Source organism: Dermochelys coriacea, chromosome 1 (assembly GCF_009764565.3).
Source record: "Dermochelys coriacea isolate rDerCor1 chromosome 1, rDerCor1.pri.v4, whole genome shotgun sequence".
Lineage (NCBI taxonomy): Eukaryota > Metazoa > Chordata > Testudines > Dermochelyidae > Dermochelys > Dermochelys coriacea.
Window position 1 is genome coordinate 116354400 of NC_050068.2, and position 144179 is coordinate 116498578.

At 39.7% G+C, this 144179-nt stretch overlaps 1 long non-coding RNA gene across 1 annotated transcript; it reads left to right on the forward strand.

Annotated features, from left to right (window-relative positions):
• The first annotated feature begins 3357 nt into the window (after nucleotides 1-3357).
• LOC119849769 lies at nucleotides 3358-62215 on the forward strand. Its single transcript, XR_005290584.2, has 3 exons — nucleotides 3358-3616; nucleotides 55049-55115; nucleotides 61263-62215. It is a non-coding gene; the product is annotated as an uncharacterized LOC119849769 (long non-coding RNA).
• Nucleotides 62216-144179: the final 81964 nt, after the last annotated feature.

Below are 144179 nucleotides of genomic sequence, written 5' to 3' on the forward strand. Positions count from 1 at the left end.
TTTTTTCTACTGCTGGAAACTGCCTTTTAAAAAACAAAAACAAATCTCAGCACTGGATAAATAAATTTTAAAAACAAAGCATTTATTCAAATTAATATCAATGGGCAAGTTAATGCTCTTACAGCTTTTTGCCATGACTCCTCAAGATTTCATTTGATTCATACTTTTTTCCACCTGTTCATTTTATACCTTAACCAGGCACTATTAAAAGAAGATGCTAAACGAAGCCTTATTGAAATAGCAAGAGTAAAATGACATTTTAGCTTTGAGACTTTTTGGGAGATGGTAAAAAAGTTAGAAAGGGCAAGTCAGCTAGAGACCGAATTAGTTTAAAACAAGGCTAGACCAAACACTGGAGAGAGACATGTTGTGCTGGGTTTTCAGAAGATGGACAAGATGCTTTAGCTGGTCTTTTCTATTAGTATCTGTAGAGATCTGAGAGACCTAGCCCATCATGGCTGGGGTGAATGCAAGACTGACTTTCTTTCCTGTTTATACATAGATTCTTACCTTCTTGATCTATACCCCTAATGGTCACTCTAAATGTTCACAACTAACACCACAGGATCTTCTGTAGTTCTAGCCTGTTCTTTTCATTGTTTTAATGAACTATTTGGAGTGCAGCATGACCCATATAGCCATATAAAGTACTGCAGAACAGATTGCTTATGTGGTATTTTCACCAATATTTTCGCTCTTACCATGGAGCTCACTCCAGCCCTCATAGACACCAAGCATGTTCCATTGAAGAACCAAATCCTGACTTCAGGGGGTCTGTTCATACAGAGAGATCCAGTTTTGACCCAATGTCTGAATGCCTCCTCTTCAAAACAAGAAATGTACCTTTCTGAAACCTATTCTGAACTGTCTTTGGCAGAAGTATTTAATTCTTGTCATGTATGTATTCTACCTCTATGGCAGCATATATTGCAGCATGTCAAATTATTTTCATATGTATATCCTAAGCAAGAAAGAGACAAATATAAAAACTACAAGAAAATTTTGGAGTTGAGGAAAAATAAGTTTAGTTATGGTAAGTATACCTATTGTTCTGATACAATTTACTTTATTTATAGATAGATAGTTTAACTGTTCATCTCATTTGGCCCATATTTTTGCCTGTGTTTGAGGAAAGATTTGTGGCCAATCGCTGCAAATGTTACACAGATGTTTGTTATAAGCAATTTAATGCAATAGCAAGCTTAGAGAGACACAAATTCCCCATCTTGCTCTGATTGAAAGCCTAGGACACATGTGGTTAAATATCCCAGGTCCTATCATATGTAATGCTAAAGTTTACTCATCTTGGGCAAAGCAATGGCATAGATATCTTCTTTATTTAATCATACACATTAATTCACAAAATGTCTAAAAAAAAATACCCAAGCCCGTCCATATATCATTGTTTTTCAATGAGATTTCTATAATTACATCTGTTAACAAAAGCAGTAAATTCAATTAAAATTTAACTGACAGTGCATGAGAGCAAAGCAGGTTCTCTCTTTTTATGTCAAACACCTTATATTATGCCATTCATGTTAAGATTTGCCACTCCTTAAGGCTTGCAACTGCAACATTTTAAGTGATATCTGGAGGCTTGTAATTGTATGTGCACATCAATTATGGATTGGATTCAGCATTTTCAGATAACTTCGCCAATCACAAAGACAGCCCAGTGGTCTCCTGGCATTTTCAGAGCAGTTTGGTTACAGGTGTAATACATTCAGCCTTGTTAGCTCTCGGTGATGAGGGATTCCTTTCCCTGTTGGTTTCTAGCTGAAGCACTGACCATTGCTTTTCACTAACAATTTCTGTCTGCTCCCAAGAGATGTTTTAATGAGCCCCTCCGACATGGCCAAAGGCAAGAAATGTTCTCTGGGCCAGTGAGGTGAAGAGCCAACGCTTAACCTACTAGGCAAGCAATAATTAATATGGCATTTTTGATTCATCTCAATTCATTAACAAAGTTTAAAAAATTATGACTACTAAGCAACACAGTGTTAAGTCTGTGGCATCACTCCCAAGTATTGAGTGAGAAATCCATGCCAAGGCATGTGAATATATATAAAAAATAAGAATTTGTTACACAAATAAATGAATTTAGAATACTCCTTTGGGAAAAAGGCAACCGACAGATTTTAGCAGAAAAAGATAAATCTGTTTTCTGTTTGTTTTAAGGAGAGGAAATGAATACTGATTGGAAATGTATAGGCAGTCGGGCTCGTACAGCATTTGGTTATATTTTTGCAGAATACTCCATTTGTCTCAAATTTTCCCCAAATTTTTGGACTAAGTGCTAGTTATCCAAACTGATAATGGGAATGTGGTCTGACAGCATTACAAACTCTTTGAAAACATTGCTGTTGAACTGCACTATGGTGTTGCACTCTGGCAAATAATTTGGCAGATCTTAGCTAGTACATTTTCCTTAGGATGCAATTCCATTTAGTATTAATAATTACTGCTTTCGGATGGGTCAAACTTCTATAGGAAATATTTGAAAAATGCTAGTCTGAACTGATTTAGAATCCTTCCAAATTTTAATTTGCATCAATTCGGGTTCTTGAAAGGAATAACCAATTAGGAGCAGTTGTATGGGGCAGGGGTTAGTACTTTTTTTTCTTCCTTCTTCCCCCAAGTCTAGGATATAAGGAAAGAAGAATAAAAGAAGTATTGTCAGAAAGATGAGTAAAAAGAAATATTAGTTAAAACAAATGCATCGAAACTGAAGTTCTTTAGAGATATGGAAAGGGCATCAATCACTTCTGTGGGCACATTAAGCTGTTACATATTATACCCATCTCAGTTTAAGTGGTGTAAGGCTCATCTCATTTGCATATGTTGTGTTACAATCTTGCTTCAGGCCTGTCTCCGCAGTGAATAAGGTGGCTAGCAAGGCAGCTTGTGGCTGGCATAAAGGATATGTCAGAGTCAAGCTGCTTCACTAATCAGCTCTGCTGGGGCAGATACATGATAGTCCATGTGAAGAAATTTAGATAATAGTCTACAGCATCCACTAGAACTGTATATAGTGTATATGGGGCTTTAGTCTAACTTCTAATCCTTCATGGAAAATGTGTAAATACTGTGGTGATGTTCTAGTGACCTCTAAAGGCGGCTGATTTGAGCTGTTATTTTGTTAAATCTCATGCTTTGAACTACACATAATGTCGATGTTCTTTAAGCCTCGTCATGGGGAATTTTTTCCAAAGTGTATGATTAATCATGTTACGTTAAACCTTTCCCGTTTCATTTTTGTATTCTCACCCCTTTCCTTCTCTCTTCTGATTCCAGATAAACCCCCTGCTCCTGTTCCCACTAGACTCCCCTTCTCATATGGATTGGTCACACTGGCTGACTGTGCTGGAGGCCAAGTCAGGGCTACACGCCCAAGCCAACAGCAGTCCCAACTTGCATGACCCTCCCCTGGGGCCCAGCAGCGGTAGCCTGTGCTCTGGTCTCTCTCCATTCCTCCTCTAAACAACTTGGCATTATCAATTTCCCTGCCTCCAGCAGGCCAGATCAGTGGCTTTATTCACACAGCACCTTGCAACAGGTCAGCAAGCATGGTGCTGCTTCGAGCTGAATTTGACTCCACTGCCACGCTGGCTAAAAAGTAAGTTTTTAAAGACATTGCTTTTCTGTTTCAGTGTTTTTGTTTGTTTGTTTGTTTGTTTGTTTTGCTTTAAACAACATCGACCAAAAGTTTGGATTCCAAAATCAACCCCTCACCGTCCATCGGCTCCATGCAGTACAGCACTTTCCCCCTCAGATCATTGCCCTTTGCTCAGCTGGCAGGTATGGTACATCATTTTTATTGAGCGCCAACTTGTAAAGGTGGCTAGGTCAGAGCCAGGATCCTTCTACTTATTAGATGAAAGCTCCAGTCATGAGCCTCTTCTGTTTGTTCACATCATGCATACAGCAGTTTGGTTTGTAAACATGAAACTCTCCGTGCTTTCGTTTGCCTTAATCATCATTAAACAATTAGGTAGGACATTACTCGTACATTGGCATAATGGTAAGAAAAATTAAACCTCTGAGGGTAACAAAAAGCAACAGAGTATTTTGCATGCAGGTGATTCTCAGGAATAATAGAACAAGAATGTCTTTTTCTTAGTTCTCTATTGAGGATGTGAGGAGTGTTTTAAAAAATGGCACCATGAAAGACCTATAAAGTTGAATAGTTGGGAGATAATAACTCTAATGGTAAAGTTCCCTGCATACGTATACCACCCTGCCTCTGGCAGTAATCCTGGCTTTGGGGATCTGAAATTTCCTAAAGATGTATTAGTGTCTTATACACATGTGCTCTTGTGCACTCATAATCCTTTTCACTAGCTTCTTAGCTGCATGCTTTGTATTTAAATTTTCCTTCTGACCAAGTAAATCCCTTTGGATGAAGTGACAGGAGCTTTTCAGCACCCATAGCTGGGTGACAGCTGGTGTAGAGACTCTGAAAGACTGCAAAGTGTTCCTTACTAGCTTTCTTCAGGACCGGTGTCAGCCACCAGCTGAGCGATTTGTTAGTTCCCCCTTTGGGCATCAGTCAGCTAAAGAGATTCAGATTAAATGCTAGAGTGATACAATAGATATTAATATAAAAACAATATCTGTGCTTCTGGCTTAGCTGTGCTTTTAATTAGATACTTATTTATTACATGCGAACTTGACACATTTTCATGCATCCGATGAAGTGTGCTGTAGCTCACAAAAACTTATGCTCAGATAAATTTGTTAGTCTCTAAGGTGCCACAAGTCCTCCTTTTCTTTTTATTAAATTCAGTGTAAGTCATTAATACTGTAGGAAGTATAGTCTGGTTTCAGAAACACACGGTTAAAACTATGGTTTGAAAAGAAGTGATTGTCAGCAGCCTTTCAAAGAGCAGTGCAGTGGTTAAAGTAGTTTACTTACTGATCACAGAACAAAATGTTTGTATTTTTTTCCCTGCAAGTCAAGTTTCCCTTTAATGTCCAATACATAATATATTCTGTTATTTATATTGAAATGTGAAGGGTTGCTTCTCAGGGGTTCTGGCAAGTCCTTGCTATTGGCATTAGAAATCAGAAGCAATGGAACTCCGGAAGTACATCTTAAAATGTAATCAGGTTGTTAAAGGTAAAGCAGTCCAAAAATGGAACTATTCTAGAGCCACGCTGTTAGCGCGATGTAACCGTTCAGACTGTCTGGATGTTTCCTGCAGAGATTTTTTTGCGAGGGTGCAGACAAATGGGAAAAATGCTGTGCTGTACCCTCAGCACTGAAAACAAGGGAGTCATTCAAAACAAGCCCGTTTTCAAACACAGCGGATTACATTTTTTAAGATTCCTTAATTTTTTGTCACTCTCTAAAGCTATAGTATTGCAGCACAGAGCCAAAACCAGTTCTCACCCATTCGGAGTTGAAGTTTGCCTGAGCAAGGTCTGTAGAGACTGGCCTAAGATTTATGAAAGCAGCTTTGTACAGAAAGTCCAGTTCACATTAAAATATTTTATCCAAGACTCACATACTCACACACACATATGTTTATGAAAATATCGTAAATATAAAGGGTACTCTAGCTTGTGATAAAGAAGTTTCAAGCTCCTCTGCTTTTATTTCTTTTTTGCAGAAATATTTTGGTAATTAAAACTCTCTTCCCCAGTAAGGGACGTTTAGGGGATGTGTGTGCACGTGTGTCTGCGATTGCTTTGTTCTGCAGGGAAGACATCAGAATTCCAAAAAGAACTGCTCCTCACTAAAACGCTCTGAACCCTTGTTGCTTCTAAAGTCAAATATCGGAATTGAAAAGTGGAATATTTGAAGATGTTTCTGGATGTAATTCTGTTCCTTTTGACTTCAATGGAGCAGGTTTGGGCATTCTGTGCCTATTAACAGCAAGTCTGAAAATATTTTCTTATGTATGATGGTTTTCCAAAATATGGTAATGGTTCCATCAACTTTTTTTTAATTTAAATAAATTTGTCTGTTTTTAAAACACATTAAACTGTTGTGTTGACCTCTTAATTTCACCTAGGATAATTGAATAACAGTGTGTGTTAGATGGAAAGAATAAAGCAATATATTAATTTTGCAAGGTGATTTCTATTTATGAGTGTGTTAGGGTCATGGAGTTGAGGGAAATGAATAAATAAATAAGCCCAAAGGAAATGTTGTCATGTTGCTGTTTCTTTTACTTTGGAAACTTAGCCAAACTAATTTTCAAAATAAAAATAGGGGTTTATACTTTTAAAAATTGTTCAAACATTACAGATACACAAGAGGAAAAACATGATTCAATCTCAGTAGGGAGGTGGCATTACTTTTCAAAACCAAAGAGAGACATTTCTTTTCATTTTTTTAAAACTCCTGTTCTATCTCAATCTATCCCTGCTATTCATTCTTACATCTGGATTTTGACCCACTCTTTTGCATGCATTTTTTTCTTCCAAATAAACTTCTATTAAGCTAGAAAATAAGTATTTGCTAAAATTTCAAATTAAGTAGATCCCTGAATGAGTTTCTGATGGGTCTGAGCCTGCTGTCCCAGAAGTCAGTGGGAGTTTTAGCCACTGATTTCAAGAGAAACATGACAGGGCCCTACACTTTTGTAATACTTGTGTACTAGTTATAGATGTGAATAAGCAGAGCTGAAAGCTTTCTTGGAAGTGGTGCAATTCTAGAAATCTGCTAATAATAAAAATGTAATTTGGAAGATTTTGGTTTGAACTTGGAGCATTTCAATTAGGTCTTGAACTCAAGCACTTCTTCAGCATTTTCCCCTTATGAATTATTAATATGGGGCTTGCAATGGGTTCACCAGTGACTTCTGAATCCTTAGTAGTAAAACATGTTCATTTTATCATAATACTATACTGAAGAATTCAAGAGATGTATATCAAGAATAATACCTATATTTCTACATTATGTTTATATATTCTGCTGTATATATGTATATTATATTTATACACACACACACACACACACACAATTCCAGAGAATTTGGTATTCTGCAATCATTCTCTCGCTATAGAAAGAGAATTTTCAGTTTGCATCTAAAGGTCCCAAATTTTGCATTTTTATTCCTTCATTCCTTTTCTTTAGAAACTTTTCTCTGGTTATTTCAAAATATTTTTTATAAGTTGTTCTTTTTATATGTTAGGAAACATTGTTTGGTCAATTTTTTCAAAACAAATTTCCAACTAGGGAAAAAAAAATAGGGCATACCTGTATGTTTGGTGTCTGTTTACATTTTCTGTAATGTAGTCATTAAGCACACGACATAGACTTAAAGGATGTCAAAACTGACAGCCACACTATGATTGATGATGCTGTGCTAGACTAATTCTTACCAGGTGTGGTGTGATGTGAATTCAAATGTAGCTCGGAGTTCTTATTTGTATTAGTAAAGTTATGCTTTGTCAAAGTTCTGTGACTTCTTAACCTATTAAATCCCATCTTCTTAATCCCAGCTTTTCTTTCCTTTATTGCTGTATACATTTTTCTTCCCCTCCTCCCAGAAAACAATACTCATGCCTTGAGCTCTCCTTGTGATTTCTTAAGATATCAGTTTGTACAAACGCACAACTTGGAAAATACCGAATCTGATGGGGTTATGTTAACTAAGTCTAAAATTTTACAGAGAGGCTTCCTAAGTGACTTGACCTGGGGTAGACTAGATTCTGTAGTGTGAAATTCACTTAATAAGCACAAAGCATGAGCAGCAGAGCTTTATGAGTGTGAAGTGTATAAGCCATCCCTGCCAAACCTAAGACTTGGGCTGCAGCCCCCACCTCTCAGCTCCCACATGTCACCACCGTCACTGCTTCCTATCTGTTACTAATATTTTGTGGCAGGGTAACTGGATTATCTTAAAATCCAATGGGAGCTGTTAGGTGCTCAGCACTTTTGAAAATAAGGCAATGGCTTTATGAGCCCAATGTTAGGTTTTGATTTTTCAAAATCTTGGCTTCAGTGAATAATTTTCATCCTAGGGACTGTCTGTGAATTGTTGGCCTTGTCTATTTGGTAGTTATCTGTGTTGTGTGATAGGTGGCTGTAGACACATGGTTTTGTTTCTGTTTTCTGATTGGATGATGGAAATTTTTTGAAAAAAGAAAATGAACACAGATCATGAATTTCCAATATGAATTTTGAGGTGCATAAACATGTGTGGTAATTTTGATGAAACCTTCCAATTTGGCAGACAATCAGAGAATCACAAATTTAGTTGGGGATTGGACCTGCTTTGAGCAGGGGGTTGGACTAGATGACCTCCTGAGGTCCCTTCCGGCCCTGATATTCTATGATTCTGAAAATTCTGAAATAATGAGCAATATGACCCCATGAATCATAGCAGACCAAACCACAATTTGCACTTTAATTTGTAAAAGTTTTCATTCATCTTTTTTCCCCTTTATTTGACAAGGTATAATTTTAAGTTTGTCCTTTCTTATGCAAATTCCCATTGATTTAATGAGTAAAGACTATGTAAAGACTTCTGGGTGTGACCCTTGGAGGCAAACTCAGACCACTCTTTTATGGATACAGAGAACCCAGAGCAGAATTAGTGCAGTTCTATTAAACATTGGGGGATGGATAATGGGGGCCAGCAAATAAGGCATTGCTCTGCATGGGTGCTCTCTGAAGCAGAGCAGAAGGGGATAATGTGGGGAACCACCATTGACTGGATTATCCTGGCACCTGGCACATAAGGTGCATAGTTAGGCTGAAGTAACTTCCATAGAGCTATTCTGCAGGCACTCTATAACCCTGGAGGCAGCTCACTGGCTAGCTCCCTCACACCAGAGTAGGTATATACCTCAGGCCCTGGTGGTCTGGGTTTTGGCCATAGTGCATAAATAATTTGGTTCCCACTTGTGTTATTGTCCTTCTTTTTGGGATAACTCAATTAATATTGCAAAAAACATGTCCAGACTACAAGGACTTGGAGCTGGATACCAACCAGGATAAACACTGCTAACCACTTATATTTAGGTGCCTGGAGACATTGGCTACTTGGTATCTAAAATTAGTTAGCCCAATTGTTTCCCATTAGCTTCAACTGGGCAATATTTTGCACCATAGAAAAGAAGGGAAATTTAGTTTGGATTTTTTCATTTACACGTATGTGTCCACTTCTGTGGACCTTCCCCTATGCCAGTTCCCCCTGCACTTCAGCTAGCTGAAAGATACCTGTGCACATACATGGATGGTGGAGAGATAGGGATTAGGGTGGTGGGTGGGACTGTGCTAGTAACAATAGGAGGTAAAAAATTAATCTGAACTGAAACCCATTATCTCTAATTGGAGATGCAGGCTGTACTCACAAAATGTCTGCCCACGTTTTTGCATCCTAGAACTAAATTTTGGGTACCAGTCTCACTATTTGCAGCTCTAAGTACATTTTTTGTGTTAAGTGGAAAAGGGAGATCATGCTCCTTTTGAAAACATTGCTCTTTGTAAATACAGCTTTGTTTCTTTTTGAACTATATAAGGTGTGGATTTATGGTTCCACAGAGGCAAGTTAATGCCTTGCCTTATTCTGCAAAACAAGAAAACCCATCTCAAGAAATTGTCAGGCGCAATATGTCTTCAAGACACATGCACAGAAGACCCATTTACAGAGTGGGCATTCAAACTTACCAATTGCTTGGGATAGCTAAATGAGATTTGCAGTTAGCTAATCTCAGTATTTAGAGCATTCAAGCTACTTCCTACAGAAAATATAAGGTATCCAAGGGAATACTGAAGCTAGTGAGCAAACTGTAGATATTTAAATTAGATAAAATTGGCAAGTTTTTCAGTATCATCATTGTAGAAGCCTAAGGTGAATATCCTAACTTTCTCAAAGCACCCCTCTTTCTCTAGCCCAGGCCCCACATCCACCATTCAAAATACAGTAGCCCTCTCTCTACCCCCCACCTATTCAGTGACTAGGAGGGTTTGGTTGGACTTGCAGTTTCATGACTGGCAGGGGGGAGGACCACTGACACACTTTCTCCCCCATCTTTTGCAGCCTCATACTTGGGTGGAACTTGGGCAGAGTTCCTGGGTCCTTAGTTCTTCCCCCTGATGCCAGATAAATCCGTTCATGGTCCTCCTTCAGGGGCACAGGGCAGTGCTTCTGGAACAAATCAGGCAACCATCTCTGTCACATTTTACCCCGCTGTCAGATGTGGATGGTAATACTTCACCATAACAGAGAAATATTGTGAGGTTTAGTTGACTAACATCTGTAAATTCTTTAAAAATATTTCAGGGAAAGTGGCTATATAGTGCAATGTTGTGATGATGATTATTTAGATTAAAACTTAGGGATCCAAATTAAGTGGGTGGTAGCTTGCAGTATGTACTCCTCTCCTCTTGAACTCATGGTAACTGCGATGTTTCTATTATTCCTTCATCTTGCTTATCAAATAAAGGTGGTATATTTTTGTTTGCTCTGCAGTCACACAGGAAGGAAAAGAAAGAGAAAGAAGAGCAGGGAAGCACAAGGAGACCCTGACTCTCGATAGTAAGAGGAACACATGGCCAAGAGTGGAAGCAGTGAAACAAAGGTTGAATACATGTTGGCAAGAAGGACATGAGTGGAATACAGCAGGCAGCACTGAGGAGGAATTAGCTCTGACCTTAATATGCTGTTGAACAAAGCACAATGTGAGGGTTTCTGAGGCCATTATGGATCTAACATGCTAACAGTGGTCAAAGCATATTAAGAGTTTTATTAAGAAACCCTTAGGTATCATTTTATCACTGTAGAATTACACAGTCAGTGCTGTGCAAAGAGAATTAGTGAGGCAATTCTCATCAAGGACCCAAACCACATTGACTTCAGGGGGAGTTTTGCCTTCTTAAGCACTGAAGGATCAGGCTCTAAGGTTGGATAAGCCAAGCTCTAACCTATCCTTCTTAGGATAGCTTAGGGTATCCGCTACTGCTCATGCAGAGGAGTCTCACAAGCCATTTTAATCTTAGGAGGAAACATTTCATTGCAATACACAGTGACTGACATTCTTCTCAAAAAGTTTTTTATTACATCTTTTTCCCTGATTAAAAAATCAAGACATGCACATTCATACACAGGCATTCAATACAGGAGGTCTGGAATCCACGTTCAGTTCAGACTGGAGGAGATCTGGCAACTTCCAACCCTTGAGAGATTCATCCCATTCTAATAATAGTCACAATTTACCGATAATCATCAAGAGAAGTTAATCTGTTTGTTTTTTGGGGGAGAGGGGCAGAGGGGCGGAGGAGAAGGGGTTCTAAGATATTCAAGTATTTTCTGCCACAAAGGATCGTAAGCAATGCGAGTTAGGCCATGCTGCTTTAGTTATATTTACAGGTCTGGGATCAAATTATGTCATTTAGCTACTGGTCTGAGCAAGGAGTGAGATGGGGCACATTGACTCATGGGGAATGTGGGGAGGGACTGCATCCCAAGAAGGCACAATTCTTCCCATGCAGCCTAACAGGAGGCCTCGCCATCCTTTAAACTGTGCCAGCTGCAACACAGTCATGCCACCTCCACACCACTCCAGCAATGCACCAAAGGAATGGTCTATGTGCTATCCCAAGAGCAGGTTTTCTAATTACCCCAGGCCCTTTTGTGGGTCCCGCAGAGGTGGGGCAATTCAATAAACACTCTCCACCTATATAAGTGCTGAAAGGAAGGAAGGTCCAATGGTTAGTGATCTAGCCTGGCACTGGGGAGACTTGGATTCAATTCCTTGCTTCACCATCAGCTTCCTGTGTGACCTTGGGTAGGCCAGTCTCTCTCTGCCTCAGTTCCCCATCTGTACAAAGGGGATAACAGCAGTTCCCTACCTCACAGGGGTACTATGAGGGTAAATATATTAAAGATAGTGAGGGGGCTCAGGTATTTTGTTAATGGGACCATAGAGGTACCTAAAATAGATAGATGGCACAATTCATCCCTTTATATAAAACTGTTGTGTGTAATAATAATAATAATTAATAATTAATAATAAGTATAGTTGTTGTAATAGAGTATGGCTACTGACATCCCTGGGAATGTATGCTACATGTAATAAGAAAGTAAATACTATGCTGTTCCCAAGACTGGATGTTTATTTGTGATGGGTGAACCTCAAGGGGTTCAGAAGTTTGGCTAACAGTCACCTCTACACAGAGAGAGAGTAGGAAATGGTAAATTAATCTTTCCACAAGAAGACCGTTTTATAACTGAAGCCCACACTGGGCAGAGTAGTGCTAAGAGAAGTGGGCTTTCTCACTCCTTCTGGTGACACTGAGGCTCCTTTCCCAGTGACCACATCTCCATCAAACCAATATGTTCGTGCAGCAAGATATATTTAGTGGCCATATGATTAGTCATAAACTTTTTATGAGGCAACCAATATGCCAGAGGAACTTATTTAACCCAAATGTTAATTTTACTACGTAACTGTGCAGTACAGTAGGGGAAGAGCAGTGTGTACTTACCTCTTTTGATATATGAGTTAAATTGTTCCAGATCATTATTACAGTCACTGTCATTTATAATCACGTCTAGCAGCCTGTTGATGGAGGGCAATTAGTGCTGCAGAACAAATACTAGTAGATGGGACACTACTGACTCTGTGGGACTGTAACTGGACAAGGAGGAAATGACCTATGAAAAACATCAGTACTTCAGCTTTTTCAGTCCAAAACAGAACCACAGACCACCTTTTCTGGTCTATACTGTCTGCCAACAGATAGCTCCAGAGCCAAAAGTCATGCAAAGTAACTGCTCTATTGTCCTTTTTTGCCTTATGGTTACCAGATCCTAAGGGAAAAGGCTACATTGGTATTTGCTGAGCTTTCCTGTCTTTAGTCTTATTTTCCCATATATCTGGATGAAGAACAATGTCATGCTTATGTCATTGAACAATAGAATCATAGAAGATTAGAGTTGGAAGAGACCTCAGGAAGTCATCTAGTCCAACCCCCTGCTCAAAGCAGGACCAACCCCAACTAAATCATCCCTGCCAGGGTTTTGTCAAGCTGGGTCTTAAAAACCTCTATGAATGAAGATTCCACCACTTCCCTAAGTAACCCATTCCTGTGCTTCACCTCTCTCCTAGTGAAATTGTTTTTCCTAATATCCAACCTACACCTCCCAGACTGCAACTTGAGACCATTGCTTCTTGTTCTGTCATCAGCCACCACTGAGAACAGCCTAGCTCCATCCTCTTTGGAACCCCCCTTCAGGTAGTTGAAGGCTGCTGTCAAATCCCCCCTCATTTTTCTCTTCTGCAGACTAAATAACCGCAGTTCCCTCAGCCTCTCCTTATAAGTCATGTGCCCCAGCCCTCTAATCATTTTTGTTGCCCTCCACTGGACTCTCTCTAATTTGTCCACATCCTTTCTGTAGTGGGAGGACCAAAACTGGATGCAATACTGCAGATGTGACCTCACCAGTGCCAAATAGAGGGGAATAATCACTTCCCTCAATCTGCTGGCAATGCTACTACTAATGGAGCCCAATATGCTGTTAGCCTTCTTGGCATCTCATCCACTGTAATCCCCAGGTCCTTTTCTGCAGAATTGCCACTTAGTCGGTTCCCAGCCTATGACAGTGCATGGGATTCTTCCATCCTAAGTGCAGGACTCTGCACTTGTCCTTGTTGAACTTCATCAGATTTCTTTTGGCTCAATCTTCCAATTTGTCTAAGTCACTTTGGACCCTATCCCTACCCTCCAGCATATCTACCTCTCTGCGCAGCTAGTGTCATCTGCGAACTTGCTGAGGGTGCAATCCATCCCATCATCTAGATCATTAATGAAGATGTTGAACAAAACCGTCCCCAGGACTGACCCCTGGGGTACTCTGCTTGATACCCACTGTCAACTAGACATCGATCCATTGATCACTACCCGTTGAGCCCGATGATCTGGCCAGCTTTCTATATACCTTATAGTTCATTCGTCCAATCCATACTTTTTTAATTTGCTGGCAAGAATACTGTGGGAGATTGTATAAAAAGCTTTGCTAAAGTCAAGGTATATCATGTCCACTGCTTTCCCCATATCCACAGAGCCAGTTATCTCATCATAGAAGGCAATCAGGCTGGTCAGCATGACTTGCCCTTGGTGAATTCATGTTGACCATTCCTGATAACCTTCCTCTCCTCCAAGTACTTCAAAATGGATTCCTTGAGGACCTGCTCCATGATTTCTCCAGGGATTGAGGTGAGGCTGACCGGTCTGTAGTTCCCTGGATTCTCCTTCTTCCCTTTTTAAAACGTGGGCAGTATATTTGCCTTTTTCCAATCATCTGGGACCTCCCCAGATCACCATGAATTTTCAAATATAATGGCCAATGGCTCTGCGATTATATCAGCCAACATCCTGAGTACCCTCGGATGCATTACATCCAGACCCATGGACTAGTATATGTCCAACTTTTCTAAATAGTGCGGGACCTGTTCTTTTACCACCATACTTGATGGACTAATTTCTACTTTCTTGTAGATCATGATCACTCCTGGAATAGGGAGAGGTGTGTTTTTTCTGGTTTGTGTACCTTTCATGTACTACTAAAATGGAATGTTTTCATCATTCTATATTTAGGTAATGGTTTCACCTCATGTGGCAGTCATTGAACTTTTAGGATAAAGATTTCAAAATGTGGTGCCCAAATGGTACCAACAAAATTTTTGTGCACTCCCATTTCACATGTATAGCCTTCATTTGGATATGGAAAAAACAGGCAATTGCAAACATAACTACCTATTTGCTCATGTTAGAACCTATTTTGCAAATGTTCATGCATGAAGGTATCAACTTCTGGAAATTTTGCACTTACCATCTATGAAGCCTGTGGGTGATGTAGCAATTATGAGCACACCCCAAATCCGCAAATATCTTTTAAATATTGCTACTGTTGCACGTAATTAAAGGAAGACTGATTTAGAAGTGAGCTTATTATTTATTTTAATAATAAAACAAGCTGGTTTTATATTACTTGGGTTCAAAGATGAAATCTTAACTAGGTTTTTGGCCAGTAGACTGTGGGTCCTTCTCCGCTCCTTTGCCTCCTGCATGGGGATGAACAACAAATGCAGACCCTGCACCTTACTGAATGAAGGGACTGCTCCTTGCTAATGCCCCATGAGGAACAAGTCACCTCAAAAGGTGTAGGGAGGGTCAAGGAGAAGACAGGACCCATGGATCACCAACCTGCTCTGTAGTGGCCAGTCATGGAGAAGATTACCTGTTTCACCTTCCTAAGAAATACCTGTTGAGCGCTAGGTCAGTGGTTTTTAACCAGGGGTCTGGGGCCCTCAAGCAGGTTTCAGGGGTCCACCAAGCAGAGTCTGCATTAGACTTTCTGTGGCCCAAGGCAGAAAGCTGAAGCCACACAGCATGGGACTGAAGCCTGGGGTTCCAGGCCCCACCACCCAGGGCTGAAGCCAAAGTCTAAGCAACTTAGCTTCACAGGGCCTCCTGTGGCATAGGACCCCGGACAATTGCCCTGCTTGCTACCCCCTAATGCTGGTCCTGCCTTTTATATGCAGAAACACAGTTGTGGCATGGTTGGGCCATGGAGTTTGTACAGCATGACTGGGGGGCCTCGGAAAGAAAAAGGTTGAAAACCCCTGCTCTAGGTGAACTTCCCCTGGGTCCTGGGGAGCAACAGGAGGAAGGAAAAAATCAAATGCAAAACTACAAAATGGGAAATAACTGGCTAGACAGTGGTAGTGCAGAAAAGGATCTGTGGGTTATAGTGGATCGCAAATTGAATATGAGTCAACAATGTGATACAGTTGCAAAAAAAAGGCTAATATCATTCAGGGGTGTATTAACAGGAGTCTCATATATGAGACATGAGAGGTAATTGTTCTTCTCTACTCAGAAGTGGTAAAGCCTCTCCGCTGGAATATTGTCTTTTTCTGGTTGCCACACTTTAAGAAAGAGGTGGACAAACTGGAGAGACTCCAGAGAAGAGCAACATAGAATCATAGAATCATAGAATATAAGGGTTAGAAGGGACCTCAGGAGGTCATCTAGTCCAACCCCCTGCTCAAAGCAGGACCAATCCCCAACTAAATTATCCCAGACAGGACTTTGTCAAGCCTGACCTTAAAAACTTCTAAGGAAGGAGATTCCACCACCTCCCTAGGAAACGCATTCCGGTGTTTCACCACCCTCCTAGTGAAAAAGTTTTTCCTAATATCCAACCTAAACCTCCCGCACTGCAACTTGAGACCATTATTCCTTGTTCTGTCATCTGCTACTACTGAGAACAGTCTAGATCCATCCTCTTTTGAACTCCCTTCCAGGTAGTTGAAAGCAGCTATCAAATCCCCCCTCATTCTTCTCTTCCGCAGACTAAACTATCCCAGTTCCCTAAGCCTCTCCTCATAAGTCATGTGTACCAGTCCCCTAATCATTTTTGTTGCCCTCCACTGGTCTCTTTCCAATTTTTTTCACATCCTTCTTGTAGTGTGGGGCCCAAAACTGGACACAGTACTCCAGATGAGGCCTCACCAATGTTGAATAGAGGGGAATGATCACGTCCCTCGATCTGCTGGCAATGCCCCTACTTATACAGCCCAAAATGCCATTGGCCTTCTTGGCAACAACGGCACACTGTTGACTCATATCCAGCTTCTCGTCCACTGTAACCCCTAGGTCCTTTTCTGCAGAACTGCTCCCTAGTCATTTGGTCCCTAGTCTATAGTGGTGCATGGGATTCTTCCATCCTAAGTGCAGGACTCTTCACTTGTCCTTGTTGAACATCATCAGATTTCTTTTGGCCCAATCCTCTAATTTGTCTATGGCTCTCTGTATCCTATCCCTACCCTCCAGCATATTTACCTGTCTTCCCAGTTTAGTGTCATCTGCAAACTTGCAATCCACACCATCCTCCAGATCATTTATGAAGATATTGAACAAAACCGGCCCCAAGACCGTCCCTGGGGGCACTCCACTTGATAACAACTGCCAACTAGACCTGGAGCCATTGATCACTACCCATTGAGCCTGACAATCTAGCCAACTTTCTATCCACCTTATCATCCATCCATCCAGCCCATACTTCTTTAATTTACTGGCAAGAATACTGTGGGAGACCGTGTCAAAAGTTTTGCTAAAGTCAAGGAACAACACGTCCACTGCTTTCCCCTCATCCACAGAGCCAGTTATGTCATCATAGAAGGCAATTAGATTAGTCAGGCATGACTTGCCCTTATTGAATATATGCTGACTGTTCCTGATCACTTTCCTCTCCTCTAAATGCTTCAGAATTGATTCCTTGAGGACCTGCTCCATGATTTCTGCAATCACATCTGCCAACTCCTTTATCACTCTCGGATGCAGCGCATCCGGCCTCATGGATGAAAATGATCTGATCTGTGAGGAAAGGTTAAAAGAACTGGACATGTTTAGTCCTGAGGAGAGAAGACTGAAGGGGAACTGATAACTGTCTTCAAATGTATTATGGACTGTTATAAAGAGGATGGTGATCAACTTCACTCCATATTCACTGAAGATAAGGTGAGAAGTGATGGTCTTAATTGCAGAATTAGGTTAGGTATTAGGAAAAACTTTCTAACTATAAGGGTAGTTAAACTCTGGAATAGGCTTCAAAGGGAGGCTGTGGCATCCCCCTTATTAGAGCTTTTGAAGAACAAGTTGGACAAAAACCAGACACTTGGTCCTGCCTCGTGGGCTGGACTTGATGACTTCTCAAGGTCCCTTCCAGGCCTACATTTCTATGATTCTATGAAAATGCCTCTTGGTGTTCCTGCTGAGAAGTGAAGTTCTGCACTGACCTCATCATGGGTCAGAATTAAATTGCCATAATCTGTGTGGGTTTTAAAAAAATATTATCTGACCAAGCAGAGGCCATGCAGTGTGCACTTATTTGCCAGGATGAACAGCTTCTCTGCACTCCATACTGTATTCCAGGTGCAAGTCTGAGGGTTTAAATCTTGGTAAACATGACTGTTTATATTTATTTTTCAAATAAACCATATCAAGCAATAACAAACAAACTGTAAGTGATAAGTAAGTCAACAGCTCATGGTATCTCCCTGAACCACAAATATTACGAAAGAAATAATTTCATGGAATGTTATTTGAAGAAATGATCAATGTTTTCAATTCTAATTTCAGCTTCTGATGGTATGATTCAAACATTAACTTGCCAGCTGCTTTTGAATGTTCCAAGTGGTGTTTCTTGGAGCATTGTGAGCAGGTGGCATTCCCACCCTGCTCCAATAATGTTTACATATGCTGTGTAGAAGGGCTGGCCTACCCACAAACATACACTTAAATAACTAAATCAGTTTTAATTCACTCATTTTGTTATTTTGGCAAAAATCTGTATGTTCCCCTTCCCGTTTCTTCCAGAATGCAGTGTACAGTAATAGATAGTATCCCTTTAAATAGTTTATAAGTGCCTCCCATGCTATCTCCTATTGCAGAAGCCACCAGAACCTAACAAAGCATCAGTGTATATATATGTAGCTAGGTTTAGAATGTTTATATATAGTTGTTAAACATGGTTATTTAGAACCCCACTGTGTCAATGTTATTTCTTCATATTCTTATTGTTGGATAGAGCGCAAAAACATAACATGGATTAAGAGTGCTCTATTTCTATTTAGCTCGTCTTTTTTGTTTGTTTGTTTACCGATTTACCAGTTGATATAGTGCACTCTTAATCTGAAAGAAGAGCATCCACCACCGAGACTTGCATCAGAAAACAGCATAGGTAAAAAGGAAAATGAGGGGGGGGGGGAGGAATCATGATTTCCAGGAATATCTCAAAGCTAGACCAGTGTGAACATGAATATAACCATTCAAAATCCAAAATAAAAATAAATTCAAATCATCAGAGGAGACATTTGGATAATTTAGTAGAAATACAAAGGTCCTTTGTCCTATTTTGTTTCTAGGTGAGGTCCTACAAGACAGTTTCTTTCCTACAATAAATAAGATGGTAGAAATTTGCCTTCAGAAAGGAAAACAAGATGATTAGTTAGATGAAGGCTGGGAAAGAAGAAAAAAGTGTGTGTGTGTGTGTGTGTGTGTGTGTGTAAAACAATATATTTATTTCCAACAAATAACGAGAACACTTTTTTAATTAAGAATCAAAGGTAATTTATTTTTATACACCTGAACACAATGCCACATTATGTTTTACATTGGGAGCTGACATGTTCTGCAACTGAAGAGTCACAGATGCTAAGGTGTACTGATTAGAGGTGACCAGAAAAATCTCAAACTTTTTTCTGTTGAAAAACAAATATTTTCCCAGATCTAGGTATGGAAGGCCCAGAGCATCTTCTCTACAGTCAGTTTAGGAGAGATAGAGCATATGCCCATTGCACCATTTAAGGAACCGCCTTAAATTTCCAGAGGTTTGGGTTGTTCCCAGCCCCTTCCTAAAGTTGGGGATGTATTTATTAAAACAATTAGATGATCACAATAGTCTCTTTTGGCCTTAAAGTCTATAAGTCTATGAATTTTACACAGATATGAATGAATTTAGCACTCACAAAAATGAAGTAATGGCTGAATTAAGCCAGGCATAGTGTAGGTAAACTTCCCCACACATCTCTGCTAATGAAGCTTCATCTCAACATGCAAGAACATCTGAACTATTCAAGCTCCAGATGTTTCCTGAGCAGAGACCACCCATGATTGCTGATATAAATAAATGGCTCCATGAACAAGGCCACCTAATGACCTTGTGCTAAATTTGAATTAAGAACTCTAGAATCTAGTATATTGATCCACTGCGTAACAGCAGCCCCTTCATCCCCACATTCATGGTTAATGATGGATGCACAATGTTGGAAATAGTTTTACACACCTGAAACAGAACAATTTCTAGCTTTCCATTCAAGCAGTCATTGAAAATGTTCAAAGCACTATCAGAAGAACAAATATTCTTTGTTGCTGATGCACACAATTTTTGTGCAGTGACCTTTTTTGTCCATATCTCGTGCCCCCTTGACCTTATCAAAACCCTGCCTCCAGCTCTCTGTGAATGAGGAAATATTAGTAGAATTTTAGTGACAATGAAGAGAAATGCTGTTCTTTTTGTCATCAGCCAAACGATAGTCAATACCTTTATCCACAAGCTGGAAGAAAATATAAAATCATTGCTGGTGAAATTAGCGGAGGACAAATGGGGAGAGCAACAAATAGTGGCAGGAAAAGATCACGTATACTGACAGACCTGCATCACTTGGTAAGGTGGGCCCATTTACATATGATATGTTTTCATGCAGTCAAAGGCAAGCTCATACATTTAGGAACAAGGAATATAGTTCACACTTTTAACATGGAGGACTGTATCCTGGAAAATAGTGACCAAATGGTTTGAGGTCTGGAAAACATGTCTTGCAGTGAGAGACTAAATAAGTTCAATCTATTTAGTTTATCCAAAAGAAAGTTAAGAGGTTACTTGTTCATGGTCTACAAGTATCTACATGGGGAAAAGATTTCTGATAGGACAAGGCTCATTAGTCCAGCAGACAATGGTTAGAAGCTGAAGCTAGACAAATTCCCACTAGACATAAGGAACACATTTTTAACAGTGAGGGCAATTAACCATTAGAACACCTTACGAGGGGGGGAGGTGGAGTCTCCATTATTTGAAGTCTTGAAATCAAAGCTGGATATCTCTTTGGTCGTAATGCAGAAATTATTGGGTGAGGTTTTTTGGCCTGTGTGATGCACAAGATCAGATCATAATAGTCCTGCCTGGCCTTAAAATACATGACTATATTACATTGAGGCCAATTCTAGAAGAGAGCACTTGCTCCAATCATAATGCTTTAATTTAAATTCACGTTTGAAAATTGAGGGTCAATGCTGTTGTGGGGATGGAGTTAATTTCAGTTTAACTTTCTAGAAATGATGTGTCTACATCTTGTATTTGGTGACATATAATTTGAGTGTGTAGCTCATTTACAGGTGTAATGAGACTTAACTGTCCTCCTTCTACCTCTAGCCAAGCACAGGAAAGTGATCTGTTGTGAACTGTGTAATTTGGAATGCTACACTAATCTGTTTGAATTCATTCTCTAACATATAGTAGTTGATTGAAGTGGCAATCACATATGCATTGCAAAGCATTAACTTTAATTGCATTCCCAGTACTGGTTTTAAGTTAAAGTGAGAACCAAAAGTCAATGCTTTTGTTCTTTAAATGTGCGGCTGGGATGGGTGCCATTTTTAAATAGAAGGAGGACAGGGACAGGGAGGGAAGGCAGGATTTAGTCACCAAAAAGGAAAACACACAATATCTATAAGGAATAATGATCTATACACTTACCTGAACTCCCTTCCTCTTCAACACTGGGCTCATCTGTGCTCATCTGGTGGGACTTGCTCATTTCCAGTAGAGTTACAAAGAGCTCCTGGCTTGCTGAATGGTGTGGGTCCCCATTCGCTGTGCCCTGCAGGGGTTTCTGCACCTGGCTTTTGCAAAGTGTCCAAGGTCACACTAGGAGTGCTGGTGGGATCCTTGCCAAGTACAGCCTGCAGCCATTGTAGAAGCGGCAGATCTGCAGGGTGGCCCCAAGTTTGTTGTTATCTTCCCTCACTTTCTGATATGGCTGTTGAAGTTCTTTGGCTTTCAGACAGCATTACTGCTCATCCCTGTCATATCTCAGGTTTAGCACCCGTGTGCAATGTGTTCCTTAGTCTGCTCCTTAGCTGGGAATGCACAGCTTCTTTTCCCCACAAGTGAAGGAGATCCAGGACTTTCTCTCCTGCTCCAGGCAGGAGCACATCTAGGTGGAGCTCTCTGTCTGCACTGAGCATGACATGGCCTGGGGGCGGAGGAGGGAGCTATTACATGGATGAAATGGGCCACTTATGTCAGCAGGAAACAAATTTTGGAGTGAGAGCATGCAACCCTAAGTTTTAATAAGTTTACTTAGATTGACCTAACTTGTAGTAAGAACAGGAGTACTTGTGGCACCTTAGAGACTTACAAATTTATTTGAGCATAAGCTTTCATGGACTACAACCCACTTCATCGGATCCATGCATGCAGTGGAAAATACAGTAGAAAGATATATATATATATATATACACACACACACACACAGAACATGGAAACAATGGGTGTTATCCATACACACTGTAATGAGAGTGATCAGTTAAGTTGAGCTATTACCAGCAGGAGAGAAAAAAAACAACCTTTTATAGTGATAATCAAGAAGGGCCATGACAAGAACATGTGAGGAACATTGCGGGGAGGGGGGGGAATAAACATGGGGAAATAGTTTTACTTTGTGTAAGGACACATCCACTCCCAGTCTTTATTCTAATGTAATGGTGTCCAGTTTGCAAAGTAATTCCAATTCAGCAGTCTCTCGCTGGAGTCTGTTTTTTTTTTTTTGAAGTTTTTTTTGTTGAAGAATTGCCAATTTTAGGTCTCTAAACAAGGGAGACTGAAGTGTTCTCCGACTGATTTTTGAATGTTATAATTCTTCACATCTGATTTTTGTCATTTATTCTTTTACATAGAGACTGTCCAGTTTGGCCAATGTACATGGTAGAGGGGCATTGCTGGCACATGATGGCATATATCCCATTGGTAGATGTGCAGGTGAACGAGGCTCTGATAGTGTGGCTGATGAGATTAGGCCCTATGATGGTGTCCCCTGAATAGATATGTGGACACAGTTGGCAATGGGCTTTGTTGCAAGGATAGATTCCTGAGTTAGTGTTTTTGTTGCGTGGCGTGTGGTTGCTGGTGAGTATTTGCTTCAGGTTGGGAAGCTTCCAGTAAGCAAGGACTGGCCTGTCTCCCAAGATCTGTGAGAGTGTTGGGTCGTCCTTCAGGGTAGGTTGTAGATCCTTGATGATGCGTTGGAGAGGTTTTAGTTGGGGGCTGATGGTGATGGCTAGTGGCGTTGTGTTATTTTCTTTGTTGGGCCTGTTCTGTAGTAGGTGACTTCTGGGTACTCTTCTGGCTCTGTCAATCTGTTTCTTCACTTCAGCAGGTGGGTATTGTAGTTGTAAGAATGCATGATAGAGATCTTGTAGGTGTTTGTCTCTGTCTGAGGGGTTGGAGCAAATGCAGTTGTATCGTAGAGCTTGGCTGTAGACAATGGATCGTCTGGTGTGGTCTGGATGAAAGGTGGAGGCATATAGGTTAAGTATAGCGGTCAGTAGGTTTCAGGTACCATGCCTCATGTCAGAATGCCCTATAGCTCAGCAGTGACACCACAGCAGAGATACTGGAGCAATCTCTTTGCAGACTCAGAAAGACATCACTGTACTTTTTGAAAAAGCAAGAAAAGTAATTATATTTATAATATTGAAAGCTTACATTTGGGAAACATTGATGCCTTAGTCTCCACCTCACCCTTGGAAAGTTTCCTACTTGCCTGCAGTGAATGGTCAAGTAGAATTTTCAAGACCTGATTATTTTTACTGTGATGTTCATTTCACTATCCGATGTAATGACATGGACCATCACCACATTCAAATAGCTATGAGGAGGTTAAGCTACACTTTACTCTGAAGCTATATTGATTAGAGAAAAGGATCTGAACAAACACAGGAGGAATTTGGCATTCATGACTCATAACACTTGTAGAGAGACTATAAAGTTTTATAAAATATAAATGGATGTGTCACCTTTTTTAGTTAATTAGATATCATCTGTGACTGTCTAAAACCCTGAAAAAAAGCCTTTCCTCTTTCCCCCCCTGCTATTTGGGATGCTAAAATAGTGACTAGATTTGGCTGCTTATTTAGAAGTATTAAATGTATTTCATTTGAACAACTGTCTGAAAAACACAATATCCCACGCTCCCACTTTTCCCGCTATTTGCCAATTTGTAATTACAGTATGTAAATACACAGCAGAATGGGCCTTTGGTTAATCAAATTGATTTAATTGCTGAATCCCCGCAGATGAATGTGAATGGAGTCTTCTCTTTTCTCATTTTTTGTTGGCAAAACATAGCCACACACTTAATAGAAATCCCACCAGAAAGGGGGATGGGATTTGAATATCTCTCATAGAGGATTATTGATGGGACACCTGTAGTCAGGTTAAAAGAACTTTAACAATTCAGTTAATTCCCTATAATTTTATACATAGGACTTGTATATTATTATATACCCAGAGATATTGAATTAATTAGACCCTTGTAGTTAATCATTGTGTATTACATGCCCATTTTCTATGGAAATGGAGCAGAGTTTTTATTTTACTGAACTTCATTATTAAAATGACATATGCAGTAACTAAAAAGAAAAGTTACCAAGAGGTCCTCAAATATACTCATTAATTTGTTATGAGATATAAAATTGGATGTGTTATAGTGTTCAGAGGTTCATTGGCGGTATCACTTTTAGCACTAGACATTGGAATCGTAGCATTATGTTGATCATTTTTGGTGGATGAAGGCAGAATGTGATGGAGAAAGATAGAGGATGAAAGCCTGAAGATGGTTTTGGCAACACATAGGCAGACGTTACTGTTTTGTGGTTTTATGAGTGGATGGAAAATATTTAGACCACACAGAATGAGTTTATGCATCTAAACTATGGGTGACAATAGGGATGAATTGAAATAAAACTAATTTTGAACAATATAACCAGTACCTGGCACATTCTTTTGTCAGTAGAACAGAGGGACCACATTTTTATATGCAATAACATTATACTTGCTGACAGGCTCCATCTTTTGTGATGGCAATGGTGTGTTGTTTGGGGGTAGTGGCTTGGTCCTGTACTCTTCTCTGTCAGCCTTAATAGAGAGAAAGCATTGCTCAGTGGCTGAGATACTAGCCTATGACCTAAGAGTACTGGGTTCAATGCCTTGTGCTGCCACAGATTTCCTTTGTGACCGTGGGTTTATTAGTGAGGCCTGAATTCACAGAAGGTGTTAGGTGCCTGAGTACTAGGTTTAGGGTTCACTACAATTCACAAACTCCCACTCATGCCTGTAGGTTCCTGAATGCACCTAAGTTTTTGCCTCTGAGCATGGGTACTGCTACCTCCTTCTAGGTGTCCAGGCTCTTGCCTAAGCCCCAGACTGAAGGAAGATAGGCATTCCTCCCCATAAGGTGTGGGGGGGGGCCTCAGAGGCACTTACAGGATCAGGCCCTGTGCAGACAAGTTCACACAAAACTGCTGGGGAGATTACCCTGATTACTTTTAGCCCAGTGGTTGGGGAACTAACTTGAGGTGTGGGATTCCCCTCGTTCCAGTCTCCACTCCACCTGAGCGGGAGAAGGGATTTGAAGAGGGAACTGTCAGGTCTCAGCTGAGTTCAATAAACTACAGGATATTCTGATGGGAGTTGTATGCTATCTCACTCTCTCTGGTGCCCTCCACCCTGCCCCAACATCTTAAAGAGTGACAGAGAAGCCACATGAGAATGACTCTATAGCCTGGTGGTTAGTGCATTTACTTGGGAGATGAGAGATCCAGGATCCCCTCATGCCAATGGGTCTTTAATTATTTATTAAAATAATGCTGAAAGAAGCTTTAACACAAGAGACTGAGGGAGCCCCATGTCAGAATGCCTTATAGCTCTGCAGCGATGCCACTCACCTGAGCAGTACCAAAGCACTCTTCGGATCCCGTATTCTCTTCAGTTAGAGGGAAGGCTTGAACTGAGAGTCTCCCACACCCTCGCTGCATACCCTAACCACTGGGCTAAAACTTCTTAGGGAAGAGGTTTCCTCCCCCTCTTGATTTACTTCCCTTCCCTTTTCACCCCCAGCAACTTGCTAACAGCATAGTAAGAACCTAATGCCAAGAGAGGATCTGCAGCTGAGAATCTCAATGACAGCCAGGCACTATCTCAAGACACAGAAGAGGCTTAGCACTCACCCATCTCATTGATATTTCTTATTGGCTAGCTTAGGTTGCTCTGCACCTAGCATCCTGGCTTTTGTGAATTGCAGTCTAAGGTGCCTATTTCTTCACATTCTTTCTATAGGAGCTTAGGTGCCTATCTCAGACTTTGTGACTCACAGGGGTTTTATAGGTGCCTAAAAGCTAGGTGTTGTGATGCTTAGCTTTACAATGCCTATCTCTTCTTGTGCATTCAGGCCTTAGTCACTCTGTGCCTAAGTTTCCCTTCTGTGGAATGGGGATAATTACCCCAACCTCAGGCTAAATGAGGAAAAATAAAGATTGTGAGATACTCAGATACTATGCGGGTCATAGATAGACATCAAACCAATCTTCAAGTCAGGCAATTAAATGAAGCAAAAAAAAAAAAAAAGCAAGCACATACCTCTCAAATTCCCCTTTATATTTAAGACCATTGGGTAAGCAGAAGAATATATATATGCACCATATTTAGTTATCTGATTCCAAAACAGATTTGTTAGTTTTGTGAAGATGGCAGAGGAAGCTGGAACACCAGAACACTAGCCATCTCTGGAGCTCAAAAGATGAAACCCACCTACCAATAATCTCAAGATACATACCCACCAGTCCCAAACCAACAAATGTACATTCAGTTCTAGCCCCAGCTCCTTAATTAAATAAAATAAATAATATTATGATCATCATGGTGTGGGAGCTTAGTGCTAGCACTGCAGGTGTACAATCCAAAAGAAACACACTATACTACACTAGACTGTGTTGGGTCCAAATTTCATTGGCCCCAGTCATCTCCAACATTTAATTAAAGTAGTTGCAGGCATATAGCAGTGGAACTGACTTCTTATTGCTTTTTTAGCATCTCAAGAGGATAGGATTGACATTATAAAATACTTCAGCAAGCAGGTCTTTGCACATTATTTGCAATGAGAGCTCCTAGGTGTGGAGCTCTTTTGCAAATCTGGCCACTTTAAGTGTCTAAATGGTTGCTGGATTGTTTTGAAAATATGGCTATATTAATGATTTACCAAAATTCCTCTGTATTCACTGATAAAATAGCTGTATATTCATTGCATTTAGCTTTCTGAAACAGGCCTTCTGCTATATTTTGTTGACTTTTCAAGTATTTCTTCAGTGATAATTTGTTCCATCTAATATGCAATTGGCCTAACTAGCAACCAACTATAGCCCCAGGTCTGCATTAAAGGCCTCATCCTGAGAAGGTCCTGTTGCCTTTGAATAGAATTTTAAAACATGAAAGTAGTGTAACAGGGTTGCATAGCAGAGGCATAAGGTTGCAGGCCTCATTGGCTGAACTATCCTCTTACCAGGTGCTTAAACCTTGAATTAAGGGATGGTCTAACTACGGATGAGTTGTACTATCAGGTGGATTCAGTTAGCTCCAGGATATAAGAGGAGTGGAGCCCTAGGGTGGCAAAAGAAGTGTAGAAATTGTGAAGAGGAAGCTTTAGGAATTGTCAATTTTGTGGAAGCGTATTAGCTGAAGGTTGTGGTATTGTTACTATTTTAGTTACCAGCCAAACACCAGAAAGGGGTAGGTTTAGATTTTGAGTTTGTGCATATATTCTATCAAGATTAGGGTGGGATCTTGTTCTGTTTCAAATAGATATGGAAAGAGCAATGGAGCTACCTTAATTACTCATAGAGCTAACCAGCTTTGACCTACACTGATTCTGATTTTTGTCCTTCTCCCCAGCAACTTCTGCTGTACCTTTCACAAATCTGGTGTATGCTGTGAAAGTTTTTTTGCATTATTTTTTGAGCGTATGCAAAAAAGGAACTAACTCTGTGCTACGCTCACAAACCAATGTGTGGTCTAGGGCCTTTAATATTGTGTTAATATATCCTCTAATATCAAAGAAAATACAGATTGCCTTAGAAGAAGGTTCTATAAGGAGGTTAAATGTCTGCACCAAAGCACATTTTTGTATGCTTAAACCCAAATAATTGCAAGTTACTTGAACTGTTAGCAAAAATAAACGTATAAAGGTAAATAAAGTTTCACATCATTAGCCATAGCTTCTTTCAAGACCAGCAGCCGTGACTAGAACACTGTTTTAAATGATTGCAATACCCTTTCCTAAGAATTAGTCTCAAACTACTGCCAAAATTCTATTCTAAACAAAATAAAATTCTTTACATAGCTTTCATATTTACTTCATGTGATGACTACCTTTTGGGGTACTATTAAACTCAATCAGAATGTTTCTCACTTTGCAATTGTATGCTGTGGCTTTCTGCTGAGACTAATAAACAAAATTTCATAATGTCAGTTTGTGACTATGTGATGACGGTTGAAACTTTAGAATGCCTTTGCTGATTATCAGAATGAAATTCTAACTAAAAAAGAAAAGGAGTACTTGTGGCACCTTAAGACTAACACATTTATTTGAGCATAAGCTTTCGTGATCTACAGCTCACTTCATCGGATGCATTCAGTGGAAAATACAGTGGGGAGATTTATATACACATACAGAGAACATGAAACAATGGGTTTTATCATACACACTGTAAGGAGAGTGATCACTTAAGATGAGCTATTACCAGCAGGAAGGTGGGGGAGGAGGAAAACCTTTCGTGGTGATAATCAAGATTGGCCATTTCCAGCAGTTAACAAGAACGTCTGAGGAACAGTGGGTGTGGGGGGGAGAAATAACATGGAGAAATAGTTTTACTTTGTGTAATGACCCATCCACTCCCAGTCTCATATTCAAGCCTAAGTTAATTGTATCCATGTAGCAAATTAATTCCAATTCAGCGGGGATGGTCACATAAACACCACCTTATACCTGAAACCTACCGACTACTATTCCTACCTACATGCCTCTAGCTTTCATACAGATCACACCACACGATCCATTGTCTACAGCCAAGCTCTACAATAAAACCACATTTGTTCCAACCCCTCAGACAGAGACAAACAACTACAAGATCTCTATCATGCATTCTTACAACTACAATATCCACCTGCTGAAGTGAAGAAACAGATTGACAGAGCCAGAAGAGTACCCAGAAGTCACCTACTACAGGACAGGCCCAACAAAGAAAATAACACAACGCCACTAGCCATCACCATCAGCCCCCAACTAAAACCTCTCCAACGCATCATCAAGGATCTACAGCCTATCCTGAAGGACGACCCATCACTCTCACAGATCTTGGGAGACAGGCCAGTCCTTGCTTACAGACAGCCCCCCAACCTGAAGCAAATACTCACCAGCAACCACACAACAGAACCACTAACCCAGGAACCTATCCTTGCAACAAAACCTGTTGCCAACTCTGTCCACATATCTATTCAGGGGACACCATCATAGGGCCTAATCACATCAGCCACACTATCAGAGGCTCGTTCACCTGCGCATCTAGCAATGTGATATATGCCATCATGTACCAGCAATGCCCCTCTGCCATGTATGTTGGTCAAACTGGACAGTCTCTACGTAAAAGAATAAATGGACACAAATCAGACATCAAGAATTATAACATTCAAAAACCAGTCGGAGAATACTTCAATCTCTCCGGTCACTCGATTACAGATCTGAGAGTGGCTATCCTTCAACAGAAAAACTTCAGAAACAGACTCCAATGAGAGACTGCTGAATTGGAATTAATTTGCAAACTGGATACAATTAACTTAGGTTTGAATAGAGATTGGGAGTGGATGGGTCATTACACAAAGTAAAACTATTTCCCCATGTTATTTCTCACCCCACCCCACCCCGCACTGTTCCTCAGAGGTTCTTGTCAACTGCTGGAAATGGCCCACCTTGATTATCACCACAAAAGGTTTTCTTCCTCCCCCCCGCTTCCGGCTGGTAATAGCTCATCTTAAGTGATCACTCTCCTTACAGTGTGTATGATAAAACCCATTGTTTCATGTTCTTTGTGTGTGTATATAAATCTCCCCACTGTATTTTCCACTGAATGCATCCGATGAAGTGAGCTGTAACTCATGAAAGCTTATGCTCAAATAAATTTGTTATTCTCTAAGGTGCCACAAGTACTCCTGTTCTTTCTGCAAATACAAACTCACACGGCTGCTACTCTGAAACTAAAAAAGCTTACAGCGTCTGCAAATTCAAAGGAAAAAATCAGCTTACTATGTAAGTGTTGCAGGGAGCATCATGAAGCAAAAGCACTTGAGAGCTGCTCTTGTGTTGGAGTACAGTCCCAGATTTAAAGACATAGAGAAGTGGAAATAGAAAGCTCTAGCTATTTACGCAGCTCTGTGTAAGAAACACTTATGAAGAAATTGACTACATTTACACTGAAAGATACCATTTATTCAGTGCATCGGTTTGCAGTGCTGCATATTCTTCTTTCTGCTATCAAAAAGGAGCTCTCTAACCTGGAGACTCTCATAAATAACCAACCTTCCATACAAACAGACTTTACTAAAATAAGACAGGAGATCTACATTACGCTCTTCACCTCTCTACACAGGAAAAAGGACTGTAAGCTGTCTAAAATCCTACCTGCCACATCGGCATACAACAGTGCTACCCCTAACTCACCCAGCAATATCATCAATCTATCCAGCTACACACTCAGCCCGGCAGAAGTGTGTGTATATCAATCTCCCCTCTGTTTTTTCCACCAAATGCATCCGATGAAGTGAGCTGTAGCTCACGAAAGCTTATGCTCTAATAAATTTGTTAGTCTCTAAGGTGCCACAAGTACTCCTTTTCTTTTTGTCCTATCTCAGGGACTCTCTTTCTGCCCTGCCACCCCCACAAACATGATACAGTTCTGCGGTGATCTGGAAGCCTACTTTCTCCATCTCCAACTCAAAGAATACTTTCAAGATAACACTGAACAGCACACTGATACACAAATACCTTCCCACCAACAGCACAAGAAGAAAAACTCCACATGGACTCCTCCTGAGGATTGAAATGACAGTCTGGACCTATACATAGAATGCCAATGTGCACAGGCAGAAATTGTGGAAAAACAACATTGTTTGCCTCATAACCTAAGTCATGCAGAAGGCAATGCCATCCACAGCCTCAGATAGAACCCTGACATTATAATCAAAGAGGCTGATAAAGGAGGTGCTGTTGTCATCATGAACAGGTCTGACTACCAAAAGGAGGCTGCCAGACAACTCTCCAATACCAAATTCTACAGGCCATTTTCCTCAGACCCCACTGAGGAATACACTAAGAAACTGCACCATCTACTCAGGACACTCCCTACACTAACATAGGAACAAATCAACATACCCTTAGAGCCCCGACCAGGGTTATTCTATCTACTACCTAAGATCCACAAACCTGAAAACCCTGGACTCCCCATCATCTCGGGCATTGGCACTCTCACTGAAGGACTGTCCAGATATGTGGACTCTCTACTCAGACTCTATGCCACCAGCACTCCGAGCTATCTCTGTGACACCACTGATTTCCTGAGAAAACTACAATGCATTGGTGATCTTCCAGAAAACACCATCCTAGCCACCATGGATGTAGAGGTTCTCTACACAAACATCCCACACACAGATGGAATACAAGCTGTCGGGAACAGTATTCCTGATGATGCTACAGCACAATTGGTTGCTGAGCTCTGTAACTTTATCCTCATGCACAATTATTTTAAATTTGGTGACAATATATACCTCCAGTCCAGTGGCACCGCTATGGGCACCCGCATGGCCCCACAATATGCCAACATTTTTATGGCTGACCTGGAACAATGTTTCCTCAGCTCTCATCCACCCCTTCTCTACCTAAGTTACATTGATGACATCTTCATCATCTGGACCCATGGGAAGGAAACCCTGGAAGAATGCCACCATGATTTCAACAGCTTCCACCCCACCATCAACCTTAGCCTGGACCAATCTAAATGGGAGGTCCACTTCCTAGACACCACGGTGCAAATAAGTGACAGTCACGTTAACACCACCCTATACCCAGGGGTGAAAGTAAGTCGAGTGACTTACCAGTACTCTGGGGCCAGCTCTGGTGCCCAGAAGGGGTGGGGCCTAGGGCAGAAGGGATGGGGTTGAGGGGGTCAGAGCCAGCCCCAACCCACTCTGTAAGGTAAGTGCCCCCCCCACCAGGGTAGCAGCAGCAGCAGCCCGGGGCTCTGGGGGCTATTTAAAGGGCCTGGGGCTCCCCTCTTCTACCGCCCTGGCCCTTTAAATAGCTGTCGGAGCCCTGGGGAAGCGGCGGGGCTCCAGCGGCTATTTAAAGGACCAGGGCGGCAGAGGCAGCTGGAACCCCGGCCCTTTAAATAGCCCCTAGAGCTCCTGCTACCCCAGGGTTCTGGGGGCTATTTAAAGGGCCCGCGGCTCCCCTGCTTCTACCACCCCGGTCCTTTAAATAGCCACCGGAGCCCTGGAGTAGCAGCGGTGGGGCGTACCGGCTTACTTTCACCTCTGCCTATACCAAAAACCCACCGACCTCTATTCCTACCTTCATGCCTCCAGCTTCCACCCCAGACATACCACATGATCCATTGTCTACAGCCAAGCATTGAGGTACAACCACATTTGCTCTAACCCCTCACACAGAGACCAACACCTACAAGATCTTCACCAAGTATTCTCAAAACTACGATACCCACATGAGGAAATAAGAAAACAGATCAACAGAGCCAGACGTGTACCCAGAAGCCTTCTGCTGCAAGACAAGCCCAAGAAAGAAACCAACAGAACTCCACTGGCCATCACATACAGTCCTCAGCTAAAACCTCTCCAACGCATCATCACTGATCTACAACCCATCCTGGACAACAATCCGTCACTTTCACAGGCCTTAGGAGGCAGGCCAGTCCTCACCCACAAATAACCTGCCAACCTGAAGCATATTCTCACCAGCAACTACACATCACAACTCTAACTCAGGAACCAATCCGTGCAACAAACCTCGATGCCAACTCTGCCCACATATCTACACCAGCGACACCATCACAGGACCTAACCAGATCTGCCACACCATCACCGGTTCATTCACCTGCATGTCCACCAATGTAATATACGCCATCATGTGCCAGCAATGCCCCTCTGCTATGTACATCGGCCAAACTGGACAGTCCCTACGTAAAAGGATAAATGGACACAAATCACATATTAGGAATGGCAATATACAAAAACCTGTAGGAGAACACTTCAACCTCGCTGGACACACAATAGCAAATTTAAAGGTAGCCATCCTGCAGCAAAAAACCTTCAGGACCTGACTTCAAAGAGAAACTGCTGAACTTCAATTCATTTGCAAATTTGACACCATCAGCTCAGGATTAAACAAAGACTGTGAATGGCTAGCCAGCTACAAAAGCAGTTTCTCCTCCCTGGGTGTTCACACCTCAACTGCTAGAAGAGGGCCTCATCCTCCCTGATTGAACTAACCTCAAAAAGAAAAGGAGTACCCGTGGCACCTTAGAGACTAACAAATTTATTAGAGCATAAGCTTTCGTGAGCTACAGCTCACTTCATCGGATGCATTTCATTCTTAGCCTGATTCTTGCTTGCATATTTATAGCTGCCTCTGGAAATTTCCACTACATGCATCCGACAAAGTGGGTATTCACCCACAAAAGCTCATGCTCCAATACGTCTGTTATTCTATAAGGTGCCACAGGACTCTTTGCTGCTTTTACAGATCCAGACTAACACAGTTACCCCTCTGATTCTTTCTGCTAGTGAACCTTTTCTATAGAAGTACCTTGCTCTGATGCCATTTTTTTTTTACCTAAATCAAATACCATTAAAGCACCTTTCCTTTTCTGATAAGTTGGTAGGCCATGATTTATCAAATGCTTCTTCTGAATCCTTGTTCTTTATTTCTACTGTTTCTACCTTTTCTGTCTTTGGAGTCTCTGACTCTGACTTACAATTGCCAGCTTCGTATCATGATCATTACCATCCTGATCCAATTTGTTGCTAGTTGTGTCTTTGAGAATGAATGTTGGAACCATGCTGAAGTTACTCCTTAATAGGATACTATCAGGCAGTGCTGCTCATGAACACTGGCAGATTCTTGCCTTACAGAAAGCACACAGAAATAATATAGATAAGTATTTTACTTATAAGTATTGTGATACAGCATGGCCAGAGGGCAGCAGGAGAGTGTTAGAAGGGAGCCTTATTCCCTATAGAGGGAAGAAAGTTTGCTATAAATTAATTAAAGCACCTGAAGCCAGTCACATGATAAAACCCCCCTGCTTGAATAAGACAAGAGGAGGAGTTGAAGCAGAGTGGATTGGTATTGGAGCAGAGAGCAGTTTGGAGGGAAGCAGAGTAGAGTTTGGAGAAGTGCTTCGGTGGGCTAAGAAGATCAAGACCCTAGGTAAAGGGACACCTGGTTTGTGCAGAGGGAAGGCAGGAAGCCTCAGAAGCTGAAAGGCAGGAGAGGGAAGTAGCCCAGGGGAAGGAACTGCTAGTTCTAGTGGTTTACCGCTATCCCTAGGGCCCGTGGGCTGGGACCCAGAGTAGAGGGTAGGCCCGGGTCCCTCCCTCTCCACTCCCCTCCTCTAGGACACTAGTGGGGCAGTTAATACCCAGTTCAGAGGCAAGAAATGGTGCCCTGAAGCCCCACCCAAGAAGAGAAAGCGGAAGACCCACCATTGTAGTGCTGGCAATTTGCCAAAGTATATTCATCTTACAGTGATGAACATTGATTAGACAAGAGAAGAGCTGTGACTTCTGCTTTTGTGTTCATTATTTTGTTACTTCCAGCCCCTCACCACATTTGTCTGTTGTCATTTGTCTGTTAAACCCTGTCAGACGCCAAGATTGTAAACTGTCTGGGGCAAGGAATGTCCTCTTTGTTACTGCACCTACCACAATGGAACCCTGATCCTTGATTTGGGTTGCTACTATAATACAAATAAATAATAATAATTCTGAAGGAGAAAAGGATTTCTGACAAACAAGCTTTTGCAAACCTGTTTAGGCTTTCAGCAGCCTTCCTTGCCATGCCTCTAACTTTGTTTTAATTTTCCTAATTACTGTCAGAGCAATGTTTTCACTTCATTAATTTTTTCACCTTTGAGCCGTGAATGCTGCAATGCCACACTTGCCTACTCTTGCGGTGAAGGCATGTAGGGTACATGTAGCTACACGCCACAGTGAAAGGTGCAGCCTCATCCTCTCCATCTACAGTACAGACAAACATTCCAAAGAGTAAATGCCTTGTACCAACCCAGACACAGATGCCACCCTGGTTACAAACCCCAAATTTCCATGTCTGTCAGAGACCTGGTAGAGACCTACTCAGGTAATTTTAGTCTTTCAGAGGGAAGATCTATTGTATGAGGTATTTTAATGAGATTAGTAGAAATTTAGTAGACTGAAGGACGCCTTTATTTCTTATTCTTGTTCTTTCCTTTAGTCTTTATAGCACCATTTGTTTTAAATGAGTGTGGGGGCTGTCTCACACGGAATGCTAAAGTTAAGTATGTTTCACCTTTCTGTGACATGCCACATTGGCTTCCTTAACAAACTGTTGGTTGAAGATATGGACAAGTTTGACTTAACAATATTGATATTCCCCTTTTCAATGTTTGTGTATTTACAAGTAACAGTTTTTCTGAAAAATGTAAGAAACCACACAATGTGAAATTGGGCAGCCATGATGTTTCCATAGAAAAAAAATACACAAGATTTGGACCGTTACATTTACAAAGCCTAAGCCTAAAGAAATATGTGTGTTCCCTCTGTAGCTTTGCTCTATTCTGGAGCATATCTGAAGATTTCTGACTTCCTGTTAGGCGAGTGGTATATCTTGTGAACATCCTTCCAGTATTCATCCACCCAGAAGAAAGAGATTTTTACTGATGATCATCCTGAGAAGCTCCTAACCTATTCGCACTTTCTAAAATTTCAGTAAACTTTAACAGATATGGAGGTTGGAGGCAGCATCAGTAGCTACTCGGGATAGAATATATGGATTAAAATGTTTTGTGATAACAAAAATGTTTCACTTTTCATGAGAGGGCACTGAAAACTAGGTGGTTTTTTTTTCTATAGTTCTGTTTGCAAGGTGAATTTTCAAAGTATCTACACCAAAGCTCCTGTTCACATACATTCTGCAAACCATTACACATTAGACAACACTTAGAGGGCATATGGTTGGAACTCATACTACTACATTTCAGCCAGCATGTCCTCTGATTGCCAGATGGAGTGAGAAAACTAACATAACTGAAGAGACTCAATTTTTTTCAGTATTGCACACAAAGAGTACACCAAGATCTGAATTTCTGGTTGAGCTTGTTCCAGAAGCCAGCTCTCAGCACTGCTAGGGAAAGGCAAGTCAGGATTTCATCCACTATTTCCAGAAAGTATTTGTGTCCAAACAAAACCCAATATGGAGAGTTATTTTACCAGTCAGCCAAAAAAACAAAACAAAACAAAAAAAACCCTGCTTGCATTTTCAAGGGAATATATCAAGTGCATTTCACATTTTCATTCTATCAGTTATGTTTCTTCCTCCCTCTCATTTTATTATGTGTGGCCACTTCTCTTGGTCTTCTGTACTTCAGCTGTTCTGTACTCCAGGAGATCTATAGTAATTATTTAAGAGCCAAGAGGTTTGTCAAAGCAGTACAACTCAGCCATGTTTCTAGTAATATTTTTTCCATTATTAAAAGAAATGTTTGGAAAATGTATGTGTTATGAAAACTAGAGATGAGCCAACAAGGCCAGACTCAGCTGTTTGTGGATAGGTTAAGGCTTTCCAGCTACCTAGTCTACCTCAGGGCACTCAGGGACTGTAATTTTGTATGTCATAATTTTTCCAGCACAAGTAACCACGGAAAGGGAGAGTTCCAGGAATAACATGGCAACGATGGGTCATGGTGGTTGGATGAAACTGGAACATTATTCTCAAGCCTTATTCCATGGTTGTTCTTATAGTTGATTTAAGACAGACTGCAGAGTGTGAAGTTAATAGCTCTGGGCACCCATAGCTATGGGAGCATTCCTCATTTCTAATGACATATACAGTCTAAGAACATAAACAAGTGAGCAAGTTAATTCCAAGAACTCCAAACGTTCGATCTGATCCTTCTGAGACTTACCCACATGAGTAATTCTCACCTGATTTAAATGGGACATCTCACCTGAGTAATGCTTACAGATCTGAGTAAGGCATTGCAGGACTGAACTCGTACATGTTACACATACCTATGGATTTGTATTACTAAATAATATCAGATATGCTATGTGATTCTTTTGTTCACTAGAAAAGTATTGAGAAATGCATATCAGGGGCCTGCTCTGGTGCTCCTCTCTAAGGACATTTAACTAACCAATTAACTTCAAGAGGAGATTTGTCCAAATAAGAAGTGCTGGAGAAGGTCTCCGTTTCACAGGAACAAGTAGCCTTGTATACCTTCAGCAGATAGAAATTTAAATCTTCCTTGCAGAAATGTGTGGCTTTTTAAGTCTAGAGAAAGTACCTCAGCTTGTGTAAATACTTTCCAACAGGAACTACTCCGCTTTGTGGAGAAATTTCAGCTCTGACAAACCAGGACCGCAAGAGCATACACAAAGATTCTTGAAATGAATCCTTCCTGATTTAAAGTAGAAGACAGCAATTTTTTTTATTGAATCTTCCTACTGTTCTCAAATTATAATGTGCTTTACTAGATTGCAGGTCAGTCACACCAATCTGGAGGATATTATTTTTTTTGCTCCCCTCCCCCCACTTATTCTTTCCATTCAGACAGCACTATTGATGAAGACCTCAGGGAAAAAATGCCAGAGCCCAAGACACTTTGATGGCCTTTCCACTGTGTAATTATACTTACTCTTGATAACACTAAAGACATGCCTTATTGGTAGTGGCACAGGCTGCTTTCCTTTTCACAGAGAGATGGATTGTTTCTGCAGGCCTTGATGGCCTTCAAATTATCTGAGCACAGAAAAGAGAGCAGAGTGAATTTTATTTTAACTCATTTTATTTCTAAATTTATTTCCCCATAGCTAGAAGGTGATGACTGCCCCAGCAGTCAAGTCAATTGTTATCTGTGGGACTTGATTATGTTTAGACCCAGTCTCTCATTTTGAGCAAGACACAGTTCATGAGGAGAGAAATGAAAAGTGTATTGAGTCACAGTGTGTTTGTGGTAATTTGTGACACATTCACTCTACTCAGTTCTTTGTTTATTCCTTCCCCCTAAGAGCTAGTCCTGTAGAAAAAAGAGCAGATAAGAGAATTCAGTGGTAGACAGTTAAGGGTGTTGAAAGTAATGAATCTATATCTCTCTATCTCTTTCCCCATTGTTGGCAGTAATTGGAGCAGTGTTCATCTATACAGTAAAATGCCAATGAAGCCCATCTTAACGAAACATCTTTTTTTCCATTATTTTGCAACACATTTTTCATTGACACCGCTAGTTTTTATTTTCACTCTGTGTCTTTTTTTAAGCTTTTCACCACTTTTCTAAATAATAGTCCATTAAACAGTTCACAGTGTGTGTTCTGTAGAAATGTAAAAAAGTGATTGGATGATACTAATTAAGGAGAGATTCTGTTTCCACTTACTGCAGATCAATGATGGGTTACATTAAAGCTGCATTTTTTTTGATGAGTTTAAACTCGAACAGCTGTGCTAAATACATATTTCAAGGCATACAGGTAGGTCAAATAAATCTTTCTTTCTTTGCCTGTCTATTTTAGAACTACGGAAAACTGTAAAGGAAGAATAGTAGTAAAATAAAAAGGCAAATTTCTCACTTCAGAATTTTTTTGTTTTTACCGGTGGCAGAAGAAACTGTTGAATCAGGACTAATAATTGTGGTGCTTTCAGATCCTGTTAGTTTTTAATTTACTCAATACCATTCTATGTGTTGATTTTAGTGTGACTCTTTTCTTCAGAGTTTCTCTACAAATGCCATTCTTAGGAGCATCTCCTCTCTATTTTATGACAAAGTTTGATAGTACGAAAAAAATAACATTTAATATTGAAAGTCCTCTTCATGTGTTTGAGCCCATACTTTCTCCTTTAATCCTAAATCATTCTGTGTTACAAAATTTAACAAAAATCATCAGAGAGATGTTTTCATATGCAGAGAAGAGCTGAAATTCATCCCAGTCAGATCAATTAAAATAAAAGTGCTCTACTCATTGGCACTCCTTGATCATCCCAAACAACATTCTGAGAAAATTTACCTAGCTGTCTTCAAGTAATATAATGAATCCTGAACATATATGACAAGGAACTAAAAGAGAAAATGTGTTTCAGGCACTGGGTGTAAATATTTAAAAGCACAATACTATTTTAAAGTCAGTTCATTTTGAGTATCAAAGAATTTTAATTTTAGTATAGGATACTATGGAACAATGACCCTGTTTTTACACTGACTATTTTACTATAAGAAGGGGTTTGCTATTGTCAGAATTGTTATTCACAACTTTCTGTGCATTCAAACATCCTGGGACCCTTATTCTAGCTTAGTATGAATAGAGGTGTATGTAACTGGTGAGTTCCTCTCTTGGGATTCCACTCTGCATATGAGATGTAAAGTAGCTTTGGTTTTGCAAAACGAAAATCAGGGCTGCTTCATATATAGATTTCACTTCATCTGAAGTACCAAAATTCAGATATTAGGTTCCGATTTGGGTCCATCTTTCCTGTATTAAAGTTTAAATTAATATAATAGATATGTTTCAGAGTAGCAGCCGTGTTAGTCTGTATTCGCAAAAAGAAAAGGAGTACTTGTGGCACCTTAGAGACTAACAAATTTATTAGAGCATAAGCTTTCGTGAGCTACAGCTCACTTCATCGGATGCATTTGGTGGAAAAAACAGAGGAGAGATTTATATACACACACACAGAGAACATGAAACAATGGGTTTATCATACACACTGTAAGGAGAGTGATCACTTAAGATAAGCCATCACCCACAGCAGGGGGGGGAAAGGAGGAAAACCTTCCATGGTGACAAGCAGGTAGGCTAATTCCAGCAGTTAACAAGAATATCAGAGGAACAGTGGGGGGTGGGGTGGGGGGGAGAAATACCATGGGGAAATAGTTTTACTTTGTGTAATGACTCATCCATTCCCAGTCTCTATTCAAGCCTAAGTTAATTGTATCCAGTTTGCAAATTAATTCCAATTCAGCAGTCTCTCCTTGGAGTCTGTTTTGAAGCTTTTTGTTGAAGTATAGCCACTCTTAGGTCTGTGATCGAGTGACCAGAGAGATTGAAGTGTTCTCCAACTGGTTTTTGAATGTTATAATTCTTGACGTCTGATTTGTGTCCATTCATTCTTTTACGTAGAGACTGTCCAGTTTGGCCAATGTACATGGCAGAGGGGCATTGCTGGCACATGATGGCATATATCACATTGGTAGATGCGCAGGTGAACGAGCCTCTGATAGTGTGGCTGATGTGATTAGGCCCTATGATGGTATCCCCTGAATAGATATGTGGACAGAGTTGGCAACGGGCTTTGTTGCAAGGATAGGTTCCTGGGTTAGTGGTTCTGTTGTGTGGTGTGTGGTTGCTGGTGAGTATTTGCTCCAGATTGGGGGGCTGTCTGTAAGCAAGGACTGGTCTATCTCCCAAGATCTGAGAGAGCGATGGCTCGTCCTTCAGGATAGGTTGTAGATCCTTGATGATGCGTTGGAGAGGTTTTAGTTGGGGGCTGAAGGTGATGGCTAGTGGCGTTCTGTTGTTTTCTTTGTTGGGCCTGTCCTGTAGTAGGTGACTTCTGGGTACTCTTCTGGCTCTGTCAATCTGTTTCTTCACTTCAGCAGGTGGGTATTGTAGTTGTAGGAATGCATGATAGAGATCTTGTAGGTGTTTGTCTCTGTCTGAGGGGTTGGAGCAAATCCAACTCTGTCCACATATCTATTCAGGGGATACCATCATAGGGCCTAATCACATCAGCCACACTATCAGAGGCTCGTTCACCTGCGCATCTACCAATGTGATATATGCCATCATGTGCCAGCAATGCCCCTCTGCCATGTACATTGGCCAAACTGGACAGTCTCTACGTAAAAGAATGAATGGACACAAATCAGACGTCAAGAATTATAACATTCAAAAACCAGTTGGAGAACACTTCAATCTCTCTGGTCACTCGATCACAGACCTAAGAGTGGCTATACTTCAACAAAAAAGCTTCAAAAACAGACTCCAACGAGAGACTGCTGAATTGGAATTAATTTGCAAACTGGATACAATTAACTTAGGCTTGAATAGAGACTGGGAATGGATGAGTCATTACACAAAGTAAAACTATTTCCCCATGGTATTTCTCCCCCCACCCCACCCCCCACTGTTCCTCTGATATTCTTAAAGACTAACAAATTTATTAGAGCATAAGCTTTCGTGAGCTACAGCTGCTCACGAAAGCTTATGCTCTAATAAATTTGTTAGTCTTTAAGGTGCCACAAGTACTCCTTTTCTTTTTGCGAATACAGACTAACACGGCTGCTACTCTGAAACCTCTGATATTCTTGTTAACTGCTGGAATTAGCCTACCTGCTTGTCACCATGGAAGGTTTTCCTCCTTTCCCCCCCCTGCTGTGGGTGATGGCTTATCTTAAGTGATCACTCTCCTTACAGTGTGTATGATAAACCCATTGTTTCATGTTCTCTGTGTGTGTGTATATAAATCTCTCCTCTGTTTTTTCCACCAAATGCATCTGATGAAGTGAGCTGTAGCTCACGAAAGCTTATGCTCTAATAAATTTGTTAGTCTCTAAGGTGCCACAAGTACTCCTTTTCTTTTTATAATAGATATGAATTATCTCAACAATTCAGCTAAAGCTGTGATTTATTTTTTTAATGTCCTAAAATCTTTATTCCATATTTAAATCTGGGTGCTATCAAGTAGAAAGTTTGTGTATACATAAAGCATATGGGCCAAATTGTGCAAAATGCTTTCCAAACGGGGTGTATTTATTTTGAGAAAGTATTTCCAAGGTGTGCCTGTGCCCTATTTTGTCACAGCCTGTGACGATTGCTCCTGGCAGGAGCAAGAGTAACTTATGTGAGGGGCTATATTGCAGATTCAGGAGATGTACACACATAAACATGTAGACCATGCTACCTGACCTCCTCCTGCACCCCAACCTGCCTCATTCCACAATGTCCCACCCAACAAAGGGACAGGTGGCTGGCTTTTCCCAGGGTAATGTAAAACCAAAACAATGTCCTCTACATGGTATTTCAGTAATATTCAGTGCATGTTTCCTTTACTCCTATAGGAGTTATAGGTAAGGCTACATATTAATCATGAGTATTTTTAATAAAAGTCATGGACAGGTCACAGGCAGTAAAAAAAAAAATCCCTGGCCTGTGACCTGTCCATGACTTTTACTATATACCCCTGACTAAAACTTGGGGCGGGACTCAAGGGGGCAGCCCTGGGGGTGCTCTGGGAGATGCGGCTGGGGGGGTGCAATGGGTTCTGGGGGCAGGGTTGGTGGGTCTGGGGCAGCTTCCCTACCCAGCTCCTGGGAAGTGGTGACCTCCAGGTCCTAGCTCCACATGCTGTCTCCGCTCCGTCCCAAGCCCTGGTTCTGCAGCTTCCATTGGCTGGGACAGTGGTGCCTGCAGGCAGAGACAACACATGAAGCTAGAAGCTGAGGGAGGGGAGTTCCTGTCACCCTTCTGGGGAACCCACCTCCCCCCAGGAATCCATGACCTCCATGACAAAGACGGAGCCTTAGATATAGGGCTATAACACTTTAACCTAATTTCAGTTGTTGGGCTAGTGAGCACGTTCTGAGTGGTGTTGGTGGCCTGGGATACACAGGAGGTCAGACTACATGATCAGATGGTCCCTTCTGGTTTTAAACTCTATGACACCTGAAGTGTAAATAATACTGTATTTCATTAGTGTCTATTTTTACTTTTAGAATTTTTTGTTTGTTCGATGCATATTTTACCAATGATGCACACATGAGATGATTCAAAGGTTCATTAATTTTTAAGGCCAGAATGGCCTACTGTGGGGTGACCAGATGGCTTGATTTTATAGGGACAGTCCCAACTTTTGGGGCTTTGTCTTATATAGGCACCTATTACCCTCCCTCCCCATCCCTGTCCCGATGTTTCATACTTGCTGTCTGGTCACCCTAGCCTACTATATCATTTAGTCAGACCTCCTGTATAACTCAGTTTATAAGCTTTCACCAAGTTACTCCTGCACTGAAGACAATAACTAGTTCGACTAAAGCCTGTTTTCCAGAAAGGCATGGAGTCAGGACTGGAAGGCATCAAGATGAAGGGATTGCCATGGTAAGGATACACTTTTTCCCTCAATAAACTGCAGTTTAAAACCTACATAACTGTGAAAAATCATGCCACACATTGTTTTTATTGCTTTTTATTGAACTGCATATATTAGAGATAGAAATGCCATTTTGGATTAGATTTTTACTTTGAGGTTTTCTGTGCATGTAAGACCCACATATACAAATTCTGGAAATCTCTTTTTAAACATCTTGGTTATCAACAATATTCTCATAGTAATTTCTACAGAGAAACTTTTTCTGGCATAATTCATTAAAAATTAATCAACCCATTTCTGTGCAAATCTCTATGACATGCATTCTTTGATGCAGTGAGTGCTGAATAGTGTTTGCTTTACTATGAAGTGACACAAGTGGAACTTTCTAATTGGCTTTCAGTGATGTCATACCCATGTCTATAATGCATCGTAATTGCACAGGTTGGTTTGTTTGCCTCATAATGAACATATTCCATGACAGACTCTCTGTATCTTTAGAGCATTTTTGCACCTCTTTGGTAATTAAAGTCACATTGTCCTGGGAATTATAGCTATGATGTTATAACAAGGCAGAAATGCACTAATGTGTTTTCAGTCTTTATGTGCAATTATGACAAGTTTCAGAGTAGCAGCCGTGTTAGTCTGTATTCGCAAAAAGAAAAGGAGTACTTGTGGCACCTTAGAGACTAACAAATTTATTAGAGCATAAGCTTTCGTGAGCTACAGCTCACTTTGAGCTGTAGCTCACGAAAGCTTATGCTCTAATAAATTTGTTAGTCTCTAAGGTACCATATGTGCAATTATGTTTCTTTCACTTATTGTTCTCCATTAATGCTGAGTCTCCACCCCTGTCAATTAAGGAAAAATGAGATGCTTCTTCACCTGAGTTAGCCATGTCTTTCTCAGTGATCCTACAAGGGATCTCCTGTTGGGCAGTTTCATTGGTCATATCAAAAGCAACAGTAAAGGTGATAACTTTCTAACCTAATTCATAGTTGGCAAACTCCATACAACTTGGAGAACAAATAAGAGGAATGTAGCTACAGGGCTAAGGAAAAATTAAGTTCTGGTTCTAGCAGGCCTGTGACGGGGTTGGACTCCCCATCTGGGGTGCCACTTGATGTGCTGGGGTCCCACTGAGCCTGCCTATTCTACCAGCCTGGGCTTCCTCACCCTGTCCTTGCTGTGGCTGTGCTGTCCCTGAGCCTTCAAGCCTTCTCTGGCACCCATAGAGGTAAGGCCATGCCTTGCTGCAGACACAGACTGAAATCAGCTCTGTGTGGGAGGATTCAGCTTGGGGATTTACTCAGCACTCACATGCACACCTCCTTTGGGGTGTAAACCCAAAATAATATTGTCTTGCCCTATATAGAGAGATCTGTACAGTGTAAGCTCATAAAAATCACCTCCTCCCTCAATGTGGAAGGAGATATGCACAGCTTTTTGCCCCTCCCTCCAGATATGAATTGCACAAACTGGGTTTTGATATAAACAAAAAATAAGTTTATTAATTACAAAAAGGTAAATGTTAAGTGATTATAAGGAATAGCAAACAGAAAAAAGCAGATTACTGAGCAAATAAAACAAAACACGCAAACCAAGCTTAATACACTAGATAAACAGGTTACAAATAGTAATTTCTCACCCTCAATGTTGTTTTTGGCAGGTTGCAGAGTTTCTAAAGCTTAGAGTTCCAGTTATTTCTCTTCACAGGCTAGACCCCTGTCTCAGCCTAGACTCAGCCCTTGCCTTTCCCCAGCTTAGTTCCTTTGTCTCTTTGGGTGCTTTCAGCAGTCTTCCTTTCTCCTCAATGGAGAAGAACCCTAATTGACTCACTTCCCAGCCTTAAATAGGATTTACATAAGGCAGGAATCCTTTGTTTGCAGTGGAAAGATACCAGCAGTGTCCAGGTAGTACTCCGTACTGGGTGACATTATCACATGACCTTGCAGTGTTAAAGCCACCATGAAACAAGGTTTATTTGTAACATCCACAGGAAGGAACTCCAGGAAGATGAGAGATCAGCATCTTCAAAGACCCATTCTATTGTTTTTCCTAATGGCCCATTCAGGCTGATTATCAATCTCTGGTGAGCATTCCGCAAGTACACACACAGTTGTAATTGTTACATAGTCAATATTCTTAACTTCAGATACAGAACTGATACATGCTTCCTGCAGTTCCCATTGGCTGGGAATGGTGAACCATGGCCACTGGGAGTTGTGGAAAGCCATGGCTACGGACGGTCAACGTAAACCAAATGTCTTGCAGCCCACCAGCAGATTACCCTAATGGTCCACATTCCGAAGGTTGCTGACCCCTGGTCTAGCTCTTCAGTTCAAGCTATAGTAGCTCATACTTCTAATTCTGGAGGTCTCTGATTCAACCTCCCGTATATTGGCCAAAATGGTGATTACCACACATGCTCAGCATGTCTCCTTTCTTCCCCCCCCCCCCCCATACTTGCTTGTTTGCTTTTTGGAAACAAGATACACATACAAGATAGTGATATATTATGTACCACTTCCTTCTATTCTGATGGTTTGATTGAAGTATTTACTATATTTTATTTATTAGGTTTGGTTTCTTGTCTGTCAGGTGGGGTCAACAGCAACAATGGCTAGGTTCAATATCTAGGGTTTCATCTTGACATTGAAAAACAGAACTGGCTCAAGCCTCAACCCAGTAATCTGGGAAAACTAAACACCATCTCAGGGTGCCTCTAAGAGGGAATAGTTTCTCATTCATAAGCACTGAGTCTGTGTATAACAAAACATTTTTTTATTAAAAGAGAAAGGGAACTCAGCATTAATTTGAGAAAACACCACAAGCATGATTCAAAAGAACGTGAACCATAAATAAACACCCAAACAGTACATTGGGCAGTATCCTTTGCCTCAGTTTCTCACCTTGCAGTGGGAAAGTCCAATGGATGAATGTCCCTTTAACACACCACTTCCCTTTCCCTCTGCTGCATCCTACTCACAGTTGGTTGTCTGAAGTCAGCAAAGTCTCATAATTAAGGAATTCATTCATATGGGTTCACCTGAAAAGAGGGGGAAGGTCTAGTAATATCTCTGCCATTGTCTCTGTTGCCACTCACCACATGGTACCACCTTTGCCGCTGTCATTGCTTCTGCTGTTATCTCTGCTACTGCTTGCCGTTTGAACCCCTGGAAAGGAACTAGGGGATACACCTGATGAGTCAGCAAGACATGTAGGAGCATGCCTATGGACAGAAGTCTAAGGCTTTTCCATGTGCTGTGACGCTTGTGTTTGGGACACAGGAAGTACAAGCTACATGGTAAAAGCAATATAAAGGGCAGCTGCATCATCTCCATTTCATCTTCAACCCTGCTTCTTACCTCTGGAGTAACTTTTCTACAAACAAAGCTCTGAAGGACTGAATTACCCATGTGGATGTGTTCCAGAGGGACTATCCAAGCCAGCAAACTTACCAATACTGCTAAAAACCTGATATATGGACTCTGTATGTATCGGATTGCTTTATCATTTAACAACTCTCTTCTTCTTTCTTTCTTCCTTATAATAAACTTTTAGTTTTAGGTGCTAAAGGATTGGCTGTCATTGTGGTATTTTGGGTAAGATCCAAACTGATATTGGCCTGCTAACATGGCTGATCCTTGGGGGTCAGAAGAAGATTTTGTATAGTCAGCAGAGTTTTCAAATAACTTCTCACTGTACTGGACTTAAGTGCTGACTTGGAGCTAGAGAATTGAAATGCAATAAAGGGGGCTGTGTGATTTCTTTTTTTTGCTTCTTGATAACCAGTGTGGGGGATCGGGAGCACAGTCTGACTGGTTGGTGAGTTTAACTTCAGTGTTAACTACCAGTCTTTGGAGAATCTGCTGTCCTATTTGCAGGCTGCCCTGACCTTGGCATTTTTAGGGAGTGCTACCCCAGACTCCTCGGGCCACACTGCTCATCAGTCATTTCAGCTCTAGTAATCACCAGACAGAAAATAGGACTCTCACTGGAGTCCAGTCGGCTCTGTGTTTAAACATTAGCGAGGGGAGGGTTAAAGTTAGGGTGACCTCCTGAATCAGGACATGCTAAGTACATTTCTGCTGCCCTTTACTCATGCAACAGGGACAACAAATTTTCATTAACTCTGCATTAAGTGAATATTAACCCAAAATAGCCCAAATTGATCATTTTGGCAAAGCAAGTATGTTTGATGATCACCTAGGCAGAGTAGGTGTGTCTACGCAAATACAAGCTGCTCCTGAGGTATTTTACCCCAGTTCATCACTAGATTTCAGGGAAAAGCCCCTTCAGACCCTGCTAGCATTGTTAATGGGGAATTGTCATCTAATGGTTGTGTTTACAGTGGGGTCAAACAGGGATTGGTTCTTGGTCCCAGGCTATTTAACATTTTTATTAATGACCTAAAAGAAAACATAACATCATCACTGATAAAGTTAGCAGATGACACAAAAATTGAGGGAGTGGTAAATGATGAGTCACTGATACCAAGAGATCTGAACCATTTGATAAGATGGGTACAACAACATGTGTCGTAATATGGCTAAATATTTACATCCAGGAAAAAAGTATGAGGGGCATAATTACAGAATAGGGGACTCTATCCTGGGAAGTTGTGACTGCAAAAAATGTGGAGAAATTGCGGATAATCAGCTGAACATGAGCTCCAGTGCAACATTATGACCAAAAGGGCTAATGCAATCCTCTCTGAACCCTAGGGTACAGATGTGAGGACCTGCATGAAAGACCTCCTAAGCTTATTTTTACCAGCTTAGGTTAAAACTTCCCCAAGGTACAAACTCTTTTACCTTTTGTCCTTGGACCTTATGCTGCCTCCACCAAAGCGTTTAACAAAAATAACTGGGGAAGTGCCTGCTTGGAAACATCTCCCCCCCCCCTGCAAAAAAAATATCCCCCTAAGCACTACACCCCCTTTCCTGGGCAAGGCTTGATAAAAATCCTCACCAATTTGCATAGGTGAACACAGATCCAAACCCTTGGATCTTAAGAACAATGAAAAAAATCAATCAGGTTATTAAAAGAAGAATTTTAATTAAAGAAAAAGTAAAAGAATCACCTCTGTAATCAGGATGGTGAATACTTTACAGGGTAATTAGATTCAAAACAGAGAATCCCTCTAGGCAAAATCTTAAGTCACAAAAAGATAAAAAAACAGGAATATACATCCCATTCAGCACAGCTATTTTACCAGCTATTTAAACAAAACAGAAATCTAATGCATATGTAGCTAGATTACTTACTAAGTTCTAAAACTCCCTTCCTTTTCTGTTCCCGGCAAAAGCATCACACAGACAGACAGTCCCTTTGTTTCCCCCCCTCCAGATTTTAAAGTATCTTGTCTCCTCATTGGTCATTTTGGTCAGGTGCCAGCAAAATTATCTTAGCTTCTTAACCCTTTACAGGTAGAAGGACTTTGCCTCTGGCCAGGAGGGATTTTATAGCACTGTATGCAGAAAGGTGGTTACCCTTCCCTTTATATTTATGACAGGCATAATTACAGAATAGGGAACTTTATCCTCGGAAGCAGTGACTCTGCAAAAAAATTGGAGAAATTGTGGATAATCAGTTGAACATGCGCTCCAGTGCAACATTATGACCAAAAGGGCTAATGCAATTGTGGGATGAAAAACGGGAATCTCAAGTAGAAATAGAGGGGTTATTTTGCCTCTGTGTTTGGCACTGGTGTGACTGTTACTGGATTACTGTGTCCAGCTTTGGGGTCCACAATTCAAAAAGGATGTTGATAAATTGGAGAGGGTTCAGAGAAAAGCCACAAGAATGATTAAAAGATTAGAAAACATGCCTTAGAGAGATGACTCAAGTTGCTCCATCTATTTAGCATAACAATCAAAGGTTAAGGGGTGATTTGAATACAGTCGATAAGTCCCTATATGGGGAACCAATTTTTATGAATGTGCTCTTCAATCTAGCAGAAGGTATAACACAATCCAGTGGCTGGAAGTTGAAACTACATAAATTCCGAGGGGAGATAAGGTGTATATTTTTAACAGTGAGAATAATTAACCATTAGAACAACTTCAGGGTTATCAAGATTGGATGTTTTTCTAAAAGGTATGCTCTAGGAATTATTTTGGGGAAGTTCTGTAATCTATATATAGCAGGTGAGACTAGACCATCGGAATGGTCCATTCTGGCCTTGGAACGTAAGAATCTATGAAAATGCAATGCCCACCCTTTCACTAAAGAATTCCCCTAGTAATGACATATGAACACTGAGGGAGAGGAGAAGAGTAAGGACAAGAGGATGAGATATGAAGACAGAATATTACAAACTACACCAAAAATCATATGGAATACTGAAGATGCAGATTGCTGAGAACACTTTTGTATGCTTCCTGAATTGTTGTGATTTGACACCATGGTATAGCCAACGTGTCTTAGGTACTATGATGATGGGCACTACTACTTCCTATACTTCCCTTTAGAGGCTACAACTATTAGAGGCCTGATGCAATGGTATGCTGTAGCTGGTTTGCACCATTCTAGTGATGTAGAGCAGCTGTAAACCCAGTATAACTGTCCCTAGGATATTTTTATTAAGTTCAGTCTGCATTTTTCTTTGCTTGATTTCCTCCTTAGTTCTAGTTTTACCTTCCTGAATCACCATAAATTTTTCTACCTCCTTGCTGTTTAGATGCTTCCAATACTAGGGTTTACAACTGTCACTGTTCAGGGCAACTGCATCTGTATTCCTCCTTGGTGGCCCAGCAAAGGCACCTACTCTAGGCTTCTGGCTCCCCAGCTGTCACTTCTTGGGTGAAGAAGACCCAAGACTCTCTTCTTCCTGACCAAGTTTCTCCACACTGCACAGTTCCCTGCCTACACTACTGTATTCACAGCAAGCCAGAGTGCATAACAAAGGCAGCATCCACACTTTGCTTACTCTCTGAAGGCTATGAGCAACATGATTGCCAGCAGTAATGAGTTACCCCACAGCTCTTTCTAAGTAAGCATATTTATTCTTAAGATGAAAGCATTAAAGAGAAAAGATATTAAAAACAAAAGTATCTTACATGCATGCCAATGAGCTTACTAAAGATCACCCCCAAACTCCAACAAGGTCTCTAGCAGGAATCAGTCCTTCAAACCCTACATAGGGTTACAAGTTCATAACAGCTCAGAACGAGCGCACTCATGCATAGATTAGTTTTTCCTTTATAAAGGTTGGACCTTTGATCTTCAGATTCTGGAAAAAGTTATTCAGTAGACAGTAGTCCTCTCTTCATGGCATAGCTTCAAAAGGCTGGGTTTTTGCATAACCAGAGGAGGAAATTTGCCTTTACCTCCCCCTAGAGTATTCCCTTGCAAATCGCTTGACTCTGTTTGTCCAAAAGTCCATTCTTGTCTGGCACATTGTATAATATAGTTATCTGACATTCATAACAATTTCCAGGTGTCACGGGGTGACACCTCACCGGCATGGTGCTTCCTGCTGGTCGTCTCGGGAATTAGGTCTTTCCAGCCCAGAGAGCCCTCTGCAGGCCAGTGTCTCGCCTGCCGCTGGCCTCCATGTCCCTCCCGGACCCCGGTGCCCTTCTATGTCAGGGTTCTGCCCCTGCAGTAACCCACAATCTGGGTCTCCCCACCCAGGGAAAACCCCAATCCCCATCCCCACCTTGCCTCACTAGCTACTGCCAGTCACCATCTAGCCCCCTCTGCATGGGACAGACTGCAGTCTATAAACCACTCATCATCGGCAAGGGGGGTTGGACCAGTTGTCTCTGGGCTGTCCCTCTGCAGCCCCAGTACCTTTTGTGGGCCTTTCACTAGAGCTGCAGCCTGGGGCTTTGCTAGGCTGGAGCTCCCCAGCTCCCTCTGCCCTTCCCAGCACTGCTCCACCTCGGGTACACTGCTCAGCTCCCAGGCAGCCAGGTCTTTCTCTCTAGAGAAGCTGAAGTGAGAGTGTTCCCCCTTTGTTGCTGGCCCCCAGCACTCTTAAAGGGCCTGCTGTGGCCTGATTGTGCATTGACTACAGCTGTGGCTGCTTTCCCAATCAGCCCAGCTTTTCTCCGCCACAGCCCTCTCCAGGGCTGCTTTAACCCCTTCCGGGCCAGAGGGGGGTGACCACCCCACTACACAGGGTTCACATTATCCCTCCCCCCTAGAGAGTTTACATACAATGCTGGTCCACAAAAATACATAATCTTTGCATTTAATACAATGGACTCCAAAGATACTTAAAACTTAATTCAATTTTAATTCAATTTTAATTTAATTTTTTTCAAGGATAAGGAAGGAAATTGTCATATCTGTCACAATGGCTATCACATTTCATATACTCATACTATGAATATTTAGTTCTTTTCACCCAACATTCCCTCCAGACCCTTTATACTTTTCATTGCTTTTCTCTTAATTCCTTCAAATTTGTAGAAGCCTTGTTGGAATTGTGCTGTTCTAGAACTGTATGCAGTAGTCAGGTGAGCTCTCACCATTGTCATGTAAATCTGGACTATCCTGTCTGTGGCCTGTGATATGTTATCTTTTCTAGTCAGTCCAAAACAGCAATGTGCATTTTCATTGTTTTCATTATATCTTATGGTAAATTTTCTTATTCTTGTTTTCAGTATATCTTATTGTAAGTTCATAATTAATTTTCTGTATGTCTTCTTTATCATAACTGATTTCTTCATAAACCCATTTCATTGCATATCAGTGGCTTGGCCTATATATATTCTTATTTATGCACTTTCATTTCAGATGAAGGAGTTCTTTTTCACTTTCTCTCTTATAAACTCTTGCGGTGTCTTGTTAATGCAGAATGTCTGCCACATATCATACTTCTCCAGAAATCTCTGTCTTTCACTGTGGGAATGGATGATTCTGATATATTGTAGATAACAGTTACAGTGGTGCTTTGGGAAGAATGATGCTGTTTAAATGTATTAATATCTATTATTTACATAGCATGCTACATGCTTTAAAAACACATAGTACATACCAACCATTCAGTTTTGGAGTGTGGATGATTATATTACCTTATTCAATTTTTCTAGTTTATTATTTAATGTTCAATGATTATTTGCTTTAAAAACACCTTTCCATAATACAGGTTTGGGGTGTGGTCTTTATTGAAGTCAGCTGGAGTTTTGCAATTAGACTCACTGGAGGCCAGGACCTATCATTATTTGTTTAAACTATTGAAAACAGGCCATACAAAAACCAGGTTTGATACTGGTGTGAGTAGGTACAGTACACATACATCAGTGTGATCCTAACCAGCTACTGTTTGAATGATTGATTGGTACAGAATTGCTTGGACCTGTTTGATATTTTTTTTAAACAAGACAACTTCTTTCTTTCTTTGTGGACCAACAAAGGCTTAATCTAAGGAATATGATTATGTCATTGCCTAGTCCAATTACAAATCTTTGATACGTTCTGTTATCTCTTCTGTTCACTGAGTGATCACATGGCTATTCAGACTTGAAACTCTTTGCCTTTCACCTCATGCCTTACCAATCCTTTTGCATTTTTCTTTAAAACAAATGTGCAATATGAAATTATTTTATTTTTATCTTATGAAAAGAAGATTAATAGTAAGTGAAAGATACAACCCCAGTTAATTTTTCCTGTTTAAGTTTGTATGGACTGTCAGTTTAGAATGTGGGAGTAGACTCCTGGCCACAGTGAAGTCAATTGCAAAATTCCCACTGACTTCATAGGGACAGGATCTCACCCTGTAATTATTATCCAATGACCAGCAGGCTTTGAAGCAATCTAATACTTTCCCCTGTGGTGATGTGACACCATTTTGGAATACTTTGCAGTTTTATATACAGTAATTCTGAATGAAATCTTCCCACCTCAAGCAAAGTCTTCATAAAGGAGGTTAGAGAGGGGAACAGGATTCTCCCCCCCAACCTCCACCCCCCCCCCCCAGCTAGAAATAGGGAAAGGTCAGCTGCACAACCACGAAGGAGCCACTGTTGGTGTTCATGGACAGGAAAGCATCCACACTAGCTATATGGAGGCTGTGGTCCAGAGAATCTGCGTGAAGGATGGATGCAATAGTCATATGCATCACTCCCTGAATTCTGTGTTTCAACCAGATTGGATGACATGTAAATCTGTACAGAACTTGGGTCTGCATTTGGTTTCATGCTAGATGAAACGTAATGCACAGACCAATTTAAAATATTGCCCCATTGCCCCATTTCATATTGACACCAAGACAATAATGATTGCAATGGGTGGTACAGAATAATAGAGAATCTGATTAGAAAGTATGTGCTGCATCATCTACTCCATCTTCTCACATGGGTATTGGATTGTCTTCTATGCTAAACTCACCACTTACATCTTAGGCGATGCCAAGAAAAACCAGTGGGATTGGTCAAGCTGTGTCAGAAAAGGCAGAATTTAGTCCATATTTAATATAAAGGGGTGAGACACCCTATGCTTCCCCTTTTGGTTGAGTGTGGCATTGCAGGTGAGCCCCATCTTCCCTTCCCCCAACTGGGTGTTAACCAATCTGCTTGCATAGATCAGGGCAATAAGAAGCCAAAACAAACTAATCAAAAGAAGAACAGTTCCTTTAATGAAGCTACAGAGAAGGAGCACATGGAATAATAGATCAAAAAACCTTAGTTCAGTCTCCCAAACTAAAAGTCCAAACAAAGTCTCTGTCTGGTCAGCCTAGCCTTCTGGGGAGAGAGAGAGAGAGCGCCATCCCTTGCAGGCTGTTCTGCTTCTAGTCTCCTTCCCCATGTTCAGGTTCCTCTTTCTGTTTAAATAGGTCACTAAGGGACAGTAAGGAGTCTTCTTAATTTCATCCAAGAAGTACAGTTTGTGAGATCAGGTTGACTCTACAAGGGGTAGTACACTCCTTCACCTCAAATTAATTTTTGATCACCTATATTCGTGGTAGTTCTCTGACCTGCCTTGGCAAATTATTTCATTATCTAGCTGACCTCACTGTTAGCAAACAGTATCCAAAAGTTTAATCTAAGTTTTCCTATTTCTAATGTTCAGTTGTTGCTTTCTCATTCTTTGCCAATAACTCATCCTCCTTTTTGTGTTATTACTTCTCAAATATTCCTTCCATTTACATTATCTTTTCTCTGAGGTGTACTTCAGTTAATTAGCATAGCTTTAAAATATCATGAATATTTTATTAAATCTCCCATGATGCACCCCTTCCCCTCACCAGGAGGGAAGAAAGTGGGACATCATGGGAGCTGTAGTTGGGTCATAGAGTCCTGCTGTTAGAGGAGAATTGGGAGCATGAAGCATCTGAACTGAAACTTCCATGGAGCACTCTGGTGGCAGTTTGAATCAATTTTTTTTTCAGTTTCTGGCTGAAAATTGAAAAATTTTCAGCCAAAATATTTCACCACCAAGTCAGAATTTTGTGCAGAAAAAACCTGTTTTCTGACCAACTCTACTTTTACTTCTAACTCAGATCAGCAATGTTGTCTCTTTCTTTGAAGTTGGCTACTATGTGAAATGAGTTGAGCTGTCATTCCAGTTCAGCTGTCCATATCACAAAACCACCATCACAGTTGGGTCAGGGAAGGTTTTTGGAGACTTCACTTTCCTCTAACTCTAATGGCAGTTCCTCTGCAACATGGTGGAGGTGCAATAGTGAGGCAAATTACCCTGTAATTTCTGGGGTAGCAGCCGTGTTAGTCTGTATTCGCAAAAAGAAAAGAAGTACTTGTGGCACCTTAGAGACTAACAAATTTATTTGAGCATAAGCTTTCGTGAGCTACAAAGTGAGCTGTAGCTCACGAAAGCTTATGCTCAAATAAATTTCTTAGTCTCTAAGGTGCCACAAGTACTCCTTTTTTTTTTGCCAGTAAGTTCTGTTTATGTTGTTAATTAAAGGACTTCAATCTCAAGTGAAGAGTTTAACAGCTTTCATGAGCATTATATTCATCTTAAAAATTAATTAAATAATTTTGTGAAGAAAAGTTAACTTATAAAATGTTTAATTTTATCTTATCCATTTTTATTTAAGGTGCAAAATTTGAATCTGGCTTTCAAGCCCCCCTTTGTTCTGTATTCTGTAAAGCGTCCCAATTCAGGTAAGTGCGATTAAAAACACTGGTTTATAATTAACCATATGCTTAAGTGCTTTCCTTAATCAGGTCCAAAATTTGGGCATGTTCAGATCCAGGTTTAGAGTAAGGGAATTTGAATTCAGATTCTAATCCCCTTTCCCATAGCAAGGGAGTGTTCAGATCAGGACTTTATTAGCGGTATGTATGTATTATAGAATAATCTATTTTCCTACCTATGTCTCATAACTGTTTCATCAGGTAATATGCATTAGGTCTCTTAGGTACAGATCTGCATTGTTAAATGGCAACAAGTCAAAGATGACAAGGCTCATCATTCAATGATGAGAGCATCAGAAACTAACATTATCGTAGACCCAAATGAAGTGTGCTTGCTGTCTGCAGTCCTATTTGCAGACAAACTGTCAGCATTCAAGTAACTAGGGAGTTCACAAATACTGATGAAAGTGATTTCCCTGTCAAAAAATCAGCAGCAGTTTGTTTACTTGAAATAATGATTTTTTGTTTGTTTTTGTTTTCTTTATTTAGCTATGTACCGTTATCATGATACACTTTAATATCAAACTAAATTCATGGAACCTCATGGATACTATCCAAGCTACTTTCTTCATACAATTGATTTCTGACATTCTGAAAATCCTGTATGTGTGATATATCAGTCTCTCACATACCACAATGAAGGGTAGAATATATGAGCCTGAATAGAATAGAAATACTGTTTGCACATTCAAAAGAAATATAACCAAAATTGCAAATGATTAAGGATTACAGAAGTGATGCAAATAGGACCCAGAACCTTCCTGAAGTGTGAAAGTTACAGAATCTTAAAAGAACACGTTAACATCTAGTGAATGGTACTATGGTGAGGGACAGATCAAAGATACAGCTGGAATGCTTTAAAGAAAGAAAACACCATGCATGCAGGGGGGTTAACAGCACACTGCTGAGAGGAATAAAACCTCTATTAAGAGGAAAGAAGGAAAAAACAAACCCTAGAACTGCTAGTGTTAAATAAGCAAACATAGTCTCTCCCACAAACTACTGGCTGGTGAAATGATCTTGCAAACTTTGTGAGTCAGATGAGGAAATGTCACATAATATGGATTGGCATCTGCCTCTGTCAAGTTTCTGGATCTCACCCAAAGGAGAAAACTCACACTACCACATAGGGAAACTTACCACTTGACAGAAAAGAACATTTCCTGACCTGACCAACAGGGATGCGACCTAAATGAAAGGTCCCAGGAGTGGATGGTCTAAAACATTGATTCATTAGTCTGTTTAATCTTTGTGGCTGCTAAGAGAGAGAGCCTCCTTGATTTAAATTCTGACAGACTGTCATCCCAAGAGGTCCCTGATCTCCTACCCACAACCAAGCTAATAAAAAAAGCTACTGCCCATGTTGCAAAGAATTAGCATGAGGTTCAAGTACAGGCTGAAAATTTAAAAAATAAAACTTTAAAAAGCATGAAGGGCTTGGTTCTCCCCTACATCCTAGTTCCACCCAGTACAGGGACTTGAGGCCATTCGACAGCCAGTCACTACTCCCCAGTCTGGGAATTTGATATGTACCTGACCTACCCTCTGTGGAAGGTGGAGGAACTTTGGGGACCCTACAAGAGTGGAAGTCAGCATAGCATATCAGAGTTCCACCACAGGCCTTCTGACCTCCCTCTGTGCCCCCCTACTGATCCCCTACACTAGTAGGGGATGTCTGGTGCAGGAGCTGTCTCTGCTGGTTAGGAGGAGAGTTGTCCTCCACCAGGAGAATGGAGGCCATTTGAGGCTAGAATCTGTCCCCTCTCTGTCCCTGAGCAATGCAAAGAGTCCAGCTCATAGATGAGACTCTTCCCTGAAGTATTTATCTTGGCTAAATGTGTGTGTGCACACAAGTGCATTCTCTGTGTGATTTAGTATTTGCATGTGACTCAGAGCAGCTCTAATAATGCCACAGCAGTATTACGTGCAACACAGTATTAATAAAAAACCAAAAGTGCAAAGCACGTACATGAAGTTAAATTCACCCCAGAGTGGAAGGCTTATGTAAACCTCTCCACACCACTTACTCCCTATGGCAAGCCTGTTTAGGGATTATTCAGAAGCAAAGGTGGAGCAACTACACAAGTTCCCAATAAAATGGTGCATGGAGCAAATTGTAAGCAAGTGAAGGCGGGTTATATTTTCATGGATCCAGTTGTCCGCTGCCCCCACATAGGATTTGCTGGGGGAGCCTGGCTGTGGACTGATGCCCCCTCCCCATGCTTAATTCTCTACCAAAAGCCCAGTTATTGTGAAACTTGGGTTTTGTGCAGGATTTGTACTCTAATGACTCTAGCTTTGAGAGGATGAGAGTGACTTTCACCCATAAAGCATACACCATCCCTCATGTACTCTTGTGAAAAAGTAAGCCCATATAGCTGATAATTATTTAAAGGCTTGCTCTAGCTTTACATCTTGTTTGTCTCTGGTGTTCATTTGTTAATATTGTTGATGCATGGTTTTGGTATTAGTGACATAAAAATCAATATTTTTCCCTATAGAAAGTCACCTAGGCACTAGTTCCCTGATGGGAATTCGTCCTTTGTTGGTACTACTGGCCAGTTGGAGTCCGTGGTACAAAAATTCAGAAAAAACCCCAGCTATCTGAGACAGACATATGAGCCCCACCTGAGGCAGCATTTCCCCATCAATTGCTAGCAAAGGAATAACTGGAAGACTCCAAGCTCTAGTGTGTGATCCTTGATCCCCATTGAGGGAATGCATCAGATCCCAGTGAGAGATCCCAAATCAGCAGAACTCAAGTGCACCCCGTTGTCACAATTCAGGATAAATGTCCCTGTATTCCCCATCTATGGTCCAGCAAGGGTACTCACTCTAGGCTTTCGATTCCCTGGCAGTCACCTCTCTCAAGCAAAGACACACATCTCTTCTATTCCTGCCTGGGGTATTTCCTGGCTGCCCAGCTCCCTGCCTACACTGAATTCCCCAGGAAATAAGACTGCCTCAATAGGCCTGCTTTGCTTTCCTTCTCAGAAGCTGCCCACAACATAATGAAGTCACCACACAGCTCTTTCTGAGCAAGCACATTTATTCTTAAGGTAAAAGCATTACAGAGAAAAGATATGAAAAACAATACCAGAACCTACACACATGCTAATAAGCTTACCATAGCTCACCCCAACTTCAGCAAGGGCTCTGTCAGGCAAACAGTCCTTCAAACCCCATTCAGGGATTTTTTCTGTGGTCATAAGCTCATAACAACATTGGCTCAGAATAAGCACCCCCTGATAAGTAGGGCAAATCCTTCTAACCCTTGCTAGGAAGGATTGGAGTCTCCCAGGACAGAAGGGTCTGTCTGGATCAGAAAGCAGGCCCTGAGTCAATTTAAACTCTGGATATTTATTCAAAAGTCCTTTCTTGTATGCTAGCCTCTAGAGAATCCAGTTTGAACCAGTATATGCTAGTCTCTCCAGGTGGTAGTACCTGTAGGGAGGTGTTACAACCTGAGTGAATTTGTCTAATCACCTCCCCAACTGTTCTTAGGTCCTGGAGGGCTGTGGTCACCCCCTTCCTGACATAGAATTCCATGTAATCCCTGGTCCACAATGATACATAAACTCAATACAGTAAGATCTCCCAAAGATATTGCAAGGAATTGCCATATCTGTCACACCCATACTGTTGCTCAGATCAGTGAAGGACTCAGAATCCAGATAGAGACCCCAGTGAGAGACCCCAGACGCCCATGTAGAAACCCAGTGAGAGATCCTAGACCCAACTATACACCATTGAGGGACCCCAGCAATCCCAACTGAGGGAATGTGGACAAGGGCCTGATGGCCCCATTGCACAAGTGAGCAATCCCATTGCACTGGCATCTATGGGTTTTGGTGTAATTCCTCTATGATGTCTAGGTGTTTGGGCTGTACCCCAGTGGCATCTACCCATAATCATAGTATCTGAGCATGATGCCACTGAGTGGCTTGAGTTTTGGTTGTGGCTGGAACTTGAGTGAATACCATTACCTATTTTTTTTCACAGTTTGACCCCTGCTTATGCAGATGCATAATGGAGACTGCATAAGCAACTTTACCTTTTCATTTGCATCTTGTGTAATTGACAAGTACAGTTTCAGTTCTTGTGGTCAGGGAAGTACTGGGACCACTCCCTGTGTTCTCCTCCAGAGGGTCCATGAGAGGCAGATAAAATGCAGAGTCATGGCTTTCCACAATGACTCACAAAGAGACAAAATCACACTGGGGACAGTATGCTGTGTCCCACAGAGAGCATTACTAGCAATGCATTGCTACAAAAATATAAGTGTGTACCATACAGAGCTATAGAAAATTATATTGATTCCTATCATTATTATGCCTAAATTATAGCTGACTAAGGAATCATGCCAAATCCCTGAATGTTTTTATTATTATTATTTATTATTCTCTTGTGGCTCGGTCATGCAATCTTTACTTAGAGAAAACACACTTCAACTCCACTGAAGTCAATAGGATCTTTGACTACAGACTACAGGTTTGGGCCCATGGTTCGTATGGTCCTTTGATTATACGTCTGCCATTACTGTAGTAACTGAGTGCCTCATGAGCTTTAATGTGTTTATCCACACAATCCCTTCCCTCCCCCCCATGAGGCAGGCATTATTATCCCCATTTTACAGATGGGGAGCTGTGGCCCAGAGGCCCTCATGACATTCTCAAGGTCACACAGGAGTCTGTGGTAGAGCAGAAAACAACCTGGGTATCCTGAGTCCCTGGCTAGCTGCCAAACCGCTGCAACCATCCTTCCTCTCAGAATCCTTCGGGGAATCCATATTTTAAAGTCTGGGTCTTTCTGTATATATATACCCATCTATGCATTTTAGTGATATGTGATACATTTTAGTGGTGAAATTCTGGCCCCCACTTTAACCCCTTTATGCTCAAGTGGCATAAAAGAGCCATAAAGGGCATGACAGGGCTCCTGGGGAAACTCCCCCAGCTTAGGAACAATGTAGGCTGTAGTGCAGCCTCTAGTATGGGGGAAGGGCCAGTGGTCTGAAGGGGATATCTGGAGTAATGGGGTAGTTGCTGTGTGTAAAGCTGCCACAAATTATAGTAACCCTAAGGGCTTCTGTAATTTATGCTGGGCGCTGTTCTCTTCCCCAGGGCATCCCAGAATCCGGGAGATGCAAAGACCAGATTAGATGTCCCCTCCTCCTGGGCTGCACCTCCTGGGTATCCTGCAGAGTAAAAAAAAAACCTAACAAGCCCTTTGAGAAAAAAGCCAAAAAACAAAGGATGTGCACACACATAAAGACTAGACCCAATCACATTTTTGCATAACAATTCATGCACCTCTTTAAAAATGTAACTTATACAGTCTAAAAATGAGGGGATCTGGGTATTACAGCACTGATAAAAATCACATATTGATAATCTGAACCTCAATGTTCCATTAACATTCATCATCTCCTGTTAACCTTGGTATTTTATCTGCATTCATCCCTAACTGTATTTCTGACTCTAAGGTACTGTAGCCTACATTAACAGTCACTTTGGGTTTAACATGATAAAATGTACACTGTCAAGTCCCCACAAATCCCATATTTCCCTGGTCTCTCAGGCTTTAAAAACTCATTTAACACTGAGGGCTAATTAATTAACTGAATTTTCCTATATTTAATGGAGACTACCATAAACCATAGAACCAAGCCCAGCTGAAATTTAGTTCACTGAAGTGGCCGATAATTACACCCATCAAGATCTAACAATTGCTCTAATTCTTATTTGTTGTTTTTAGTATTCTGGGTTTTATTGGAAATAATATTCATAACCATATATTATAGTTTAATTTTTTGCCTAATTTATGTCAGCAAAAAAGACTTTATAAAGCATTGAGTGCTGTGGGCACTTGAACTGCTTTTCACTTTAATTAGAACAACACACAAAATTCAGGAAAAAAGACAGATTTATTATTTAACAAATTGGTAAACTTCAGGGAAAGATGTTCAACTTTTACACCAGCTGCATAAAAACTTTCACATGACTCCAGATGGTTGATTAACGTTTTATATGTCAGCAAACTGCTTTTCTTTATTTGCATTGTTCTTGTTGGCTGTTGCAAAATTTATTTCTATTCATTGTCTTTTGTTTACAGGTGTTTGCAAAATAAATCTGTGACTTCAAGAAAGAAATCAAAGACTTGTGTAGCTGTTACTTGAAGTAGAGTACATTGGAGTAAAGAAGACTCTGTGTGAATTAACAATGAGACACAAATGAGCATGCATAAGTGTGTGGTTATGAACATCTGTTTCAGGTACATCATTAGGTCACAAAAAGCCAGAATCTGCTCCCACTCAAGTCAATTTGAATTTTGCAATTGACTTAAATAGAAGCAAATTTGACTCCTTACAGAGGCATGTGAAAAAATACTCATGACCAGAGAGTATTCCTTTTTGAAAAAAGAGAGTGTAATCTTAGAGTTGCTTGGACTAGAGATTTGGATACGCAACTATCTCTGACCCAAGGGAATACAAATGTATTTAATGTTAAAAAAGCAACTATAGATCTGAGGCTAGGCTTATTTATCAAAAAACACTTTTTCAAATATAGGGTCCCCACATAGGCTAATGGTAATGGGCCTCATAAATGCTGACTGCTGTTGTAACTGTAACTTCCTTGGTGCTACATTAGCTCATATGTTTTGGGAGTGTCCAGTATCAAGAATTTCTGATACAAGCTGAGTCAAAGGGCCAACTTGATGCTAAACTGGAGCCCTACTCCTTAAGTTTCACTCTTGGATATATTCCTGATGCCTCTAGGTTACCTAGTAAAAAAGCAGCGTGGTTCCAATATACAGATTAACGAACAAATTAAACCTGCAAAAATGGAAAAATCGATCCCCACCAGACATTGATGACTGGCTCAGTGACATGGCAGAAAATGAATGACTGACATTTTTCAGTAGGGGAATGCCTGAAAAATTCAAAACAATTTGGGCTGACTTTTTATGATTAAGATAGAACTTGAAAAATAGATATGTTGCTCCCCCGGTCCTCCCTTAATCCTAATCCTCTTTATTTACTTTATGTATTATGATTAATTTGGTATAAGGGTACATTTGTTATATTTGGAGAAAATAAAATATATATAAATAATAAAAGAGAGTGGCATTTTTGTGGGTTCAATAAAACATTTCTGGTCCCTGCTTTGCAATTACCCTGGAAAACTGTCTTTACTCTGTGAAAAGGTGATTTTACTGCAAAGGTGATTAATTTAAGAGTGGATTGGGGTCAAAGGGGTCTGATTCTCAGTGGCTTGGTGAGCCAGAACATTTTTCACAATGGCATCATCTAAGTTTCCTTTCTAAAAATTAACTCTCTAGTACATATGGTTGAGAAGATATGAATGTGAACTGAAGGTAACCAAAGCAATGATTTCTGCTGGAGTCTGCAGACAGTCTGAAACACTAGCTCTGAAAAGTATGAGTTGCCCCTGTTGATCTCTGTGGTGTGTTAACACTGAAAACTATGACCATTTCAATGGCGCTATGGTAATTATTTCACATCTGTTCAAAGTGTGCAACAATGGAGAGGGATGATTTTTTTATGACGATCTGTGCATAATATCATGAGTAACACTGGAGCAAATTTTGTAGAGCTCCACGGACCACAATGTGGTATGTGAGTCTTACCTAGGGTAAGCCAAGCCCAAAGCATATGCATTTCACTGACTGACAGTAGATCCAGCATTGCACACATGATCATATTTTGAAAATTTGCACAGACTAATGTAAATAAATAGGAAGGGGATCTTGCAATAGGAAGTTAGCCCATACTCAGATTAAGCTAACAAGAAAGCAAAGTAATACAGAGCTGCCTGGAGGTGGGACTCCTAACACTCCTCTGTGGGACAAACAGAGCTATGGAAATGTTAATGGACTGTACTCAGCAGAGGAGAAGCCAGCAGGGAGGAAAACACTAGCTGACACCTGGCTGTGACTTAATTGTGTCTTTACAAGTGTTGATCTGCTCCATGTCTAATAAATGCAGCTTGGGAGTCCAGAACTCAATTAAAAACACTATAAATACAACAGCAGAGTGCACAGAAAAGGAAGCAGCGTGATAAGTTCACACCATGGCGTTGTGACTGAGAAAATGTCATTGCCTAGATGCCGATAGGAGAGATTACTCCGGGTCTAAAGTAGTAATAAAAAATGTTTGGGCAGAAACATCAAAGTACCAACTGTATAGCTAAGAGAGTTTCTGATACAAGTGAAAATCTCAGATGATGAGCAGATGACTGAAGGAGGACCATAACCATTAGATGTCCCTCATGTCAAGGGACATCACCCATCTGAGTCCTAAAGTTCCCTATATTCCACATAAATGTGGTGTTCCCCTCACATTTATTATTGAATATTATTTATCACAATCATGCAGAATTATGGAACTGAGTTTTTAGAAAGAATTATTTATCCTAAATGAATGGTTCGTTATCAGGAGCTGGTTGAATGCTCTGGGCCAACTGCACCATATAATGGTGACACACTAGGATATAACGCTTAACAGTGAGCCTTCAAGGGCTACTTTGCCTAGCAGCAATATCACAAGGTAGTGTCTCCCACTGATGAGAGTGGGGAGGATAGGAGAACACAGTCCCACCCTACTCCACTGCAGGGCCCTTTGAAACAGTGGACCCTGACACATGGTTCAGATCCTGATACCCCAAGTGCATTTGCTGGGTCACTTGCTACCTTGTTCCAGTCCCTCCAGTGTCATCTCCGGAGTTGGACATGGGATCCCTCTAGTGTTCCCTCTGATTCGTCTCCAAAGTCTCCTTCACTGGCAACAGCGGGTCATCCCCATCGATTCCTGTGATCAGCTGGCTTCCCAAAGTGTGGCTAGGAGGCTTTAACCCTGGCAGCTTGGAACCCTGGCAGGAGGTAGCTGCACCCACCTGCTCTCCTCCTCAGTCAACCCAGACTGAGTTGAGCTGTTTGCTTTTGAATGCTCCCTCCACTGGGAGCATGCCTAGCAGGGGTGAAGACGTGTTGTCTCTTGGGACCAGAACAGTTCATTAACCCTCTCCTCTCCAGTGCAGGGTTGATATTCCCTGTCACAATCCCACAGCATTTTAAATTTCCCTCAAGGGTGATTTTGTTGTTGTTTATTTTGGGTTTTGTTACACATTGCATTCCACAGTGGGGCCTTGGCAGTTTGAGAGGTACGAAAAAGGCAGACACCTGCACTCTAGATTATAAATTTATGGTGTCTTAAATCAATGTTAACTTCAAGATTTTTGTCTCTTTAACCATTCTGTTACCCAGATCTCATAGTAGATATGATGTTATGTTGCTTGCATTTGATTTGTTATGATTTTTCTCAATTTTCTAGCAAATGTTTCTTTCTTTGAGACTTTCTTTTGGACTTAGGTTGCTGGTAATATCCCTATAGACTGTTTTTGAAGGCAAAAAAAGCTAGTTTCCAACTTGATGAGAGGCAGAAGCAGAGACAGTTATCTCAGCTAGACAACTCAGCCAAATGTGTGGGCAGAAAGATGCCTATTCCAAAAGGTGTTGCCAAAATACTGTCTGTGATTTTTTTTTAAGTGCCTGATGAAAGACTGATAACTTCAAGTTTAGTGGAAGAAAGAGAGTACCTTTGAGTTACATAGGGTGACCAGATAGCAAGTGTGAAAAATCGAGATGGGGGTGGGGGGTAATAAGACCCTATGTAAGAAAAAGCCCCACATATCGGGACTGTCCCTATAAAATCGGGACATCTGGTCACCCTAGAGTTACACCTCATTTTGGACTCTGAACTCCTGTCTACTATAGGAATTTTGATTGATGCAAATTGTGGGATTTGACAGAAAAGCAATTCTATCAATTCTTATACGAAAACATTTTTTTCAGTGTACTGCTGTATCAGGCAGGACAGTAGACAAATTGAACTACGAACCAATTGTGCCTCAGTACTCTTGGCAACTGGGTTATTTCTACTTTTGATTTTGATTGTTAATGCTATCACTGTTTTTAATCTCACAAGGAATGCATCCGATGAAGTGAGCTGTAGCTCACGAAAGCTTATGCTCTAATAAATTTGTTAGTCTCTAAGGTGCCACAAGTACTCCTTTTCTTTTTGCAAATACAGACTAACACGGCTGCTACTCTGAAAAAGGAATAACTGGTGAGTGTGTATTAATAAACACATGATAATGAGATGAATCTTGGGTTACTTTTACATAAACCCTCCTCTCACATGTACTTCTTTCCTTGTATTATCTATTTCTTTCCACAATCTATTACTCTGGTCTATCATAATATGAACCTCACTACTGAAAAACCTAGTGATTTGATATTGTTTAACTAACATGGGACAAATTCTGTTTGTATTTATATGACAGCTAGGGACCTCCAGAGATAAAACCATGTGTTTCTGAAGCTTGCACTAAAGAACCTGTATCTCCAGATGGGAGTTTCAGAGTAGCAGCCCTGTTAGTCTGCATTCACAAAAGGAAAAGGAGTACTTGTGGCACCTTAGAGACTAACAAATTTATTTGAGCATAAGCTTTCGTGAGCTACAGCTCACTTCATTGGATGCATTTGGTGGATAGGCACTGAGGAAGATAAGTAACACACACTGACTAGTGGGTCACATTTACATTTGCAGTATGTATCTCAGAGCAGAAATTAGCCTTGTATCTCGCGCTGTATTATGTGTGTCTCTGTCAACCTGGTTTTTCTCACTTACTCCTTTGTTTTTTATTAAACACAACACAGACAAAAAGCCCTTCATAATAAAAAGTACTGCAAGAAACAAAAAAATGAAAATAATGAAACTGAGTGTGAAAAAAGATGGCCCTCCATACACTACATCTTTTAGATTTGTTAAATGATTGTCTCTGATTATGTGGCCAATACATGGGGCAGGAAACAGGCTATCTTCAGCTCTGAATAGATGTCAAGAAAGCTACTTCAGGCCAAATTTTCAAAATTGTCATCTAATTGTGGCTGCCTCAGTTTTTAAGTCCATGACTTTAGACAGATAGTGCCTGATTTTCAAAAGTGTTTATAGTTATTATTATTGTTATTACTGTTATTATTAATGTTGTTATTAATATTATTACCATTTGCACAGCAGTAGCATCTACGTCTTCTCTGGAAATAGCACCTTAACAGGTTTGTGTATCCCAATGACAAGGAGAACTATGTCAGCAGGAATTTTAACCCCTGGAAGGACCATCCAAGCCAGAGAGGTCAGAAGATAGGGACCAGTCAAAAAGCAGTCAGCTACTCCTCCAGAGATGGTGGTGTTTTGTTTGTGCCCTAAGCTACATCTAACAGTGCAGGAAGGATTCAAATTCATCACAATGAAGGCCCCCAAACAGTGTAGGCATTGTACTCATACATAATAATTAAAGTACGCTGATGGTCCCTGCCCCAAAGAGCTGACAATCTCAGCAGAGCAACCATAGCTCCTATTGACCTCATCTGTAAAGTGGGCTTAATAATACCTACTTAATAGCAGTGTTGTGAGACATTCATTCATACTTTCCATTTTTAAATTAAAGTTTGAGATACTTGGATGAAAAGCTCTATTAAAATGCATGAAAAATATTCATTATGACCTCTTCTTAGGGAAAACGCCGTTATTTCTTTTAAAATGTGTGTATCACAATATGTAAAGCATCTTTGTAATGATGCTGCATAGCAATACTGACACATTACCACAGACCCTTGTATGCTTGTATTTTGCAATTTCATGGAATCACTTATTTGCCAAGTGGTCATTTTCTCACATTTATTATGACAACAGGATAAATGCCAGCATTTGTCAACATCTTGTAAATGATGAGTCTTAATGAGTCAATCTAGCATTTCACTCCTCTGAGGAATCTCATAATAGGATGAGCAAAATATCAGGTTAAAGAAAGTGAGAGGGAATCCCAGAGGACAACCCTTTTTCTATGTATAGAATATTCCTCAAGGTTTTGCTTGGAGTGGGTTCTAGGATGCAGGCCAATTTGGCCTAACCCCCTGTACAACATTTTAATTATATTTTTATCAAATCCAGCAGAAATGCAGTCTGCATGCTGAATGTCAGAAAGCTGTTTTCTGCTCTTTAAAGCTATAGAAAACATCTTGAGCTTTGGAGAACTTTTTACATAATACATGAACTTAAAGCTATTCACCCTTAGCTTAAAGAGTCTAACTAAAGTGTCTGCTTTTGACCAGTTCTAAACTTTTTTTTCTCATCAGTTTTGTAAGTTTTGCAGCCTTTCAGGTTATTTGCAAACCTGTTTCCAAAGATTATCTGCCCAGTGCAAGGTGCTTCCTTATTAGTCAAACATTTATTGACTAAGGATCATGTCTAGAGTGTGTGTGTGTGGTTTTTTTAATGGTCTACATTACAACAGGGAAGGGGGTTCTTGTATTGCCTGTGAACATGTTAATGTAATATACTGCTTGCTTTTAATGTATGGGATGTCCCACATGTTGAGGTGATAGACAGAAAAAAAATCACTAGAATAAATAAAATAAGTGAAAGTCCCCTACACTATTAACACTTATTAGAAAAGAAAAAAGACTTATTTTTTCCATAGTATTACTTCATTATTCCAATATGTTCTACAAAATCATTAGAAGACATATTATTCTGATAATGAAATATGATATAAGTGTGAACCAAGTATGCTTTGAGGATCCAACATATCATTTGGCAAGTTTTCAGTTCATTGGAAATGCGTCTGGTTTTGTTTTGTTGGTTTTGCAGATGGGCAGCTGATTTTAAGGGAATTTTTTGTGTGAGTGTTTCTAAAAACAATCACTAGGATGTCTCAGGGTTTTTCCTGTTTGAGCCTACATTTAAAATATTGTATTTCCTCTAGAGATAGAACTGAATCCTTGGATCTGAACACCCTTGAATTTTGGAGGTGTTCAAAATCTGTGCCAAGATCTGAATTTTGCAAAAGACCCCTGTCATTATTATGAGATAAACCAAGACCCCACCCCGCAATGAGCATTCAAACTCTGGGTCTATGATCATCGCTTGACTGGAAATTAATGTTGCCAGCATAGTCTGAAGACAAAAAATACACATTTTTTAAATGTTACCATAAAGATGAAACAAGTTTAGGAAGACCATCAACAATAATGAAGAAAAATATTTGTTAATGAAAGAAAGAGTATGCAATCTGATACATATCACACTGGTCAAAAGGATGATATGGATGAAGTCCTGATGGTAATGGATAATTGGGTAGTGGATAGGGCAGCAGTATTTGCTATGCTACTTCAGGGTGTGGTCCTTCTCTGCCAAAGCAAGCCTTGGTTCTGACTAGTTCTGGCCAGTACTATCTGATAAGGGCCCTTGAGCAAAGGTGAATGATAAACAAAGTGAAAAAGGAAAAATACTCCCCAAACGGTGGGGAAGGCAGACGAGCTAAAATCTCAGAACCATCTGATTCATGCAGAAAGGGTTCAGGAGTGGAGTTTGGTATCCACAAACAAAATCACCACACTACATCTCCCCTGTCCTAAGGAGGTAGACTGAATCAAGGGGAATCCAATAAAACATGGTTCACACTTTAGGCCAAACTCCATAATGCCGATGGTGTCCATGACTGATCTGAGAAACTCCATCAGATTCGCCACCTGGAATGTACTAACCCTAAATGCGGTTAGGTTTCATTAGTCCAAGAGTTGAAAAGATGCAACGTTGCAATTGCTGGGATAACCAAAAGACTAGTGAAAAATGATCAACATTCTGTGAAGGATGCAAGTCTACTGTACTCAAGGAAACAGCCACATAAATGGGGTAGCATTTGTCCTCTCTTCACCCTTTAATGAATCACTCTCAATGTGGCATCCAATTTCTAATCAACAGCTGTATGCCAGGTTGATGCATTGCCATGTACAACTGTCCATCATTGTAGCCTATGCTCCCACCAAGAAAGCTACAGAGGCTAATAAAGATTAATTTTATCAGCAGCATATGTAGACCAGAAGGCAGCCTTCGATTCTGTCTTTAGAGGTTTCTTGTGGAAGCCCCATGAGGCACTGGTGTTCCTGATATACTCTTGAGGTTAATTCAAGATATATATAATGATTCAGGGGCACAGGTGTGATGGGGGACCCATAGGTATAAAAGGTTTTACATTAGATCTGCAATGAAGTTGGGATGTGTCCTGACTCCAGCTTCATTCTGCCATCCAGTGGATTGGCTTCGTGAACATATCTCCACAAATACTGGCTTATCTGTTGGTTCAATTCCCTTTATCTACCTGGATTATGTGGATAAGACCATCCTCTTCAGCCAGGATACAAACAACTTTAAAGACACACTAGAGAGTTTCGAACACATGGCAGCTGCCCTTCTGCTCAGGGTGTCTTGGGCAAAACAAAAATGAGAGTGTCACCGCAAAAGTTGTGACACAAGAAATCTGTGCTGCCGGACAAACCATGGGAGTAGTGAATGATTTCATCTATCTAGGCAATAAATTTTCATCAAATGGGTGCAGCAAGACAGAGGATCAGTTTAACACACTCAGCTATGATGGACCTGCGTAGGGTCTGGAGTCAAAAGAAGGTGAAATTATATACAAAAGTATGGACTTATCAAACCTGTGTACTTCAAATCCTCTTACATAGATCTGAAATATGGACATTAGTTAAACAAGACATCAGTATGCCGAAGGTATTCATTATGTGTTGCCAGCAGTGACTATTGGGGATAAGATGGTTTGATTTTATCAGGAATAGGGAATATGCTATTGAGAACTGTCCTGGAGAGGATTGAAGTGATTGTTGGTCACCACTGCCTCGCACTTTTTGGCCATATATCCCATCTTGGAGATAAAGTCCCCACACATTGAACCCTGAAGATCAGCTTTGAGGTCAGGAGGGGACATTGCTTGGTCATTGGCTGGAAATGGCCATGCTGGTGTGTATGTTTAACTTGCATGTGCCATATCAGTGATAACCCTGTGGACCTTTTAGACACTAGAATAAATCCAGGGGTGAAAGTAAGGGGGTACGGGCCGGTACGGCGTACCGGTAAAAGGTAGCTGCCAGGACCGGCCCGTACCACTGACTTTAAAGCGCTGCTTAAAGCGCTTTAATGTCACTGCCCCTTTTGCGCCCCCGCCAGGTCCCTACCAGCAGGGTTGCCAATGGGGGGGCCCAAAAGGGGCAGCAATGACCCCGTTGGGGGATGCAAAAAGGGCAGCAGTGTTAAAAAGCTGCTGCAGCAGTGCTTTAATATCGCTGCCCCTTTTGCCCCCTCCCCTGGTTGCTGACGGGGGGGGGGAAAAGAAATAGCTGCCCCGGGGCCACGATTTAAAGGGGCCCGGGGCTCCGGCTGCCTCTGCCGCTACCACGGCTGCTCCAGCCGGAGCCCCAGGCCCTTTAAATTGCTGCTGGAGCCACGGGCGATGCGGGCCAGGGAGCACAGATTGACTGGCTGGGGGATGCTGGCCCCCCCCAGCCCCACCCCTTCTGCCTGAGGCCTCGCACCTTTCGAGGTGGGCCAGAGCGGCCCTGTACCGGCAAAATCTGCATTTTACTTTCACCCCTGAATAAATCCATACAATGTGGCCATGGACATTTGACACTATGGACCCTCTCTGTGTCAGCATATTGTTGTCGTTGTTGATGTTGATTACTGTAGTAGAAAGGACCCAATTCACACTCACTACTTATATGCGGTACAGTATATACAGTGCTGATATATCTTTGAAAGAAATAAATGGAGAATAAACTTTTACAAAAAGCTCCAAGTAAAAGATAGAAATATTTGGATATCTTTTGGTGCAGATTTCATGAAGTTCTACCATAGTGGAGGTAATTTATTAAAAGGAAAGGAAATTTATCTGTTACTTTATTGTGATGCACAAACTCTGGGTGTATGTATGGGGAGATTCATATAAATACAGTAGTCATTTCAGAAATTACTCTTTGCTTGCAGGCAATTTACAAACTGGCCCATGCAAAACTGAACACAAGTAGAGGAAGGAGGCAGAGATAGAATGGGTTCCTGAAGGATGGGAAAACAAGTAGGTTTTGTGTGGCATGGGAAGATTGAAGTAGAAGTGTATGCTGAAGTTTGTGAGGGGAGTTAATGGCAGGGACCTGTGGAAAGAAGTAGTGATGGGGGCCAGAGAGCTGGAGGTTGGGAGATGTTTGCTTGGGAGTTGATAGAGATGCAGGGAATCTGTGAGAGTGAGGCAAAGATGAGGGGCCTGAAATATGGAGGCAGAGAAGGGGAATCCAGGATGGATTAGTTAGTCTCTAAGGTGCCACAATGACTTCTCGTTGTTTTTTCAGGATGGGAGAGGCACTGAAAGGAGAGATTTTTACTGTGATTTTTGTATCATGTTATATATGATCTCATTAATTGAAATATGTGTTCACCTAAAGACATAAACAGTGTAAGTAAAATTATGTGTAGACTTAATTTCATAGATAAGTGCTTCATTTATGAATTTTGGGAGATGGCTTTTTTTTCTGTGACAGCCATTCATCTGTACGAATTCTTGTGAATCACAGGATTGCCTTACAATTTTTGAGATCCAACTTGGAAAGTGCTCTAGCTATAGCACAATACATATCAGCCTGCACCCAGAATGAACTGATTGAATTATATGGTCAAATAGTGAGAATTATAGTTGTAGAGGCATCAAATGTGTCCTCAGGTTTTCCCTTTTAGCTGGTGAAATTGTAAATATTGCCAGGGCAGAACAATGCCATCATAGGGAGTGGTTTTTTGAAACAGTGACAAAGATTAAAGAAAAAAGAAAAGGAGTACTTGTGGCATCTTAGAGACTAACAAATTTATTAGAGCATAAGCTTTCATGAGCTACAGCTCACTTCATCAGATGCATTTGATGGTGCATCCGATGAAGTGAGCTGTAGCTCACGAAAGCTTATGCTCTAATAAATTTGTTAGTCTCTAAGGTGCCACAAGTACTCCTTTTCTTTTTGCGAATACAGACTAACACGGCTGCTACTCTGAAACCAAAGATTAAAGAGGGATTCTTGAATTTTCTCCTATTTTCAGAACTGAGTGCAAAAGCCAAAGCCAATAAGATCTTAACCGTTGTTTCAAAGTTTAGTCTTCACCTTCCAAAATAATTGGTCAAAGATATACTGTAGCTGTTGCTCCTTATTAGCAGGAAAAGAACAGTTACATAAAAATGCCCTCAAAGCAATGTTTGAGACATTAAGGTACATTTGGTTGTTAATGACTTGAGCAGTGTGAGTGAAGTCTATATTATCAAATCTACCCAGCTGATTATCACATTTTTTTTGCAAAAGTGAAAGGAGACTCATCCCATCTCACCCCAGCTGTGCCATTGTGATAGGAGAACTGCTAGAAAAAGAAATAAGAATATTTACAGTTTTACTGCAAATGTCACATCCATTTTTATGCAACTGCAAAATCTTGTCCATACAGGAAACAGGACGATAGAGAGTTTGCATATCAAAATTTTTGTACTGTATTGCGATTGACTTGTCTTTTATCATAAACTTGGCTGTCTTTCCATAGTGTTTCACAAAGTGTAAGAATCAGTGGCTGAAATACTACAGGCTATATATTTAGAGCTACTAGAAATGCAGGCTCACATTAAAGAACTAGTACTTCTGAGATCAGCTTCACAAAAAATGGATGGTGCTCAAAATCTAGGCATGGAAATCAGAGCTTTACAAATAGGTTCACAGCAGATAAATCCAACTAATCATCCAATTGAATTTACAGCAGTGAGTTACCACCACTGTCTGTCTGAGCCTCACTTGGACTTTCTGCTTGGGATGTTGTAGAAAATGAGCCAGGATTCAGCTCGCTAAAGTCCCAAATGATTCAGATGAAACTAAGTGACTTCTAAGAAACTGAAAAATATTCAGGCCATTTGAAGCAAAAGTGTTAGCATAATGTCCAATGAGGATTAAAAGAATTACTTTGTGGGTGGGAGAAGAAAAGAAAAAGAAAAAGAAAATAAAAAGAAAAAGAAAAAGAAAAAGAAAAAGAAAAAGAAAAAAGAACAAAAAGAACTAACTTTGTGAATTACTAACCAAATCTCTTCACAGACTTTAGAACAGACTTTAATTAACTAGGAATTATTAAATGAACTCATCTAGGCCTGATCCAAAGCTCACTGAAGTCAAGAGAAAGACTCTCATAGACTTTCAGGAGTTTTGGAGAAGGTCTAAATAAGCTCACCTGATAGCTGGTCAGAATTTGTTCAGTGGTACAGCTTTCCATCCCCCCTCTCTTTCCCCAGAATAAATAAATAAATAATGCTAACTCATTTAAATCAAAAGATTTCATGGGAATGTAACAATTTTGTTTAAACCTCAGATGAAAAATTATCAAAACATTTCATTTCAATAAGGTGAACACAGATTCTACTTTATCATTGCTTAATATAACATAATGAATGATAAAGTTGAAATGAAGTCCCTCAATAAGGCCTTTTCAATATATATTTTTAAATGGAAATTCAGAAATTTCATTTTGTGGTAAATTTGTAAAGTTCAACTTTTTGTTCTTGTACAGGGTGAAAGGACATTTTGAAATATCAGTATTTTCCACAGAATGGAAATTCTGAGTTTTGATGAATGCTAATTCCCACTGTAGCTATGCCATATCCATTCATTAAGTAATTTTAGTTTCCTTATTCTCTTCCCGCATCATGTTGTTGTTTTTTTCAGAAGACCTCCTTGCTCCCTCAGAATGCACTCAGAACCTCACCGGACTGGGCTGGCAGTATATGGGAAAAGGCAATATAGTTGTATTTTCTGATTTGACCTTTTGCTGTTTAACTGCATATTGTATTCGTGGTTTGGATTGGATTGGATTGGCCATGGCCTTGCCTTGTCCTGGCAACAGAACTGATGTTGTAGTCTTTTCCTCCGAAGTGTTTTATAACTGTAAACTACAATGTTACTCAGAACAACTGTAACTGGCTCTGGTTTGTATCTGTTTTGTTGCAATCAGCATTTAAATCTTAACATACAGTACATGAGAAACAAGCAGGACACTTGCATCACACTCATGCATTGCTAACAAACATCTACAACAGCACATGGTTTTCAAGCTTATGAACCACTGAATTTTAAGCAGACTAAATTGTCAGTGTGCTATATTTTTGGGATATGTCATAGGAATTGTTTGTCCGTATGTGAGAAAGAGAACAAAGGCAAAGAATGAGTTATGGCTGGCAAGAAATGCTAGGGACAACAGGAAGGGGTTCTCAAATACGTCAGATGAAAAAGAAAGATCAAGGACAGTGTGGATCTGCTGCTCAATGGAGAAGGTGAGCTGGTAAGGAAGACGATAGGAAGGCAGATATGCTCAATGCCTACTTTGCTTTAGTCTTCTCACAAAAAATAACATGTGACCAGACAACTAGCAAAGTTACGATAACAATAAAGGGGAAGGGATACAAATCAGGATAAGTAACAAAGACATCATAGATCTTCTGGCCAATTTCAATTAATTCAAATCAGCGGGGCTAGATGCTATTCATCCAATGGTACTGAAGGAATTAGCTGAAGAAATCTCGGTGCTACTGGTAATAATATTTACAAACTCATGGATGACAGGAGAGGTCCCGGAAGACTGGAGATGGGCTAACGTAATGCCCATCTTTAAAAGGGGAGGGGGAAAGAATAGCCAGGAAACTATAGACCAGTCAGCCTGACTTTGATACCTGGAAAACTACTAGAGCAATGTATAAAACATTCAATTTGTGAATACCTGGAAGATGAAAGGGGTAATTACTAGCAGCCAGCATGGATTTACCAAAAACAAATGCCAAACCAGCTTGATTTCCTTTTTTGACAGGGTAACTGATTTGGTGGATGTGGGGAATGTGGTGGACATAATATACCTGGACTTCAGCAAATCCCATGTGACATTCTGATAAGTAGGCTGGAGAAATATGGGCTTAACAGGACTACCATTAGGTGAATACATAATTGGTTAAACAACTGCAATAGGGTGACCAGATGTCCTGATTTTATCGGGACAGTCCCGATTTTTGGGTCTTTTTCTTATATAGGTGCCTATTACCTCCACCCCCTGTTTTGATTTTTCACACTTGCTGTCTGATCACCCTAACCACAAACAAAGAGTAACTATTAATAGAATGATGTTGAAATGGATGGAAGTCTCAAATGGGGTTCCACAGGGATCTGTTCTGGTTCCAGTGTTGTTTGTTTATTAATTACCTAGATGTAGGTATAGAGAGCATACTGATCAAGTTTGCAGATGACACAAAGCTAAGGGGGAAGGGGGGTTGCTAACACTTTGGAGGATAGAATTAAAATTCAGAGGGATCTTGTAAAATTGGAGAACTGGACTATAGATAGCAAAATGAAATTTTGCAATGACAAATGTAAGGCGCTACACTTAGGGAAGAAAAACCAAATGCACAAATACGGAATCGGGAAAATACGGAATGGCTTGGCAGTAGCACTGTTGAGAAGGATCTTGGAGCTGTGGCAGATCACAACCTCACCATGAGTCAGCAATGCAATGCTGTTGCAAAAAAGCAAATGCAATTTTTGGTTGCATCACATGCAAGTCATGGGAGGTGATAATACCATTCTACTTGGTGCTGGTTAGGCATCAACTGGAATACTGTGTCTTATTTCGATCAGCAATGTATAGAAAGGAGATTGTTTTCTGTCCATCACAGAGAATGATAAGTGACTTAGTGTGAGAGGGAAGTGAGGTAAATGGCTTGAGTACTGTGACCGTGGAGAATCAGTGATTATTGTTTCTTTGTATTATTGTGAAAAATTGCCTTCTCCTTCTTAAAATGTTCTGTTCCCAAAGGCCAGGATAATTGTCATATACAAAATGAAACTTTTTACAGTCCAGAATGGCTCAGAGGATTTGTTTTGAGTTATGAACAGTGCTGGTTAAAAAATGGCAAAAATATTTTACAAAAGCTGTTGTAAAAATTTGTGCAATCTTTCATCAACTTTTGAAAATTATTATTTTTTTTATCCAGCTTCAGAGGCCAGATCCAGCTCACACTAAATCAAAGGGAAAAACCCCAATTGACTTAAATGGATGTTGCATTGGATCCTAGTTTTGGAGCCTTTTATGCATAGGTCAATAGCTCAAACTAAGCCCAGGTGATGGAAACCAGCCACCAGCTGGCAGCTGTATAGTGATCAGTGTGAAATGTACAAGTGATCTCAGTGTAGTTCCAAGTGGGCAGATATCAACATAGTAAAAGTCGCCATCAGAATTGACATCACTCAGGTCTCCCTTGGTGTTGAAAGACTGCACAATGCCAAGAGTATGAAGGACTGAACAAGTTATACTAGAAGTAGTTCCTCCTGAATAGAACTGAGACCCATTCCCAGTGTGGTGTGGGACAACTCATTCGTTACCACACATGTTGTAATGTGGATAAAAGATTTGGCTCTCCTGTGCTATCACTCTGGATCCTATCATAATCACTTATTATTAAAGGAAAAACAAACATTTATCTGCCAAATATGCAGCTGTGTGTTAGCTGCTCTTCCATTTGCAGTGCATTCCACATGCTATTTGCCTTATTTAGGTAGGGTTAGAATGAAAACCTATCAGAAAGAAAGTCTACAGAAAACAGCAGATTAAAAGCACTTCCAACACCTATTTTTTAACCTCCTAAAGTTTCTAAGCTTTTTTTCTCTCTCTTTCTCATTAATCCGATTGCATCAGTGCTGGTTATGAATCAGCAATGCCTGGAGGCAGTTCCAGGAAGTCATAGTCAGGTAATTAATTCAAGTTCTGAACCAAATATTGATATATAAGTCATTGGCAGATCAGATAACAGGCAGTTACAGGTAATCTGAATTATAGGTGGGAGCACTAGTCAGTCTGTATTGAATTTCAACTACTTAGACAGCTAAAATTCAGTGAAATTTCTCAATCCAGAATGGCATTTTGCATTTCCATACTCAAAGGCAAATAATGTAGATGGGAGCTGCTCTAGTTATGTGTAGGAAGAGCCAGCCCAAAAATACCATTTAAGTGGAAATGCTGTTCCAGATCCTCAGCTGGTTTAAATTTGAATACTTCCATTGACTTCAATGGAACTTCATTGACTCACATGAGCTAAGAATCTGTCTCATACTCATTTTCTGCCAGTTCTTGTGCTCTTTCTGAGTCTTCTCCTTCCTTACAATGCTTCGTCAGTCATTTACAAAGAGAGGCAATCTTATTTTAAGTGCATATGTAAAAAAACCCCCAGCACTTTAAGTGCCGCTTATGTTATTATGTTATATTATTGTCACCAACAGTTTTTCACAAGCTGAATATAATTGAATAAGTGTTAGTAATAAATGTTTATTTCCTAGTTATAAGTGTTTATTTATAATATACACTACATTTGTGTGCCAACACAGCCATAACAGAGACAGATACTTCTCACTGGCTGCCCCCTGATAAAGCTTTGAACTTGAAAGAAGCACTGGTGGGAAACATGCTACAGTAACCTCTTCCAACCTCCCTCACAGTACCTTTTCCATAGCCATGTTCCAGCCGCTCTATTATAGCTAGTCACTGTCATGCAGACCATAAAAAACCTCTCTGAACAACTGCATCATTGCATCAGCACTCAAGGGGGCCTATACACAGGACATCACAATAACTTTTTACATCCTCATGACCTCTAGATGCACATACCTTATTTCCCAAAGTTTTGAATGCAGCATGACCTGGATGCTTTGTACTGGGACTAGATGACTGGATCCATTGCAAGGAGCTCAGAGCCAACCACCTGCATTTGCTTAATTTTTTTTGTTTTATCTTAGTAGCAGCTATGTCAGCTATTCTGCTTCAGCTGGTTACCATTCCAGTTACACACTGCAATTGGATGTGGAAGGCCAGTTTCTTAAATGAAGTCATGCCAGTTTACACCAGCTAAGGATCTGGCCTGAGTATGAAATTCACACCAGTGCAGAGAGCCCATAAGCACTACTTACCACTCAAGTTCAGCCTTGAGGATTTACATGAGGCTTAAACAATATTTAGTGGCCTGTGTGAAATATATTTCCATGTGGGCAGATACCAACGTAATAAAAAGCACCAACAAAATTGACTTCACTCAACATTCTGTCAGTGGTCTAAGTGCAGAAGGAAGGACCCAAGAAGTTGAAGTCTCATGCAGACCCGCTGGACAGGAAGAGAGGAAGGACAGTTCAGTAGCTGGGTTGCTAGCCTGAGCCTTGGGAGCTGGGGTTCAATTTCCTACTCCATCGCTGACTTCCTGTGTAACCTGACCTGGGGCAAATTTTTTAATGTTTCTGTGCCTCTGTTTCCTAAACTGTAAAGTTTCTTTCTAGTTCATGGTGGTATCAGGAGAAAGATTGTGTGATGCTCAGATATTATGGTAATGAGGGCCCTAGAAGTCCCTGAGAGAGAGAGAGAGAAAAAAATATATAGATAGATTTTCATCCTACATGAACAGCCCATAACATGAAAATGTTTGCCCTTGCCATTGTGTGAGTGCATAGAAAATACAAATACTATCACAGAAAGGGGGCTAAATTTGTCAGACAATTTATTCATAAGAAATAATTTGAGCAGTGTCTGTCACTTACTCAAGAGTCTAAAATAACAGCAAGAACAAAGGCAACAAGTGCTAAATGATTCTACTTTTGTCTATTCCATACGATTAAGTGCTGTATGCTAATAAATTCCGCTATTAAAAATAAGTAAAAATGAAGACAGGGTGGATGCAGTTAAGTCACTGCAAAAAGAGATGATTTTTTTTTCTCTGCATCAATAGAGAGGTCTTTTTGGGAAGGTGAGTCTTACCATCAGTTAAGCTCATGAAGCTTGCAGGGAGGCTATAAAGCTCTGTAAGTTTACTGAGCTCATAAGAGTGGGCTTCCCTCCCCCATGAGCACACCATTTTAAAATGAGTATAGATAGAGACCCCCCTTAAACATAACTCCCACTAAAAAGTCAGACCCGGTTAATCCAAGCTTAGTTTAACCAAATGCCTGGGTGTTTGAAATATGTAAGTGGCAACTAGTCTCAAAGCATGAATGCACCTTTGATTTGTTAATCTGATTGTAGGGGTGGAAGTAATTTATCAGAAACGCAATTTGGAAACTGATTCAGATTAAGCCTTATATATTCTTAACAAAACAGATTTCTGCCACTGAATTCACCATCAGGAAGGGCTGGCACCATCCTGTCAGCTCATTTATAGATGTGTGCACTTGGCCTAGTGGTGTAATATTAAGAAGGAAGCATTTTCTAATAAAGATGTGTAAAGAATGGAAATGGACTGAACAGGCTTGTAATTATGTGGCTCCATTTAGAATACTTTAGAGTCCATCCAGCCCAGTATCCTGTTTACCAACAGTGCCCAATGCCAGATGCCCCAGAGGGAGAGAACCTAACTAATGAACAAATAATCTCTCTCCTGCCATCCATCTCCACCCTCTGACAAACAGAGGCTAGGGACACCATTTCTTACCCATCCTGGTGAATAGCCATTAATGGACTTAACCTCCATTAATTTATCCAGTTCTCTTTTAAACCCTGTTATAGTCCTAGCCTTCACAACCTCCTCAGGCAAGGAGTTCCACAGGTTGACTGTGCCCTGAGTGAAGAAGACCTTCCTTTTATTTGTTTTAAACCTGCTACCCATTAATTGCATTTGGTGGCCCCTAGTTCTTATATTATGGGAACAAGTAAATAACTTTTTTCCTTATTCACTTTCTCCATACCACTCATGATTTTATAGACCTCTATCATATCCCCCCTTAGTCTCCTCTTTTCCAAGCTGAAAAGTCGTAGCCTCTTTAATCTCTTCTTATGGGACCCATTCCAAACCCCTAATCATTTTAGTTGCCCTTTTCTGAACCCTTTTCTAATCTTAGTATATCTTTTTTGAGATGAGGGGACCACATCTGTACACAGTATTCAAGATGTGGGCGTACCATGGATTTATATAAGGGCAATAAGATATTCTCCGTCTTATTCTCTATCCCTTTTTTAATGATTCCTAACATTCTGTTTGCTTTTTTGACTGCCGTTGGACACTGCATGGACGTTTTCAGAGAACTATCCATGATGACTCCAAGATCTTTCTCCTGATTAGTTGTAGCTAAATTATCCCCCATCATATTGTATGTATAATTTGGGTTATTTTTTCCAATGTGCATTTCTTTACATTTATCAACAATAAATTGCATTTGCCATTTTGTTGCCTAAATCCTTAGTTTTGTGAGATCTTTTTGAAGTTCTTCACAGTCTGCTTTGGTCTTAACTATCTTGAGCAGTTTAGTATCATCTGCAAACTTTGCCACCTCACTGTTTACCCCTTTCTCCAGATCATTTATGAATAAGTTGAATAGGATTGGTCCTAGGACTAACCCTTGAGGAACACCACTAGTTAGCTGTCTCCATTCTGAAAATTTACCATTTATTCCTACCCTTTGTTCCCTGTCTTTTAATCAGTTCTCAATCCATGAAAAGATCTTCCCTCTTATCCCATGACCACTTAATTTACGAAAGACCCTTTGGTGAGGGACCTTGTCAAAGGCTTTCTGGAAATCTAAGTACACTATGTCCACTGAATCCCCCTTGTCCACATGTTTGTTGATCCCCTCAAAGAACTCTAATAGTTTAGTAAGACATGATCTCCCTTTACAAAAACCATGTTGACTTTTGCACAACAATTTATGTTCTTCTATGTGTCTGACAATTTCATTCTTTACTATTGTTTCAACTAATTTGCCCAGTACTGATGTTAGACTTACCGGTCTGTAGTTGCCAGGATCAACTCTAGAGCCCTTCTTAAATATTGGCGTTACATTAGCTATCTTCCAGTCATTGGGTACAGAAGTCGATTTAAAGGACAGGTTACAAACCATAGTTAATAGTTCCACAATTTCACATTTGAGTTCTTTCAGAACTCTTGATGAATGTCATCTGGTCTCGGTGCCTTGTTACTGTTAAGTTTCTCAGTTAATTCCAAAACCTCCTCTAGTGTCACTTCAATCAGTGACAATTCCTCAGGTTTGTCAGTTACAAAGGACGTCTCAGGTTTGGGAATCTCCTTAACATCCTCAGCCGTGAAGACTGAAGCAAAGAATTCATTTAGTTTCTCTGCAATGACTTTATCGTCTTTAAGTGCTGCTTTTGTATCTCGATCGTCCAGGGGCCCCACTGGTTGTTTAGCAGGCTTCCTGCTTCTGATGTACTTAAAAAACATTTTGTTATTACCTTTTGAGTTTTTGGTTAGCTGTTCTTCAAACTCTTTTTTGGCTTTTCTTATTTCATTTTTACATTTAATTTGGCAGTATTTATGCTCTTTTCTATTTACCTCACTAGGATTTGACTTCCTCTTTTTAAAAGATGCCTTTTTATTTCTTGCTGCTTCTTTTACATGGTTGTTTAGCCACAGTGGCTCTTTTTTAGTTCTTTTACTGTGTTTTTTTTAATTTGGGGTATACATTTAAATTGAGCCTCTATTATGATGTCTTTGAAAAGTGTCCATGCAGTATCTATTATTTTTTTAATAGAACTGAGTGGAGAAAAGATTTCCCATCCCACATACATTTTTGAGATTTCCAGAAAGCTTTCCCATCCCAAATCACTGAGAAAGAATTAAATCTCTAAATTTTCATGAACCAAAAATTAAAAAAATAGTTTGTCAATCAACACATTTCATGTTAATAATTCCAAAACATTTTGTTTCCGTTTTTATCATATTTTTTATTAGAGCTAGCTTAAATTTTTAAACAAAAAGTCATTTTGAACTGGAAAAATGGAACTTCTCATTTTGAAAATGACAAAACCCTGGTCTATTCTAAGGCTAGGTCTACACTGCGCCGCCATGCAAACTATGGGTGAGAATTGCAGAGCACACTAAAGTGTTGCCATCTAACTGATAAAATTTGCAGATGACACAATGAAATGGTAAATAATGAAGACAGTAGGTCATGGACACACAATGATCTGGATCACTTGGTAAACTGGGTGCAAGCAAACAGTATGCATTTTTAATATGGCTAACTGTAAATATATCCATATGGGGGAAAAGAATGTAGGCCATATTTACAGGATGGAAAACTCTATCCTGGGAAGCTGTGACTCTGAAAAAACTTTGGAGGTCATAGTGGATAATCAGTGAACATGACCTCTCAGTGCAATGCTATGGCCAAAAAGGCTAATGCAATCCTTGGAGGCATATATTCAAGTGGGGTAGAAAGATTATTTTACCTTTGTATTTGGCACCTATGCAACCACTGCTGGAATACTGTGTCCAGGTCTGATGTCCACAATTCAAGAAGGCTGTTGATATATTGGAGAGGGTTCGGAAAAGAGCCACAAGAATGATTCAAGGATTAGAAAACAAGACTTACAGTGATAGACTCAGGGAGCTCAATCTATTTAGGTTAGTAAACAGAAAGTTAGGGAGTGACTAGATTACATTTTATAAGTACCAATCTATAAGTACCTCTTCAATCATGTAGAGAAAGATGTAACACGATCCAATGAAAGTTGAAGCAAGAAAAATTCAGACTGGAAATAAGGCATACATTTTTGGCACAGAGAGTGATTCATTACTGGAACAATTTACCAAGCATTATGCTGGATTCTCCATCACTGACAATTTTTAAATCAAGATTGGAGGTTTTTCTGAAAGGTATGCTCTAGAAATTATCTTGGGGAAGTTCTATGACCTATGTTATATAGGAGGTCAGACTACATGATCGCAGTGGTTCCTTCTGGCCTTGGAATCTATAAATCTATCTATGAACTGCCTCATGTGAATGCTGCTGGTGTGAACATGTTAACGATCCTGTCTGACATGAGACTATGTTAACGCAAACTAGGTACTTTTTAGTTCATGCCAGCAGTGTCCACATAGGGCAGTTACTGAGCAGCACTTTGGTGCGCTCTGCAATTCATATCTGCTTAGGTCACACTGCAGTGCAGCTTAGACAAGCCCTCTATTTACCTATTCTCACAATTTTTGACTGCATTCAAAGTGGGATTGGAAAATAGATTTTTTAATCTAATCACAAATCGGCGAGACAGGTTTAGACCTGGGCATCTCAATGTGAAGCTTAATCTCTCCCACAAAATTGAAGAGATTTGGAGTCAGTTTTGGCTTATTCCTACTGCATGCTAGCAATTTGTACAGTGTAGATATTATTTCACTAGCACAACTGTTTCATAAGTTCCCAGTGAAATGTCACTTTCACACTCTAGATCAGGGATCGGGAACCTTTGGCACGCGGCCCACCAGGGTAAGCTCCCTGGCGGGCTGGGATGGTTTGTTTACCTGCTGCATCCACAGGTTCAGCCAATCATGGCTCCCAGTGGCCGCAGTTGCTGCTCCAGGCCAATGGGAGCTGCTGGAAGTGGCGTGGGCCACGGGACTTACTGGCCGCTGCTTCCCGCAGCCCCCATTGGCCTGGAACGGCGAACCGTGGCCAGTGGGAGCTGTGATCAGCCGAACCTGTGGATGCGGCAGGTAAACAAACTGGCCCGGCCCACCAGGGGGCTTACCCTGGCAGGCCGTGGGCCAAAGGTTGCCAATCCCTGCTCTAGATTGTAGTTCACTGGCATAGTACAATATAAAGAGAACTTGATATTAATAAACAGTTGAATGAATAGTGAGGAAAAATATTCACAAACATTGAGGCCAATTACAAACTGAATTTCAGTTTGCCACATTTGCACTCTTTTTTTCACAAGGTTCAGGTTGAGATAAAATTTGCTTCAGAAGCAAACAGAAGTAGTTCACTTCCTGTTTTCCCATCTATTTGTTTGAGGGGGAAATTGCTTTTTTCTTAGCCAGATATCACCAATGTCTACCACTTGTAGAAGTGCCAGGCTATGATTATGAAGTAAGGCCCTTTTTTTATCATTTTTTTCCTAATATTTACTAAAAAAATTCCTGGGGATTACAAAAGCTATTATTCGGCTTTTACGGCATGTAGGGAATTTCACCCCAATTTTGAACCATCCAAGTAAAGGAAAATACTGATTATGTTAAGAAAACCCAATAATTTATATTTGGTATATGTTTATATTAATAATAAATTAGTCTAAGTGTAAATGGGAAGGTGTCTGTTAAAGCACGGCAACATAGTGGAAGATATATGCATGTGCATGCCTAGAAGTGTGTGTACATATTGTTAGTGTAAAGTTAATGAAATAAACCACAACATTAAACTGTATTTACTTTCAGTGCTCCTATTTTTCTCTAATTTGCTTTCTTCTGTTTTCCCATCCCCCAATATTAACTCCCAATATTTAGCCAGAAAACTGCAAGGTTAATTTTTTGCACTGATTTTCACACATTATTTAATTTTTGCAATAAATTCTGATCAATTCCTGGGAATGTTTAAGCAAAGTAAAAACTGAAAATGAAGGGCCTTACAATGAAGTTATGCTGGTGATGCCCAGGTTAGGACTATCTCTGGGCATGTAGGCAAAAATGCTTTCCTTTTCAACTACTGAGTTTAAGAGATATTCAAGAGAAAACAGATTTCCAACTTTAGATCATTTATGCTCAGAAATATAATAAATGCTGAAGTAAACACATGCATAAATTGAAAAATAGGGTTTTTTGCTTCGCACCAACACAAGTGCTGTCCTTATACACACAAAAAGATGCAGATAAAAAAAGTTGTATAATCAAACTTTTAAAAAATGGAAAGTCAGAGAGAGAAAGACAGAAAGATTCAGTTCTGACATGTGAATGGCACTAGTGCTGTCTTGTTCTGTGTAATGTCTGTGTTGTCGATACATTCTGACTTCTCAGGAATCACACAGAGGTTCTCTCTGTCTTTCTTTGTATCACTCCCATGCTCCCATTTATCAATTGAAATTAAATAGTCTCAGCAAAAAAGCAGCTCACATTATGAAGTACATCCTCATTAATTAGTGTTCCAAAAGTCCCTTCATGTCCTTCCCCTCCAAGTCCTTTTTTCCCCCCAATCCCCAGCTGCAACTGGAATGCTCCTTCCTTGTGTCCTTTCCCCTTCTTTTCTCAGGAAGAAGGGGTACCATTCTAGGATCATCTTCTGTCTGAAGAAGAAAAAGAAAAAACTGCATCTGTTATGTGCAAACACCCCTTTTCAGATACACTGGCCTCATCAGTAGCATCCCATGACTGGACACAAAAATAAAGCCTTTCACTGCACCATTCCTAGACAATTTGACCAAAACAACTTCTATTTCTGATGGTAGAAAAAGAAAATCAATTTTTAGAGTTATCCCACCCCCTAATTTTATTATATCTATATTTTTTCTAGTAGTGACATTTTAGGCAAGGCCAGACTCAGCTGGCCCTGAAAGAAACATTTGCAAACCTCAGCCTGCCCAGGACACCCCATAGTAGGAAAACAGAATTTCCACCACAGAAGTGGGGACCCAGACCCGGCGGGGAGGTCAATTCCCACTGAGCAGCCCCTGCTGCCTGTGAGGGCACCACTTCGAGCATAGGTAAGAGAGAACTTCTCATTGCACCCTACAAGGAAAGATTCCTCCTGGTTACACTCTGTCTGCAGGGGGAGGGTTACTCTGGTCCTGTTGGCTGAAGGCTCTGCAGACTCTGGTTAAACTGTCCCTGCTCCCTGAGCAGTTTGCTGCGGATTTTAGTTTGAAAAATCAGTTCAGTTGGTTTGATTAAAGTTTGTGCCTTCATCCTTATTTCTGCCAGCGGCACTTATTTGCTAGGAGTGAATTTTCACCTTGCTATGCACAACAAGGGAATCTGTACAAAGTGTGTGTGTGCATTGCAAACCCCTGGTGGGCTGCAGTCTCAGCTAGTGTATACTGTCACGGCTCCAGTGAAGACAGTGGAGCTATGGACGATTTACACCAGCTGGAATCTGGACTCATTTATTCCAATGGGTTACATCTGATTTACACCTGCTGGGCATCTGGCCCTGTTGGAGCGATGCTAATTTAAGACAGGTGTGTCACTGTCTTGAAAATATTGTATAAACGTATCGTGCCTATAAAAATTGGTACTAACTGGTTTGGGATTCCTTCGGGGTCAGCAATGCCAAACAATGGGAATAAAAATGAACCCACAAATGGGAAAGGTCTGTTCACTCAAGATAAAATACATGCAAGGCCTTGTCTGAACTAAGATATCAGAAAGAGATTCTGTTGTGTTTGTACAGCATCTAGTATAATACCATCCTGATGTATGAGAGAGGCTTCTAAGTGCTGCATTTTTAGGCACCTACTTTTGAAAACTGGGCCCAAAGAATGCAGGCCAAACCTTCAGAATGGGGGAGTGTACGCTGGAAAGCAGCGACTCTGAAAAGGATTTAGGGGTCATGACAGGCAAAGAATGTGATGCGGTGGCAAAGAGGGCTAAGGTGATCCTTGGACACATAAGCAAGGGAACAGGAGGAAGGAGGTGATTTTACCTCTGTATGTGGCATTACCTCTGTATTAAGTTCACTCCCTCTGGAGCACCTGGCATTGGCCACTGTCGGTAGACAGGATACTGGGCTGGATGGACCTTTGGTCTGACCCAGGATGGCCATACTTATGTTCTTATGTGGCATTTGGAAGGACTCTTTAATCGAGTGGAGAAAGGCATAACCAGAACCAATAGCTGGACATTAAAGCCAGACAAATTAGAAACATGGTACATTTTTAACAGGGAAAATGGTTAACCATTGGACCAAACTACCAAGGGAAGGGGTGGGTTCTTCATTTCTTGATGTCTTCAAAAGAGACTGGAGGCCTTTCTGGCCACTGTGCTTGAGCCAAACACAAGTTATTGGGCATGGAGTATCTGATGAAATTCTTTGGCCTGTGTTGTAGATTTTATATATCAGACTATATGATCTAATGGTCCCTGTGACAGTAACCTGTAATGTCCTGGAACAAACCTTAGTGCATTGGGTTAAACCTTATTGAACTGAGGTTAATATCTTTGGAGTCCATTGTACTGAAAATGCAATTGTCTCTGTGTTTGAGGGATTATATGTGTTTCCATTGGAAGGGTAAATAGGAGAACTGCAGGGGGTGATTAGGCAACTTCACTCAGGTGGTCACATCTCCAGAGAAACACCACCTGCTGGAGAGAGGGTCACCTAGACTAGTTCAAACTGGATTCTCCAGGGACCAAAAGACAAAAGATTTTTGGATAAATAGCCTGGTTTTAAATTGGCTCAGGCCCTCCCTTCTGATCCAGCCAACAAACAGCACCATCTTGGACCAGAGAGTTGGCTGACTGAGTTGGCTGACCCATAAGATGGCTGCTAATTCTCAACTGAAGCTTATGACCACAGGGAATGGCCCTGTGTGGGAGCTGAAGGACTAATCAACAACCAGAGTTCCTGTTGAAGTGAGGGGGTGATCTCTGGTAAGTTTATTAGCAGATGTGTAGGTTCTTTTATTGTTTTTTGTATGTTTTCTTTGTCATGCTTTCTAAATCTGCTTGCTTAGAAACAACTCTGTAGTAAGTTGTAACTGGCAGTCCTGCTGCATATCATCTGTGAGGGGAGATGCTTAGACAGTCTGTCTTTTGCTGAGAAAAATCACAGTATAGTCAGGGGACTGTGCAACCTGGAAATATCCCAGTCAGGAAAGATAGAGATGTGGGTCTCCACCCAAGAAAGGCAAAGCCTGCAAATGGGGCCCCTTGCTGGATCACAGAGGAGAAACACAGGTGAAGTTGCCCAGGCAGTCACAATACCATTACTCTTGAACAGCTGCTTCTTTAACACTGAGGACACTGTTTCTTTAACTAAATGGGTAAACGGCTGCAGTGGTAGTTACAAGAGTGGGGAGGCACCAGTGAATAGTGAAAATCAGCTGCTGGAAGAGAAGTGGTGGTGGTAGAGTCATCTGAAAGCCACATGGGTTGATGCAGGGATATTGAACACATTCTGTAGAGAGGGAATTAATGCCATTTGTTGATTTTTTTGGAGTGTGTTATAAATTTAAGACTCTCTACTCCCAGGGGTGGGTAAGGTTCTGTAGTCTGCAACATGCAGGAAGTCAGACTAGATGGTCATGATGGTCCCTTCTGACCGAAAGTGTATGAGTCTGAGTCCTAAAAACCCCATCATCATGCCAGCCTAGCTACTCCTGACTTCACAGACTACACCTTCCCTCTCTTTGAGAGAATCCAAAGATGCAGTGAGATGATCATTGTTTCCTCCTGTGTTTCAGGTACACTCTCCCAATCAGGGGACAGAAAGAATGCTGTCATGTGACTAAGATAACCCATCAGATAGTAGTAATAATGACTGCTCAGTGAGGAACTCAAGGAGTGAACACAATTTATAAGCTATCTGTAGGTTGAGATTTTCTTGAATGAATCATTTGTTGAATAATGAACAAACTCACAATCTGTGAACAAGTTACAAGCAGAAAAAAGGAGTGAGATTCAGCTAAAGCTAATACATTATTTGTGACAAAGAGTTTCCCCACCTATAATAAGCATGGCAGGGAGAGGTCCCCTACACTTTCAAACTGAAAGCAAATGCAAAGCTCTCTTTGTTTTAACAATTTTGTTTTTTAATTTGTCCGCTGTTATTTCTAAACTTTTCTTTTTGCTCTGTAGTCCTCTGATACACTCCAGTGTGATCATTTGATTGTATATGCAATACTAAAATATGTCATGACAAGAGAGTTGATTATTTATTGGGGTCAGCTGACGTCAGTAGTATGGTTTTATGTTTTTTTCAGAATATGATCAAATTGGCCAATAGGAATTGTATATAATGAGGGCTTAGTAGGTTACCGCTTCAACATATATATGGGTTGTTGTCCAGTAGTTGAAGAGGTAACCTGTGAAGCCCTCATTATATCCCTATTGTATCAATTTCGGTTATGGTGTTTAGTGGCTAACCTAGTACTTTATGTGCCAGGTTATATTTTTATTGTTTTCCCTAAAATGTTCTTCTATTATGCAGCCAGGAGGGTCTGCTCTACCTTCCTTTTCTCATTTCCTACTTGCCTTGGTGAGAGGGGATTTGTTGACATTTGCTGCATGCCCTGTTGCTATTATAAATCAGAAGCTATATTTCAAGCTTCAGCAGAATCCAAGTTAAGTTGCACTGAAAAAAAAGACAATGAAAAATATTAATGGAAGAAATTTAGTCTCGGAAAGGAAAAGGTTGGTTTTTTAAAAAAAAATTCTTAAAAACTGTTAGTGCACATATCCGAGCAGTAACAGAGTTGGGAAGGGTTATTTACTTAGCTAGCTAATACATGCTCACCCAAATTTTCAAAAATGAATTAGGCTTCTCAATTGATTTTTAGGCATCTGAATATGTGTCTAGTAGAGCCAGCTGGAATTTTCCAATGGAATATTTTTCTGGCAGAAAATATCAATTCATTGAAAGTGAAACATTTTGCAGAAACCTTTGATGAGAATGCATTTTGAAACAAAAATTGACAGGAAAAAAAAAAAGCATTTTGATAAGGTAAAAAGCATTCCATTTTGACCTCTTTGGAATAGAATGTTTTGATTTCCTGTTTCAGAATGACTTTTCATTTCATTTGTAAAAAAAAAATTATAAAATATAATATAAATGTTTGAAAAGGTCAAAATCAGAAAGAAAGAAAAAATTTCAATTTTGTTGAAACGAAACATTTTGATCTACCAGAATGGAAGAAATTTCAAAATCACGAAACTCCTCGCAAAATGAAAACAAATAGTTTTTGCACAGATCTAGTGGCCAGGTTTTCCAAACTGCTAAGCATCCTGCAGTTCCAGCTGACTTCAACATGACATACTGGCAGCCAACCACTTTGTAAAATTAGGCTATTTATTTAAGGTGCCTAAATATTGATTGTTAGAAACTTAATTTAAGGTGTCCATTTTTGCAGATCTCCCCCCCCCCCATTCAGTACCATGGCCCTTTGAAGACATAATATATTTTTATTAATAAAATACAATAATAAAGAAGGCATATCATTTCAAAAATATTTTTCACATCCTATTATAACTCAGGCCACAATGTTTCTGAATTTTGTTTGTTTATTTTTGGTTTTTGTTATTTGTTAAGTTAATGTGCTGCTGAAAAAGATGTTAAGATTGATTTGCGGGGGTGGGGGAGGAGGGCTCTTGGTTCTTTTGTTTCTTTGATTGTTTCTTTACTTATTAGGTTGTGTTTTCAAGTCTCATTCTTGTAGAAAGCTGGATGGTTTAAAATGAAGCTTGTAATTTTGCATCAGGCCTGGGTTTTACATACACTGTATGTAGGCAGCAGATAGTCAGATATTTAGATAGATTAGACAGAAAACACAGAGAGTGGCCTGTTTGATGCAGAGAGTCAGATTAGATCATCATAACAGTCCCTTTTCTAGCTTTGGAATCTATAGATGAGTGAAGTTCCTGTATATGGAGTGAGTGTGTGTGTGTGTGTGTATTTTCTCCCCTGAATGGTTGTTCAGCTGCCCTTAAGTTTAGTGAAGTTCCTATATATTTTGTTTCAGAGTAGCAGCCATGTTAGTCTGTATTCGCAAAAAGAAAAGGAGGACTTGTGGCACCTTAAAATCTAACAAATTTATTTGAGCAGCTGCCCTTACTTTTAAGGCTATTTTCAGACTTAGCCAAACATTTGATTTTTGTCTTTATTGTTAGGACATTTTTTTTTTTTTTTTTTTTTTGCTCTACATGGGAAATAAAACTGTGATTTAGATATTTAGTCCCAGCGGCCCTGTCTCTGCTCGGCAAATGGTTCCATGTCACTTGCTGCATCACAATATCGAAGCCACGAAGCTCTGTGGCAGCTAATCCTCTGAGCCTGTTAATAAGCTTAGGAGCACGTTCATTGAAGACTGACGCGTTAGTCACAAACAGGGAGAAAATATCTACTGGGGAAAGCTGAATTGGTTTTAATCATCTGCTAATCACCAGTAATGAGACCTACTCTGGGGAAGAAAAGAAAAACAGATAGTCAGAGGGAGGTTTTGTTCTTCACAGTGGAGTAACAGGGAATGAGAGGGCAGCTGTTATTAGGAGAGAAAAGATGGAAAGAAAGGAGGGATTTGGCCAGACCAGATGAAGCTTCTTCTGTGGTGCACTGTTTTGTTAGCTGAGTGTTTCTTTCATTCAGCCTCCAAAAACTTCAGATCTTTCAGCTTCTCTGAAAGCCTCAATCCACCTCTACACTACGGCTGCTGGAGAAAGGGACCCCCTTCCCCCCCCAACCAACCCCCCTTTGGTTTTTCAAGTTTAAACATCTAACCACTGCACTTTTCAGAGGATTGAGGGTTTATTTTGTTGTTTTCCCCCGAGCTGAAGAGATGAAGCAAAGTGCATTGCAAAGGGGAATGCTGGATACAGGGCACTGGTGAGGAGAGTATGTACAGAAGGGCTCAGAAGAGCTAGGGGGAATAATCCGCCTGTGGTCTGGGCTTTAAGGGGACCCCCACCAAAGAAAACAGAGGGCTTGGATGGACTGGAATGGGTTTGGAAAGGGAGAAGGGTGGATGGATGCCTGGGAACTGTAGCAGCCTACAGGTTTGCTGGCACCTTGAATGACGCCAGTCTCGGAAGTGCCTGCCCCCACAGGCTGTAGCTCATGAAAGCTTATGCTCAAATACATTTGTTAGTCTCTAAGGTGCCACAAGTCCTCCTGTTCTTTTTACGGATACAGACTAACACGGCTGCTCCTCTGAAACCTGCCCCCACAGTGTTCTGCTGTTCAGAAGGTAGGGCTTTAAGCATGTTATTTCAAACAAACAAACAGCCCAGGCATTTCAGGGATACACAGACACTGGGGTAGGGATGCATCAACTTTGCCTAGCTGAGGGGGCAAATTCCTTTCCCTGGGGAGTATCACTTCAATAGAAATGCTGTTTCAAAATCAGGTGGAGTGCTTCACAGGTGGATTTTGAATGATAACTGAGATTACCATTCTTAAGGAAAGCCAGACAATAATCACACTCAGCGCACTGTGCAAATCAATATCCCAAATCCTAACATGTTGATATAAGGGCTCTATGCATGTATGAGGTCATTCTGTAACCACTTTGCCCCTCCCTCTGCTACAGCATGTTTGCATATTTTAACTGTTGTTTAAAATTAGGTATTTAAATGTGCATCTGGTTGAGAGAGAGAGAGAGAGTTTCTTTACTTTCCAGTCATCATATGGAAGCTGGAGTGAGCTATTTAAGCGATTATAAAGTTGACTCAGTGTAAGTGTGTGTAAAGTGTGGTGATTTCAGAGTGAAGCTCATTTATGCTTGAAAGTTTTCAGGGGCAGCACGGGAGGCAGGGGGCTCACTGGTAGGGAAAGCTTTTTCTTTAAAATAATAAAATCAATCTGCACACCAACTGGTAGAAAGCTTGCATGGAAAAACCAAGTCTCACACGCCTTGCACTGGCTGTAAATAAGAGAAACTGATTTATAACAAGTAAATGTTATTTAGAACAACTCCTTCCCCAGCAATTTATGGAAGAGAGTTAACATGACTCCCTCATCAATCCAAGGAAAGGCTACATCCCTCATAGGCCTCAACTCTTTGTTTTAGCGCCCCTCAAGGCACAGCTTCAAAAGAGAAAACCACAAAATGCCCTTCTTCCCCTTTCATACCTAGAGTCATCCTAACTTTTCTCTGCAGTTTCCACCATTTTTATCTCCAATTGAGATAAAGGATAGGGGTTGAGGATAGGGGTGGGGAGAGCTGTGCTTAGTCCAGGGGAAGATTTTGACCTCTACTCTATCCTATGTGTTACGAGGGGGTTGTTTCAGAGTAGCAGCCGTGTTAGTCTGTATCCACAAAAATAACAGGAGTACCTGTGGTACCTTAGAGACTAATAAATTTATTTGAGCATAAGCTTTTGTGGGCTAAAACCCACTTCATCAGATGCATGCAGTGAAAAATACAGTGAAAAATAAATATATATGTATATTATATATGTATATTATATATATACAGAGAACATGAAACAATGGGTGTTACCATACACACTATAATGATCAGGTAAGGTGAGCTATTACCAGCGGGGGGGGGACCTTTTGTAGTGATTATCAAGATGGGCCATTTCTGGAAATGGCCCATCTTGATTATCGCGACAAAAGGTTTTTTGTTTTTGTTTTTGTTTTTTTCTCTCCTGCTGGTAATAACTCACCTTAACTTATCATTCTCATTATAGTGTGTATAATAACATCCATTGTTTCATGTTCTCTGTGTATATATATATCTTTCTACTGTATTTTCCATTGCATGCATCTGATGAAATGAGTTTTAATCCATGAAAGCTTATACTCAAATAAATTTGTTAGTATCTAAGGTGCCACAAGTACTCCTTTTCTTTTTGAGGGGGTTGTGGTTTTACATTAGGAATGTCAGATTCAGACACTCCTCTTCTTCATGGGGGACTTTTTGGAGGTCTAGGGTGGGGTGGTATCATCAGAGGAAGCTGAAACCTGATCTGTGGTTTTCCCAGGCCCCAAATATATGGGGGCAGATGTTGAGCTTTGCATGTGAGAGCTGAGAATGCTCCAGTTCAGGTTCCCACCTACGGTTATGTCACTGAGGCACTCCAGTCCCACTAAGAGTCCTCCAGGTATCCAAGGGATGTCAGAATTTGATATATCGGAAGTATGGGAGGGTGGGGGAAAGGAACCAGAAAACTGAGGACCTCTTTAAATGTCCTAAAGGAATAGAGTGACCCTTTTTGCCCCATCCCCCAGCTCATCTTTAAAGAATAATAGGCTGAGCTTTTCAAAAGTGACTAGTAATTGTTACCAAGTATCAGGGAGTAGCCATGTTAGTCTATATCCACAAAAACAACAATGAGTCTGGTGGCACCTTAAAGACTAACAGATTGAATTGACAAAAAGAAAAGGAGTACTTGTGGCACCTTAGAGACTAACAAATTTATTAGAGCATAAGCTTTCGTGAGCTAATGCATCCGATGAAGTGAGCTGTAGCTCACGAAAGCTAATGCTCAAATAAATTTGTTAGTCTCTAAGGTGCCACAAGTACTCCTTTTCTTTTTGCGAATACAGACTAACACGGCTGCTACTCTGAAACCTGAGATTGAATTGACTGACTGCCTGACTGATTGATTCATTGATTGATTGATTGACTGAATGAATTGGCCTTCAACATTGGTTCTCCACTTGTAACATTTCAGAGTAGCAGCCGTGTTAGTCTGTATTCACAAAAAGAAAAGGAGGACTTGTGGCACCTTAGAGACTAACAAATTTATTTGAGCATAAGCTTTCATGAGCTAATGCATCCGATGAAGTGAGCTGTAGCTCACGAAAGCTGATGCTCAAATAAATTTTAGTCTCTAAGGTGCCACAAGTACTCCTTTTCTTTTCACTTGTAATGTAACTCCCTTCCCTTCATGTGCCACTATATATTTATGCCTGTATCTGTAATTTTCACTCCCTGCATCTGAAGAAGTGGGTTTTTTACCCACAAAAGCTTATGCCCAAATAAAACTATTAGTCTTTAAGGTGCCACCGGACTCCTTGTTGTTTTAGTGATTGTTGGTATCACCATTTTTGGGTGGCGAACTAGAAGTATCCTAACTAGCATCCCAAAAAAAGAAAAGGAGGACTTGTGGCACCTTAGAGACTAACAAATTTATCTGAGCATAAGCTTTCGTGAGCGACAGTTCACTTCATTGGATGCATTCAGTGGAAAATACAGTGGGGAGAGTTATATACACAGAGAACATGAAACAATCGGTGTTACCATACACACTGTAAGGAGAGTGATCAGGTGAGCTATTACCAGTAGGAGAGCCGGGGGGGGGAAAAACCTTTTGTAGTGAGTGGATGGGTCATTACACAAAGTAAAACTATTTCCCCATGTTTATTCCCCCTCCCCCCCCCTTCCTCAAACGTTCTTGTCAACTGCTGGAAATGGCCCAGCTTGATTATCACTACAAAAGGTTTTTTTTTCTCTCTAAGGTGCCACAAGTCCTCCTTTTCTTTTTGAAGATACAGACTAACACGGTTGCTATTCTGAAACCTAGCATCCCAAAGTAAATGCTGATCACCCTCCTGAAAAATGAGGCACCTCCAGTTGAGCAGTCAAACTCCCTAGTCGATTCTAAAATGTTTAGCCATGATCAATAACTTGTGCCTGCAGAGTGGTCAATAATCCCCAGCTGGGAAGTCAGCATTTCAGTATGTCAGACTAAAATTTAAGAGTGAAAATTAAAAAAAAACATTCTCCTGAATCCAGGTAGAACCATCAAAGATCCCAGGCTCTGCCACAGTGACCTGATGTATATTCCTCCTGTTAGACTGAAAAACAACTCTGCTCTGGTAGCGAGCATGTCATCAAAGCCTAGAGGTAACAGTGAATTGCACTGTTTTTCATTTCTTTTTCCACAAGTACATTCAGTATTAAACTGAGGTTTTCTCAGCTAGTTCGTCTGTCTCTGCATTTTATCTCTCTGTCTGTCAAGCTCATTAGCATACTTTGACAGATTAAAAGGCTAAGGTCAAACAAACAACTCCCCAAAGAAATACTGCAAATTATTGTCATATGTTTTTTAAATACTTTGCTTCTTCAAAGAATTTAATAAGGAACAAAATTGAACTCTGCAGCCCAAATGTTTCTTTTATGATGAACCCACTTTTCACCGCACCCCCATGTTTTTTTAAATAGGCTACCATCAGACAAGTTGAATTCTATAAATGAGTACTGGAAATAGCTATCAAAGTCTAGAGATGCTGTACAGCTTAGCTCAACAAAGAACGTACTTGGGATGAGATGATTCTTCCAGCTAATTTCATGTGGAAACATGAAAAGAAAACAAAAATGTAAACTTTCTCATCAGTAGCCTGATTTATTTGTTGTTGTTGTTTTGTTTTATTATTATTACTTCTATTATGGTAATGCTTAGAGGTCTATCTCAGCAATCCAGGCCTCAAAGTGCAAGCACTGTACACACTTTTAATAAAAAGAGAGTTCATACTCCAAAGACCGCACAGTCTACACATATATTTTGCAGTAGCACTTAAAGGCACATTGTGCTAGGTGCTGTATACACTTACACCTGCCCCAAGGAGCTTACAGTGTAAAAGGCAAGACATAACAGGTAGGGGAGACAAGCAAGTGACCCACAGTCAGAGAGATGACCAGTTGCCTAGCTGTGATCAGATTCCAGCCTTCCATATGCATTATGGCAATGGTGAGTTTTGAGGAGGGACCTGACTGGATGAGGATAAGGTGATGGCTTTATGGATTGATGAGACAACAGGTGGCTAAAATGAATAAACAGAATTGGGGAGCAGTTGGGGAAAAGTTAAACAATCCTGATTAGTTTAATGAGTAGAAGTGTATTTATCTTTTTTTCTTCACATTTCTATTAATTTCCAGAGACTTTCATGCTTCAGGACAATATATCTATTTTTTAAGGAATTAATTGTCTGACAGGTATGCAAAGGTACTGTTGCCAAACCTTGTTCATTGCAGGTAAATCATTACATGGCCTAAGACAGTGTTCATTAGCTGCATTGTCAATCAAGTAGGAGTCCTGCCAGAGAACTGCTGATGGTACGACAGGGTCAGAGACAAAGATGTTCAGTCTCTATTCATCCATCAGATTTTTTTTAAATCAATTTACAGCATGATAATTGAGTCAAGTTTATTGTGCTGCCCCTCAAACAATGCAGGATTTCGGTGATTATAAATTGCTTGATACTGAAGTGGCTCCACAACAGAGTGGGGGAAGGGGTGAACAACAAAAGCTAGTTGTTAAGAGAAATATTTTAAAGACAGAATACCACTGGAGTAGGCCTGCTTCTGGGGAAGAATGGCTGGGAGATAGCCTTCAGTTAAAGAGGTTGTTCACTAGAGGTGAAGGGCTAAATTGCCAATTCAAGTGGTGGTATCATCTGAAACGATTCCATTGATAAAACTGATGATTCCTTCCTAGGGGAATAATACTGCCATCAAAAGTATTGTTTGTTCTTGCTGTTTTGAAGAACCAAACGATAACCTTTTTCTTTTCATAACTGCAACCATGTGTGGGGTGTGTGTCTATGTGCGGGTACTCATGCGGGGTAAGGGGTTGGGGTCCAGCCCTCTGTGGCATGGGGTTGAGAAGAATTCTTTTCATACTGAAATGAGAAATGAAAAGTCAATTTTGGGGGCAGCAGTAGAGGAACCTCCTATGGAAAGAAAAGCCATTTTCCTATCACTCTGACTGTGCCTGGTTTTTCCAGACCAAACATTTTAACACTATATTTCCAGCCTACAAAACTATTTATTTATCATTAATTATTATTATTATTATTATTAATAATAATAATATTATTTTATGCTAGTACCTAGGAGACTCAGTCACAGACCAAGATCCCCTTGTTCTAGGTGCTGTACAAATACAGAATTAAAAAAAAAATTCCCTGCCCAAAAGAACTAGGTTTATGGGTGATGCTCCAATGGCATCATACCCATACTTCGGCTAAGGGGTTAAAATGGTTGCCTTTTCTTATCTACAGGGTTTCTGTAAAGTAACATTATGCGTAAACTTGTGGTTATTTATCTACTTTCCTGAGTTCTCTGTTTGGTTGATTTCAAATGCATGGTAAATAGACACATTTTAAATTTTTGGCATAATTACATTTAAATGTAATTTTGAGTGATTAGAAATGAATGAAATAGGAAGGTGTTTATATTGATGAAATTCACCTAAAACATGAACCACTGAAAACATCTATATAGCAAATCCCACGGTGTGTTCTTAAACTCACCCTCATATGGGCAATGGTGCGCTCTAGTTTTTCTCTCAGATTCTGACTCCTTTCTGGAACTCATCAGGATGATGCTGAGCATATTTAAATCTTTCCCATAAAAGGTTTAGTCTAAGTTGCTTCTCCAGTACTTGTTTGAACATTAAATATGCAAATAATCATCATTACACTTCCAACAATTACACATGTTTGCGAGCACCATGTCAAGTACTGGCAGCAGTGCAATCATTTGTAAAGACAAATATTCCATTCCAAGAGATGTCATGCTGCTTAGAAGATTTCTTTTTGTATTAGTAGCCACACTGCTGCTTCATAAAGTGTGCAAATGAACGTGACAGTGCTGCCAATAGCTGCCAGTTCCTTCCTCTCGGCAGAGCAGATGTCAATCAACCATCCCAAACAGACAAGGCCTCGGTACTGCCGCAGACATTAAACATGTAGGATGCAGAGAGGAGGGCACAAACAAAACAGGCATCTCACAGACTCAATGTACTCCCTCACCCCCCCCGCAAGGAGGCCTGAGGCCTTTAGAATATTTTAATTTCTGATTTCTGACTATATTATCATGTGTTTGTAACAGAGGAATTGTAATTTGTAGCTTTGAGGTGATATGAAAAGATGCCTGAAACCATAGGCAGCTGCAGAAGTGTGTGGCAGGTTTCTCTACTCTCCTCTCTTTCTCTTTTCTCTTTCGCCCTCCCTCTCCTCTTATTCTTTATGTAGTTATGGATAATTGTCACCATTCACTTTTATCACATCCAAAGTAGCAGCTTAGAGAAGCTGCGACTTTAGTCAGGACTAATCTTTCCTCCTCCTGGAGTGGGAAAATCCCAAGTATTTCAGGGTCCTATTGATAACCCTTGTGCTCTTTTTCCATAAAAGACAGATGACTCTGGCAAGCTTGGGAGACTGCAGATAATGGGATTGACTTGGTACTTAAATCTCAGTGAACCAAGACAGCATAAGTAATTAGTGAATTGGATCCATACTGGGGTGCTAATGATGGCTAATACTGCCCCACACCATTCTAAAAACCACAAGATACACATCCATCTCACTCAGATAAAACCAAAGGAACATTGCTTTGCAGGCATCATTTATTTCTTCCTCAGTACAGAATTTATGCCCCTTAAAAAAAAAATCTAATTTTCCAGAAGTGACATGCAGAAAAACAAGTGACCATCCTGTCAGCAGAGTTCATTATGATCACAAATACCTCTGGTGTTTTTAATTAAGAAAGGCTAATTAAGAGAAACTATGCATTTATCTTCTTATCTAGTTGTCAGGGGGAAAAGTCACAAACACTAACTATACATTGTTTGGAGGGGAGAGACAGGTTTGTTCCTTTGGGATTTGTTTTTTTTTGTTTGTTGGATTTTTTTTTAGCTTTAAACAAACTAAACCCACTCAAAGAGGCAGGTAATCACCTGTTTTTGTAAAATAAAGTATTTTTTTTTCCTGGACTGGTGTTTCTAACTTTGAAGAAAGCATAGTTTCACTTAATGCCTTGGTTTTCCCCCTTGACTCAAATAATTGCAGAGTTTTGGTGTACAAACTTGCCTTCTGACTCATTTTTCTTTCCCCACAGGGTGATAGCATTTTATCAGTATAATTTAGATAAATGCCTTTCCACAGAGTTTGCTTATCCTTCCAGGAGCTATGATCGACAAAAAGCCACATAAGATGAATGGCGTCGTGTTTTGGTCAAACGTATTCTCGTCTGAGAGTAGAAGGGGTTTGAAGGCGGGGAGAATGTCTGTTTTCTTAAGATTTGATCATCAGAGAATACAACCTTCCACGCCCTCCAACTTGTTACAACGGGTGTGTTTGTACATATATATATACATATAGATATAGATAAGGTCTCGTTCATATTATATATAAAACCAGGGAGCTCTGATTGGAAGATGCATAGAACTAATCAGACCATGCTAGCAACATGATTGTATGGAGATAAGGAGAGAGAGGGAGAGAAAGAAATGTGGCATAATGTATGAGACTGAGAATCCAGACATCCTATAGTCTTTGTGCTGCCAGCTGAGGTTTAAAGACAGACAACTGACTCCTGCCTCTTTTGGTCAGTTTCTTATATGTAATTTATCCTGGCATTATGGGATTTAGAAAAGGTGAGGCCCAGGGCATGCCTGAGGTTTGACATGCAAAGGGTTAAGATGCACTATCATTGGTGAGCAACAGCAAAGCAGCCTCCCACCAGACCTTTTCTTTTCTTTATTAGTATGTGGCTGAAATCTCTCTTTTCCTGAGTATCAGAGGAATCTTTATTCTGCTCTGAGTTGTTTCAGTGAGTGTCTTGGAAGGTGCCTTTGACAATAGCAGAAGTGCCTTTTAAAGAGAGCTTTCTTCATATTTAAAATTTGAGGAGAAAAGCTATTTAATATGGGAGCCCTCCATTTCCTCTTCTCAATCTGTAACTGATTAGGAGGCATTCAGAGGTAATGTAGGGTGAAAAGATGGGCACATGCTCAACTGGGGAGGCGGAAGGGGGGCTGGTACGGGTAAAGATCTGAATTGGATTAGCACCAAAGGAAGTTTAGAGTTTGGATGGGGTGCTAGACTCTGAGCCTGGAGGCAGGCTGCCCTTCATCAGCACAAACGCTATCACCTCAACAACTCTGCTTTATTAAAACCCAGGAGAGTCTTCACGGAGGTAGTGTGCTGAAAATTGTAATTTTAATGCCATCTTTTATAGCAGCACTGGAGATGTTTTTTAAAGAGGTTTTCATTTATTTGTAAAAAGAAAATGCATGTTTTTAAAGTAAGACTGAAGTTTAATAAAACTCAAATCAAATCTGGTCCTTCTGGGCTCTGTGATGCTCTCAGTACCATGCTGCCCCTTTGCTCTCCCATCTCTTCCATGACCTGTAGGCCTTTGTATTGTCCTCGCAAAAGTGCTTCCTCATTGTATTTCTACTATGAACACAGAACCCTGAAAGACATCAGTCATTAGATGGGGAATCTAGATCCCAGTTTTCAATGCTTAGAGAGGGATATCATTGTTAGGTAGGGGTCCACCGTCTAGCAAATGAGAATATCTATTGCTAAGGAAGGTGCTTCTTTCTAGGGTTCTTATTAGAACTGTTCCCCTTCCCTGACATTAGCTTTGGAAGATCTTATTTGCAGTTCTCCTTTAATGTGGTTACAGAACCCTCCGTCACTAGCACTGTGAGGCTGTTTGGCTTTGAAGAGTTTTCTAGCAGAGAGAGGGATTGCTCCTTCCTTATACCTTTTTCCATCTATTTATTTGTTACTCCCAAAGCTGCTTTTCCAACTAGAAATACTACAAAAATTTGCTGACATTGCTGGAAATAGTTGTAACACTAGACAAACTGTAACCAAAATACTACAGTACACAGTTTTACTTCTGAGATATTATTACCCATTTTGCCAAGAAAAAAAAGGAGGTTTTACAAGAAATCAGAAGAAATTAAGCTAGAACAGACATCAAAGCTATCCAGTTCCACCTTAGACTTACACACACTCTTAGCAGAATTACAGCGCTTGTAATAAATGGTATTCTGTCTTTTACTGTTGGCTAAAATCAGGCCCATAGCTATCATGAAAAGGAAGGGGTCATTTTTATGAAGATGTTGACTGTCCACTTAGCATTCTACCAAACATTCCTTTTCTTAAAATTTGCGATTTCTAAATCCTTTGTAATAAGAATTGGAAAGTTACATTAAAAGAAAGGTATTGAACATGATCTTGATGTTCTAAACCATAATGTTTGAAGGATAAAGTAGAATGGACTATACTGACTGACTGAGGTTCTTTTGGATATCCTGGGTAGAAATCAAGATAATTTCCCACCCACCCATCAGAAACATATGAAGGGAGGGGGAAGTTTGCAGGAGCAGTTATTTTAAAAATATTTTCAACAAGGAAAATAGTGTATAAGAATGAATTCGGAATGACTCTGCTCTACTAGAAAATGACTATGGAATGACTGCTGAAGAAAAGTATGTAGTGCACACAGATATGTAGAAAAGTTTATGTGAAAGAAAGTGGAAGCTAAAGCCAAAACAAACAAATGCTTCATTTGACATTATGATTTCCCCACTACTTGATTAGGCACACCTGGCGGACAAAATATAGAACAAGAACTAACTGCTTCTGTTTTAAAAAACAACTAGGAATACTGTACTCTGCTTTCTAAAATCAACATTCTAGGTAATGCTGATGAGGTACTGTAATTAAAAACAATTCCCTAAACTTAGCAAACAGTCCTGAAATCTACCAGTTGCTGGCACATTTCCACTGGTGAAGTTTTGAAAGCAGGCTTTAAAAAATTTAGGAGTAGTTTTTGTTTGTTTGTTCCTGACCACTGATAGCGTGAGCTAGCAGCTGGTGTGAGAATAAAGGAAAATGTGTGTGTATTGGCAGCAGACAATTTATAACATGAAGCGATTATTCTCTCAGAGTCTTAAACATCAGAACTTGTGTCTTAAAAAATAATAATTTGCTTGGACAATTTTACAACCAAGCATTTAGTTTTTTCCCATTTTTCCTCCTTCAAAGATGTGTTGGAATTTGTAACAAACAAGATACATAATTTATCAATCTTTTCCTTTCTTTTTTTTTTAAAAAAAATGGGATTTTTCTATCTTGTACCTTTTAAAGCTCTTTTATGAGGTGGCTTGGTAAACCTACATCTCCACCTAGTGGTTTCATGGAACAGCTGAGCAATTATTTTTGCTGCAATATTAGCACCAAGATAGTTTTTGCATTATAACACCAGTCTGAAAAATTAGATCATTGATTTTCTTTTTAAAATAGAACTATTTTAGGAACATAGGTAAAAATTGAATGTTGGCTTTCCATTTTTCTATAAACTACAACAATGATTCTTTCTTTCTTCCTTAACATTTGTTAACATTTTGATCTTTTGACAAAACAACCATCTTTTGGTAGAGCATGGGAGCACCCCACTCATCAGTCACAATGGCAATTTTGAGGGGCATATTCCCAACTGGCCTAGTCCCAAATGTGAAACACCTGTTTTGACAACTGCCCAAAAAGGGGACACAAAAAATTGTTCAAGGAAGTAACTAAAAATGCTGTGAAGATTCTTGTCCTTAGTGTAAATAATTCTCTCTCTAACCTCACTTTCAGAATTATTTATTTCTGATGTAAACAGTTTTTAGAAATAGCAGTGAGGGGGACCAAGGTGGAATGTATGTGACTATGGGATGAAATGAGGGATGGCCCTCAAAATGAGGGGCATTTGAGGGGTATGATTTCACTTGCGGATAAGGCTAGCTGTATCTTGTGCCAAAGCTCCTGAAGGCTTTTCTTCAGTTGACCAGAAAACGGTGATAGAAAGTACCACCAGATGCTCCTCCCCTGGGGTGTAAGGAGTTGACTGTATCTGTGATAGTCCCATTCCCTGCAAACCTCGAAGTGGTTGTGTATTGTTCCACCAATTCACCACCAGGTCAGCCCCTGTTTTAAGCACACTAATGTATGTTTATTAGCTGAATATTCACTAACAATCAAAGCAATTGTGCTTCTTGAATACAAATAAAAACATTGCATTTGAACAATAAAAAATAAGGTTAAGGGAGGCACGGTATCCTATTCCCCCCCCCCCCAATATTTTATCCTTACCAGGTATCGCTCTGGTTCTTCTTTCTTGCCTCAGGATTGCCAGTTGGCTACATATCAGTGAAGAGCTGGGTTTTGTTCAGATTATACACCTCTTTTTTGCTACAGAGTGAGAAGGAGATTACACACAGTGCATACAGTTAAGCACATGTATAAGTCCTGGCAGGATCGGAGCCTTATCTAAGATAGAAGATGTAATATAAATTAAATGCTACTTGTAATAAAATATATTAAACTCATTGAAGGTGCTGTAGCTGCTAATGGCCTAGAATGTACAATAATCCTTCACTGTAATGTAGAATCCACATGTCAGAAATGTGTACTAACTCAGAGTTTAATTAATGCACATTAATATATATACGCAGAGGGAGAATATATGAAGAGCATGCCCTGGGACACAGTTAAAATTTTCGCAACTTCAAACTTAGGGAAACTTGGAAACTCTCCAATTCAGCAATTTAAAATGATTAAATATTATCTATCATAAAATTGCCTTAAAATTGAGTAAATGGGAAGAAGATAGTAGAAATATGGCTTTGTTGTGCTAATGAGTTAATCCAACCTTAAATGTTATTTTCCACAAATAAAATAAATATTGTTTTCTTATGGATTGTGAGATGACCTGCAAATAATCAAATCAAAACATCAGCCCCAAATTACCTAGCAACCTCTGGATTCTTTATCCCGGGGATGACTGAGGCTACCAGGCCAAAGGTCAGTATTAGAGTAAAACAGAGGGCTACCTGTGTAGCGAAAGGAGGACACGTTTGGCAGGGTAGGGTTACATTGGGGTTTCGGTAAGTGGGAAGTACTGTGATATGAGATCACTTTTTGGAAGCTGGAGGGAAGGTTGGGACAATTGTCAATATAGACTTGTTGGCTCTTCCCACGTCCTCCTTATTGTGCTTTTGGTTGTCCACAGCTGCACCTACTGGGACCCCCAACTTCTCTGGCAACACACTCCCGTCCCCACAACTAGAGTTGAATTTGAACGGCATTTGGGCTGAGTCCTCCTGGGTTGCTGAGTTCCTTTTGAATTGCCAAGTGCTCTGGCTTACAAGTACTTCAGGGCAAGCCAAATCAAAGAGCATGTCAAACTAAGTAAGAGCTGAATGGGGAAGGCCCAGACTCCTTTAGTGCATTCAATATAAAAGGGAATGGGGAAAGAGAACATTGTGCAAGCTCTTCCCTTGCACAAATGCTGCAGAACCCAAAGTCACCTTTTAAGATAAAAAATGGAGGAGAATAAATATGAAAATGTTATCATTCTCCTCCACCCCGTCCCCATTTTTTTTAGTTCAAATTTGAAATTTCAAAGACATTTTTATCAACATTTCAGAGTTGGGGAAAAAACTGCCATCTCTAAAGGTGGTTTGGAAAAAAGCAAACAAAATGAAAATGTCATTGAAATGATTTTTCCTGTTCATGATGGTGTTTGGAAAATAAAAATTTGGAGGCTATAGAGGGGAGGAACCATTCTGGGGTAAATATCCCAGAATTCCTGCATGTCACCCAATAGTGTTAGGCGGCAATCATCTGTCCTATTGTGTAAGTCCCAGCGAACAGTCTGAATTCTTTAACTAACCCAGGCAGCTAAGAGAGCTTAGAGCAAAAGAGCATTCTTCACTGACTGCTAAAAAACCAAAGGGTATGTCTACATGGAGATAGAAGACCCATGGCACGGCTGTGGCTAGCCCGGGTCAGCTGATTTGGGCTCAAAGGGCTTGGGTTGCAGGGCTAAAAACTGCTGTGTATACATTCAGGCTCAGGTTGGAGCTTATGATCTGGGACCCTCCACCCTCACAGGGCCATACCTGTTGATGATTGACTTATATAAGGGGTTGAAGTAACCAGAGCTACTCAACAGACATTTTTTTGTTTTTCCTGGTTGTAAAAAGCACAATCCTACACTAGAGGTAGCTTTAAAAAGAATCTAGAAAACTACTTATCTAGCTGGGAAAAATCCATACATAAAAACACCCCCAAAACCCACGATGCTTTATGAAAACCACGTGCCTGAAATTTTTCAGGGATAAATAGAGAATTTGTGTTAGTGAAAGGAGAGAAAGGAGAGTCTGTATTCAAACAATTCCTTTACCTTTAAAAGAATTACATGAAACATAAAGAGCAAGCAAAACTTACTGCTGAGCTAAAGCCTACAGCTCATCTCTGAGGGTGTCTCTGCTTGAAAAGAGAGGATGGTGACTGGTCTGCGTTAGCTACCTTCATCTGCTACATGCTAACACATTTGCTCACTGATTTAGCTACTCAGGACAATTATTGAAACCTTCCAGTAAGTTTGGAAGTTAATGTTTGTACCATGAAGCATTTAGTGAAAAATCTGTACAACAAAGATCCAGATCATGAAACTCGGGTTCTCGTACCCAATACATTTGTTTCAATATGATGAAATTCAAAACAAACCCAGAAAAGCTAGGAGTCCTCTCTATACCTAAGACTATTCCATAGTACTAACCATACAGATGTAAACACCACCATCAATCTACAGGGACTTTCTGGTTCTCTGAATGGGTCTTGTCATTGTTCAGGGTCTGGTTTGCAGAAATGATGAACTCCAACTGACGTCAATGAAGCTATGGGTTCTCAGAGATTATCTCACTGCACCAAATGCTCTTGATTTTACAGGCATCTGTGATGAATTCAGGGTAGCAATTCCTTACTGAAGGGTATAAGTCAATTCCATTAGAAAATATATTTTGATCCCTTCCCTTCAAAAACTTTTCAGCACAATATTTCTCATTGGTTGTCTCTTCTTGAGGTTTTAGTTTTCTTTTCTGAGTTGAGACTTTGAAAATGTGGAGTTTGTTTTAAGCAATTGCTCTACATTTTGGGTCTAACTCATTCTTAGCAGAGAGCACGTGTTACTGTGCTTCTCTTCCAATAGCAGAATTTCCAGCCCACCCTTTGAAAGGAGGCATGTGGACATTAGACTCTTTGGCCAACTGCATGCTGGAGACAGAAAACTGCAGAATCTACATGGCCAGTCACCAGTAAGGAGAAGTGACTCTATCTCCCCGCCCAAGGCCGTCCGTAGGGAGGTGTGGGGCCTGGGACAAATCAGCCTGTTTGGGCCCCCCCATTAACATTTTTTTATACAGGTGAAATCTGGTGTGGGGAGGGGACACCAGTGCTGGGCGAGGGACAATGGAGACTCACAGGGTGACACATGTGCTAGGGGCGAGGGGGAGCCCCTGTGATGGGGGGGTCCCGGAAAAGGGAGGGGTCTGGGGCGGAAGGGCAATAGATGGGGTCAGCCTGGTCCTGATATGTTCTGGTAGCGCTAGGATGCTGGCGGCCAGTGCGGTGGCAGGCAAGCAAGAAAAATAAATACAATGTGCACTTCCCGCCATTGGGTACAGGCCCGACCCCCACCTCTGGCATCAGGCCGCCTGCTAACTTCCCAGGCTGGCCTGGCACCCCAAACCCTTAGCCCCACCCTCCCTGGACTGCCCCCCACACCTTTCCAAAACAATTAACACATTTGGAGATGGAGCCCTCCCTACCCTCATCCTGCTGCAGCAGCTCCTGTCCCATCTGGCTGAGCCCACCTCCTTGCTCCAGGCATTGCAACCTGGCACGTGGGTTGCAGTGCCATTCAGGTTTGGCTTGGCCGCCCATCTGTCATGACAGATGGGCGACCAGGCCAAACTTGAGTGGCGCTGCGATTCCACACACCAGGTTGCAACACCATTCAAATTTTTGCCAGGCCAAACCTGAGTGGCATTGTGACTCCATGCACCAGGTCACAATGCCATTCAGCTGGGGCCCCTCTCAAATGTGGGACACAGGGAAAACTGCCCCTTTCCCCACCTGACCCACTTCCCCCAGGCAGCCCTGCCTGTGGCTGATGCAGTCCCTCAAACTTGACAAGGTGAAACACAACATTATGGACTCAAAAAAGAGAACAGGAACCCCCCCTCCCCACACACACACACAAATTGCAACTTCTGTGAGCACCATAACAAAATTACTGCTCTCCTTCTCCCTCCAAACTGGGGCACTTCTTAGGAGTGGAGGTGGGTGGAAAGGTAACCGCTGTTTGCAGCAGCTCTTCAGCAGAACCCAGCAGATGCAGCTAGGCTCCAGTTTCCTTTAAGGCCAGGCCATGGTTGTACTTCATTGCTCTTGAGCCAGGCCTGCCATATCACTTAGAATTTGACAATAAAAAATTGGTCAAGAAATACTTAGATTTAATACATTCACCATTGCATCAGTACTTGCAAATTTCCTGGAGGAAGTATTCTCCCAGCAACTGCTGGGAGAGGGTATGTGTGATATTAGCACTTTAAGAACTTCTGTCTTCTGGATACATTGGGTAGGGAAAATCATCCAAAAATCAAGCAATGAAATAAAATAAATAATTGGAATGAAATCCTGCCCCCTCTGAAGTCAAGGCAAGACTCGTAGTGATTTCAGTGTAGTCAGGATTTTACCCTAAGTCTCTTTAAATATTTCAGTGTGACTTGGATTCTGGAGCACATGAAATCATTGAAAAAATAATTCAGATATAAAATATAGAAATAATGTAGAAAGATTAATTTTTTAGAGTAACATAGATGGAAAGGAATACAAACAAAATCAAGCAGAGATACATTACATGGTGTTACCAAACGATAATCATTGATGAGTCTCCCCAGTGTAGCATCAAAGTTGACTAGGAAGAAAAAAGTCTAGAAGAGAAGAAAGAGTGCCAAGAGAGTAGAGGGACTCTCTACAGAGAACACAGAACAGAAGTACAAGGACTAGAGAAAAAATAACAGTGATAAAAGTTAGAAGAATATAATTACTCAGCAGGTAGAGCACTTGTCAACCACGCTCTTATGTAAACCAAAAAATTTCAGAGTTAAGCAAGGCAAAGTAACAATTAGTTTGTAACTAAGAGAAATAAAGGCCATATATCCTGAACATTTCAGAGTTCTTGCCATCATTCATACATGAGTCTTTCAAGGGCTGTTATTTCTGGTAAGTTGTTATATTAGATAAAGGAGGAAGTCTTGTTTATATCCAAAGACTGACGAGTAAGTCCATTGGCCAGAAGTGTTTGAGGACTTGTAAGGCCATATTTTGGCCCTGATCCTGCCAACATATGGGTGGAATGACACTGATTTCAGTTGTACCGCATCTGCCCTAGTATGACAGTTTCAAGTATTAAATCAAATTTGTTTTGTAACTCCATCTCTCAAAAAAACCTTTTATTTTAGGGGAAATCCAGAGCAACAAAACAGCTTCTTTTACTGATCCCCTGTCAGTTATCATCCCCTTTTACCTACATTGAATGAGATAGTTTATAAGGTCAGAATAGAAAATTACACTTGGATTATCATACTTACCAATGCCTTTTAGGACTTTTAACAGGTCTGGTTATTCTGGAGTGGCCAAAGCACTGGTGTTCTAACAAAAGCTACATGACCAGGTATTGCCAACAGCAAGATTTCTGTAGATTGTCTGTCTTTCAGGGCCTCAAATGATTTAAACATCTTGAATTCATTGGGATATAGAGGTAGAACTCCTTCCCAACCCAGTATGTTCATATTATTAGTTTATTGTCTATAAGAAGAGCTGAGCTCCCCAGAGAACTGAATTTTCCTGCAATAGGATATGTACTTTAAATTTGTAGCTAGATATAACCACAGTCATCTAATTGCTAGAACCATATGTGACCACGGCTTTGCCTGGAGGTGTCTAAAATATGTAATGCCCAAGAAATAGGCCTGGGAGACACAGGGTGCATTAATTCTCATTCCTCTGGTACACAAATAGGAGTGGTGTCACCTATATCTTGATATCCCAGAGTTACTTGTTTTAGAAGAGAGTTGTGGTAGTATTTCGTGGGACTAGGGAATCTGAACCTGGTCTGTGAAAGTAGGAGGTAATGTTTGTCCAACGATATTCATGCTTGTTTCCCCTTTCCTCAGATAAAAGCTTTAAACCTTTTATTGGTTTAAAAAACAGGTCTGGGGTCTACATAAAGGATATAAAGTGGAGTAGGCATAGCATGCAGAGAAGAATATGAATTTAAATAATGTTAACTTTACCCGGCAGTGACAATGGCAAATTCTGCCATTTTTTCAAATCTTCTATTGTTTAAGGGAGCAGGGAATCCATGTTCCTTTTCACTCTGAGGTCATTATTTTTGTGTACTAGAATCCCAAAATATTAAATCTCTGTTTCTGCCCAACTGAAAACCCATTTATCTGAGCAATATTTCAAACAACCTCTAGAAATAGAATGGATTTCTGATTTTCATTAGAGTTTCTCAAAACCCAATGAAGTACAGAACTTCTGTTTGTGAGGTAAGAGAAGAGGAATAGAGATGTCAGATTTTGAGACAAAAAGAAGCTTGTCATCTATGTTTAACATCATATATTTTAGTTGAGCAAGCTAAATCACAGAAATATGAAGCTAAAATTAATGGCTCCAAGGCCATACTGAGTTGAAGAGGACAACCTTAATGCATCCCTTGATTCAGATAAAATGGTTGAGATATAAACCTGTTTGTAATTATCAGAGCCAGAGTTGAGAAGCTTGAACCAGGATTCAAAGTTTGGACTGAAACTATATTTAGACACTGCAGAGAAGACAATGTCCTAATTCACTCTATCAAATGTTTCCCTCATGTTGAGTGGAATTATAGGCGAAGGATTTAAGGAGTCCTGACAAAAGGCTGTGCTAACCACCAGTTGACATAAGTTGCTGGCCCCATTTCTCACATATTAGGATCACTTTTACGAGAAAGAATAATTTCTAATCTAAATCTTTTACAGTACCTAGATTTTGCAACTCAAATTAGTTTGAAATCTAGAGCTGTAACTAGAGCAGATTTCAGCAGGATCAAGGCCCTAATTCCTATTATAAGTGTTAATGTCTAAATTAAAGTGAATTCAATTAATGCTGGGTGGAATTTGTGTACCTTTTATCCAGTAGGTAGGTCCTGTCATGAGCTGGAAGAGCGAAAGAGAGAAGTATTCCAAATTTCAGATAATTTTGTGAGTTTAGAATGGCATTTTATTTTTATTGCATACGAGATCAATGATTTTGCTTCTAAAGCAGACCTTTATAGTTTATCAATACACACCTTCGGAAGGAGTTACTGAGATCTTGGTTTCCAAATATAAGTTAATTTATTTTCTATGCCTTGATCCAAACCCCACTGAAGTCAATGGGAGCTTTGAAATCTACTGATGAAAAGGAGAATATAAATCCCAAGTATTATTATATTGTGGTGGCTCCCACAACTATGAGGAAATGAAAACTGGGACATGATCAGACATCTCAGTTGTCTTGACCTCAACATCAAATGCTGCATGAGAGCAATATGGACTGTGTGGTCAAGAAACATGAATAGGCTCTTCTTGTACCAATTACTAATCTCTATATGTCATCTAGTCCTACCTGTGTAAGTAAAGCATTTATAGCTATTCTGGAGGAACAGCCTTGCAGGGTAAGTGTATCTGTTTAATATAAAATAGTGTTGAATACTGTGTTGAAGTTGCCAACTAATATTATGCCGACTAATATTACTCTCCTTATCCATTAGTAGTACAATTAGTTTGTGAAAGATGTTAGAATCTTCTTTGTTTGAGACATTGACATTGTACAGTGCTATAATGGGATCATTTATATCTCACTAGGAATATATGACCCTCTTCATATTTTGCTGTGTCTAAAAGTTAAACTTTAAGGCTGAGATGTTTCAGAGCCACTTAAGGGATCCATCTAGGCTTTGAAGAAAAGTTTTTTAATATTGCTATCACCACTTAGTCTTTTCTTTAATATCTGGAGACTTCAGATTCTATTTTATTTTATTTTATTTTATTTTATTTTTGGTTCAGGGTTGGTTTGTTTGTTTTCAAAGAGGCACTATTTTAAATTAAATGGGACTACTTAGTCCTTTTACATTCCAAGACAGCAATTTAAATTATTTATCCATGACTGGCAGAGGGATTAATACATCCTAAAGGACATTCCCCTGCAGGTTTATTAGGGGGAGACATGCGTGATAAAAGATAACAAACAGGCTGCCCTTTAAGCCACTACTTAGAAACAGGGTGCATTTTTCAAAAGCATTCAAGCGATTTAGGAGCCTAACTCCCATTGATTTTTAGTAAGATTTGGTCTCCTAAGTCACTTTTGAAAATGTATTTTAGGCACTTTTGTACATTTTTCCCAGATTCAACATCTAGATCCCAGTTCATCCCAGAAAACTGAAAGCCTTGGTCATCTGCTCCATGTGGCTACAAGCTTTGAATCATTAATACCAATAAGCTAAAACAGAAATGAGAACTATTAGGCAAAGAGAAGAGAAAATACTTTGCTGGCTAACCTTGTATATCTGAACTATAATCTTGCAATAGCACAATCTGATTGGGGGAGGAGATTTTGTTCTATTTTGCTGTTAGCCTTTGCACAAGTCTTTAAAGACTTTGATCTCTGAAATAGCTTGAGCATTCTTTTCAATGGGATGAGTACCTGTTTGCTCTGACACAGTGGTAGCCAGATCCCATCTGGCTTTTATTTCACTTATTTTTGAAGGTCTCTAAGCAAGCTTTGGCTTTTAACTTTTACTCTGGTATTCTAGAAAAGTCACAGACTGAGATGTCGTCTTCCCAGAGGTCTACACGCACAATTATTTAGACTAAAAGGAAGAATCACTCAGTTCTGACAGCAACAAGAACTGCTCTGCTGAAGGTCACTTCCATACTTCTATGATCCTCCATTGGCTTCAGAGACCTTTGAGTCTTTTAAAATCCAATTCTCAGCTGGAAAGCTAGAATCACCCTCAACAATATGCTAGCAGAGCATGTGAATACCACGAGCCTTGCTGGATTTTCTGCTGGAGCTTATAATATTAGTGATTCCTGAAATGTGTGGCTCCCAGCAGGTATAAATTCCACAGGTTATGTTAGCAAGGCTCTGTGAGACCTTACTCATTGTTCTGCTATCACAAGATATCAGCATGCATTAATCTGGAGGACCACATCGGATGTTTCAAAAGAGTTATAAACTCCTCCACCATCCTGTAGCATTTGTTATTCTTGTGATGACCATATGATGGAAAATGTGTCTCAATAAAGTCACAAGCAAAATTTGCTCAGTCATTTGATTTTTGAGCTTCAACATTTTATTTTTTTCAACTTTAAGGATACTTAGGAATTCTCAGACAAAAACATCATTATGATAGAGTTAAATACATTCACTTTCAAGATGCATTAATAAAATATTATAGTTTTAAATAAAAAATAAACGAGCTGGAAATTCAGGTTAATGTTCTAATAACAACCTTAATTCTACCCCTTTATTCCAACCCACCCTTGATGTATAGACTCCAAAGACTAAAAGGATGGACTATAATCTGTATGTTGGATCCTGTGGGCCAATTAATTATAATTTTACAATTTTACAATTCAGTGACACACTTTTTATGGACAGACTGAATTTTACAGCAATTACAAATATGAAGCAATAGGCTATAATTTATAATGTGACAGTATCACAAATACCACAATGCTGTTCCTGAATGTCCCAGGAGATGGTGAAACTGGCAGCCATGATGGTGAAGCTCGCTCCTTCCCCTTCTCTCGTCATTCAGTCATTATTTTGTCTACCAATTAGGCCTAGTTTCTGACACACCAATTTTGATTCACTGATTTCCAGTTTCATACTCTTCTTGTTTACCAGATATGATCTTAACACAGTCCTTCAGTTATATCAGTAGGCCTTTTCATTTGGACTAATTCAATCTTTCTGTCGCTTTTTTGCACCTTTTCCCATCAACATTTATTATTATAAGTCATTGTGACATTTTATGAACTTTTGCTCTCTTTTTACAGTTCAGCTCACAATTAGGGTACATTTGTAGGCCCAGTTATCACAACAGTGCCTACTTAATGCTTGACTGATAGTATTTGCATTGTGGCCTCTCCAATAGCAAGTATAAGGATGTACAGCAGTAATGAATCAGTATTTACCAACAGCTACCACACCATGATGTCTAAGTTCCCTTTACTTAGACAACAAGAATGTGTTATGTACTGTGATCTGGTAACTCCTTAATAAGTGTTTCCTATAATGATAACCACCATATTTGGTACAGGTATTTCCACTATTTCCCAAGTGTTTCTCCCTCTGTAGTCACTATTGTGAACTAGTTCAACTTTTTTTTTTTTTGCCATGCAATCCTCCTTTTCCAAAAATGTTTGCCCCAGCATAAATGTACTATGCAAACCCCTATCTATGGGTGAAACACCTGGAGAGGAACTGAGATAAGGCACCTTTCTGCCATGCATGTCACAGGAAGATTTCTTTCTTGATAAGGAAGCTTGTACAGTGCCTGTCCACACAATCTAGATCCCTCTTGTGTTATTTGCCCTGCTTTGATGATTATTAGAAATAATCAAATGTTCAAGAGATGAGAAATTACATAGACTGTGATTATTGATGTGGAACTTACTTTTCATTTAGTGCTTGATGTCTCTTTCACTCTTTCTGAAGGTGATGGTAGTTAGTAGAAGTTTAAAAAAACAACAACAGAGTGACAGCAGTTATGTTTTAAGAATCAGTGTACATTTATACTGTACATACCTGTCATTTTTAGGTACACCACTTAATGGAGAGATTGTAGTATTTTTTTAAAACCAAACTGGAGTCCTTTCAGTATAATTCAGCTTATTTTAATAATGAACACATGTTTACCATCTATCTGGCCTGTTCTTTTGCAGCTTTGGAAAGAAGGAAAGGAAGGAGAAGAAAAGAAGGCAACAGTCCTTTCCCTGATTCCCCAAATAAATCCCTTTGCTCCTTATTTCTCTAAGACGGAAATTATTTCAGCCACAATGGAGTGGAGTAGGGGAGGTAGGTTAAGGCATTTTGGATGGGAGGTGTTAGGAAAGATATATAAATTAATTGGTGCAGTTCATTAGTTTTACAAATATTGCATGAGTTTATCACATGATTCTGGAAAGAGAATACAAAAATAGTTTCTAGCTGCTAAAACAACTCAGGTTATAAATGTCTTATCATCTATTTGTTGCCCATAATTAGGATGTTGCTGGGGTTTTTAAATTTCAAAATTGTTGTCATTCTGTATTAAATCTTGTTCTAAGAAAGTATCATAGATTATATGTTAAGAAGAGGGACAATCAGCTTGTCAAGCAGTTATGGCAATAGGCAAGAAAAGCTGCACTGCAGTCCTCGAGTTTTGCACCTGTCCTGCAGAAAGAGAATGCCTTCAGGAAAGGTGTAACTTGATAGTTTGGGGACTTTAGGTGCAGGTCTCTAATTAGCAGACTTCCAGAGCAGCAGTGAGTAGAGCTGGGTAAATCCAATTTGTTTTCAGGAAAACCCTTTTGGAGGCTTCTGCTTCAACCCCCACGTTATATTTGAATTTGAAGGCTGTGCAATATCAACATCAAAGCTATAAGTGAATGTTTATGATAGTTTAGTGGAAGCTTAAACCGTTAGTACATGTTCGCCTTCTTTTTTTTATTATTTTTTTTAAAAAAATTGCATTTTATATATGAGGAATGGCAGTCTTTTTTAAGTGAAACTGCCTTTCACTTTAGCAAATGTCCCACATTTATTTTGTCCCACCTAAAAAACTCTGATATACTGGTGGCAAATATGGTTCAGTCAATAAGAGAAGGCTTCCAAATTAAAAATCACATACACACACAAGACTGACGTGAAATCTAAACTGTGACAGGGTCGGGCCAGATGGCTACCAGAGAGTAATAGAAGGCAGATATATTAGCCCCAGGTTAAGTAGGTCCCTTTTCCCTGGGTAAGGTAACATGGAAGGTTCAATTCAATTCCTTACAATTAAGACAGACAGGCTAATTAAAACATTTGTAGCCAATCAAGAAGCTGCTAGAATCAATTAAGGCAGGCTAATCAGGGCACCTGGGTTTAAAAAGGAGCTCACTTCAATTTGTGATGTGCATGTGAGGAGCTGGGAGCAAGAGGCACTAGGAGCTGAGAGTGAGAACGCATACTGTTGGAGGAATGAGGAGTACAAGCGTTATCAGACATCAGGAGGAAGGTCCTGTGGTGAGGACAAAGAAGGTGTTGGGAGGAGGCCAAGGGGAAGTAGCCCAGGGAGTTGTAGCTGTCGCACAGCTGTTCCAGGAGGCACTTTAGACAGCTGCATTCCACAGGGCCCTGTGCTGGAACCCAGAGTAGAGGGCGGGCCCGGGTTCCCCCCAAACCTCCCAACTCCAGGTTAGACACAGGAGGAGATGACCTGGACTGTGAGTTCACGAAAACGGCCAAACTTCACTTGCCGTGAAGCTCCAAGATGAGCAAATCCGCCAATAAGCGCAATACACACCAAGGTAGAGGAGGAACTTTGTCACAAAACATTCATGAATATTTCAGCTTTCATGAAGCCAAATTCCCAGAATGAAAAGAGGCAGTATTGCCCAACTCTTATTTTAGATTTAAATGAATTTTGTAACCTAGACCCTGCACCATTACTTCAGTGGAGCTCTGTGTCAGTGCATGGCTCTTCCTGGATGAATCATATTTCAGGATCAGGACTCTAGACCGTATATTTCCATATACACATGGATTTCTGTGCAGTACCACAATATGACTGTACAGTGGCAGCCTCACACTTCAGGACAAAAGTTTGTTTCTTAGGAAGGATGGCCCCATGGTTATAGTGTTAGCCCAAGACTCAAGAGCTAGCAATTCAATTCCTTACTATGCTACAGACTTCCTGTACGAGGTTGGGCAAGTCATGTCATTTTTCTGCTGTGCCATCTGTACCTCACAGCACTGTTGTGAGGAGAAATGTATATGAGTGGGAGGTGCTCAGATACTACAGTAATGGAGGCGTTTATTAATATCTCAAATATCCAAGTCTGCTGGGACTCCATATGAGCTCATTTTGAAGAAGTGGCTTGCTTTTCATTTTGTTGCGTTGTGCAAAAATCAGTTGTGTATTTTGCCCTGGGAAATGGGATCAATTTGTATTTACGTAGCCCTCAGACTCTTATACAGAAAGCATGTTTGTCAGATATCTGTCATGCCATTATATAGATAATTCCTTTTGATAAGTAGTAACATTTTTCTGAAGCAGTGCTAAAGAGGACTTTGCCTTGGAGTGAACGAAGAGCAGCTGATATGGTTGGATAAACACTTTACTTTCTGCTGATATCAGGTACCTGCACTGTGTATGAGAAAGGAGCTATGGTCTTCATGGGTGAAAATGTCGAAATTACTTAACAAATAATTCTCCAGGTTTGCTGTTTCAAAGACCATCTTTTTCTAAGTCTGTCCACTAGTAAGGGCAGGGAAAAAAAGGCGTTTCAGTTAAGGTACACCTCTGTATGCAGAGAATACCGAAGCATCCTCCTTTTTCAAAATAAAGCTGTGCAGACTACTAGTCTCTAAAATGGTGAGCTAGACCAGGGGTTCTCACAAGAAATGGTTTTGGTGGCCCCTGAGTGCGGCCACCAACTCTTGCGGGTGGCTGCTCTGACAATTTTTCCTCAAATACTTAATTAACTTTAGGAAAAACAAATAAATATGCACATACACACATCTAAATTCTTGTAATTTATTTATGCTGGGTTTTTGCAGACTCAGTAATAAAAATAATGTACAGTGGTCTCTATTCTTTACTGAATAGAAACAAAATAAGGTACTTTGCACATTCTTGTCTTTTTTTGTTGTTTCTCTTGCTTTTTTGGCTGCTTTTTTTTTTTAGACTTGCTGGCTAGTAAGGCTGCTGCTGTGAAAACTGATATTTGTATATTTGCATATATCACTTTTCATAGCAGACTTACTAGCTAGCTTGGAGGCAGTGAAAAGTGATATTAATGTAAGGGGACTGTTGCCCCCTTACTAACATTCAGTGGGGGTGTTTCAGTTGATAGCTCCCAGTACTAAAAGGGGAAAGGTCTGTGGGGAATCAGGACCCTGAGACTGACAGCCCCCAGGAACAATGGGGAGAGGCCAATGCTCCAGGTCAGCCTGAATGACAGAGCGGGCAGGCTAATCAGAGGCCAGGGATTGTCCTCTGTGTGAGCTGGAATTGCCTCTATCAGACAGAGTGGGGCTGAGCTAAGCAGAAAGCACAGGCCCAAGCTAAGCTGGGGAGCAGAGCTGTGCCAGATCCAGAGGGACCAGAAAAGCAGCCCAGAGAGAGCAGACCCTGTCCTAGGAGCAGAGCTGCAGCCCCAAAGCCAGAGGCACAGCCCAGAGAGAGCAGACTTGTCCTGGGAGCAGAGCTGCAGCAACCAGAGCCAGAGGGGCCAAAAAAGCAGCCCAGGGAGCTGGAGGCAGAGCAGCAGCAGCAGTGCAGAGACAGAGTGGTGCAGCTGGGACTGAAGCAGTACGGAGCTGGGTGCAATGAACAGCCGGGGAGAGTGAGGAGGACCCTGGGCAGCGGGCCCAGCACAGGGAGACACCTTAGCCAAGAGGCTCTGCAAGCCAGGCTTGGATCGTAACCCCGACAGGGCGGGGGTGACACTGGGCAGAAGGGTCCTACCACTTAGAGCCTGAGAGCGTGTGGCCGCCACCAGAGCAAGTGTCCAACCTACAGCATCCCTGCAGCACAGCCAGGGCCTGAGAAGAAGGCCTGGGACCTACAAGGAACAGACTGTGAACTGCCCTGACGTTCCAGAGACGCAGTGTGTGATGTTCCCTGCCACAGAGTGGGTTGATGTGTTTCCTTTAACCTTTCCCATTTTTCCTTATTCTTTTTAAAATTAATTGTTGATTAAATAACTTGCATTTGCTTTAACTTGTATGTAATGGTCAGTGGGTCAGAAAAGTGCCCAGTGCAGAAAGAGTACCCCGGAGTGGGGACACCCTAGCCCCTGTCCTAGGTGACCACAGCAGGGTTGGGGTTCGAGCCCCCCAGGAATCCTGGGCCCAGCCTTGTTGGGGTTACGAGGACTCTGCCAGACAGGAACGACATCACTGCTCAGTAGGCTGTGGACACAAGAAAAGCCTCTGGGCCATGGTGGCTGCATTTTAGAAACACCAGGCTAGACATTTGGACCTTGATCCTACAATTGATAGCACATGGACAGATTGCTATGCCCATGCAGAGCCCCAGTGGCTTCAGCAAAGAGCACGGTAAATGCAGGACTGGGACCATAAGTTTCTTCTCTCAAAAAAAGTTACAACAGCAAAATGATAAATATTACAAAACTAATCGAGTCCTGCATGTTAACACTTAAGTCGTGTGCTGAAACATTTTCCTGAATGATTCTTAATTATTTGCTTATTTGTATTGCAGTAGTGCCCAGAGGCAAAGAGTAGATCTAGATTACACAGTGCCTAGGCCTTATTCCCATCCATACTAGCCCTCCCGGTATGGTGTCCACCAGTGGAAATGTAACCATACTAGTGCAATGGTGAGGGATTTCTCCCAAGAAGCTCAGAGATGAGTCGGAGAAGATGGGTACCAATGGAATTAAACTGATGCAGAGAGGGGATTTTATTGCTTACTCCGGACTTGTTTCCTTTCCTACCAGTAACTTTGAGGACTTCTGACATTACAAACCTTCCTTTTAACTTCTTCACTGTTGGACTTAGGTTTCCATGGACTTTGCTGTTGCTTTAAATTAATTACTCTGATTTCAGTTGAAAAATGACGGCTATTGAGTGAAGGTTGCCATCTCTTGGGGTTTTATTGCAAGTCTCAAGGCATTTTGAGTGGCCCAGGCCATGGAGTCAAATGAATACATGAGAATCTTAGCTTTCAAGTGTTTAAATGTGTTCACTTCTAGGCCTCACAATTGCAGAGGAAAGCTTGAAATTGTGGCCTGACTGTAATCAAGAGTCTCAAAAAACAGAATGCAAAGAAAAAGAACCAAATATTTCTTATTATTTAAAAAATCTTTTCAGCAAGACTCATTATTTTTGAACATTTGGGGTTAGCAATAACCCATATTCAGCAGCACCGGGGGGATGTGGGCGTGTGTCGTTTGCTCAACATACTGACTGTGGCATATTTTATGGTTACAAGGCTGTCAGCTGATTCATCCTTTTATTCCTGCTCCCATTTCCCTTCAAAAGCTTAGATTTTTTTTTTCTTCCTTTTATGCTTCTCCCCCAACACTCCACTTCAACTCCACAAAGAAAACAGATGCTTGGGTAGCTAATGTGCAGTACAAGGGGATAGAAGGCAGGCAAACTCTGAGAGGAACTGACAGGCCCGTTTTCATCTTTTTTAAACATCACCTTTTTTTTTTTTCCTCCTTGTGCCCATCCTCTCTGTGGTGACACTGACCTTTGGCAATCACATGAGTAACACTCACATTGAAGTGAGCTAGCAAGCTGCAATTCTGGATCAGCCTCTTTTGCTTTGCTTCATTGGGTGACAGACATTTCAGTTTTGCTGGAAAAACTATTTCCCATAATGAAAACTACATTTTTCAATCCATTTTTACAGTAGTTGCAAAACATGTGTGCATTTCCCTAAGCTTGCTGTCGGTATGATTTTGTGTGTTATTCATTGTCCTTCTGTTGGTCTAGTAAGTATGATGGAAAAAGTCTCAAAAATATATTTTTTACACAATACATGTGATGTCCTTACTTGAAAGATTTCTCATGTGCTATGCTTATCAAAACAGGTACATGGGAAATTAAGTAATTAAAAACTGAGACAAGGTGTGTGAAGTAATATCTTTTATTGGACCAACTTCTGTTGGAAGAGGAGACAACCTTTGAAGCACTTTTTCAGGTCTGGGCTGATGGAACTCAAAATCTTGTCTCTTTCACAAACAGAAGTTGGTCCAATAAAAAATATTACCTCACCTTGTCTCTCTCATATCCTGGGATCAATATAGGTAAAACAACACTGCAAACACAAAATTAAAAACTAATCCAGAATAAAATTATGGCCATTCAGTATACTACTACTGATTTTCACAGACCTCCCATGACCATCCTTGGGATTTCTGTATGCAGATCCTAAATAGCATGTGGATCTCTGGTGTAACTCCACTGAAGTAAATGGAAACTGAATTTATCCCAGGGATGAATTTGGTCAGAAATTTAAAGTAAGACCAGAAAAGCAAATATATTAAGAATTCAGGCTGCAACTCTAGATCGCTTGTTTCATAGTTGTCCTGTTATCAGATCAGAGGGACCTCAGTACACTGATGTTACAGTATCAAATATGTGCTACAGTATTTGGTGTAAGTGTGTAGTGCTTTAAAGAAAGGTGTTCCATCTTGAAATGCTCTGTGTTTTGTCATTTTAATTCTGCTTTGATTTATTCTTTGGACATTTTAGAGCTAGATCCTATGCAGATGGAGTGAAAGAAAATGTTGTGGTGTTTATTAATCGTTAGTGAATCTCTGAGATTCAGTGATGGGGTAATGACACAAGGTATTTGAGTACACACTTTGAATGAACTTTAATTAAAAAAATATAAGGACTGATGGTACCCTCATTATACAAGCATTGCTTTTTGAATATCATCCTGAACCGCTAATGTTGCGGTAGCTCAGTAGGTAGGAACAGTCCTTGATCTCCTTAGGAAAGCTTAAAATGCAAGGAAAAGAGAGAAGGATTAATTAAGAGAAGGCTGTTTAAGTAAGTAAAAATTGTTTCCCACAAAAAAGACATAGCAAGGTGTCAGGTTAGATGAAACATACAGACAGCTAGATAATAATCCCCTTGACTGTATTTTTAACTTTTCTCTCATTGATAGGTTTGTCCTAGTAGTATTAAAACATTTCATTAATCTGTTTAAAACACTGCCTTTCTGTGGCAAAAGAAAATGAATGCCTAATAGTGTGCTACATGCTTTAAAAAAAACACATTTCATTCACTCAAGGGTCTCTGATCATTTGCCCAAAATTAATGATCGGTTATTGAATAATTGACATCTCATTTATAAACAAATCAATAGACCCACTTAAGTGTTTGTGTAATGATAGTAATATAACCTTTCCTCCTACGAACAGCAAATGAACAGACCAAACAGTAAAGGCATATTCTCCATCTGAAATAATTATGAGAGCTACTTAAAAATCATTTGCCTCATCAGAAATATAAAGTATTTTTTGTGCAGTACTTACCTCCAAAATGTGTGTGTTTGGTTTCCACTTTACAAAATGAAACCTGTGTGAGTGGATTTATTTCTCTAATATCCTTCAAATAAGAGAGTGGGGTAGAGGTTGTGTTTATAAAAGCACTGCAAGGCACCCACAATCACAACATCCAATAGCATACGACTTGGAGGAGGATATTAATCATCCCTTATGCAGTGCACTGTACGAGGGGGATCACACAACTCAAACTGATGGGATTGCACAAGATGGTGCTAAGTGGAAAATGTAAAAGCCAGCTTGCTGTTGCTTTTTAATCTCTTTCTTTCCATTGTGCACTGCTTTCTCTCCCACCATCCCCATATCTCCCCAAGACCGTCAAACATGGCCCAATAATTTGGGCTCTAAGTCCAGAGGAAGAATTTTTAATATCATAATTTGTTGTCAGTGTGTGTTAGTGTGTGAACAAAACTGTTGCAAAACGCTCTGTGTGTGTATATATGAATCCATCATTGCATCCTAGAAAATACTCTGGAGTGCCAAATACAACACTTGTGTCAATTAACTCTTTAAGGCAAATTTAAATGTAGACAAAATACATACAGTACGTGAGATGATTGGTGAGTTAGACCAACATACTAGTATAGTAACATAACTATTCGCACCATGAATTAATTTTTTAAAATGTAATACAATTCAATCAGAACTCTCTAGATATAAAACCATTACTAATCCTTCAGCTGATAAGACGATCAATGCTTGAAGCAGAATTAAATATCAATGGTAGAAAAAGATTATACCTATATATATTGAGATTTTAGAAGGAGCTTTTTGAATTTAATAAATTCCATGATCAGAAATGTTTTGCACTAGTATTTTAATTAATATTATATTATTTATTTTAAAACTTTTTTTACAACACTGAGGGAAAAAAAACTTGGTATGATGCTTTATTTTAAAAAGCAATAATTATATTGATAAATTAATCCCAACATCTAGTCATTTTTGCTGGCAACAAATGTATCGGCTTTTCCTTCATGTTCCTATAAATTCGTGCTTAAACGGTTTTATTCTCATTCTTTTGGAACAGCACTCTGAATATTTCCCAAGAATACTGAGATAGTCTCTGATTTATCTAGCCACTTTTACTAAGCTAAATTACTTCTTTATAGTGTATTTGCTAGTTTTTAAGGGGGCGTAAGGAGGACTATAGGATTAAAGGCACATAGTTTCTTCCTATTCTAGTACAGTTTATATGCTCTGTGTCCTTTTCACCTCTCTCCCTTGTTTGGTCCACTGGAGTAAGTGTTTCCTTATATTCTCCTTCTGGTTTAGATCAGTCAACATGTAAAAATAGTTTATTTTAAAATATTTGCAAAACTTTTATTTTATGTAATTTAAAAAAGTCAATTTCAATAGGTCTTCACAAATCTTCCAATAACATGAATGTATCTCTGCCCTATGCCAGCATATTTGGAAACAACATTTGAGGAAATGAGACCAATAGCAATATTCCCTGATAGTTGATAACATTTATAGCTATGAGGTAAGCTTGGGGGTTTGCTTGTTAAAAGGACTTGTTTTTCCTAGGGTGACCTGCTGTTATAGAGCTGATCTTTTCAATCAGTGACTACACATTATGTAGTCACTTTTTATGCTGATTCCATGTGAGGAAAGTTTAGGCTCAAGAGAGCTGATATTTCAGTCATATGTTAATTGTGAAATAATATTAATAATATTAATAATGTGCACTTTTGCTTTGCATTATCTCTCTGTGTATGAAACGTTGTTAGCTCTGTGTGTGTGTGTGTGTGTGTGTGCGTGTGAGAGAGAGAGAGTTTACATTAAAAACACATAATCACAGAGAGAAGGAGAATGCATAATAGCTTAGTGTTAGTTCTGGCATTTACTGTATGTTCACAAACATCCTAGCACATAAGCCATCCCTCACCAAATAAAGATCAGTGCTCTCAAAAACTAAACCATTATATGTGCACCTATCAGACCTGTAACATTAGAAATTGAGAAGAGGAGGGCTGTCAGTCAACATGCTGATGATGTACAGCCTCGAACAAATGGGGGATGCATAATCTGTTGAAACAAACCCAATTTTTCAGCATTTTCTGAACAAAGCTACTTATGTCTGTATCTTATAGCTATGTTGGGAAAGTAAGAGGTTTTATTTGGGACAAATGATGAATTATTCTGGTTGAAAATATGTATAAAATGTATACTTATTTTAAAGTGGTAATGATAAAAGCAGTTGAGGCAATTTCTGTTTGTGAGTATACTCTGCCTCCATTTTTAAAACTCCATTGCATTTGAATTAAAGGAATTACCATTTTTATTATGTGTACACTAAACATTTCATAGCTGTCAATGAGAAGTCATCTAATAACCACCAACTTTTACTCAGAACTACAATATTCAATATTTTCAATAAATAAATACGGTCACAGGAAATTTTGCTTGTTAGCAGGTTTAAAGTAACTCAACCATTATATGAAAGTGTCCTTTTGCAGCCATATGCATGGATCAGCTGGTAATTGTATTTATTGTTCAGTCTGTAATATTAACTAAATAAAGGTTGAATTCCTCTGATTTCACTTTAATACATGGTATGTTCTACAGTCTGTCTATTAACTACCAATGTAACAAAAGCCTATGAAGCATACTCTTTCAAAACCCATTGTCTAGTTTTCTAATTTGAATATATACAAGTTACCTTTAGAGTTAAAGGGACACTATCCACTCTAATTTGACCCTCAATTTTTTTTAAAAGCTTTTTGTAATATCAAAGGCCAATATAAGTGTTTCCATATTGTTGGATTTTTTTAAAAATCCAATTGAAACAGTTATTTTTAAGAAATTCCCTTTTAATGTTGGCAATTCAAATACAGCAGCACTGAGAACCCCAAATTGAAACTAATTACAAGCACAAGTAAAATGTGCATCATTGTCCAAGCTGAGAGAAATGGGAAAGTAAATGAACAGTAAGGCTTTTGAAAAATAAATTGGACTTACTTTAGTTCTAATTCCATAAGGTATTATTAGTAACATAGGTAAAAGGAATGTGATGGTTTACAATATCAGATTTTTAAGTTGACAGTGTTCCTTTAAATTTTCAAGTTTCAGATGTTATTTTATTGCTTCCTCTTGACACTCTGAATTTTCTTTAGCAAGCCTGAAATGGATATGTTGCAATCTGACTGAGTTCTGTTTTTGATTGTCATCTGATACTGTACATTTTTGATGGGGTGGAGAAAAAAGAAACTGAATTAAAAGAAATTGGTTCCAGCATTTGTTGAATTTATATTCAGAACATACGCTTACCTGATATGAAGATTTTGAAACTTTTAAGGAACACACAACTATTTCCTATCAAATTTAATAATAAATTGTAGTCACACCCACATGACAAAGTTAACAACCAGTTTCAAGTTTAACTAGTAGAGGAAACTGGTAAGGCAAATTTTTTCAGGCTATTGTTACCAGTGCAGTATATTTATAGGAAATGCAACAAAGAATTAAATCAAAAGACTGATTAAAAATGCATAACATTAATGTCACAACAGTGTTTTTGTCATCTAATGATAACCTCAAAACACCTCTCTTAGTTTACAAGGATGACTGCAGCTAGAGGCAGTGCTAGAATTTTGTACGTTTAAGAAACATTTTATCATAGCTTGGAAAATCATTTTTTGAAAGCAAAATTTATTTTGTTTACTCAAATCAGATAAATGTTACTAGTATTTTATTCCTCATTTTTCTATTTATGTATATTGACATTTTTCACCAGATTCTTCCAGTGCTCCAAGTTGGGATGTCAAAAACTGTGCTTGCAGAAATGAAAGTATCCTCATTATGCAAATTTAGGTTCCACTGATAGGCATGTTCTGTTTTATAAATTACATCCTCTTGTCAGAAGTCAAATTGTATTTGAATAACTTCATGGAAATTGTCACCAAGATTTTAAATTGTGTGCCTTGTATGCCATTGTTGATTTAGTCAGTGAGTAAAAAACGGACATATGTTGATTTTTAAATGTGTGCATGATTGTTTTGTCATAAATGTTATTTAAATGAAGCCTAGATGCATACGTAATTTTTCATGTATATTTTTGTAAAGTTTTGCATTATATAAATATATTTTAATGTTTATATGTAATAAATTATGTTAACCTGTATTAGTTGCTGTATATTTTAGTCTTAACAAGTTTGTTTCCTACAAACATATTTGAAAAATTTCCTGTAGGGTAAAATAAATATACATATTCTGATAAAAATATTAAAGTACAAAAGTTGAAATGAAAAGTGCACTTCAATTATGAAAATCATTTTTGTCTTCTATAAAAAGGCTGCCTTTCCTCTTTGCATGTTGCTTAAAATTTACCAAAAAATGAACATAACTGCATTTTTACTCATATTGTTGAGGGTATTTAGTAATTCTCAAATATAAGTGGATTTCTTATTGTAAGCTAAACCAACTTAATTAAAAATACAATTTAAACTCATTACAAAGACTAAACTGATTTCAGAAAAGGATATATTTAAATAGCTTACAGTACATTCTGACATGCTTATTTTAATTTAGAAAGTATGTACTACCTTCCTTTCAAAGAAAAAACTGAGCGATATGTTACTAGCACAAATGTGTCCTTTATAGAAGCTCAGAGTTCTGTTGATTTTAGTTTTCAAAATGACCAATATTGCAGTTGGAGTAATCTTTGATGTTAAGAAAAGTGGAAAAATCAAAGTGAAGTGCTAAATCTGTTCATTTTTCAAACATATTAATCTTGTCAAGATAATACATAAAATCAATCTCTGCATTTTTTCCAGAGCCTTTTATTCTTTTATCCAAAATATGAAAGCACTTAGGACACAGAAATGTGGGTGACTTTGGAAAAATGATCTGAAAATCTATTTTGTCTGTTTGTATTAAACAATAACACAAGTGATGTGAACAGTGTATGGCCAAAACATGAACTACTTGTTTAACTATTGGTATTCATCATATTTGTTCAGCTCATAATACGAATATATAGCAAATTTCTGGTACAGCTTTCTTAACAATTTGACTGAGTTTCAAACCCTTGACAGTAACAAATACAAATTGCACCAGCCCAAAAAAATTGTTGGGGCTAATTTTAATATTAATGAATTCTTTACAACCTCAGTTCAGCAGTTTCGATTAAGCTTTAATTAGTAGCCAGAGGGGAATCCAAAACAAAAATAAGGAGTTGAATTGCTAATTAAGTTAGTTTGATGAGGTGGAGTTTTAGTAAAAGACTGGTTGTTGTTGGCTTTGTAGGTTCTGACAAGCTAAAAATACTAAAGATTATCATTATTGTAACTAACATTCTATATTACCACCAGATTTCTGCAAGGAGCAGACAGTTCATTAGAGTACAACACTTTTGTCTGTCAGTATTAGAATTAAAGTCTTGTTAATAAGATAGCAGTGCATGGGAACCAGAGACCAAGGCAAGCAAACATGGTGTTAAATTTGACTTGTGATAAATTATCTAGTTATTCGATACCTAGTATACATCAGAATTTAATGTACATTTATCTGTTAGTAGCTACTTGTCACTCACTTAATTTCCCCAACAGAATTTTGTTTACTGGAAATTGATGGTTAGTGATCTTACCTTCGATATGCCCATCACAATTACATTTTTTTCTATTTGATTTTTTAAAATAGGTTATTTGATATGCTATTTACATTCTAAGATGGAATATTTAATACGATATATGTAGAAGCAAAGACTCATGGTATTAAATACACTACCCCCAAAAATCAACATAATATATGAAGAGGTAATTTAAGAAACCAAAGCTGTAGCATCACACTTAACTGCAAATCTATATGGTAAAATTATATTGCCATATCATATACCTGCTTTACTCTAACCCCTTTGATAATAGGTCAGATTATTGGCAGCTTTGCATTATTATCAAATGTATTTGTAAATCTGGATATTAACTATTGCATTCAATTAAATACTTTTGACATAATAAGTATGCTACAGTAACTCCCCAAAGATTACTAATTATAACCGCTAAAGCTCTCCAGTGATAGCAATTTGACCAAACTACACATCAGAAATACCTGATGTATCTTTGTAAGGATTGTATGGAATGTAATTTGATTTCTCTATACTTTGATGTTTTCTATAATTTGTATTTTATCCTTTTGCTTAAGGTTTCAAAGCCTACAAACCCAATAACTAAGGGATAAGAGAAGACAGGAAAATAAATGATATTGTTTCTGGGGTATTAAATATAAGCCTGGCTATCAAAGCTACATAGCACTAGCGAATTGTAATCAGGTACTTTGACTTAACACTGTTTTGTTTTATAATAAGAGTGGTTGCCATATGTTGGAAGCCCTATCTGCCTGTGTCTTAGGGGTTTCATACCTCTGTAACAAATCCAAAAACTCATTTTATAATACCTTAAATCTACCCATTGTAATGTAGCTCCACTAGTGTAAATCCACATCAAACTTTCCTCATGAATGTTGCTAGAAGATTACGTATATTATCACTGAAAGCAAAAGGAGAAGCATTGAATTAGAATGCAGTAGATACAGCAAAATAACTTTCTTTAAATCTTCTTTTAATGCATAGTTTACAATTTTCTTTCACTCAGCATGAAACTGATTAAAAGCACATGGATGCCCCTCAAAGAATGCTTTGTGCAAATAGATGCATTATTTAATATATTTACATCCCTGAATACTTGAAAATCTGAACTGTAATACAGCAATGTGACGGCTGTTGAAAAGAAGCATACAGTATCCATAATATATCTATTTAAATATACAGTAAATTCCTCTGTTTTAGTACATTCTATCTGCAAACATATTGGTAGACCAAAGCCTGTTATAGTAAGCATATTACATTTTGGCATAAGCTGTTGATGGCACTATTTTTGATGTAGTAGCTATGTGACACCATCCAGCAAGTAAACAAACAATATGGCCATTGTCGAGGTGTGCTATAGCCTACACTGTGGATACATGTATATATATATAATCTCCAATCACTATTTTTTAAAATATAAACCCAAATCTTTATTCAAATCTTTACTGCAGTCGTAATTATTCCGCATTATCAATTAAAGACCTATCACAAGGTCAAGGCCAAAACAGAATGCCACTGCAATTTCTTTGTATCAGACTTTACTGTACAATTACCCTTTCCCAACAGTACCACAGAGGAAATGTTTTTTCAAACACCAGGCTTACATTTTCCCACACATTTTACTCATAGCTGTCCATTTTATCTGAAACAGACAATTAATAAAATAATTATGAGTTTGATTTAAACAGGCATATAGGAAACTGAGTAAGCTCAGATCTCTGGTTAGTGAAATAAAATACTAAATAATTAAAATACAAAACCTGAAAAGCAATGGCATTCTGTAAAGCAATGCTACCTTTTAACGTCTATGCTCCTGATTCTCCTCTGACTCATGCTAGTTTTATACCAGTTTCACTCCCATGACTTCGATGGAATTACTCCTGATTATTGTTGGTGACAGTGACAGGAAAATCGAACCTTTTGTATCATGTTAAGATTCTATGTTACATTTAAATACATCTAACAGAGTAAATAGCACACTAATAATGTTAATATTTGGCAGATGCTTTGAGGTAGCTACTTCTCCATGTGTTGTTTTCCGTTCTCTAAATCTTGTTTCAACACCAGTGGAACCAGCTATAGAATATGCTGGACATCACAAAATTTATCTTGAGTGTCTTTTTTATATAACAAAAAATCAAAATCTTGATGATTACAGTATACAAATACAGACTCAATTTCATTAGTGGAAAGAGTATAGTCCTGGCCATCATTTTATGTTTTTAAATATACAGTAAGAAATAAATATTCAAAGAGTACAGTATTTGTTTTAACTCATGTACTTTTAGAATGAAATCTTGGTTAATTTTGAAATGGCATGAGGCTCAGTGAATGAGTTAAATCAAAATGAAAACTGCACTGAAGTTGTGTTTGCTGAGCTTCTAGTAAAACATGTCTTTTGATGCCTGTGGGATAATCACCCTCTTCACCCACCCTCCAAAATCATCATTTGGATAATGAACTCCTGACCCTGACCCTCTGACTTGAGCGTGTGTATGTATGTGTCGGAGGGAGGAGGAGGACTGAGTTGATAGTTGCATGTATATTTTTAATAAATCTAGTTTTACTTAAAAATGTACTTTTTTTTAGTTTTTACAAAGGATGGGGAGAATTATTTAGGGTGACTTAATGGAGGAGAAATCAGATGACATTAGCAAAGAAAATTAAGGCTGTACAGAAGGAAACAACTGTAATGGTGAGGTCTGTTCGACTGGAATAGTCTCCTATGGGAACTGGAGAAAGAACCATCACATGCGTCATTAAAAATTAGGCAGGATGAAAATATTCAAGAATATTTACTGGTGGGAATCTCTAAGTAGCACAGGGGTGCAAAATGATCATTCTATATTTTATGTCTATGAATATTTTGGGGGTTGATGCCTAATGTTGTAAGACATCACCCTAGCATATATCTGCCACAGGGCTATATGTGACATGAAAATGATGGGGCTAGTCAACTTAACATACCAGAAAAAGTGACTGCCTGAAAACTTTGAAAATAGACATTAAATAAGTTGATGATTCTCAGAAACAAAATACTTTAGAAAAATAACCAGTGTCCAGGAAAAAAATTAAGTAAAAAACAAATTGGTGCCCAAGATTCCAATTTTAACCATAATGGGTAAGTAAGATACCCCTGGAAGGAAAAGATACTTTATTTCATTTGTACACAGAAATGGGCAACTCATTCTGTTTCAGTATAACTGTCTATTTTAAATGGGGTAATCCTATCACTTTTATTACATTTGTATATTTCTGTGGTATTTTACCAGACTAGGTAAAACATAGAATTGCTATCTGTTCAACTTGTGTCATGCTTGATCAAGATTCAAATATCACAGTAACATAGCTCAGCACAGAAGGTAATTTAAAATTACGTTACTTAAAGGAAGATGTGTTGAGAAGCCTGCACTCTGAACACAATAGAGGAACCCAGAAGCACTAATATCTCCATCTATCATCACCTAACTCAGTGCAAACTTATACAGTATTTCTTTCTTGCATTAAGCATTGCACACCTTTAACTAGTATTATATTCAGAAAATCTCTCTTTAAAAGAGATCTTCAATGAGTATCTTTTGTTTTCCACACAGTATTGTATCTATTATTGCATTGCAAACCAAACAAAAATCAGCTTTCATATAATTTAGATTCAATAAGGTTTGCAAGACTTCCTTATCTAATCAACAGGATGATTTTGTTAAACTTGGAGCAAAATTTAGACAAATTGTATGTAGGATTTGGCCTTGAAAGGTACACATTTCTGGTTAGAGTCAGTTCACAATGGCTTGGAAAGGATATGCTAAGGCAGAGAAGCAATGTGTTGCAACAGTATCCACTGCAAAGTTTGTGTCTCTTCCTATGTAAATAGACAGATGGACAGGCTGGCAGACAGGACTATTCTGGTTTGGGGGAGCAGACAAAAATAATGTGATCATATTTCATCTCATTGTTCCTGGTTAATGAGTTCTGCCAGCACTTCAGAGCTAGGAGGGTAGTATTTAGAAAAGACAAAGGAATTCTTCTTTTGTCTTTCTTCACGAACTATCAGACCCCATTACTGAAAATTAAGGTTCAATAAAATTCTTATTCAGAGATAATTAGCGGACAGCTTTGTGGTGCAGAGGATAATATGGCCAAAGTGCTGGCTCACAGCGGTGTGTGCTGAAGTATGAAAGGGCCAGTTTTCGATCCCCGCTTCTGAGGTCATACCCCCTCATCCTGCATACAATGTGGCAGTCAAAATGCAGCATTCTTACCTGCTGTGATCAAAAATACAGCAAAGCAAATAAATTATTTCAACCCCCCCCTCACAGTTTTTTTTTTAAATAAAGCTAGATCATTAGTAATAAACTATGACTTCATTATAATGTTCCACATAACAGGATTACAGAAGAATGTGTCAATAATTGGCAAAGGTTTGTCTTTCATTAATTAACACCTTTGTATGAATACAAACTTGTTATCCTCACATTTTATAGGTGAAATATTACCATTAAAATTAGACCTCCAGTTTAAAAAAAAAGGTTGCTTGCATTAATTTGTACAACTGAACATTTTCCAAATATTGTTTATATTTGGAAAGTAACCAGTTTTGAAAGCAGCCAGCATTTTACACAAAACATTTTGTCTGAGTAAGAGGTGAAGGATGCATCGAGGATCCATTACTAAAAATCCAGAAGCAATATTCAAGGCAGTACCTGACTGAATATTTTTTTTAAGTGCACTAACTTTACATTTGCTTTTTCTTTTCTCACCTGTCACTGTGGAAACAACTCATAAACTTAAATGCAAACTATAATATTGGGCTATTTATTTTCAACCACAGATGCTCTTGTTGATAGCGAACAAAGAGACACACTTTGTCAGCACGTTCAGGCCTGTCAGAAAGTTATCATACGTTTTAATTAAAAAATCAATCAGTTACATTTCCACCATTTTATGTGTTTGTAAATGCTTGTTACTCTAAGGCCTGTAAACACTGTCAGCCAGACAGGGACCTTCAAGCCCTACTCCCGTGAGTTCTCACTTTTGTGAGTAGTTCTGCTGCAGCAATGGGGCTACTCGTGAACAAAGGATTTGCAGAATGGAGCCTATAAAGTGTGATCTCTGAGCCTTGTTTTTAGAAATGGTGAGCATTCAGAGCACCCTTTGACTTCAGGAATAAGTTCTCATTCTTGAGGAAGATTGTGACAGGGAGAGCTTTGTTAATGGTTTGTCATGTTTGCCCTGTTGTCCGGCCATACCAGAAGAAGGACAGGAGACACTGGATGGGTTTTAATTAGGCTGCAACTTTGTTATTAACTGTCTGGGTGTACCTGGAAGATAAAAGTGTTCAGTACAGGTAAATCCATGATCATTTCAAAATCTACCCTGTGGGCTTCCATTCAGCCCACCCCCCTTTTACATCCTGGTCCCTAGCCAACCCACTGCTGGGACACTCCCCCTCGAATGAGCATTAAGGTGGGCTATAAAAGAGGGAGGGGAGTTGGCTGCTTGCCATGCCAGTCATGGGAGTCCCAAATTCCAGCTCTCCCTCCCCCAGGTTAAACTCCTCCTTTAAATCCTTTAACAATCCATTTATCTGATCACTGTAATCCTTTCCTATGGAGTACCAGTGCTGGACATCCACCCCATGCTTATAGAAGTTGTGTCATCATAGCCTCTCTCCCGTTCCATGCTTGCCCCAGCTATGTCCCCTTGAACCCACTGTGAGGAAGGCACACAAAAAAAATGCCACTTTGCTTTGGCCAAGCTGGCAGTGAAGGAAAAATTCCTTCCCAGCCCTCCAAGAAAGGAGAGCTAGTGCAAGTACCTCCAACAGATCCTGACCAAACCTGGTGTTTTGCCACGTCCAAGGGTGGGAGGGTGGATGCTGTTCTGCTTGGTCTGAGTGAGAGAGGCCTCTTCACACTTGGCTTGCTCCTATATATTCTCCCCTCCCTTCCAGTCAGGTCACCTGCAGGGATGAGTCAGCCTGACTTGCTCTGTGGCTGCATTAGTCAGTGCTTCTCTACCTCTTAAAGAGATATAGATCTTCCCCTCACCACAACAAGCCAGACAACAGCCCCCTTTCCCACACTTAAGGTGCAGTGCAGTCATTCTGATCAACTGCAGCATGTAGCACTGTGTAAGGTATATAAATGGAAATAGCTTAAATATATTGTTAGGTTTGTTCTCTGCATTATATATGCCTGCAGATTAGTACTGTGAGCTTCTTTGCATCTAACACAAGTTGCAGTTTAAGGTTTCAGTGTATTTAAATTTTAAATTGGTTTCAAACAGTAGTCAATGTGCAACTGGTAAAAACAAGAGATATATATTTTTTCTTCTGTTTACAGATTGCTTCATTAAAAAGAAAGTCCTGATCTAACAAAGATGGCGAACATCCTTATAACATTTTTTTTGTATTTTTTTACAAAAAGCTAGAACTTCTAGATTTTTCAGATTGCTTGAAATATTTATAAACAAAACAGATCAATACAGTGTATTGTTAGCTAGATGTGGGGTGAATCATGACATCATACAAGTCAGTGGCCAAACTCACAAAGACTTCTGTGGGGCCAGGATTTCACCCTTTATGCACAGTAGCACTTTTGCACACATTTTATGGTGTGTGGTGAACTATGTATGTGATTAGAAAGGGGGAAACTGAGGATGCTGCAGAGGTGGAGGTATGCAGGGAATGTACCAAGGACTAGTTTAGGAATCCAAAAGCAATTCCAATAGAGTGTGTGCAAATCAGAAATATAGTGGTCTCATGCAAGCCTCTTCTGCTGTCTATTTTAACATTGATTATTTATGGATAGAATTAATGGGCCAATCCTGACTTCGATGGAAGTATTGTATAGCCAAAAGCTGCTGGATTAGGCCTCTTCATTCTATGCATCTCTGTAATATAAAATAGGACTTGTAGCCTTTTTCTCTAAATATTATCCATAATTTAAAATACAATATAGTCCAACTTCTCTTTGTTATCAGTTGTCCATGAATATATTCCATTAATAAACACTTGCCGATTTTCAAAAGTAGAAAACATAATAAAGAGACCAATATTAGGGTTCAGTCAAACCCCATTGTAGTCGATAGGCATGTTTCCACTGACTTCAATGAGCCTGGGACCCAGCCCTGAGTTATTTAGAATTAAATAGTTTTGTTTTTAAAACAAAATGCTGCAAAATCATTTTGGTAAGTTTAATTTTAAAAAGACATGGGAGCATTTCTTTAGGAAACTACTGGCCTGAGATTCTGAAGAGTAGCCAAGAGTGGTTTGGTGGAGAAAGTTTTCAGAATACAGTACAGTATATAAGTCCAGAAAGCCTGAGTTGACGGTTCGTTGTGTGAAAGTTCTGGAATTCAGCAGGTTTTGCTGCCACACTTTTCATTACCCCATTGCCTGCCAAGTTGCTGATTCTGGGTGAGTTCATGACAGTCTGTGCAGTGTAAGGTCAGGGCAAAAATGCATAGTCCCTGGAGCAGCCTGGGAGAGAGATTGCAAGCCGGCATGTCACTGTGCTGCATCTGTACCTGGTGCAATGTACGCTCCCTGATGTGCAGTGCAGCTATTCCACTAGGCATGTTAGAGATGCAGAATCAAAACTATGCCTCTTCCTGCCTACCTGCACAAGGAAGGGTATAGCAGCTCTTGCCCCCTCACACCGCTACCTATTATGTGAATAGGTGGTATAAGGCCCTGTGTTCGATTACATTCCTGCAGCACTGCAGCACCTAAGCCAGGATTTGGCCCTGTATATCTAGGAACTGTGTATGTGTATTTCCATCAGAGACAGCCTTCACATTAGAAAGGTTAAATTCTTTAGACCTATTCTGATCTCATTCACACCAGAGTAAATCTGAAGCCAGTCCATCAAAGTCACTAGTTACAAAGTAAGATCTACCACTACCACTGTACAGAGTTCCACTCAAGTCTGGGATTCTATATGGTCTAAGGCCACAATCCTGCAACTTGTTCCACCCAGGAAGATCACTTTCCCTGTGTGGGGCCCCATTGACCTGCCTAAGGATTTGAACCATGAATCAAGGCCTGAGTGAGAAAACAAACAGGCCATATGGGAGGGCCTGTAAGTTAGAACCAGTCACTCATGCAAAAGGGAAAAATGTTAAATCCCCATAGATTACTTAGGAAAAATTTTAGTGCACATTTTAAAAAAATAAAATGAGTTAAAGTACTCTACAGAAAATGAATTAATGAATAGCACTTGTTAAAGAGTAGGGGACCTAACTTTTTTTTTTTACTTACTTTTTTCCAAGTGAATTTGTACAATAATTCAAGCTGCAACGATTTTCTGCTTCCAATTTTTGCTTTTCTTTCTTTCTTTCTTTCTTTCTTTCTTTCTTTCTTTCTTATGTTTAACACTAGGTTTGTCATTTTTTCAGGAATATGAGGAGTAAGTTAAAAATAATGCCATGTAATTAATAAATAATGTCTATCTTCTGCAGTTACAATGCACTTTTCACCATGTTGTTTAGCTGCTAGCTATTTGAGGAAATTTTCAGATGTGTCTCCCACCCTGGGATGTTTTAAGGCATCTCTTCTATGGAATGTAGGAGTTATTTCAGTCTTTGTGGAAAGTATCACTTTAGTAATAGCGTAGATAATTTGGTTACATGAAGCTGTAACAAAATTACCCTCTGAAATCTTTAAAAAGGTAGGAACAAAATAGTTGGGGAATTACATTTTTAAATTACTACGCATTAATGACTGATTAAGTATGGTTTGACCTCTCTCAAAATCTTTAATAGCATTCAAGTATTCAGTAATTTTGAGTGCTTTCTTACACCTATTTTTTTTTCAAGACAAATGCAAAGGCAACCTGTTTTGTAATCAAGATTGTATGAGCGATACTATAAAATAAATTTCCAATCAGATTTTCAGTTTACCTAGTTGAAACAGAAAGTTTCTTGGGAAATTTATTTGGGGTTAAACTATTCATTTTTAAAATAAATCAAATAGTTGATGATATACTTCTAACAGGCTTACCTCCACATCTGTGCATCTTACTTTATATTGTTAGTCAGTAAACATAAATATAGACAATGCAAAGAGCCCAGTTTTGTTCACCTTATGCTGGGAAACTCTGATAGACTTCATGCATGACTGGATTCCAAGAACCAGACCTTTCCCCTCAATATTTGAGATATGGTACCTGTAGGTAAGAAGGGATTGTTTTGTTTGAGAAAAAGTTTAACTAAAGAAAAGGAATAAATAGCATACACAAGTATAGATTTGATTAGACTTTTACACTGTAAATAGAAGACTGACTTACATATTGGACAAGGGAAAACGGGTCTCTATTTTCATAGATGACACTGATTTGTGTTCCAGCATTTAAAAGTTTGCGAAGTATATATAAAACAAAACACAGTTTTCTCATTCTGATTATTACGTGAAATGCAGGCTTCCCAAATATTTGGATGAATCCCTGTTTAAAAAGCACTCTAAACAGTATGGTAGTGATCTGACGGTAATGAAATGGGAATCTGTTACTAGAAGGTTCAAGCTTTTCCTGGATTTTTTTTTCAATCTCCAAAAGCAGAGTCACAGTATGATAGATTTAATGCATTCCTTCAGAGAAAACACAGTCCATATTTTTAAACAAAGATGTTCAAAATTCTCTTTGTAATATATACATATTGTACATGAGTAGGCATCTTTTTAGACAGCATTTGCTTTAAAAGAAAAAGAGGTAATACTCTGTACCGTAATATTGTCCTCAACTGTTGGTTTAGAAGTTTTTGATACTGATGCTCAATTTGTCAATTATTAACAAGATGAAAGCCAAAATTTGGTTGTCTAAAGTTAGGCACAGAACTCCATTTTCAGGTATCCAAATAAAAGTGGCCTAATTTTTCCAGAGTGCGGAGCACCCACAGTTCACATTGACTTACCGGAGAGCAGCAGGTGCTCAGCAATTCTAAAAAACAGGCCATTTTTCTGTAGGTGTCTACATATGGATTTAAGTGCTAACTTTAGGATCTCGCCTTTGAAGGTTTTGGCCCAAGTCCATTAAAGTGTATAAATTGATGCAAGCACCATTAAGAATGGCTAATTGTCACCTTCAGTATGGCTGGTAAGATTAAATCTCCCCAGAACTTCCTTTATGTGGTTGCACCACTGCATAGGATGGTCAAAAGAATCTAACAGACAAGCGTTCATTTTTTGTTACTGTATATAAAATAAATCTGATAAGGAGTTAATTAGTCTGGTGCACTACATTAGGCATACTTCTTTCTATACCTAACAAATAGACCAAGTCTATAAAATACAGAGAAAGAAAATCAGTGGTGAAAAGTTACCCTCACATGTCCTTTTAGGGCTGAGGATGACTAATTTTTAGCATCAATATAACCACTATCTTTGATACTTAGTGATATTATGCCATTACTTCACACCTGATACAGTGTGGAATGTCATTCCAATTTAGAAATGAAAGACTTTCTTTTGCAATAGTTATTGAAAGTTTTAAATAATGGATTGCTGGATTGGGTTGCAATGCACAAACGAGGCTATAAGTTGCTTTGATCTCAGTTCCATAATATTGCATAGTAATTTACTTTTTGTGCCGGGAAAACTTTATTTCAAAAGCTTTAACATGTCTCCTCTCTGAGATTTATCATGAGCCAATATCAATGGCTGTTCAATATAGTAAGTTCTATCAAACTCTTCAGGATTGATTTGTAGAGCTTAATATCTAGCTATGGCCACTTGGTTGCTGAGCTCTCTTGTAATCTCCTTAAGGCCTATATTTGTTTTTGTTGTTGTTGTCTTTCTCTCTATGCTAATACATGAAGACTGGTACTGATACTCACAACTCTGTGGAACGTAGATGCTACTATTTTGAAACTGAGGCCTGGTGGATTTTCAAGGAGTAAAGTTAAAAACAGGGTACCCCCAATCTCTCCAAACACTTGCACAAAGGAAAAACAGCTAGTTAATAAGAAAGCTTTAACTACACAAAAAACATGACAGATATCTGCAGAAACCTGAATTCATTCTTCTCTTTCAGAATATATACATCCAGTTCTTTTGCCATTTACAAAAACTCTGTTCAAACTTAGTGGCTATTAAAAAAATCTCATCTAATTAAAACAGTTAACTAGTTAAGAAACATCTATGGGAGGAGCAGCGAATGAATTGGGTTTAGTCCTTTTTTGTAGTCTTTTCTTCAGTGGGCAAAACAGAGAATTTGCTGTTCCTACATAAAGGTCATTATTAGCCTGAAGGTCTATGCAAATCCTTAACACCAAACACTAATAATATTAGAATGGAGTGAGTAATAAAAGAAATAAAGAAATGGAGAGTACAAGATAGTCTATGGAAAAGGATTTAACAACCTGCCAATAGAATGTTTTCTTTGTAAATGCTTTATACATGACATTTGCTTTCACAGGCAAATTCCCAGTTATCATTAGGACAAGCAAAATCCTTCAAGCTGATCAATAAAGAACTATCTTTATGTTTAGTTTGATTTTTACAATGTTCCCTTGCTGATGTGCTCCTGTGTCATTCTTTTTCGAAGACATTGACCATATGATGATATTCAAATGGCCAAGCATTTACAATTTTCAGATCTGCCAAATAGCGAATCAACCTTTATAATTAAAGGTGACAAGCTGACAAGGAAAATGAATGTAAAATTGTATACGTATATGAATTTTTGTGTCAGATCGCCGTCTGTGCACTTGTTTTCTCTTTGTCAATAGCCGAAGGCTCATTTCTCTGCACTAGAAGCGCATTTTATATCGAGGCCTTCAGACAGCTCCCCTTCGCCCTAGTGAATTTGCTGATTAATTTTGGATGCTCCTCTTAATTAACACCCCAAAGGAAGTCTAGATTTTCTAGCCTATATTCCATGTAAAACAAGTGAATCTGAAGAACAATGACCTAAGGAGACAGGCGCACTGTGTCCGAATGACATTACAAGAACATTGAATATCTCACAAGTCAGGACCTGGTCAGGCAATGCCTAGGGAGAATGTAGGCCTTTAATCAGGGCAGAAATGAGATTCATATGAGTCCAGTTTCATTTTCTTTATTGCTGACAAAGAGAGGCTGGGATGGATGCCACCTGACAGTTGAAACATGGTGTCCCTATGCAGGAGCGGGTGCCACTGGCCTTGATTAATAATTGGTACCATTTTGACTTTGAGGCAGATAAGTAGATGATGGATGAGAGAAAAATGGTGAAGTGATTTATTAGAACATTAGGATAAAATAACGAACTAGCTAATTGCACATGAGCCTCAAAAACATAACTGTGGAGTCAGAAATACAGTGCCAGGTATCAATAATTTCCACATCAGTTTTCATTATCAGCTATCTTTATAGAACTTTTATATTTAGAGTTTCTGAGTATAAAGCTTTAACAGTTCTTGTACGTCAAGCAAATGAAATATTGAGTTTTCAATTTACATACTACTTATCACTGCCCAAGAGAAGAAACCACTATAACTAAGCTGTGCACACTAAACCAACTGTTGCTTCCCTGTCAAAGCTAATAAAACATCCCTGTCCTTATATTTCCTAGCAGACATTAACAAGGTAAAATATTTTAAGGCATTCTGAGATGCATGTGTGTCTAGCCAAAAACCCAACATAAGGAAATATCTGTGACCTATATTAGAGCCTATAAAAGTTTACAGTCCCTTTGGTAGACATCTCTTTTCTAATTCACTTTTGGGTGCTTTGAGCTTCCAGATCTGTGCTTTGATAGTTATTTTAGAGGCTGAGTCATCTACTGCTTGCTATTTTATACTGCATATGCTCAGCATAGTACAATTGCAGATTAGAAAAGCATGTGCCGACCTATCTGTTCCTTGTCTAGGAAAAACCTTCATCTTGTTGTTATGATTCCTTTTTTCTTTTCTTTTTTTAATGGAAAAATGTTCAACCAATCTCACTTGGAAATTTTAAACTTCTAACCTGCAAAATCTGTTTAATTATTTTACTACTCAACTGCCAACACAAAATGTGATTGAATTGTTGTGCAGTTCTGATTGTTAAATAAAATGAAATTAAATAAAACCATCAACTATATTGTCAGTATGTGATAGATCACAAATTAACATTAAAAAAGGGTCTAAGGAGCTAATATGTGACCCATGTGTAATCTATTACCATACTATTGACAGTACAGAAATGCCACATTTCATAGTTACACTATATGAAGTTTAAAAAGTGGAAGATTCCATGTAGGTAAGCAAAGAGAATTTTCAAACAATGAAATGCAAGCAGTTTGTTATAGTACAGAGGTAAAATTATACTGCTCAGAAACACTAAAATCAGAAATAATTCAACTCTCACTCCTCTCCCCTTTCTTCTTTAACAGGGATAAAAAAAAGGGATCCACTGGATTAAAAGATATGTGACATCAATTTCTGATCCAGTTTTGAACTGCAAAATGCCAATAATGGTTTATTTTTGTTAAGAGAGTCAACTAAATTACATATTGATTTGTTAAGAATTTATCTGGACAAAATGTTAATAGAACAAAATGTGAAAAGTTTATTTTAAAGCAAAATTAGAAATGACCAAATACAATTTTGGACTGATTTGAAAATTTAAAAAATCCATTGTCAACTTTGTTGAAAATGGTGGACTAAATTCTAGCCTGAGAACAGCTGTGCATATCTGAGGAAAGTATAGGATCCCAGGCATCTGCAGAACAGACAATGGTCTCTGTGCCTCAGAGTTCTACCTCGTTCCAATTAACATGGATTTCATTCTGGTGGTCAGTATGAGTGTCTGTTAAAACTCCAAAAGGGCAGAGCATAATTTAGGGGGAAAGGAGAGTGGTTTAAGCCAGATATTTTCAAGGCTGTATTTGGCTGAGCAACTTACAAATGACATTGCAAAGAGTAGCTTGGACTCCACGTCCCCACAGCATACTCAAGGGGGAGTCACACGGTTATCTGTGAAAAGGACACCTTTCCCTCATCCACATATAAGGATGGGTATGTGATGGGTTTTAACTGCAATGTAGGCCTTGCTAGAGTCCTAGGCATGATTAATAGTATGAACCAAAGTAGGCCTGGCCTTGGCAGAATAGTAACACACCAGCTATTGGCTAACCAAGTAAGCACATTCTTGACCAGAGATGAGGGTATAAGAACACACCGACCTCCCCAGTAACTATGTAAATAAATTCCTAAGAGATGGTGACAGAACACACAGACCCCTCACAAGTTAAGGATGGAATGACAGGCTAATGGATGAGGACGTTTTCTTTGACCTGGCAGGTAATAATGAAAAGCATGTGGAAGGTACTATGTAACTTGTTTGCATCAATATATAAAAGGAGAGTGGAAGGAGAGGCATCTTTGTACTGGCCCAGGGGACAGCATCCTGTTATGTTGATTGAGCTGGTACTTTGTCACAGGCGTACACATGTTGGTGTACCTGTAGCTCCTATGAGGCACTAGTACTGTGCTTTGTCGACAATAAACCTGGCCGAGCAATTTCGCCACTGATCCAAGCCTGTGGTCTTTCTGTATGAATAACAAGGTCTGCTGAATCAACATGGTGCACTTTCAGCCCTTAGCAAACTGAGAGAGGTTATAATGGAGAAAGAAGACTATGTTATTAGCTCTGAGAGGGGAGTGGGGTTCTGTGAGTTAGAGCAGGGGATTGGGAACCAGGACCTCTGGTTTTTAGCCTGGCTCAGGGAGGAGAGTGGGGGTTACTATCTTCTCCGGCAAAATCTGAATGTGTTCCCTCAGCGTCTGTTGCTTTTGTCTGTATGGCAAATGGATTGCAGGAGTGCCCTTCCCTGCTGCAGTTAACTGTTTTTGAGCAACTCCATGCATTAATGCATCAATTCTAGCTGTTAAACCACTCTCTCATGGTTTATTATTTCTATACTGTCATTCATCCAGTCCTCGCAAACAAATCACAGCCTCTGTCTCTAAGGTGCTCTGTTAACTGTATTGTTTCCCCATCCATCTTATCTACCAATCCAGTCAAATCGTTTGATAATTCTTCTCCCTCTGCACTTACTTCTCCCATTCTAACAGGCACCATTCTAGGTTTTGGTTTCAGTTTTGCCAGAACCTGGTTCTCATCATCTGATGGTGGTTGCAGTGCAATGGCTCCTGCCCAGAGACTACCTGGTGACTATTGGTCTGGGTCATTCCACGTGTTCCCATTCCAACACCCATTCCAAACATCCCATGTTCTGTCTTTTAGTTTTGCTAAGGCCACCTTTTTCCATTTCTGTTCTGATCCTTCAGGCACTGTATAAGTCCCCGAAGCTTGTTGTTGCCCACCAAGGTTTATAACAGAGGACAGCACTTCTCTTCTTTGCATAGTCTCTACAATGGTTTCCAATTTTCTACTCTGTTCTTATGCTTGCTGTGACATATCCTGTAACTGGACTGCTTTCTGCCTTGCTAGCAGACCTTGCACTTTCTATGCTCTGTTCCTTCTGTTGCTTCTTCTAACTCTTTTTTGTTTGTTTGTTTCTGCTACCTGCCTCGCCCATTTTGTGGTGTATTATCATAGCCCTCTAATAGCCCCAGCCTTAGTTTGTAATATTCTACATTTCTTACTCTTATTATTTTTGGTCAAGGCTACAGTCTCTGCCATTGCCTTACAAATTCTAGTCTCTGTTTACCAATTTTTTTTTACTTCATATGGACTGCACTTTACTTGTTTGCCAGCGTATCTATACCCTATCAAACTCTGTGGGGATTTGTAAGGGGGTGGGGGAATGAGGGGATTCCCTAGCTCCACATATTTTGTGCCAGTATAGGTTGAAAACCCTAGAGCGGGCAGAGAAAGTACCTAATTAGTTATGCTCTACACCTGAGAGGTGATTGATTAATTGCCTCCTGGCCAGAGGAGGCAGAGCTAGGTTATACAAGTAGCTGAGGAAAAGCCAGAGCTTGCCTCTAGGAGAGAGGAGCTGAGAAGAGTTCCCTCTCCCTGGGAAGGGCATGGAGGGGAAGGTCCAGTAGTTTGGGATTGGCTGTGACTAAGAAGCAGAGCTTCAGGGGCAGGGTTAGCTCCTCTGGTTGGGCTCTAGAGTGGAGAGGAGCCCCAAGCTAGAGTCTGGAGGACCAAGAAATGCGAGAGAAGCCCATGAGGGGAAAAAGTGAGTTTAATCAGGATTTAGACTCCCAGCAGGGAAAAGCCTAGGTGGGGAGCAGCAGTGACCTATCAAGGGGGAAAAATTGAAGTCAAGCACCAGGAGTGGCAGAGGACTTATTGTTCAGAGTTGAGCCCAGGAAAGGACCCAGTTGTTATTGACTTGGCCCAAGAATTGAGCCACAGAGGACCCTCATGAGGCAAGTCAGAGAAGGGACTAGCCAGGAATGATCCTTGAGGCTGAGAAAGTAGCCATTAAAGGGTGAATGAGAGACAAAGTCTGCTTGCAATGCTGCATCCAGGCATGAGGGGGCATCATAAATGTAAGGATGTACACCTACAGGGTGTGTGTTGCTTTGGTAAAGGGCATGTGAATTGTATTTTGATGTCCAAGCATGAGTGGCTCTCCTGAGTCTGGTAAAGCTTTTAGCAAAGCTTTTGACACGGTCTCCCACAGCATTCTTGTCAGCAAGTTAAGGAAGTATGGGCTGGATGAATGCACTATAAGGTGGGTAGAAAGCTGGCTAGATTGTCGGGCTCAACGGGTAGTGATCAATGGCTCCATGTCTAGTTGGCAGCCGGTGTCAAGTGGAGTGCCCCAGGGGTCGGTCCTGGGGCCCGTTTTGTTCAATATCTTCATAAATGATCTGGAGGATGGTGTGGATTGCACTCTCAGCAAATTTGCGGATGATACTAAACTGGGAGGAGTGGTAGATACGCTGGAGGGGAGGGATAGGATACAGAAGGACCTAGACAAATTGGAGGATTGGGCCAAAAGAAATCTAATGAGGTTCAATAAGGATAAATGCAGGGTCCTGCACTTAGGATGGAAGAATCCAATGCACCGCTACAGACTAGGGACCGAATGGCTCGGCAGCAGTTCTGCGGAAAAGGACCTAGGGGTGACAGTGGACGAGAAGCTGGATATGAGTCAGCAGTGTGCCCTTGTTGCCAAGAAGGCCAATGGCATTTTG